At 40.6% G+C, this 144,179-nt stretch overlaps 1 protein-coding gene across 4 annotated transcripts; it reads right to left on the reverse strand.

Moving 5' to 3' along the window:
- Positions 1 to 15,436: 15,436 nt before the first annotated feature.
- LOC140476284 (uncharacterized) lies at positions 15,437 to 121,098 on the reverse strand. 4 transcript variants are annotated; one of them, XM_072568654.1, is made up of 11 exons: positions 120,985 to 121,098; positions 72,919 to 72,971; positions 72,348 to 72,452; positions 64,269 to 64,376; positions 63,992 to 64,148; positions 58,259 to 58,428; positions 39,825 to 48,333; positions 35,697 to 39,173; positions 30,489 to 31,790; positions 19,110 to 29,837; positions 15,437 to 17,986 (listed from the first exon to the last, which is right to left on the reverse strand). In XM_072568654.1, the coding sequence occupies exons 4-11, from the start codon at positions 64,281 to 64,283 to the stop codon at positions 16,935 to 16,937; spliced, it is 25,410 nt and encodes an 8,469-aa protein (XP_072424755.1). In that variant the 5' UTR covers positions 64,284 to 64,376; positions 72,348 to 72,452; positions 72,919 to 72,971; positions 120,985 to 121,098; the 3' UTR covers positions 15,437 to 16,934. The 4 variants fall into 4 exon arrangements, with proteins under 4 accessions (XP_072424755.1, XP_072424754.1, XP_072424756.1 ...); XM_072568653.1 differs by having other exon boundaries at positions 32,442 to 39,173; XM_072568655.1 differs by having other exon boundaries at positions 23,076 to 29,837; positions 30,489 to 39,173.
- Positions 121,099 to 144,179: the final 23,081 nt, after the last annotated feature.

The following is a 144,179-nucleotide window of genomic DNA, read 5'->3' on the forward strand; positions in this document are numbered from 1 at the left end:
CTTGAGGAAAAAAAATGTGCAGAGCTAAATTGAAGCCGGAAGAAATCTGCTCTAAAATCTATAAAAAACAATGAGAGAAGGGAAACAGTTCTGAAGCCTGAGACAGTCAATTAAAAATCATGATTTTTTTTTTAAAAGATCAGAAATTCTGGCTGTTGCCATTTTGGAAATGGAAAAAAGCATGAATCCAACATTTTATCACAAGTCAGAAAGTAATCAAAAAAGAGTTCTTCTGCTTAAAAATGTTGGAGAGTCTGTTGGAGAGTCTAAATAAAAACCAAATGAACTGCAGATGCTGTGAATCAGAGACAAAAAAATACAAATTACTGGAGAATCTCAGCAGGCCTGGCAGCATCTGCAGAGAGAAATCAGAGTTAATGTTTCGGGTCCAGTGACTTTCCTCTGTTCTAAGGAAGGATGACTGTACCCAAAACACAATGGTGGCATTGTGGCTCAGTGGTTAGCACTGTTGCCTCACAGTCCCAGGTTCGATTCCAGCCTTGGGCGACTGACTGTGAGGCAGCACATTCTTCCCTATGTCTGTGAGTTTCCTCTGGGTGCTCCGGTTTCCTCCCACAGTCCAAAGATGTGCAGGTCAGGTGAATTGACCATGCTAAATTGCCCATAGTGTTAGGTGCATTAGTCAGAGGGAAATGGGTCTGGGTGGGTTACTCTTTGGAGGGTCGGTGTGGACTGGTTGGGCTGAAGGGCCTGTTTCCACTCTATAGGGAATCAATCTATCTATCTATTAACTCTGATTTCTCTCCACAGATGCTGCCAGACCTGCTGAGCTTTTGCGGCAATTTCTATTTTTGTTGAAGAGATTTAAAGAGATGCAGAGGAATCCAACATTTGTATTTAAGAAGATTCAGAAGCGATAAAAAGTTTTGAAAAGAATTTAAAACAAATTCCAGAACATTATTGCAATAGTATTACTATATTTCGAAAGTTCAAAGCACCAAATCATTTAAAAACATAGCAGTTGTCAAAGAAGAAACATTTTTAAAGGCACCAGCAGAAGAAATCAATGTGTTGTGCTCGAATGATAGCCAGCACTGAAAGACCACGGAATGCCCTAGATACATTGAGACACAGCAGAGTTCCAAATATATTGCAAAAATTCAAATAATTTTTCTTCAGAAAACTGGTGACTATTTGTTATTGTTAAGGTCAACATCGCAGCAAAAGTCAATATTATATCTGTGAATTCTTAAAATAAAATGTAACTGCAGATTAGGGAAGCCAAGATAAAATGTATAAATGAAAAACTTCAGCATACAATTGTTCACTAAAGTCATGTGCATGATTGATAGTGCTGGAGTACAAATACAATCAGTTCATTTGGACCTTGCAGATGTTCACAACGTTGATGCTGCCAGACCAGCGATTGCACATATACCAATATAGACCGTAAGACCATTAGATATAGGAACAGAATTAGGCCATTTAGCCCATCAAAGCTCTGCCATTTAATCATGACTCAATCCCCTTCTCATACCTTCTCCCCGTAACTTTTGATCCCCTTACTAATCAAGCACCTATCTAGCCATGGGTCAAGATTAGAGTGGTGCTGGAAAAATACAGCAGGTAAGGCAGCATCCGAGGAACGGAAAATCAACATTCTGAGCAAAAGCCCTTCATCAGGAATTCCTGATGAAGGGCTTTTGCCCAAAACGTCGATTCTCCTCGGATATTGCCTGACCTGCCGTGCTTTTCCAGCACCACTCTAATCTTGACTCCAACCTCCTGCATCTGCAGTACCCACTTCTACCTATCTAGTTATGTCTTAAATACACTCAATGACTTGGCCTCCACAGTCTGTTGTGGCAACAGGTTCCACAGGTTCACCATTCTCTGGCTGCAGACATTCCTCCACATCTCGATTCTACAGGGTCGTGCCTTCACTCTGAGGCTGTGCCCTCAGGTCCTAGTCTCTCCCACTAGAGGTAATAACTTTTGTGTGTCCACTCCATCCAGGCTGCTGTATGATGTGACCTTATATTAACCAGTCAGACATCAGAACCAGAAAACAAACAACAGTGGACACTTGCAAAATGCAAGAAAACACAGGGTGCCTCACTTTCTTTTGAATTAGCTGAACTAAAATCTCAGCTCTCTACTGCTGAGAGAAAACCAAACTTCGAGAGTAAAAGGCTGAACAACTGGCTCAGAATAAATCCAAACTTGGAGAACACTGTCTCAGAGATGATGAAGTATTTAAGTGATGCCTCTGCTCAGCTCCCAAAGATGAACTAACAGCTGAAAGAGCAAGGAGTAAGAAAAGCTATAAGTTCCGTATCATTAATCAAAGAAAAAGATTGCCAGTCCACAGGAAGATATGATCAATTGGAATATAATACAGACCAGACTGAACAGGAACAGCTGCAGAAAGATTAGCTTGAGCCCATAACAATGCTGAAGGAAGTGGCCAACAGGCAAAAAAACGGGTGGAGGTGCACAGTACTGTATAGGCATCAATAATCTGCAAGCCACCTATGGAACAGTTGTTTAGAAAAAATGCCAGCAAAGGCCAGCAAAAGTCAGAGAACTCACGCAGCACATGAAGGGAATACAACAACTGCTGAAGTAGCAAGTGGAAAAGGCCCAGCTTTTCGAGAAAACAAAACAAAATGGCAAGACAATCAGAAAGAAAAGGCTGTATCACATTGACAATAGACAATAGACAATAGGTGCAGGAGTAGGCCATTCTGCCCTTCGAGCCTGCACCACCATTCAATATGATCATGGCTGATCATCCTTAATCAGTATCCTGTTCCTGCCTTATCTCCATAACCCTTGATTCCACAATCCTTGAGAGCTCTATCCAACTCTTTCTTAAATGAATTCAGAGACTGGGCCTCCACTGCCTTCTGGGGCAGAGCATTCCACACAGCCACCACTCTCTGGGTGAAGTAGTTTCTCCTCATCTCTGTCCTAAATGGTCTACCCCGTATTTTTAAGCTGTGTCCTCTGGTTCAGCACTCACCCATCAGCGGAAACATGTTTCCTGCTGCCAGAGTGTCCAGTCCTTTCATAATCTTATATGTCTCAATCATATCCCCTCTCAGTCTTCTAAACTCAAGGGTATACAAGCCCAGTTGCTCCAGTCTTTCAGAGTAAGGTAATCCCGCCATTCCAGGAATTGACCTCATGAACCTACGCTGCACTCCCTCAATAGCCAGAATGTCTTTCCTCAAATTTGGAGACCAGAACTGCACACAGTACTCCAGGTGTGGTCTCACCAGGGCCCTGTACAGCTGCAGAAGAACCTCTTTGCTTCTATACTCAATCCCTCTTGTTATGAAGGCCAGCATGCTATTAGCCTTCTTCACACCCTGCTGCACCTGCATGCTTACCTTCATTGACTGGTGTACAAGAATACCCAGATCTCTCTGTACTGCCCCTTTACCTAAATTGATTCCATTTAGATAGTAATCTGCCTTCCTGTTCTTGCCTCCAAAGTGGATAACCATACATTTATCCACATTAAACTGCATCTGCCATGCATCTGACCACTCACCTAACTTGTCCAGGTCACCCTGTCATCTCCTAACATTCTCATCACATTTCACCCTGCCACCCAGCTTAGTATCATCAGCAAATTTGCTAGTGTTATTACTAATACCATCTTCTATATCATTAACATATATTGTAAAAAGCTGCGGTCCCAGTACTGATCCCTGCGGTACCCCACTGGTCACTGCCTGCCATTCCGAAATGGAGCCGTTTATCACTACTCTTTGTTTCCTATCAGCCAACCAACTTTCAATCCAAGTTAGTACTTTGCCCCCAATACCATGCACCCTAATTTTGCTCACTAACCTCCTATGTGGGACTTTATCAAAAGCTTTCTGAAAGTCTTGGTACACTACATCTACTGGATCTCCCTCATCCATCTTCAGAATTACATTCTCAAAGAATTCCAGAAGATTAGTCAAGCATGATTTCCCCTTCTTAAATCCATGCTGACTCTGACCTATCCTGTTACTACTATCCAGATGTGTCGTAATTTTATCCTTTATAATAGACTCCAGCATCTTTCTCACCACTGAGGTCAGACTAACTGGTCTATAATTTCCTGCTTTCTCTCTCCCACCTTTCTTGAAAACTGGTATAACATTAGCCACCCTCCAATCTGCAGGAACTGATCCCGAATCAATCGAACTCTGGAAAATAATCACCAACGCATCCACGATTTCTCAAGCTACCCCCTTCAGTACCCTGGGATGTAGACCATCAGGCCCCGGAGACTTATCAACCTTCAGACCTAACAGTCTCTCCAACACCAATTCCTGGCAAATATAAATTCCCTTCAGTTCAGGTCCTTCAGCCACTGTTACCTCAGGGAGATTGCTTGTGTCTTCCCCAGTGAACACAGATCTGAAGTACCAATTCAATCTTCTGCCATTTCTTTGTTCTCTATAATATATTTCCCTGTTTCTGTCTTCAAGGGTCCAATTTTAGTCCTAACCATTTTTTTGCCTTTCACATACCTAAAAAAACTTTTACTATCCTCCTTTATATTATTGGCCAGTTTACCTTCATACCTCATTTTTTCTCTGCGTATTTCCTTCTTAGTAATCCTCTGTTGTTCTTTAAAAGCTTCTCAGTCCTCCATTTTCCCACTTATCTTTGCTATGTTATACTTTTTCTCTTTTAACTTTATATGTTTCTTAACTTCCCTCGTCAGCCATGGCCACCCATGCCTCCTCCTAGGATCTTTCTTCCTTTTTGGAATGAATTGATCCTGCAACTTCTGCAATATACACAGAAATATCCACCATTGTTCCTCCACTGTCATCCCTGCTAAGATATTGCACCATTGAACTTTGGTCAGCACCTCCCTCATAGCTCCATAGTTCCCTTTATTCAACAGAAGTACTGTCACTTCCGACTGTACCCTCTCCCTCTCAAATTGCAGATTGAAGCTTATTGTATTATGGTCACTACTTCCAAATGGCTCCTTTGCTTCGAGGTCCCTGACCAATTCTGGTTCATTGCACAATACCAGATCCAGAATTGCCTTCCTCCTGGTCGGCTTCAACACCAGCTGTTCTAAGAATCCATCTCTGAGGCACTCCACAAAGTCTCTTTCATAAGGTCCAATACCATCCTGATTCTCCCAGTCTACCTGCATGTTGAAATCCCCCATAACAACTGTAGTAACATCTTTGCGACAGGCCAATTTCAGCTCCTGATTTAACTTACATCCGACATCCAGACTACTGTTTGGGGGCCTCTAGATAACTCTCAAGAGGGTCTTTTTACCCTTAGTATTTCTCAGCTCTATCCATACTGACTCTACATCCCCTGATTCTAGGTCCTTCCGCACAAGGGACTGAATATCACCCCTTACCAAGATGGCCACCCCACCCCCTCTGCCCATCAGTTTGTCCTTATGATAGCACGTGTAGCTTTGAATATTCATTTCCCAGGCCCTGTCCACTTGAAGCCACGTCTATTATCCCCACAATATCATATCTGCCAATTTCCAAAAGAGCCTCAAGCTCATCCATCTTATTTCTAATGCTTCGTGCATTCATGTATAGTATTTTTAATTTGTTACTGCCCTCACCCTTCCCATCAACTCCTATTTCACTCAACCTTACAGTATGATCCCTTTCTGAGTTTTCTGCCTCACTTATACAGTTGTCTTTCTTGACTTCCCTTGTTCTAACTTTCCCTCCAATTTCCTTCTTAAACATCCAGTTTGTCCCCTCCCCCCAGCTACTTAGTTTAAACGTAGCTGTGTTGCAGTAGCAAACCTGCCTGCCAGAATGCTGGTTCCTAACCTATTAAGGTGCAAACTGTCTCTCTTGTAGAATTTGTGCTTACTACAAAGCAAACCCCAATGATCCAATGGGAGTCAACTACATCTCCAGACAAAATCATCATCATGAGATCCAGATGTCTCAAGAAACCACTGACACATTATAGAGACAAGCAAGCTCTTTGTTCTTTAAACCAGTTGATTTTGGTTTGGAAGAAAGGTTGATGTCGTATGTGTACTTATCTTTAAAATAAGCACTGACTCTAAATGCTGCGTATATACAATGTTGCAACCCCCACCCACCACCCTGTCTGGCCGGCTTGAGTAGACAGGACACACAGGAACAATGTCTGCATTATAACTGACAAGGTGTTTTGCTGTCTTAAAGAAATCAGGCCACAGAGTTAATTCATCCCAAATGAGTGCTTGATTATTAGAGCATATTTGTTAGTGTGACAAAAACCTTCCGGATTTGACAGAAATGTTTAGCTCACACCCACCCCATGGAAAGCCGCAGGAGTGGATATCATCAGGAGAAGACAGGAGGCAATCCCTTTCTACAGCAGTAACTGTAATATTCTATCAGTATGGATGAGGAAGTGGCTAGGTCAGTGCTTGAATCAGTGGGTGAGATGGGTAGCTGGTTGGATCACTGGGTAGCTGGGAGAAGTAGGTAGGTAAGGGAGGTGATTAAATGTGACAGTAGGAAGATGCCTGAGGTGGGCGAGTGGATAATTGGGTGGTTGAGAGGTAGGTCAAGCTGGAGGGTAGTTGGAGAGTGGGGATGGTTAAGGGTCAGTGGTATAGTTGCAGTTACTCAGATGTTAGACCAAGTTTTAAACTGGTTAACATTTCCTGGACAATTATGAAGATAAATACTGTCTCAAATTTCTGACTTGGAAATATTGTCAATCTGAAATGTTCTGGGCAATTCCTATATTTGTCCAAACATTAGAACCTCCATGGAGCCCTGATGTGAGTTTTCAGTCATAAACTCTGTCTCCAACAATCCAGAGACTTAAAGGTTTGGGCTGATTCTGATTTTGTATGATCTTGAGGGAGGTCATCCGAATTACGAGTAAGTGTTAGCAGAAGTGCCACATACCTAATTTGGTCATGAGTGACACAAATGATTTATAAAATGTTTATATTCTCGAGTTTAATATCTTTTTATGATTCAGCACACACAGCCTCATTCTACACTCTGCAAATGTACAGGGGTTAACTGAGTAGTTGGCGCATGTGAGAAGGAATCAACAATAAGAAATCTCATTCTTAAAGGCTTTCTTATTTACTGTGCAATGTTGTTACAACGGCTATTTAAAAAAGTAAATATATTAGTTGAGAATATCTTGCTAAACACTCATTACTAAAAATGGACTTCCCCATTTATAAAAGAAGCAACATCTCTTCAGAATGTATTTTTGAATTTCCTTATTTAGCAGTTTTGTGCAAGAACACATGCAAGTTAGAAGTTTCAGAGCTGGTTGCAGTTTTGCATTGTTTCCAACTTGGTAATAGTGACAAGAATTCTGAAAAAGATCAACAGCAGAACTGTACAGTTTGGTGTAGAGATGCAGAGGAGTCCAACATTTTCACATGATTCGTGCTGCCTAAGTCTGCCAAGTTTACTCATGAAAAGCAGTCGACTGGCCTTCAATCCATATTAGGTATTAATACAGATTGATGCACTTCAAAGGATTACAGTAAGTATGCCAAACAAAACAAGGCATCTGATTGGTCAGGGCTGCTATGATTTAATGTTTTTTCTGAACTGACTCAAGATCTGAGCCCTTTCCTAGGTTATATTAATGAAATCTTGTTACAGAATTTATGAAATCATGTTAGCCACTCTGGTAATGGTAAAAATTTTGATTTGTTTATTGAATTCCTCTGGAATGCAAAGTCTTTCACTTGTTCTTCTTTTTCCTATTTTTTAGTTTTGATCAGTGTTCTCTCAGGTAAATAGAAATTTGGGAATCTTCAGGGAATGAGTTGCAGTGCTGACTGTTGAATCAGTTCAGACCTTTCCTCATGTTACTTACTGTCGGTAACAATTCACACAAGTGGAGCTTTGTAAATGGTAGGATTTTGACATCAACAAAAATGTGGGTATTAAGTCAGGGAACTGACAGCAGGAGACCCAAACTAATTTGATTAATCGGGTTTTGGAAGGAAATGATTCTTTACTATCTGTGTTTACAGTGTTTGGATGAGGGGGTGGTACTGGGTGAGATGCTCTTTAGAAGGTCTATGTGGACTTGATAGGCTGGATGGCCTGTTGTCATACTGTAGGGATCCTATGGAAGGCAGGTCAGGGAGACAATCTTGAAGGGGAAATAGCTAGAACTGATCACAAAGTGTTGTATCCGCTGCCTTCCTCAAAATTCTGCATAGCACATTTGTTGAATGTCCACCGATAGCTGGGTGCCTCACAGTCTAGTACAAAGCGAGCATGCTGTGCACACTCTGCCCACCTGAAAATGATACAGTTCTACAATTGATGCGCATATGTAAGGAGCTTATTACCAAAAACTGGTGGAAGTACAGCTTGCTCAAGTTGTCACCTTTCCAATATTGCTTGTGAACCTCTCAGAATGGGCAGTGGACCACCTGGATGCTGCCTCTAATAAGGAGATCTGTGCCCTATTACGCTTTGTGCTGGTTGTACAAGTATCCATCACTTCCCTGGCATTGAGCTGATGTCTGTTCTGTGATAGCTAGAAACAGAGGTGGTTTTTGTAATGAGATAGTGAGGAACTGGAGTTCACTGATTGCTCAGTCTAACTCTGTCTTCATTGCAATGCTCCATAAACATGATTCTCCTAAACCCTTACTCATGCAATTAGGCAACAGCAGACAGCCAGCCTTATCACATTACCATGACTGCTCTCGGTCCAATTTCCATACCACTTCACACCCTTCAGGGCTTTACTTTGGAGCTCAGAGCTACCTAGAACTTACACTCTTCTGCCAATTTGCTTTGTGTGCAGCGATAAAATATGCATCTAAATAGGAGGGATGTAGTATATGGCTGTTAACTTTCAATCTTAACACTCACTCACTTTGTACTTAGTTGGAAGTTGCCAGACTCTCAGACTTGCATTGTTCTTTGATGCAGAGGGAGAGGCAGGCAACTTGTCATGGAGGTTAGCCATGAACAGTCAAGAGGTGAACATGTTGCTGTTCAGCACCAAGCAGTGTCAATTTCACACTTATAACATGTACTGGTAGCTTATGTGGCAAACATACTGCATGTACTTCAGCCAAATGGCCATGTCCATAAGTTAAAGTGGAGCAGTGTTTATTAGGGTGCTCCTGAATGTAACATCGAGTCTTTCTGAGAGAAAGATGCACATAGATTGAGATTGAGATCCTTTGTCTCCCTTTTGTTTTGCCATTGATGCTGAACACCTATGGCTAGAGTGATGGAGTGCAGGTCCATGTGTATATCTAACAGAGACTGAGTTTGCAGGACCTGACCCTCCAGATTGGCCAATAACCTGTCCACAGAAACAGGCAGACACACATATGCCAGAGATAGCAGGGCAGTGATACATTGGGGGCCTCCTCCATCCTTCATTCCAATTTACTAAGTGCCTCTGACAAATCCTGAGCCTATCTTTGCATTTTTGACCAAGAAATAATGGCCAAGGCCATAGGATCGTCTTCTGCCCCGGTGCTGAGCATTTGTCTTGTCTTTGGCAAAAGTCTGAGTGTCAGTAACTGGGGTCAGTTCATTGTTAACCAACCATGGAGGCACGTCAGCGATGTACTCACCATATTGTGCTCCTGAGTCTAACCCAGATACAATACCCTACCGAGGTTAAAATCCTTCAAGCTGCTGGAGGGTACAGGTGAAAGCCTTTCTGTACATCCTCCATGTTCAGTGCTTCCTCCTCAGATGTGGAGAGCTGGAGTCAAAACTCAGATCTCCAGTGCTGGCTTATTTTTGTCTGATGTTCCCTGGGATCCATTAGTGCCTGCTTAAGAGAACAGAGGGAATGAATTGTTCTAAGAGGGAAAAATTTATGCAGGTTAAGATTGAGTTGATACTGGTGGTACTGGCAGTGCAACATTGGTTGCACATTGAGGTCTGTCTGTCTCCACATGAGCGGAGATGGTATTTGTCAGCTAATTTTATGAATTTTCTCTTCAAATGGAGTGATGATGTCCACCATGCCACCATCAGTCTTGGCCCTCTCAACCCAGTTGTGTGCCAGCTTTTCCTGCAGTGTGAGACAAAGGGAGGAATTGAGTATGCTGTCAGTGGATGGATGTGGTGACTCAGGAGGATAAGAGGTGGTGTGATGGACCTAGTGAGTGGAGAAAGAAGTGCAGAGAATGGGAATAGTTAATAGTTTGGGAGGATGCTCTGGGTAAGAGCCATTGAGTGAACATTTTGCATACAATAGTGACAATTGTAATTCCTGAACCTAGGTGAGAGGCATGTATGGTGGCAGAGTTAGGCCCTGTGAGTGAGTGGGAGCAGTGGCACTTACCCTTGCAAAATGTGGAAGTTCATTGACCTTTTCTCTTGCACTATGGAGAGTTTGTTTTGCCAATGGCACAGCACTGACCTGGATCACAATCTTAGTTCAGAATGGATGTGTCTGATGACATGGTCAGCGGGATAAAGCTTTACCGTCTTCTCACTCACCCCATCCACCATCACCTCTCATCCCTGAAGGTACAGCTAGGTGGGTGATGGCATCCTTTTCTGGACCATGTGCTCAGCTGTAAAGTAACGCAATACAAGGCCCAATCCCTGGTTTGCAGCATCTGAAGAAGTGTACAGCTGGGCTTTAAGTATGGTGCCAGAAGATCCTGGCAGTGGTGAGCAATCTGCCTTTCCTGCTATGTGATTCCACAACAAGGTAAACAAAAAGGCCAGTTGCATATTTAATCAGATAAACATGACAAAAGTTACTGTAAGCTATGTATCTTAAAATCTTGCTCATGCCCGAAATGTCGATTCTCCTGCTCCTTGGATGCTGCCTGACCTGCTGCACTTTTCCAGCAACACATTTTCTGCTATGTATCTTACTCAATATATCACTTTAACTTAAAATTCAAACATTCAGCCCCAATTATGTTTGTTGAAAAGGTTTGAGATCGAGTAATATATGTTGTACTTTTTAAAAGTTTTCTTAATTTGTGATAAACATAAATATCTCAATGAAGAGTATAGGAGAGCATGCCAGGAACAGTACTCGACCTACTTAAAAGATTTGGCATTAACCTGATGAAGCTACAGGGCTGCTTGCATGCCAAACAGCATAAGCAATAAGTGATAGACAGACCTAAGCGATCCCACACCAACAGATCAGATTTAAACTCTGCCATCCTGCCACATCTTGTCATGAATGGGTTCAGACAGTTAAACAGCTCACTGGTGAAGAAAGCTCCAGAAATATCCCCGTTCTCAATGATAGGGCCAGAATATCAGGGCAAAAGATCCGGCTGAATCACTTACAAAAACCTTAACCAAAGGTGTCAAGTGACCTCACCCAGAGGTTCTCCATTTCATTGATGTCAATCTTCAGCCAATTCAATTCATTCCATGTAATATCAAGTGGCTGGAGACATTGGATAGTGCAAAGGCTTTGGAACTTGATAACATTCAAACATTAGTACTGAAGACTTGCACTCTAGAACTTTCCACTTCCCTAGCCTTGTAGCTACAGCACTAGCACATTGGTTAGGTATGTCCAGTACAAAAGAAGTGAGACAAAACTAATCCAGCCAATTACTGCCCCATCAATCAATTGTCGAACATGATGGAAAGTGTCATCAACAGTGCTATCAAAGAGCACTTGCTTAGCAATAATTTGCTCAATGATATTCAGTTTGGATTCTGCCATGACCACTCACCTCCTCATCTAATTACATCCTTGGTTCAAACATGAACAAAAGAGATGAGGTAAGTGTGACTGCCCTTGACATCAAGGCTGCATTTGACCAAGCATGACATTAAAGAGTCCCAGCAAAACTGGAGAGAAAGTGAATTGGGAGAAAACTTTTCATTGGTTGGAGTCATACCCCGCATGAAGGAAGCCAGGTTTGGTTATTGGAGGTCAATCATTTCAACTACAGCACATCTCTACAGGAATTCCTGAGGGTTATGTTCTAGGCCAAAGCATCTTCAGCTGCTTCATCAATGATTTTCCCTCTGTCATAAGGTCAGAAATTCTGTTGTTTAAGCCTGATTGCACAATGTTCAACACCACTCATGACGGCTCAGAAACTGGAGCAGTCCATGTCCTGGGCAATATCTAGATTCAGACTGGCAAGTAGGAGAAAGTGAGGACTGCAGATGCTGGGGATCAGAGCTTAAAAATGTGTTGCTGGAAAAGCACAGCAGGTCAGGCAGCATCCAAGGAGCAGGAGAATCAACGCTGTGGGCATAAGTCCTTCTTCAGGAATGAGGAGGGTGTGCCAAGCAGGCTAAGATAAAGGAGGGACTTGGGGGAGGGGCGTTGGGAATGCGATAGGTGGAAGGAGGTTAAGGTGAGGGTGACAGGCCAGAGAGAGGTCGGGAAGAAGATTGCAGGTCAAGAAGGCAGTGCTGAGTCTGAGGGCTGGGACTGAGAAAAGGTGGGAGGAGGGGAAATGAGGAAGCTGGAGAAATCCGCATTCATCCCCTGTGGTTGGAGGGTTCCTAGGCAGAAGATGAGTCACTCTTCCTCCAGGCGTCGTGTTGCCATGGTCTGGCGATGGAGGAGGCCAAGGACCTGCATGTCCTTGGCGGAGTGAGAGGGGGAGTTAAAGTGTTCAGCCACGGGGCAGTTGGGTTGGTTGGTGAAACTTGCGGAACGTTTCAGAGAACACCTCTGGGACACCCGCACCAACCAACCCAACCGCCCCGTGGCTGAACACTTTAACTCCCCCTCCCACTCCGCCAAGGACACGCAGATCCTTGGCCTCCTCCATCGCCAGACCATGGCAACACGATGCCTGGAGGAAGAGCGACTCATCCTCCACCTAGGAACCCTCCAACCACAAGGGATGAATGCAGATTTCTCCAGCTTCCTCATTTCCCCTCCCTCCACCTTTTCTCAGTCCCAGCCCTCAGATTCAGTACCGCCTTCTTGACCTGCAATCTTCTTCCCGGCCTCTCCGTCCCCATCCCCTCTCCGGCCTACCACCCTCACCTTAACTTCCTTCCACCTATCGCATTCCCAACGCCCCTCCCCCAAGTCCCTCCTCCCTACCTTTTATCTTAGCCTGTTTGGCACACCCTCCTCATTCCTGAAGAAGGGCTTATGCCCAAAATGTCGATTCTCCTGCTCCTTGGTTGCTGCCTGACCTGCTGCACTTTTCCAGCAACACATTTTTAAGCTCAGACTGACAAGTGGCAAGTAACATTCATGCCACACAAATATCAGGCAATGACCATTTCCAAGAAGAGAGAATCTGATCATTTCTCCTTGACAGTCAATGGCATTACCATCTCTGAATCTCTCACTATGTACATCCTAGGGGTCACCATTGACCATAAATTGAACTGGGAGTGTGGTGCTGGAAAAGCACAGCATCTGAGGAACAGGAGAATCGATGTTTCAGGCAAAAGCCCTCCTTGATGAAGGGCTTTTTCCCGAAACGTCGATTCTCCTGCTCCTTGGATGCTGTCTGACCTGCTGTGCTTTTCCAGCACCACACTCCCAACTCTAATCTCCAGCATCTGCAGTCCTCACTTTCACCATAAACTGAACTGGACTAGTCACATTAATACAGTGGCTATGGGAACAGATTAGAGGCTCAGAATCCTGCAGCAGTTCGCTCACCTCCTGTTTCCTCAAAGCCGATCCACCATCTACAAACAGAGTATGCCTGAGTAAGTGTAGCTTCAACAGCACCCCAGAAACCCACAAAAATTACTATTTCAAAGGACAATGGCAGCAGATACAATAGAAACACTAGCACCTCCAATTTCCCTACTAAGCTACCCACCAGCCTGATTTTGAAATGTTAATAATCTTTCTCTGTGGCTGGATCAAAATCCTGGAATTCCCTCCTGAATGGCACATGGCCTGCAATGGTTTAAAGAAGGGAGTTCACCACCACCTTCTCAAGGGCATCTCGAGATAGGCAATAATTGCTGGCTCAGGAGCAACATTTACATACACTGAATGACCAAGAAACTCACATGGCCTAATGGGAGTATTTGTTATTCTTATTGGAACCTAATGGAAAGGGAGGAGCACATGGCAGTTCTGAGAACTCTAGTAAATACATCATGATAAACTGAGTGTATACTGTTCCTCTTTGGCATGCAGTGCAAAGTCGTGCTTGCTGTTTAACAGAAGGTAAGTATATGAGTATAAACTTAAAATAATTTAAGCTACAAAATAGCTGAGATGGCTCGTCCTTCAGATCTCTCTCCCTGTGAAGAAGGGCCTTTGTCCATCTGGTTTCTCTCTCTCCTGTGGTATGGCTAAATTAAGCAATTTATCATGGGAATGAACGTTTCCCATCACTACTGCATCTCAATTACATTGCACTACTATTGTAACCATTGAAAAGCCTTCAATTAATATTTCAATGAATGAGTAATATTTCAAACTGTTAAACATCACTGACTTGGAGTACAGTCATACATGTTCACGTGCTCTGTCAGAAATCTGAGCAGCTGGAAAAATGCTACTCATGATATCTATTTGCTTACCACAAACATGAAGTGACTTGGGGGAATGAACAAAAACTTTTCAAACTTCAAATGGCCCTGAACCGACAAGCATTCCTTCTACTAGAGGTGTTACTGATTACATTGTACAGAATCATTGAACAATTGTGGAAAATGAAAATGCTGAATTGTCGCAAACATGCATTTTTAAAAATATTTGATTAACAAAAAATGATTTATCAAATTAATGTAGAATAACACCTTTCATCTTTCCAAGAGTTTGAAATTAGATAATATACAGGAATCTGCTGGCAGAAACATTTTTTCTATTTTAGAAATTTATCTTTCCCTTACCTGCCATGCTATTCACAAGTTACTCTACAATCTAAAGTAACAGAGACAAGTTAATCTTGCTAACACGCTTTATAAAATGACCCGCTGAGGTGACCATAGGATCACATTCGCAGCTGGTTGCAGGACGATATTGAGCAGTAAACTGAAAGTGGGAAACTGTTCACATTCCCTGTCCTCCTCAGGCTCCCTGTGATTCTTCTTGCATTGAATGTGAGAGATCACTCTTCAGCTGTTTACTGGCCTTTACTCCTGACTCTGGGGATCCATAATTCTATGCAAAACCTCACAACTGACAGCAGGATCTTCAAAAGCAGTCCATGAAATAGAGAACAAGCTTCTATTGTACTTCTGTTGTACTTCTATTCTGGTGATTGATGAAGCTTCTGAAGTAAAATTACAATGGAACTTTTCTGATTCTCATCATATCCTCTTGAAACAGAAGGAAATTTTTTTCTTAAGTATGGGTCATCAATATGCTTGGACTCAGGGGTTGTATGCTAAACCAGGCAGTGATATTTATGAGTTAAATAGCAAAGGTCACTCCACCGACAAACAGATTGTCAACAAGCTGTTGGCACCCCAGCACCCCTACAACCCAAAACCGCAATCTTGCATTCTCAAACCATCAGATTTGTTAACATTCTGTGCAGAGTTGTCTCTTCAACCATACTAAGCAATCTTCCAAATTTTATGTCTAAACGGATATTTTATTGATGATACATACACAAAGTTAGCAATTGTAAGAAAACTTAGCAAAGCGAAATCAATATTCCATATGTGTAATACTCCACAGTAATTGTGGCATGAATCAACAGCAGCTTCCAGATTACAAATTTCAGTTAATCATATTTACAGCAAAATTATTCACACATATTTGGACACATTTTTTTACCATTTCCAGGAGAAGAAATGCATTAGAATTCCATATACTGAGCTTGATTGCCATTTTGAATTTAAATACTTGAGTGATGAATCCTTATTTGTGGCATTTTTACTGTGTGTTTTTCACATGCGTGCTTTAAATGTGTTTTATGACATCATGTATAACAAGAACTACATCAATGGCATAAAGCCCATGATAATTGTTGGAGAAATATTATGTTGTACAAATTGAGCAGTGCAGTGGATTAAGCCCCCTCTGAGACCTGGATTCAAGACAGACGTGATGAAAGTGTCTTCTACCTTCTGGTTATAAGAATTCTATATGAAATGAATCCTAGTGGTCTTGGGGCAAAAGCAGGAAATTACTCCTAAATTGACAACAATTGACAATGTCACTTAGATAGGCTCAGTGATAAATAATGACAAAAATCAAAATATATTACCGGCGCACTGTGATATATGTTTCTAAATGCTGAGGTTAATTGAGTGAAAAAAGTATCTCCGCAGGTGAAAATGTTTGATGCTGGCAATGGATGCTTTCTTTAGACTGAAAGTATTCCCTTCCTGACCATTATTGTAACTTAGCTTGATAAGGTCAAGAATAGTTTATTATGGTATGTCTTATACTATACCACTTAGGTCAGTGTGGCATATTTCTTAAATGTTACTTGTTTCGAACTTTAAGATAATTGAAGTTAAAGGTGCTTTTCATTGGAGATGGATTGTCGATGTTTAAGGTTCTTTTCTGATAAAATCTTAATTCTTTCATATTTACTCTTTATTCATGTTTCAGTTATCTTTGCCTAAAAACTTGAATGTACAAATCATATTGAGATTGTAATCCTTATTAACACTTAAGTTTAATGATACTAACTATGCAAATGATTATTCAGAAAGGATTAAGTAATGTGAAGACATAAAGTTACCATTCTTATTGACTGAAAACCATAGGTAAGGTGTGCGCCACCAAATAGTGATTTAAAGGCATGAATGTTGTCCCCATTATATTTGAATCAAACATAACTTTTGAGCAGCCTATAGACAAAAATATGCAAAGTGATGTATAATTTATTGAATTTTATTTTTAGTTCTGAATTTGTTATTATTGAAGCAAGTGTCATCATAGTTTGAAATTGTGATCTTTAACACTCAGTGCAAAATGAAATATCCTTATTGCTCTGTAAAACACCTCTCTTGCATGGAATAATCAAGTAGTTATTTAGTTAAATACAGCAAACAGCAAAGGTAACCACTGTGTAAAAGCATCATATCACCATTATGAACAAAGCTGTCCATGCATGCTTATTCCTTAGTTGTTGTGTTTTTAATTTCTTTTGTCTCAGACTTGCTTATAGAGATGGAAACAGATGTAGGTTGAGATATTTCAAAGAACTGTTTTTGTTCACTTTGAATCATTTCTCCCATTCTTCCAAAAACAGCCGATGTATCATCAGTAGCCATTGCTCCAGGAGCGATATCCCTTTGTAATACGGAACGCTCAGTTAAGACAACTACAGTTCCTCCTGTTTTGGTATATTTCTTAGTAAGGGTGGCAGATACAGTGTCATCTGATTTGGGAAAGTGGAATTCAGACAATTCAGCTGTCCCACTGGTAGCTTGTTCTTCAATGAGCGATTCTTTGGTGACAACTGTGGAATGTTCTGTTGGATGTGTGTGTGTTGTGCCTTCAGGTGGTGGGGATATTGGTAGGTTAAAACTTTGAGGGATTCCTGGTTTTGGGGTGCTTTGTTTATCATTTGATTTTGTAATTTTCATTCCAGTCAGAATAACTTGATGAGGCTCAGATGAAGTTTCACAGATTGGAACATGGCCTTGATGAGAAGGTTCTGGTTTACTTGCTTTGGTTGACTGGACATTTATTCTGAAATCACCTGATTCCAGCAAGGCAAGCTCAGTTCTGGCGGTTGATGTCACAACTTGACTGGGTGTTACCACGTATGCGCCTCCGGCTATGGTATCAGGGTCTTTAGATTTCATTGTTACTATTTGAGTTGTGCCATCATCAGTATCCTCAACCACTACTTCTTTTGATGTAGGCATAGTTGCTGGTGTTACTTCATCTGTAGGTAAAGAATCCTGGCCATCAGCTTTCACATCAGTCACTGGTTCTGTGCTCGAAGTTGGAATTTCATGTGCAGTTTGTTTTTCATCATCAGCGGCTTTTCCTTTCTTCCACGGTGAGGAAAAGTTAATTTTTGGAAATTTAAACCAACTTGTCCTCCCCTTTGATGGAGAACTTTCATCTGTTGTTGTCAGTTCAGCACCCCTTTGACCTTTCAGTTCAGGAGCTGTTTTATTTGAATGCTCGCGAGACTTTCCTTGAACTGATTGACCTGAAATGTCAAATATAAGAAACAAAGAACATCAAGGAATTTAAGTTTAACTTCACAATTTTTCTGATCAATATTCAATTCTACCCCACCTAGTTTTAATACTGCTTTCTGTTCAATGTGAATGGACATTAGAACATCTAGACTGGTGCTGCCAGACCTGCTGAGTTTCATTAACAATTTCTGTTTTTATATCACATCTCCAGCACCCACAGTTTTTTTGTTTTGTTATAAATCTAGGCTATTACATTGAACGTTATCCTTCTGCATGCTATTTAATTTTCACTGTGTGCACTTTATTGTCGGTAGATTTATGGTTGACCAATGCTTTCCACCTTCTTTCTCAAGCAGTTCTTTCACTAATGCTTTAGTGTGTGTCTTCTGTTTAGTTACATTGTCAGCAAATTTACAAATAACTGATTGTGAAATTGATTATTTCAGAACAGCATTAAATTTTGCTCTGATCATAATAAAACTGATAAACTCGAGAAATGGTTCAAATTGTTTGCTTAGGCTCAATGATCTGGTTCTAGAGGAATGAATCTCAGTTTCAGAAATATTCACATGCGTTACTGAAATCACATTTTCTTCTCAGATTCATTTGTGTGGCTTCTAATGAATACAGTTTGGTTAGCCCTGTTATATAGTTAACAATGATTGTTGAACATAATATTCTGAATGTTTCATGTACAAATTTCTTTCACCATATCTACTTCATAGCACTCTGAGGCCAAACCCGTATCAACATCTCTGGTGCTAATTCATCTGCCAGCCATGCAGAGCTCAATATTTCTAAACTAATGTCAATTTTATAATTTAATGTGTTATCTAAAATTTTATCCATCATCAAATGTAATCCAGTTTTGGGATGAAATGACTTTCTGAATTACGGGTGGTTGGAGGCAGGGGAACATTGACCGTGAGAGTGCGTGCAATCAGTTTTATACCACATTCAATTTTATTCTGTTTGGTGTTCAAAGGGAGGTCAGCCTGCCAAGAAAAATTCCACCATCCCAGATATGTCAGCTTAAATATTTCAAATTGAGCCAGAGTTATTGTATGACCAAATAACCTCCTACAATATTAGAAACTTGAACATCAAATGTCATTACATTAATAACAGTACCTGATTCTTTTGTTAGAGCCTTAGGAAAATCAGAATCTTCAGTTAGTGATACATCTTTCTCTTTTGTTTCTGACGTAAAGTCGACATCTGGAAATTTAAACTTCGAAAATGAAATTGAAAATAGTGCTGGAGCTTTAGTGTCCACTGACATTTCAGGAGCTGAAACATCAAGTTGAGTCTTGGGCATCAATGTATCAGCATCAATTTTCCCTTTTGTTTCTGGATCACCAGTACTGATTTGTGAACATTGAATCTCAGGCATTTTCAGATGGGCATCAACATGCTTGAAATCAAAAGCTGCGACATTGTGCTGACCTTCTACTGTTCCTGCTTTCACATCTATGCTTGGCTCATTCTGAACAAGATCAGTCTTTGAAAGTGGGATGTCAACTGGAGCAACACTCATATCAGCATTCATATTAGAAGATTTCATTCCAGATGTTGAAACTCCAAACTTTATTGCTTTAAATTTTGGTATGTAAAATTTTTCTCCTTTCCCTGCAATGGTGACATCACCTGCCTCTACACCACCTTCACATTCTGGAGCACCCACATCAACTTTCAGTCTTTCAATATCTATCTCTCGTTTTTCAACTGAAGTATTGACACCTGGCTTGTTCACAGTCATATCAACTTCAGGGCCTGTGCATCTTGGAAGAGATACGCCGAAAGAAGGTATTTTCACAGGTGGAAATTCCAACCTTGCACCATCATCTTTCTCCTTTGGATCTGCTGAATCTAAGTCCACATCAACTGTTGGAAGATCAATGCCAATTGATGGAGTGTTAATGTCCACTGACATTCCTGGAGATGAAACGTCAAGTTCAGGTTTAGGCATGGACACATCAACATCCACCTTCCCTTTCATTTTTGGCATTTCAATATTAATTGCAGGTTTCTCATTTTCAGGCATTTTTAGACTGACATTAGGACCTTTCGGATCAATGCCCCCAAAATTAACATCACTTCCCAGTTTGGCTGACTTGATATCCGCACTTGTTAATTTGATATCCACATCAGCTTTTGAAAATGAGACATCAACCTCAGGGAGATTTCCATCAAATTCCTTCTGGGCAGTATGTTTATCATGAGCAGAAAATCCAAGTTTTGGAAGTTTGAATTTTGGAAACATTATTTTTCCTCTTTTTCCATCAATCTCAACATCTGGTGCCTGCAGGTCAGTTTCAAGTTCTGGAGCTCCAGCATCAATTTTGGGATGGTGAATATGTACCTCTGATTTTTGAACTGAAATATCAACATCTGGCTTACTCACACTCACATCGATGTCAGGTTCTTTGAACTTTGGATGAGAAATACCAAACGATGGCATTTTCATGGATGGCATTTTCAACTTTGCTCTCTCACCTTTCCCCTTCAGACCTGCTGAGACTAAATCTACATCAACTGCTGACAACTGATCGTCAGCTGATGGAGCTTTAATGTCCACTGACATTCCTGGAGCTGAAACATCAATTTCAGGTTTAGGCATGGACACATCGACATCCAACATCCCTTTCACTTTTGGCATTTCAACATCAAATTTTGGTTTTTCCACCTCAGGCTGTTTTAGATCGACATCAGGGCCTTTGATGTCGATCTTCCCAACACTAAGATCACCTTCCATCTTACCTGCCGTTACATCGACACTCGGTACTTTGATATCCACCTCAGGTTTCTCTAGTGAGACATCGACTTTGGGGAGATTGACATTCAGGTCCACTTTTGGAGCTTTTATATCAGAAGTGGCAAATTCAAATTTGGGAGTTTTGAATTTGGGCACTTTCATTTTTCCCCCTTTAACTTCAACATCAACATGTGGTGCGTGCAGATCACCTTCAGGTTTTGGAGTTTCTACACCAATTTTTGCAACTTTAATATCGATCTCTGGTTTTTCAACTGAAATATCAACATCTGGATGGCTCACACTCACATCAACTTCAGGTCCTTTGAACTTTGGAAGAGAAATACCAAATGTTGGCATTTTCATGGATGGCTTTTTGAACTTTTCTCCCTCACCTTTTAACTTCAGATCAGCTGAATCTAAATCTACATCAACTGCTGGCACATCAATGTCAGCTGATGGAGGTCTAATGTCCACTGAAATTTCTGGAGCTGAAACATCAATTTCAGGTTGAGGCATGGAAACATCAGCATCTAATGTCCCTTTCACTTTTGGCATTTCAACATCGACTTTTGGTTTTTCCCCTTCAGGCAGTTTTAGACCGACATCAGGACCTTTGATGTCAATCTTCCCAACACAAAGATCACCTTCCACCCTGCCTGCCGTGACATTGACACTCGGTACTTTCATATCCACGTCAGGTTTCTCGAGTGAGACATCAACTTTGGGGAGATTGACATTCAGGTCCACTTTTGGAGCTTTTATATCAGGTGTGGCAAATCCAAATTTTGGAGTTTTGAATTTGGGCAGTTTCATTTTTCCCCCTTTTACTTCAATGTCAACATCCGGTGCCTGCAGATCACTTTCTAGTTTTGGTGTTTTTACATCAATTTTAGGACCTGTAATATCGATCTCTGGTTTTTCAACAGAAATATCAACATCTGGCTTGCTCACACTCACATCAACTTCAGGTCCTTTGAACTTTGGAAGAGAAATACCAAATGATGGCAATTTCATGGATGGCATTTTGAATTTTGTTCCTTCACCTTTCATCTTCAGATCTGCTGAATCTAAATCTACATCAACTGTGGGCAAATCCGCATTGGTTGATGGAGCTTTAACATCCAAAGATATTCTTGGAGCTAAAACATGTTCAGGTTTCGGCATGGTCACATCGACACCCAACTTCCCTTTCACTTTTGGTATGTCAACATCGACTTTTGGTTTTTCATATTCAGGCACTTTAAGACCGACATTAGGACCTTTCATGTCGATCATCCCAAGACTAAGATCACCTTCCACCTTGCCTGCCGTGACATCTACATTCGGTACTTTGATACCCACGTCAGGTTTCACTCGTGGAAGATCAACTTTGGGGAGACTTACACCCAGGTCGACTTTCGGACCTTTTATGTCGGGAGCTGACAATCTGAATTTGGGAGTTTTGAATTTGGGCAGTTTCACTTTTCCCCCTTTAACTTCAATGTCAACATCCGGTGCCCGCAGATCACCTTCAGGTTTTGGAGTTTCTACGTCAATCTTTGGAACTTTAATGTCTATCATTGACTTTTGAACTGAAATATCAACATCTGGCTGGCTCACACTCACATCAACTTCAGGTCCTTTGAACTTTGGAAGAGAAATACCAAATGATGGTATTTTCATGGATGGCATTTTGAACTTTGCTCCCTCACCTTTCACCTTTAGATCTGCTGAATCTAAATCTACATCAACTGTAGATAAATCCACATCAGTTGATGGAGCTTTAACAACCAATGACATTCCTGGAGCTGATATATCAAATTCAGTTTTTGGCATGGTCACATCGACATCCAACTTCCCTTTCACGTTTGTCATGTCTACATCGACTTTTGGTTTTTCCACTTCAGGCAGTTTTAGACCGACATCAGGACCTTTGATGCCAATCTTCCCAACACTAAGATCACTTTCCATCTTGCCTGCTGTGACATCGACGCTCGGTACTTTGATATCCCCCTCAGGTTTCTCTAGTGAGACATCAACTTTGGGGAGATTGACATTCAGGTCCACTTTTGGAGCTTTTATATCAGGAGTGGCAAATCCAAATTTGGGAGTTTTGAATTTGGGCAGTTTCATTTTTCCCCCTTTAACTTCAATGTCAACATCCGGTGCCTGCAGATCACGTTCTACTTTTGGAGTTTCTACGTCAATTTTAGGACCTTTAATGTCTATCTCTGGTTTTTCAACTGAAATATCAACATCTGGCTTGCTCACACTCACATCAACTTCAGATCCTTTGAACTTTGGAAGAGAAATACCAAATGATGGGATTTTCATAGATGGCATTTTGAACTTAGCACCCTCACCTTTCATCTTGAGATCGGCTGAATCGAAATCTACATCGATTGCTGGCACATCAATGTCATCTGATGGAGGTTTAATGTCCATTGACAGTCCTGGAGCTGAAACATCAATTTCAGGTTGAGGCATGGACACATCGACATCCAAAATCCCTTTCATTTTTGGCATTTCAACATCAAATTTTGGTTTTCCCACTTCAGGCCGTTTTAGAGACACATCAGGGCCTTTGATGTCAATCTTCCCAACACTAAGATCACCTTCCATCTTGCCTGCTGTGACATCGACACTCGGTATTTTGATATCAACCTCAGGTTTCTCTAGTGAGCCATCAACTTTGGGGAGATTGACATTCAGGTCCACTTTTGGAGCTTTTATATTAGGAGTGGCAAATCCAAATTTTGGAGTTTTGAATTTGGGCAGTTTCATTTTTCCCCCTTTACCGTCAATGTCAACACCTGGTACCTGCAGATCACCTTCAAGTTTTGGAGTTTCCACGTCAATTTTAGGACTTTTAATGTCTATCTCTGGTTTTTCAACTGAAATATCAACATCTGGCTGGCTCACACTCACATCAACTTCAGGTCCTTTGAACTTTGGAAGAGAAATACCAAATGATGGCAATTTCATGGATGGCATTTTGAATTTTGTTCCCTCACCTTTCATCTTCAGATCTGCTGAATCTAAATCTACATCAACTGCTGGCACATCAATCTCAGCTGATGGAGGTTTAATGTCCACAGACATTCCTGGAGCTGAAACATCAATTTCAGGTTGAGGCATGGACACATCGACATCCAACATCCCTTTCAATTTTGGCATTTCAACATCAAATTTTGGTTTTTCCCCTTCAGGCTGTTTTAGAACGACATCAGGGCCTTTGATGTCAATCTTCCCAACACTAAGATCACCTTCCATCTTGCCTGCTGTGACATTGACACTCGGTACTTTGATATCCCCCTCAGGTTTCTCTAGTGAGACATCAACTTTGGGGAGATTGACATTCAGGTCCACTTTTGGAGCTTTTATACCGGGAGTGGCAAATCCAAATTTTGGAGTTTTAAATTTGGGCAGTTTCACTTTTCCCCCTTTACCTTCAATGTCAACATCCGGTGCCTGCAGATCACCTTCAAGTTTTGGAGTTTCCACGTCAATTTTAGGACCTTTAATGTCTATCTCTGGTTTTTCAACTGAAATATCAACATCTGGCTGGCTCACACTCACATCCACTTCAGGTCCTTTGAACTTTGGAAGAGAAATACCAAATGATGGCATTTTCATGGATGGCATTTTGAACTTTGCTCCCTCACCTTTCACCTTTAGATCTGCTGAATCTAAATCTACATCAACTGTAGTTAAATCCACATCAGTTGATGGAGCTTTAACATCCAATGACATTCCTGGAACTGAAACATCAAATTCAGTTTTTGGCATGGACACATCGACATCCAACATCCCTTTCACTTTCGGCATTTCAACATCGAATTTTGGTTTTTCCGCTTCAGGCCGTTTTAGACCGACATCAGGGCCTTTGATGTCAATCTTCCCAACACTAACATCACCTTCCATCTTGCCTGCTGTGACATCGACACTCGGTACTTTGATATCCAACTCAGGTTTCTCTAGTGAGCCATCAACTTTGGGGAGATTGACATTCAGGTCCACTTTTGGAGCTTTTATATCAGGAGTGGAAAATCCAAATTTGGGAGTTTTGAATTTGGGCATTTTCATTATTACCCCTTTAACTTCAATGTCAACATCTGGTGCCTGCAGATCACCTTCAAGTTTTGGAGTTTCCACGTCAATTTTAGGACCTTTAATGTCTATCTCTGGGTTTTCAACTGAAATATCAACATCTGGCTGGCTCACACTCACATCAACTTCAGGTCCTTTGAACTTTGGAAGAGAAATACCAAATGATGGCAATTTCAAGGATGGCATTTTGAATTTTGTTCCCTCACCTTTCATCTTCAGATCTGCTGAATCGAAATCTACATCAACTGCTGGCACATCAATCTCAGCTGATGGAGGTTTAATGTCCACTGACATTCCTGGAGCTGAAACATCAATTTCAGGTTGCGGCATGGACACATCGACATCCAACGTCCCTTTCAGTTTTGGCATTTCAACATCAAATTCTGGTTTTTCCACTTCAGGCTGTTTTAGAGAGATATCAGGGCCTTTGATGTCAATCTTCCCAACACTAAGGCCACCTTCCATCTTGCCTGCTGTGACATCGACACTCGGTACTTTCATATCCAACGCAGGTTTCTCTAGTGAGACATCGACTTTGGGGAGATTGACATTCAGGTCCACTTTTGGAGCTTTTATATCGGGAGTGGCAAATCCAAATTTTGGAGTTTTGAATTTGGGCAGTTTCACTTTTCCCCCTTTAACTTCAATGTCAACATCCGGTGCCTGCAGATCACTTTCTACTTTTGGTGTTTTTACATCAATTTTGGGACTTGTAATATCGATCTCTGGTTTTTCAACTGAAATATCAACATCTGGCTTGCTCACACTCACATCAACTTCAGATCCTTTGAAATTTGGAAGAGAAATACCAAATGATGGGATTTTCATAGATGGCATTTTGAACTTAGCACCCTCACCTTTCACCTTTAGATCTGCTGAATCTAAATCTACATCAACTTTAGATAAATCCACATCGGTTGATGGAGCTTTAACATCCAATGACATTCCTGGAACTGATATATCAAATTCAGTTTTTGGCATGGACACATCGACATCCAACATCCCTTTCACGTTTGTCATGTCTACATCGACTTTTGGTTTTTCCACTTCAGGCAGTTTTAGACCGACATCAGGACCTTTGATGTCAATCTTCCCAACACTAAGATCACCTTCCATCTTGCCTGCTGTGACATCGACACTCGGTACTTTGATATCCCCCTCAGGTTTCTCTAATGAGACATCAACTTTGGGGAGATTGACATTCAGGTCCACTTTTGGAGCTTTTATAACAGGAGTGGCAAATCCAAATTTTGGAGTTTTGAATTTGGGCAGTTTCATTTTTCCCCCTTTCACTTCAATGTCAACATCCGGTGCCTGCAGATCACGTTCTACTTTTGGAGTTTCAACGTCAATTTTAGGACCTTTAATGTCTATCTCTGGTTTTTCAACTGAAATATCAACATCTGGCTGGCTCACACTCACATCAACTTCAGGTCCTTTGAACTTTGGAAGAGAAATACCAAATGATGGCAATTTCATGGATGGCATTTTGAATTTTGTTCCCTCACCTTTCATCTTGAGATCGGCTGAATCTAAATCTACATCAATTGCTGGCACATCAATGTCAGCTGATGCAGGTTTAATATCCATTGACAGTCCTGGAGCTGAAACATCAATTTCTGGTTTAGGCATGGACACATCGACATCCAACATCCCTTTCACTTTTGGCATTTCAACATCGAATTTTGGTTTTTCCGCTTCAGGCTGTTTTAGAGAGACATCAGGGCCTTTGATGTCGATGTTCCCAACACTAAGATCACCTTCCATCTTGCCTGCTGTGACATCGACACTCGGTACTTTGATATCCCCCTCAGGTTTCTCTAGTGAGAAATCATCTTTGGAGAGATTGACATTCATGTCCACTTTTGGAGCTTTTATATCAGGAGTGCCAAATCCAAATTTGGGAGTTTTGAATTTGGGCAGTTTCATTTTTCCCCCTTTAACTTCAATGTCAACATCCGGGGCCTGCAGATCACCTTCAAGTTTTGGAGTTTCCACATCAATTTTAGGACCTCTAATGTCTATCTCTGGTTTTTCAACTGAAATATCAACATCTGGCTGGCTCACACTCACATCAACTTCAGGTCCTTTGAACTTTGGAAGAGAAATACCAAATGATGGCAATTTCATGGATGGCATTTTGAATTTTGTTCCCTCACCTTTCATCTTCAGATCTGCTGAATCTAAATCTACATCCATTGCTGGCACATCAATGTCAGCTGTAGAAGGTGTAATGTCCACTGACATTCCTGGAGCTGAAACATCAATTTCAGATTGCGGCATGGACACATCGACATCCAACATCCCTTTCACTTTTGGCATTTCAACATCAAATTTTGGTTTTTCCACTTCAGGCCGTTTTAGAGACACATCAGGGCCTTTGATGTCAATCTTCCCAACACTAAGATCACCTTCCATCTTGCCTGCTGTGACATCGACACTCGGTACTTTGATATCCCCCTCAGGTTTCTCGAGTGAGACATCAACTTTGGGGAGATTAACATTCAGGTCCACTTTTGGAGCTTTTATATCGGGAGTGGCGAATCCAAATTTTGGAGTTTTGAATTTGGGCAGTTTCATTTTTCCACCTTTACCTTCAATGTCAACATCCGGTGCCTGCAGATCACCTTCCAGTTTTGGAGTTTCCACATCAATTTTAGGACCTTTAATGTCAATCTCTGGTTTTTCAACTGAAATATCAACATCTGGCTGGCTCACACTCACATCAACTTCAGGTCCTTTGAACTTTGGGAGAGAAATACCAAATGATGGCAATTTCACGGATGGCATTTTGAATTTTGTTCCCTCACCTTTCATCTTCAGATCTGCTGAATCTAAATCAATATCAACTGTAGATAAATCCACATCAGTTGATGGAGCTTTAACATCCAATGACATTCCTGGAACTGATATATCAAATTCAGTTTTTAGCATGGAAACATCGACATCCAACTTCCCTTTCACGTTTGTCGTGTCTACATCGACTTTTGGTTTTTCCACTTCAGGCAGTTTTAGACCGACATCAGGACCTTTGATGTCAATCTTCCCAACACTAAGATCACCTTCCATCTTGCCTGCTGTGACATCGACATTCGGTACTTTGATATCCAACTCGGGTTTCTCTAGTGAGACATCAACTTTGGGGAGATTGACATTCCGGTCCACTTTTGGAGCTTTTATATTAGGAGTGGCAAATCCAAATTTGGGAGTTTTGAATTTGGGCAGTTTCATTTTTCCCCCTTTAACATCAATGTCAACATCCGGGGCCTGCAGATCACCTTCAAGTTTTGGAGTTGCCACATCAATTTTAGGACCTCTAATGTCTATCTCTGGTTTTTCAACTGAAATATCAACATCTGGCTGGCTCACACTCACATCAACTTCAGGTCCTTTGAACTTTGGAAGAGAAATACCAAATGATGGCAATTTCATGGATGGCATTTTGAATTTTGTTCCCTCACCTTTCATCTTCAGATCTGCTGAATCTAAATCTACATCAATTGCTGGCACATCAATCTCAGCTGATGGAGGTGTAATGTCCACTGATATTCCTGGAGCTGAAACATCAATTTCAGGTTGCGGCATGGACACATCGACATCCAACATCCCTTTCACTTTTGGCATTTCAACATCAAATTTTGGTTTGTCCACTTCAGGCCGTTTTAGAGACACATCAGGGCCTTTGATGTCAATCTTCCCAACACTAAGATCACCTTCCATCTTGCCTGCTGTGACATCGACACTCGGTACTTTGATATCCCCCTCAGGTTTCTCGAGTGAGACATCAACTTTGGGGAGATTGACATTCAGGTCCACTTTTGGAGCTTTTATATCGGGAGTGGCGAATCCAAATTTGGGAGTTTTGAATTTGGGCAGTTTCATTTTTCCTCCTTTACCTTCAATGTCAACATCCGGTGCCTGCAGATCACCTTCAAGTTTTGGAGTTTCCACATCAATTTTAGGACCTTTAATGTTTATCTCTGGTTTTTCAACTGAAATATCAACATCTGGCTGGCTCACTCTCACATCAACATCCGGTCCTTTGAACTTTGGGAGAGAAATACCAAATGATGGCAATTTCATGGATGGCATTTTGAATTTTGTTCCCTCACCTTTCATCTTCAGATCTGCTGAATCTAAATCTACATCAACTGTCGATAAATCCACATCGGTTGATGGAGCTTTAACATCCAATGACATTCCTGGAACTGATATATCAAATTCAGTTTTTGGCATGGACACATCGACATCCAACTTCCCTTTCACGTTTGTCATGTCTGCATCGACTTTTGGTTTTTCCACTTCAGGCAGTTTTAGACCGACATCAGGGCCTTTGATGTCGATCTTCCCAACACTAAGATCACCTTCCATCTTGCCTGCTGTGACATCGACACTCGGTACTTTGATATCCCCCTCAGGTTTCTCTAGTGAGACATCAACTTTGGGGAGATTGACATTCAGGTCCACTTTTGGAGCTTTTATATCGGGAGTGGCAAATCCAAATTTGGGAGTTTTGAATTTGGGCAGTTTCACTTTTCCCCCTTTAACTTCAATGTCAACATCCGGTGCCTGCAGATCACTTTCTACTTTTGGTGTTTTTACATCAATTTTTGGTCTTGTAATATCGATCTGTGGTTTTTCAAAAGAAATATCAACATCTGGCTTGCTCACACTCACATCAACTTCAGATCCTTTGAACTTTGGAAGAGAAATACCAAATGATGGGATTTTCATAGATGGCATTTTGAACTTAGCACCCTCACCTTTCATCTTGAGATCGGCTGAATCTAAATCTACATCAATTGCTGGCACATCAATCTCAGCTGATGGAGCTTTAATGTCCATTGACATTCCTGGAGCTGAAACATCAATTTCAGGTTGCGGCACGGACACATCAACATCCAACATCCCTTTCACTTTTGGCATTTCAACATCAAATTTTGGTTTTTCCACTTCAGGCCGTTTTAGAGACACATCAGGGCCTTTGATGTCAATCTTCCCAACACTAAGATCACCTTCCATCTTGCCTGCTGTGACATCGCCACTCTGTACTTTGATATCCAACTCAGGTTTATCTAGTGAGACATCAACTTTGGGAAGATTGACATTCAGGTCCACTTTTGGAGCTTTTATATCGGGAGTGGCGTATCCAAATTTTGGAGTTTTGAATTTGGGCAGTTTCATTTTTTCCCCTTTAACTTCAATGTCAACATCAGGGGCCTGCAGATCACCTTCAGGTTTTGGAGTTTCCACGTCAATTTTAGGACCTTTAATGTCTATCTCTGGTTTTTCAACTGAAATATCAACATCTGGCTGGCTCACACTCACATCAACTTCAGGTCCTTTGAACTTTGGAAGAGAAATACCAAATGATGGCAATTTCATGGATGGCATTTTGAATTTTGTTCCCTCACCTTTCATCTTCAGATCTGCTGAATCTAAATCTACATCAATTGCTGGCACATCAATGTCAGCTGATGCAGGTTTAATATCCATTGACAGTCCTGGAGCTGAAACATCAAGTTCTGGTTTAGGCATGGACACATCGACATCCAACATCCCTTTCACTTTTGGCATTTCAACATCGAATTTTGGTTTTTCCGCTTCAGGCTGTTTTAGAGAGACATCAGGGCCTTTGATGTCGATGTTCCCAACACTAAGATCACCTTCCATCTTGCCTGCTGTGACATCGACACTCGGTACTTTGATATCCCCCTCAGGTTTCTCAAGTGAGAAATCATCTTTGGAGGGATTGACATTCAGGTCCACTTTTGGAGCTTTTATATCAGGAGTGCCAAATCCAAATTTGGGAGTTTTGAATTTGGGCAGTTTCACTTTTCCCCCTTTAACTTCAATGTCAACATCCGGGGCCTGCAGATCACCTTCAAGTTTTGGACTTTCCACGTCAATTTTAGGACCTCTAATGTCTATCTCTGGTTTTTCAACTGAAATATCAACATTTGGCTGGCTCACACTCACATCAACCTCAGGTCCTTTGAACTTTGGAAGAGAAATACCAAGTGATGGCAATTTCATGGATGGCATTTTGAATTTTGTTCCCTCACCTTTCATCTTCAGATCTGCTGAATCTAAATCTACATCAACTGTCGATAAATCCACATCGGTTGATGGAGCTTTAACATCCAATGACATTCCTGGAACTGATATATCAAATTCAGTTTTTGGCATGGACACATCGACATCCAACTTCCCTTTCACGTTTGTCATGTCTGCATCGACTTTTGGTTTTTCCATTTCAGGCAGTTTTAGACCGACATCAGGGCCTTTGATGTCGATCTTCCCAACACTAAGATCACCTTCCATCTTGCCTGCTGTGACATCGACACTCGGTACTTTGATATCCCCCTCAGGTTTCTCTAGTGAGACATCAACTTTGGGGAGATTGACATTCAGGTCCACTTTTGGAGCTTTTATATCGGGAGTGGCAAATCCAAATTTGGGAGTTTTGAATTTGGGCAGTTTCACTTTTCCCCCTTTAACTTCAATGTCAACATCCGGTGCCTGCAGATCACTTTCTACTTTTGGTGTTTTTACATCAATTTTTGGTCTTGTAATATCGATCTGTGGTTTTTCAAAAGAAATATCAACATCTGGCTTGCTCACACTCACATCAACTTCAGATCCTTTGAACTTTGGAAGAGAAATACCAAATGATGGGATTTTCATAGATGGCATTTTGAACTTAGCACCCTCACCTTTCATCTTGAGATCGGCTGAATCTAAATCTACATCAATTGCTGGCACATCAATCTCAGCTGATGGAGCTTTAATGTCCATTGACATTCCTGGAGCTGAAACATCAATTTCAGGTTGCGGCACGGACACATCAACATCCAACATCCCTTTCACTTTTGGCATTTCAACATCAAATTTTGGTTTTTCCACTTCAGGCCGTTTTAGAGACACATCAGGGCCTTTGATGTCAATCTTCCCAACACTAAGATCACCTTCCATCTTGCCTGCTGTGACATCGCCACTCTGTACTTTGATATCCAACTCAGGTTTATCTAGTGAGACATCAACTTTGGGAAGATTGACATTCAGGTCCACTTTTGGAGCTTTTATATCGGGAGTGGCGTATCCAAATTTTGGAGTTTTGAATTTGGGCAGTTTCATTTTTTCCCCTTTAACTTCAATGTCAACATCCGGGGCCTGCAGATCACCTTCAAGTTTTGGAGTTTCCACGTCAATTTTAGGACCTTTAATGTCTATCTCTGGTTTTTCAACTGAAATATCAACATCTGGCTGGCTCACACTCACATCAACTTCAGGTCCTTTGAACTTTGGAAGAGAAATACCAAATGATGGCAATTTCATGGATGGCATTTTGAATTTTGTTCCCTCACCTTTCATCTTCAGATCTGCTAAATCTAAATCAATATCAACTGTAGATAAATCCACATCAGTTGATGGAGCTTTAACATCCAATGACATTCCTGGAACTGATATATCAAATTCAGTTTTTGGCATCGACACATCGACATCCAACTTCCCTTTCACGTTTGTCGTGTCTACATCGACTTTTGGTTTTTCCACTTCAGGCAGTTTTAGACCGACATCAGGGCCTTCGATGTCGATCTTCCCAACACTAAGATCACCTTCCATCTTGCCTGCTGTGACATCGACACTCGGTACTTTGATATCCAACTCGGGTTTCTCTAGTGAGACATCAACTTTGGGGAGATTGACATTCAGGTCCACTTTTGGAGCTTTTATATCGGGAGTGGCAAATCCAAATTTGGGAGTTTTGAATTTGGGCAGTTTCATTTTTCCTCCTTTACCTTCAATGTCAACATCCGGTGCCTGCAGATCACCTTCAAGTTTTGGAGTTTCCACATCAATTTTAGGACCTTTAATGTCAATCTCTGGTTTTTCAACTGAAATATCAACATCTGGCTGGCTCACTCTCACATCAACTTCCGGTCCTTTGAACTTTGGGAGAGAAATACCAAATGATGGCAATTTCACGGATGGCATTTTGAATTTTGTTCCCTCACCTTTCATCTTCAGATCTGCTGAATCTAAATCTACGTCAATTGCTGGCACATCAATCTCAGCTGATGGAGGTGTAATGTCCACTGACATTCCTGGAGCTGAAACATCAATTTCAGGTTGCGGCATGGACACATCGACATCCAACATCCCTTTCACTTTTGGCATTTCAACATCAAATTTTGGTTTTTCCACTTCAGGCCGTTTTAAAGACACATCAGGGCCTTTGATGTCAATCTTCCCAACACTAAGGTCACCTTCCATCTTGCCTGCTGTGACATCGACACTCGGTACTTTGATATCCAACTCGGGTTTCTCTAGTGAGACATCAACTTTGGGGAGATTGACATTCAGGTCCACTTTTGGAGCTTTTATATCGGGAGTGGCGAATCCAAATTTGGGAGTTTTGAATTTGGGCAGTTTCATTTTTCCTCCTTTACCTTCAATGTCAACATCCGGTGCCTGCAGATCACCTTCAAGTTTTGGAGTTTCCACATCAATTTTAGGACCTTTAATGTCAATCTCTGGTTTTTCAACTGAAATATCAACATCTGGCTGGCTCACTCTCACATCAACTTCCGGTCCTTTGAACTTTGGGAGAGAAATACCAAATGATGGCAATTTCACGGATGGCATTTTGAATTTTGTTCCCTCACCTTTCATCTTGAGATCGGCTGAATCTAAATCTACGTCAATTGCTGGCACATCAATCTCAGCTGATGGAGGTTTAATGTCCACTGACATTCCTGGAGCTGAAACATCAATTTCAGGTTGCGGCATGGACACATCGACATCCAACATCCCTTTCACTTTTGGCATTTCAACATCAAATTTTGGTTTTTCCACTTCAGGCCGTTTTAGAGACACATCAGGGCCTTTGATGTCAATCTTCCCAACACTAAGATCACCTTCCATCTTGCCTGCTGTGACATTGACACTCGGTACTTTGATATCCCCCTCAGGTTTCTCTAGTGAGACATCAACTTTGGGGAGATTAACATTCAGGTCCACATTTGGAGCTTTTATATCGGGAGTGGCGAATCCAAATTTGGGAGTTTTGAATTTGGGCAGTTTCATTTTTCCCCCTTTACCTTCAATGTCAACATCTGGTGCCTGCAGATCACCTTCAAGTTTTGGAGTTTCCATGTCAATTTTAGGACCTCTAATGTCTATCTCTGGTTTTTCAACTGAAATATCAACATCTGGCTGGCTCACACTCACATCACCTTCAGGTCCTTTGAACTTTGGAAGAGAAATACCAAATGATGGCAATTTCATGGATGGCATTTTGAATTTTGTTCCCTCACCTTTCATCTTCAGATCTGCTGAATCTAAATCTACATCAACTGCTGGCACATCAATCTCAGATGATGGAGGTTTAATGTCCACTGACATTCCTGGAGCTGAAACATCAATTTCAGGTTGCGGCATGGAGACATCGACATCCAACATCCCTTTCACTTTTGGCATTTCAACATCAAATTTTGGTTTTTCCACTTCAGGCCGTTTTAGAGACACATCAGGGCCTTTGATGTCAATCTTCCCAACACAAAGATCACTTTCCATCTTGCCTGCTGTGACATCGACACTCGGTACTTTGATATCCCCCTCAGGTTTCTCTAGTGAGACATCAACTTTGGGGAGATTGACATTCAGGTCCACTTTTGGAGTTTTTATATCGAGAGTGGCGAATCCAAATTTGGGAGTTTTAAATTTGGGCAGTTTCACTTTTCCCCCTTTAACTTCAATGTCAACATCCGGGGCCTGCAGATCCCCTTCAGGTTTTGGAGTTTCCATGTCAATTTTAGGACCTTTAATGTCTATCTCTGGTTTTTCAACTGAAATATAAACATCTGGCTGGCTCACACTCACATCAACTTCAGGTCCTTTGAACTTTGGAAGTGAAATACCAAATGATGGCAATTTCATGGATGGCATTTTGAATTTTGTTCCCTCACCTTGCATCTTCGGATCTGCTGAATCTAAATCTACATCAACTGTAGATAAATCCACATCAGTTGATGGAGCTTTAACATCCAATGACATTCCTGGAACTGATATATCAAATTCAGTTTTTGGCATGGACACATCGACATCCAACTTCCCTTTCACGTTTGTCATGTCTGCATCGACTTTTGGTTTTTCCACTTCAGGCAGTTTTAGACCGACATCAGGGCCTTCGATGTCGATCTTCCCAACACTAAGATCACCTTCCATCTTGCCTGCTGTGACATCGACACCCGGTACTTTGATATCCCCCTCAGGTTTCTCTAGTGAGACATCAACTTTGGGGAGATTGACATTCAGGTCCACTTTTGGAGCTTTTATATCAGGAGTGGCAAATCCAAATTTGGGAGTTTTGAATTTGGGCAGTTTCACTTTTCCCCCTTTAACTTCAATGTCAACATCCATTGCCCGCAGATCACTTTCTACTTTTGGTGTTTTTACATCAATTTTTGGTCTTGTAATATCGATCTGTGGTTTTTCAAAAGAAATATCAACATCTGGCTTGCTCACACTCACATCAACTTCAGATCCTTTGAACTTTGGAAGAGAAATACCAAATGATGGGATTTTCATAGATGGCATTTTGAACTTAGCACCCTCACCTTTCATCTTGAGATCGGCTGAATCTAAATCTACATCAATTGCTGGTACATCAATGTCAGCTGATGGAGGTTTAATGTCCATTGTCAGTCCTGGAGCTGAAACATCAATTTCAGGTTTAGGCATGGACACATCGACATCCAACATCCCTTTCACTTTTGGCATTTCAACATCAAATTTTGGTTTTTTCACTTCAGGCAGTTTTAGAGACACATCAGGGCCCTTGATGTCAATCTTCCCAACACTAACATCACCTTCCATCTTGCCTGCTGTGACATCGACACTCGGTACTTTGATATCCAACTCAGGTTTCTCTAGTGAGACATCCACTTTGGGGAGATTAACATTCAGGTCCACTTTTGGAGCTTTTATATCGGGAGTGGCGTATCCAAATTTTGGAGTTTTGAATTTGGGCAGTTTCATTTTTCCCCCTTTAACTTCAATGTCAACATCCGGGGCCTGCAGATCACCTTCATGTTTTGGAGTATCCACGTCAATTTTAGGACCTTTAATGTCTATCTCTGGTTTTTCAACTGAAATATCAACATCTGGCTGGCTCACACTCACATCAACTTCAGGTCCTTTGAACTTTGGAAGAGAAATGCCAAATGATGGCAATTTCATGGATGGCATTTTGAATTTTGTTCCCTCACCTTTCATCTTCAGATCTGCTGAATCTAAATCAACATCAACTGTAGATAAATCCACATCGGTTGATGGAGCTTTAACATCCAATGACATTCCTGGAACTGATATATCAAATTCAGTTTTTGGCATGGACACATCGCCATCCAACTTCCCTTTCACATTTGTCATGTCTACATCGACTTTTGGTTTTTCCACTTCAGGCAGTTTTAGACCGACATCAGGACCTTTGATGTCAATCTTCCCAACACTAAGATCACCTTCTATCTTGCCTGCTGTGACATCGACACTCGGTACTTTGATATCCAACTCGGGTTTCTCTAGTGAGACATCAACTTTGGGGAGATTGACATTCAGGTCCACTTTTGGAGCTTTTATATCAGGAGTGGCAAATCCAAATTTGGGAGTTTTGAATTTGGGCAGTTTCATTTTTCCCCCTTTAACATCAATGTCAACATCCGGGGCCTGCAGATCACCTTCAAGTTTTGGAGTTTCCATGTCAATTTTAGGACCTCTAATGTCTATCTCTGGTTTTTCAACTGAAATATCAACATCTGGCTGGCTCACACTCACATCAACTTCAGGTCCTTTGAACTTTGGAAGAGAAATACCAAATGATGGCAATTTCATGGATGGCATTTTGAATTTTGTTCCCTCACCTTTCATCTTCAGATCTGCTGAATCTAAATCTACATCAACTGCTGGCACATCAATCTCAGCTGATGGAGGTTTAATGTCCACTGACATTCCTGGAGCTGAAACATCAATTTCAGGTTGCGGCATGGAGACATCGACATCCAACATCCCTTTCACTTTTGGCATTTCAACATCAAATTTTGGTTTTTCCACTTCAGGCCGTTTTAGAGACACATCAGGGCCTTTGATGTCAATCTTCCCAACACTAAGATCACCTTCCATCTTGCCTGCTGTGACATCGACACTCGGTACTTTGATATCCCCCTCAGGTTTCTCTAGTGAGACATCAACTTTGGGGAGATTGACATTCAGGTCCACTTTTGGAGTTTTTATATCGAGAGTGGCGAATCCAAATTTGGGAGTTTTAAATTTGGGCAGTTTCACTTTTCCCCCTTTAACTTCAATGTCAACATCCGGGGCCTGCAGATCCCCTTCAGGTTTTGGAGTTTCCATGTCAATTTTAGGACCTTTAATGTCTATCTCTGGTTTTTCAACTGAAATATAAACATCTGGCTGGCTCACACTCACATCAACTTCAGGTCCTTTGAACTTTGGAAGTGAAATACCAAATGATGGCAATTTCATGGATGGCATTTTGAATTTTGTTCCCTCACCTTGCATCTTCGGATCTGCTGAATCTAAATCTACATCAACTGTAGATAAATCCACATCAGTTGATGGAGCTTTAACATCCAATGACATTCCTGGAACTGATATATCAAATTCAGTTTTTGGCATGGACACATCGACATCCAACTTCCCTTTCACGTTTGTCATGTCTGCATCGACTTTTGGTTTTTCCACTTCAGGCAGTTTTAGACCGACATCAGGGCCTTCGATGTCGATCTTCCCAACACTAAGATCACCTTCCATCTTGCCTGCTGTGACATCGACACCCGGTACTTTGATATCCCCCTCAGGTTTCTCTAGTGAGACATCAACTTTGGGGAGATTGACATTCAGGTCCACTTTTGGAGCTTTTATATCAGGAGTGGCAAATCCAAATTTGGGAGTTTTGAATTTGGGCAGTTTCACTTTTCCCCCTTTAACTTCAATGTCAACATCCATTGCCCGCAGATCACTTTCTACTTTTGGTGTTTTTACATCAATTTTTGGTCTTGTAATATCGATCTGTGGTTTTTCAAAAGAAATATCAACATCTGGCTTGCTCACACTCACATCAACTTCAGATCCTTTGAACTTTGGAAGAGAAATACCAAATGATGGGATTTTCATAGATGGCATTTTGAACTTAGCACCCTCACCTTTCATCTTGAGATCGGCTGAATCTAAATCTACATCAATTGCTGGTACATCAATGTCAGCTGATGGAGGTTTAATGTCCATTGTCAGTCCTGGAGCTGAAACATCAATTTCAGGTTTAGGCATGGACACATCGACATCCAACATCCCTTTCACTTTTGGCATTTCAACATCAAATTTTGGTTTTTTCACTTCAGGCAGTTTTAGAGACACATCAGGGCCCTTGATGTCAATCTTCCCAACACTAACATCACCTTCCATCTTGCCTGCTGTGACATCGACACTCGGTACTTTGATATCCAACTCAGGTTTCTCTAGTGAGACATCCACTTTGGGGAGATTAACATTCAGGTCCACTTTTGGAGCTTTTATATCGGGAGTGGCGTATCCAAATTTTGGAGTTTTGAATTTGGGCAGTTTCATTTTTCCCCCTTTAACTTCAATGTCAACATCCGGGGCCTGCAGATCACCTTCATGTTTTGGAGTATCCACGTCAATTTTAGGACCTTTAATGTCTATCTCTGGTTTTTCAACTGAAATATCAACATCTGGCTGGCTCACACTCACATCAACTTCAGGTCCTTTGAACTTTGGAAGAGAAATGCCAAATGATGGCAATTTCATGGATGGCATTTTGAATTTTGTTCCCTCACCTTTCATCTTCAGATCTGCTGAATCTAAATCAACATCAACTGTAGATAAATCCACATCGGTTGATGGAGCTTTAACATCCAATGACATTCCTGGAACTGATATATCAAATTCAGTTTTTGGCATGGACACATCGCCATCCAACTTCCCTTTCACATTTGTCATGTCTACATCGACTTTTGGTTTTTCCACTTCAGGCAGTTTTAGACCGACATCAGGACCTTTGATGTCAATCTTCCCAACACTAAGATCACCTTCTATCTTGCCTGCTGTGACATCGACACTCGGTACTTTGATATCCAACTCGGGTTTCTCTAGTGAGACATCAACTTTGGGGAGATTGACATTCAGGTCCACTTTTGGAGCTTTTATATCAGGAGTGGCAAATCCAAATTTGGGAGTTTTGAATTTGGGCAGTTTCATTTTTCCCCCTTTAACATCAATGTCAACATCCGGGGCCTGCAGATCACCTTCAAGTTTTGGAGTTTCCATGTCAATTTTAGGACCTCTAATGTCTATCTCTGGTTTTTCAACTGAAATATCAACATCTGGCTGGCTCACACTCACATCAACTTCAGGTCCTTTGAACTTTGGAAGAGAAATACCAAATGATGGCAATTTCATGGATGGCATTTTGAATTTTGTTCCCTCACCTTTCATCTTCAGATCTGCTGAATCTAAATCTACATCAACTGCTGGCACATCAATCTCAGCTGATGGAGGTTTAATGTCCACTGACATTCCTGGAGCTGAAACATCAATTTCAGGTTGCGGCATGGAGACATCGACATCCAACATCCCTTTCACTTTTGGCATTTCAACATCAAATTTTGGTTTTTCCACTTCAGGCCGTTTTAGAGACACATCAGGGCCTTTGATGTCAATCTTCCCAACACTAAGATCACCTTCCATCTTGCCTGCTGTGACATCGACTCTCGGTACTTTGATATCCCCCTCAGGTTTCTCGAGTGAGACATCAACTTTGGGGAGATTGACATTAAGGTCCACTTTTGGAGCTTTTATATCGAGAGTGGCGAATCCAAATTTGGGAGTTTTAAATTTGGGCAGTTTCACTTTTCCCCCTTTAACTTCAATGTCAACATCCGGGGCCTGCAGATCACCTTCAGGTTTTGGAGTTTCCACGTCAATTTTAGGACCTTTAATGTCTATCTCTGGTTTTTCAACTGAAATATCAACATCTGGCTGGCTCACACTCACATCAACTTCAGGTCCTTTGAACTTTGGAAGAGAAATACCAAATGATGGCAATTTCATGGATGGCATTTTGAATTTTGTTCCCTCACCTTGCATCTTCGGATCTGCTGAATCTAAATCTACATCAACTGTAGATAAATCCACATCAGTTGATGTAGCTTTAACATCCAATGACATTCCTGGAACTGATATATCAAATTCAGTTTTTGGCATGGACTCATCGACATCCAACTTCCCTTTCACGTTTGTCATGTCTACATCGACTTTTGGTTTTTCCACTTCAGGCAGTTTTAGACCGACATCAGGACCTTTGATGTCGATCTTACCAACACTAAGATCACCTTCCATCTTGCCTGCTGTGACATCGACACTCGGTACTTTGATATCCAACTCGGGTTTCTCTAGTGAGACATCAACTTTGGGGAGATTGACATTCAGGTCCACTTTTGGAGCGTTTATATCAGGAGTGCCAAATCCAAATTTGGGAGTTTTGAATTTGGGCAGTTTCATTTTTCCCCCTTTAACATCAATGTCAACATCCGGGGCCTGCAGATCACCTTCAAGTTTTGGAGTTTCCACATCAATTTTAGGACCTCTAATGTCTATCTCTGGTTTTTCAACTGAAATATCAACATCTGGCTGGCTCACTCTCACATCAACTTCAGATCCTTTGAACTTTGGGAGTGAAATACCAAATGATGGCAATTTCATGGATGGCATTTTGAATTTTGTTCCCTCACCTTTCATCTTCAGATCTGCTGAATCTAAATCTATATCAACTGTAGATAAATCCACATCGGTTGATGGAGCTTTAACATCCAATGACATTCCTGGAACTGAGATATCAAATTCAGTTTTTGGCATGGACACATCGACATCCAACTTCCCTTTCACGTTTGTCATATCTACATCGACTTTTGGTTTTTCCACTTCAGGCAGTTTTAGACCGACATCAGGACCTTTGATGTCAATCTTCCCAACACTAAGATCACCTTCCATCTTGCCTGCTGTGACATCGACACTCGGTACTTTGATATCCCCCTCAGGTTTCTCTAGTGAGACATCAACTTTGGGGAGATTGATGTTCAGGTCCACTTTTGGAGCTTTTATATCGGGAGTGGCAAATCCAAATTTTGGAGTTTTAAATTTGGGCAGTTTCACTTTTCCCCCTTTAACTTCAATGTCAACATCCGGTGCCTGCAGATCACTTTCTACTTTTAGTGTTTTTGCATCAATTTTTGGGCTCGTAATATCGATCTCTGGTTTTTCAACTGAAATATCAACATCTGGCTTGCTCACACTCACATCAACTTCAGTTGCTTTGAACTTTGGAAGAGAAATACCAAATGATGGGATTTTCATAGATGGCATTTTTAACTTAGCACCCTCACCTTTCACCTTGAGATCGGCTGAATCTAAATCTACATCAATTGCTGGCACATCAATGTCAGCTGATGGTGGTTTAATGTCCATTGACAGTCCTGGAGCTGAAACATCAATTTCAGGTTGAGGCATGGACGCATCGACATCCAACATCCCTTTCACTTTTGGCATTTCAACATCAAATTTTGGTTTTTCCACTTCAGGCTGTTTTAGACCGACATGAGGGCCTTTGATGTTGATCTTCCCAACACAAAGATCACTTTCCATCTTGCCTGCTGTGACATCGACACTCGGTACTTTGATATCCCCCTCAGGTTTCTCGAGTGAGACATCAACTTTGGGGAGATTGACATTCAGGTCCACTTTTGGAGCTTTTATATCGGGAGTGCCAAATCCAAATTTGGGAGTTTTGAATTTGGGCAGTTTCATTTTTCCCCCTTTCACTTCAATGTCAACATCCGGGGCCTGCAGATCACCTTCAAGTTTTGGAGTTTCCACGTCAATTTTAGGACCTCTAATGTCTATCTCTGGTTTTTCAACTGAAATATCAACATCTGGCTGGCTCACTCTCACATCAATTTCAGGTCCTTTGAACTTTGGAAGAGAAATACCAAATGATGGCAATTTCATGGATGGCATTTTGAATTTTGTTCCCTCACCTTTCATCTTCGGATCTGCTGAATCTAAATCAACATCAATTGTAGATAAATCCACATCGGTTGATGGAACTTTAACATCCAATGACATTCCTGGAACTGATATATCAAAGTCAGTTTTTGGCATGGACACATCGACATCCAACTTCCCTTTCACGTTTGTCATGTCTGCATCGACTTTTGGTTTTTCCACTTCAGGCAGTTTTAGACCGACATCAGGACCTTTGATGTCAATCTTCCCAACGCTAAGATCACCTTCCATCTTGCCTGCTGTGACATCGGCACTCGGTAATTTGATATCCCCCTCAGGTTTCTCGAGTGAGACATCAACTTTGGGGAGATTGACATTCAGGTCCACTTTTGCAGCTTTTATATCGGGAGTGGCAAATCCAAATTTGGGAGTTTTGAATTTGGGCAGTTTCATTTTTCCCCCTTTACCTTCAATGTCAACATCTGGAGCCTGCAGATCGCCTTCAAGTTTTGGAATTTCCACATCAATTTTAGGACGTCTAATGTCTATCTCTGGTTTTTCAACTGAAATATCAACATCTGGCTTGCTCACACTCACATCAACTTCAGATCCTTTGAACTTTGGAAGAGAAATACCAAATGATGGGATTTCCATAGATGGAATTTTTAATTTAGCACCCTCACCTTTCATCTTGAGATCGGCTGAATCTAAATCTACATCAATTGCTGGCACATCAATGTCAGCTGCAGGAGGTTTAATGTCCATTGACATTCCTGGAGCTGAAACATCAAATTCAGTTTTTGGCATGGACACATCGACATCCAACATCCCTTTCACTTTTGGCATTTCAACATCGAATTTTGGTTTTTCCACTTCAGGCAGTTTTAGACCGACATCAGGGCCTTTGATGTCGATCTTCCCAACACTAAGATCACCTTCCATCTTGCCTGCTGTGACATCGACACTCGGTACTTTGATATCCAACTCGGGTTTCTCTAGTGAGACATCAACTTTGGGGAGATTGACATTCAGGTCCACTTTTGGAGCTTTTATATCAGGAGTGGCAAATCCAAATTTGGGAGTTTTGAATTTGGGCAGTTTCATTTTTCCCCCTTTAACTTCAATGTCAACATCCTGTGCCTGCAGATCACGTTCTACTTTTGGAGTTTCTACGTCAATTTTAGGACCTTTAATGTCTATCTCTGGTTTTTCAACTGAAATATCAACATCTGGCTTGCTCACACTCACATCAACTTCAGATCCTTTGAACTTTGGAAGAGAAATACCAAATGATGGTATTTTCATAGACGGCATTTTGAACTTAGCACCCTCACCTTTCATCTTGAGATCGGCTGAATCTAAATCTACATCAATTGCTGGCACATCAATGTCAGCTGATGGAGGTTTAATGTCCACTGACATTCCTGGAGCTGAAACATCAATTTCAGATTTCGGCATGGACACATCGACATCCAACATCCCTTTCACTTTTGGCATTTCAACCTCAAATTTTGGTTTTTCCACTTCAGGCTGTTTTAGAGTGACATCAGGGCATTTGATGTCAATCTTCCCAACACTAAGATCACCTTCTATCTTGCCTGCTGTGACATCGACACTCGGTACTTTCATATCCAACTCAGGTTTCTCTCGTGAGACATCGACTTTGGGGAGATTGACATTCAGGTCCACTTTTGGAGCTTTTATATCGGGAGTGGCAAATCCAAATTTGGGAGTTTTGAATTTTGGAAGTTTCACTTTTCCCCCTTTAACTTCAATGTCAACATCCGGTGCCTGCAGATCACCTTCAAGTTTTGGAGTTTCCACATCAATTTTAGGATCTTTAATGTCTATCTCTGGTTTTTCAACTGAAATATCAACATCTGGCTGGCTCACACTCACATCAACTTCATGTCCTTTGAACTTTGGAAGAGAAATATCAAATGATGACATTTTCATGGATGGCATTTTGAACTTTGCTCCCTCACCTTTCACCTTTAGATCTGCTGAATCTAAATCAACATCAACTGTAGATAAATCCACATCGGTTGATGGAGCTTTAACATCCAATGACATTCCTGGAACTGATATATCAAATTCAGTTTTTGGCATGGACACATCGCCATCCAACTTTCCTTTCACATTTGTCATGTCTACATCGACTTTTGGTTTTTCCACTTCAGGCAGTTTTAGACTGACATCAGGACCTTTGATGTCAATCTTCCCAACACTAAGATCACCTTCCATCTTGCCTGCTGTGACATCGACACTCGGTACTTTGATATCCCCCTCAGGTTTCTCTCGTGAGACATCAACTTTGGGGAGATTGACATTCAGGTCCACTTTTGGAGCTTTTATATCAGGAGTGGAAAATCCAAATTTGGGAGTTTTGAATTTTGGCAATTTCATTTTTCCCCCTTTAACTTCAATGTCAACATCCGGTGCCTGCAGATCACGTTCTACTTTTGGAGTTTCTACGTCAATTTTAGGACCTTTAATGTCTATCCCTGGTTTTTCAACTGAAATATCAACATCTGGCTTGCTCACACTCACATCAACTTCAGATCCTTTGAACTTTGGAAGAGAAATACCAAATGATGGGATTTTCATGGATGGCATTTTTAACTTAGCACCGTCACCTTTCATCTTGAGATCGGCTGAATCTAAATCTACATCAATTGCTGGCACATCAATGTCATCTGATGGAGGTTTAATGTCCACTGACAGTCCTGGAGCCGAAACATCAATTTTAGGTTTAGGCATGGACTCATTGACATCCAACATCCCTTTCACTTTTGGCATTTCAACATCAAATTTTGGTTTTTCCACTTCAGGCTGTTTTAGAGACACATCAGGGCATTTGATGTCAATCTTCCCAACACTAAGATCACCTTCTATCTTGCCTGCTGTGACATCGACACTCGGTACTTTCATATCCAACTCAGGTTTCTCTCGTGAGACATCGACTTTAGGGAGATTGACATTCAGGTCCACTTTTGGAGCTTTTATATCGGGAGTGGCAAATCCAAATTTGGGAGTTTTGAATTTGGGAAGTTTCACTTTTCCCCCTTTAACTTCAATGTCAACATCTGGTGCCTGCAGATCACCTTCAAGTTTTGGAGTTTCCACGTCAATTTTAAGACCTTTAACGTCTATCTCTGGTTTTTCAACTGAAATATCAACATCTGGCTGGCTCACACTCACATCAACTTCAGGTCCTTTGAACTTTGGAAGAGAAATACCAAATGATGGCATTTTCATGGATGGCATTTTGAACTTTGCTCCCTCACCTTTCACCTTTAGGTCTGCTGAATCTAAATCAACATCAACTGTAGATAAATCCACATCGGTTGATGGAGCTTTAACATCCAATGACATTCCTGGAACTGATATATCAAATTCAGTTTTTGGCATGGACCCATCGCCATCCAACTTCCCTTTCACATTTGTCATGTCTACATCGACTTTTGGTTTTTCCACTTCAGGCAGTTTTAGACCGACATCAGGACCTTTGATGTCAATTTTCCCAACACTAAGATCACCTTCCATTTTGCCTGCTGTGACATCGACACTCGGTACTTTGATATCCCCCTCAGGTTTCTCTAGTGAGACATCAACTTTGGGGAGATTGACATTCAGGTCCACTTTTGGAGCTTTTATATCAGGAGTGGAAAATCCAAATTTGGGAGTTTTGAATTTTGGCAGTTTCATTTTTCCCCCTTTAACTTCAATGTCAACATCCGGTGCCTGCAGATCACGTTCTACTTTTGGAGTTTCTACGTCAATTTTAGGACCTTTAATGTCTATCTCTGGTTTTTCAACTGAAATATCAACATCTGGCTTGCTCACACTCACATCAACTTCAGATCCTTTGAACTTTGGAAGAGAAATACCAAATGATGGGATTTTCATGGATGGCATTTTTAACTTAGCACCGTCACCTTTCATCTTGAGATCGGCTGAATCTAAATCTACATCAATTGCTGGCACATCAATGTCATCTGATGGAGGTTTAATGTCCACTGACAGTCCTGGAGCCGAAACATCAATTTTAGGTTTAGGCATGGACACATCGACATCCAACATCCCTTTCACTTTTGGCATTTCAACATCAAATTTTGGTTTTTCCACTTCAGGCTGTTTTAGACCAACATCATGGCCTTTGATGTCGATCTTCCCAACACTAAGATCACCTTCCATCTTGCCTGCCGTGACATCGACACTCGGTACTTTGATATCCCCCTCAGGTTTCTCTCGTGAGACATCAACTTTGGGGAGATTGACATTCAGGTCCACTTTTGGAGCTTTTATATCAGGAGTGGAAAATCCAAATTTGGGAGTTTTGACTTTGGGCAGTTTCATTTTTCCCCTTTTGACTTCAATGTCAACATCCGGTGCCTGCAGATCACCTTCAAGATTTGGAGTTTCTACGTCTATTGTAGGACCTTTAATGTCTATCTCTGGTTTTTCAACTGAAATATCAACATCTGGCTGGTTCACACTCACATCAACATCCGGTCCTTTGAACTTTGGAAGAGAAATACCAAATGATGGCAATTTCATGGATGGCATTTTGAACTTTGGTCCCTCACCTTTCACCTTCAGATCTGCTGAATCTAAACCTACATCAACTGTTGGCAAATCTGCATTGGTTGATGGAGCTTTAATGTCTACTGACATTCCTAGAGCTGAAACATCATGTTCAGTTTTCAACATGGACACATTGACATCCAACTTCCCTTTCACTTTTCTCATTTCAATATCGGCTTTTGTTTTTTCCACTTCAGGCTTTTTTAGCCCGACATCAGGATCTTTGATGTCAATCTTCCCAAGACTAAGATCACCCTCCAGCTTGCCTATTTGCAAATTTACATTTGACACATTGCCATCCACATCGGTATTTTTGTTGGAGACAGCGACTGTGGTGAGGCTGGCATGAACATTCATTTTTCCATGTTTAATCTCAGGTCTGGATAATCCAAATGCTTGTCCTTGTGCTTTTGACTTTCCCATTTTCTTTTCTTCTTTTATTTCCATCTTTGGAATTCCCATATTTACCTCAGTTTTTGGTGGATATGAATCACACTCTTGCTCCCTCTGACGTGTTTGATATTTCATGCCCGAACTTTCAATTGCCTGCTGCCCCTTGCTATTCTCCAAGATTGAGTCTGTCTCTTCAGGCTCAGTGAATGTTGTTGTGAGATTACCCAGTAACCTGCCTGGTAGCACTTCTCCTCCTTGCTCTGTGATATCTCTATCAGTGTTTGTACCTTTGGCAACAATCTTCATTAAGCTAACATCTATTGCAAGTGTTGAAGACTTACTTTCTTGCTCAGAAGCCTTATCTTTGTCTTCCTTAGTTTTGGTTTTTCTGATTTTTCCTGGCTTATCTGTCTTGGATTTCTTTGTTTTTTTCTCAGATTTTGGAAATGGTTTCTCAGCAACCTGCTTGCTCATACTTGATTCTTGTTCCTCATCTAATGGCAATATAACATCAGCTTTTACATGTACGCTACTAGGTTCTTTATGTGAGACAACCTGTTGCCTTTGTTGGACAGTTATTTTATCATATTCCTTCCTTACTTGTAACTTAGGTTCGGATAGTCCACTGCCTGTTTTCAATTTACCTTCTGAAGCAGTGGTCAGAATAGCTGATTGTGCGTTACTGTCTCTTTTTGAATAATCAATTTCAATTTTCTGCTGTTCCATGTTTGTAGCTGATGTTGGCAAGTGTGATTGTTCATCTGGTAATTTTGTTTCAATATCAATTGTGGGTTGAATTGGTTCTGAAAGGATAAATTTTGCTATTTTCAGTTTTGGCATTTTCAGTTTGGAGTCTATATTAATATTGTCCGGTTCCATTGCATTGCTCTGATTCTCCAGCTTTGAATCAGATTGCTTTGTTGTTGTTTTTGTGGTGCCATTTGTGCTTTGTGGTATACTATCCACAAGTGTTTTGAATTTCTCATATTTCAAAGTAGATGACTCCTTGCTGCCTGGTGACGGTTCTTGTCTTTCTTGCTCAGAGTTTTCTGTTTTCCCCATTTTCATTCCTCCTGCGCCAATATGTGGGAGTTTTATTTTTCTTCTCCGTTTTTTTAGCTTTTGAGGAGTTTCTGCTGTTTTTAAATGGGACTCTATATCTGTGCTTGTTGCAGTTACATCGTGTTGTTCACATTCCTCCGTTTCTGATAGGCTGTGTGATCTGTCCAGTTTGTATGTCTTTGTTTTTTTGAAAGCTGGAAACTTGGGGCAAGAAAATGTTACATCAGGTACTTCAGCCGCCTTTGTCCTTCCCTTCGGTGTTGCTTCTTGTGTTTGTGTTTCTGTTGGTGTGCTCATTTCTTCAGAAGCACGTCTTGCTATTTTTGCTTTATTTCCATAAAGTTTCGAAAAAAACTCTTCTTCTGCTCCCTGTGAGAAAGTAAGCACTGTTATTTCATCAGGTTTTGTATAACATAAACCTATAAGCTTGCAATATTGATAGAGAGAGACAAGTAGGATGATTAACCATGGTGCATGTGTTTGAATGCAAAACCTAACTCACTTGTAAGGTTGACCTGTATAACACATTTGTATATCTTAGTTACTTAAACTGCTTTGTAAATGGCCTGGATTTTTGCTCAATGTCTAAATGGTAAACTTATATACTAATTTTTGTAGAATACCAATTGAGCTTCTTTTGATTATCTGATGACACTGCAATCAGTCTGATTTCCATGTCCTTTTCTTGTGTTCATTGCAGAATCCAGCTTTCCATAACCTGCAGTTTCATCTCATGTGTAATATCCTATCTGCTATAATTCTGATGCAGAATGAAAACTGAACTTGTTTGCCAGTATGTTATAGACTAGAAATAAAATGCTCCAGAAACATAACTTCTCCCCAAAGAACTTCATCAATGCTAGCCTTTGGCCCTTCACTTATTATGATAGTTAGGAACTGTCAATCTGTTTGATTACATTCTCATGATTAATTTTAATGTCAATGTCCCCATTAAAATGATCACTCTTGTTGTGTTTGCATCGTATCTTATCATGTAGGTTTCCATCTGCATTGCGTTTTGTGTATCTCTGGGGAGAGTTCAATTCGCCGGCTGTGCTGGTATGTGGGTTTCCTTTTATGCACTTTTTTGACTGTTCACTGTGTGTTTTTATTTGGTAAAAAATCAGACAACACCAGGTTTTAGTCCAACATGTTTATTTAGAAATACTAGCTTTCAGAGCACTGCTCCTTCATCAGGTAGCTGTGGGACAGGATCATAAGACACAGAATTTATAGCAAAAAATTACAGTGTCATGCAACTGAAATGATATATTGAACAAACCAAGATAACAGCAATCTAGGTTTGCTCAATATATCATTTCAGTTGCATGACACTGTGATCTTTTGCTATAAATTCTGTGTCTTGTAATCCTGTCCCACAGCTACTTGATGAAGGAGCAGCAGCACAAAAGCTAGTGCTTCCAAATTAACCTGCTAGGACCATGACCTGGAGTTGTGTGATTTTTAACTTTGTCCAGCCCAGTCCAACACCAGCTCCTTCACATCATTTTATTATTTGGAGGATTGTGATGTGGTTTACTTTGTTGGTTCTGAGTATTGCCTTACCTGTTGGTTATAGTGGGACTTGGAGGCACTTGTTTTCAGGACCCCATTTCTTAGTGGGATTTTTTTTACTGTTAACTGTTAGTGTGTCATGTGTTTGTCAATTTGTATGACGTTGAATTAAAAAAACTAAACAAAACAATCACTTTTGCACCCTGCTTGTACCTCTTGGTAAAGCCCTCATTTTCACTGCATTAAGTAAAAACGGAGACGAGAATGATTAAAACTGGCTTACCCATTCATTGTCAGATCTGATTAGACTAGATTAAGCATTATCTGGCTCTGGGCTTGTCTTCCAAAATTGATATTTTTTCTAAGGTCACTCTGGAATGCAGAGCTAACCCCTTAAGTATATTCTCTGCTCCAAATCCTCATCTTAAACCACCTTCTCTGACTTCTCTACGCTTAATGCCAACTGCAAATGTAAGGAATTCATGCATATCTATTACAAGGTGTGAGCCCATCTGTGCATCTGTACCTACATCTTCCCACTTGTCATCCAAGTTCACCAGCTCAAACTTCTCCCATCCAGCCCGAACTTTGCAACTTCCTTCAGAATTTTTATTATATTACATTGTGCACTCTCCAAGTCTGATTTATCCATGAAAGCCACCTCGTTCTCCCTTAACCCTATTTCCAACAATTTGCTGACAACCCACCTTCTCCTCCTGGCCCCAGTGTTTGATGATGTTAACTTTTTCTGCTCCTCAGAATCACCTCTCTTCCTCTTCAAATCTTCTTTAATCCACTACTCCAAAAAAAAGTATTTTTGGTACCTCTGCCCATCAATATTTCAACTGAAATCCTTTTTGATTGACCCTAAGGTCCCTTCTTCTAGGTCACTGAACATCCTTCAACATGGTCAATGATACAAGCTATTACAAAATCTCACCTTCATCCTTCAGCTTAGGGGAACTTCTTCTGCCAAGTGCCATCCTTAACTATCCATTGGAGTCATAAGTTTATCTGTAATGACTAACCTATTGCATCGGGATTTTTAGATTAGATTCTCTACAAGGATCAACCAACGATTACCATCACCTACTTTATTTCTCAAATGCAATTAGCATATCACACAAAATGTCAAAAAAAAATCAGTAATTGCACTTACACAGCTACTTGCTTCATATCCATTATTGGATGAACAGAAATATTCTCCAACCAAATACTTGGAAGTTTGAAACTATTGTCTTTGGTTCCCCAAACAAATTCTACAATTTTGAGCTGTAATGTGGCACTGCAGTTAAGGTACTCAAAGCTGTAAATATTGTGTCTGCTTCGCCACAAAACCACCTCCTGCCATCTCCAAAAGACCATTCACAATCTTTATCAATTATCCAGATGTGGGGACCTAGTGTAATGTTTCCACATTTGCTGGTGAGACAACAACAATAGGTAGGAATGTGAGTTGTGAAGAGAATACAAAAAAGGCTTCAAGTGAATTTGCACAGATTGAGTGACAGGGTAATAATAAAATGTGGTTTAATGTGAAGATGGCCACTTTTATAGGAGGATGCAGAGTACTTCTTAAATGGTATGAAATTGAGAATGCTGATTAGAAAGGGACCTGACAGACCTTGTTTATAAGTCACTAAAAGCAAAGAAAGTCGGAAGTCAAATGGTATGTTAGCCATTATTAGAGGAAGATTTGAGCACAGGAGTAAAGAAATTTTGCTGCACTTGTGTAAAGCTTTGATGAGACTACATTGGAGTCTTGTGTAGAGTTTTGTCTCCTAAACTAAAGAAGGATACATTTGCCATAGAGGGTATGCAAATAAGGTTCACCAAATTAATTCCAGAGATTGTGCAATGGTGCTTTGAGGAGTGATTGAGAGATTGATAGAGTCTGTATTCTGTAGATTACAGAAGGATGAGAAGAGCTCTCAATGATACATAAAAAATTCTTAGAGTGTCAACAGGGTAGATGCAAGATGGATTTATCTTCTGACTTGGGATAGTGAGGAAGGGAAGGTCATCTAGTACGTGGTCTTAGAACAAGAAGGTTAAAACAATGACTGCAGATGCTGGAAACCAGATTCTAGAGTAGAGTGGTGCTGGAAAAGCACAGCAGTTCAGGCAGCATCCGAGGAAATCGATGTTTCGGGCAAAAGCCCTTCATCGGGAATACAGGCAGAGTGCCTGAAGGGTGGAGAGATAAAAAATCTCTTCTTGGCTTCTATCGCTTCTCACCCTTTTGGCTTAGAACAAGAATTAAAGCCGAGATGAGGAAAGACAACTTCACTGAGAGATTGGTGAATTTCTGTAGTTGTCGATCTCAGAAAGCTGTAGAAGATCAGTCATTGGCTATATTCAGACAGAGATTGACAAATACCTAGCCATTAAATATTTCAAGGGATGTGGGAAAAGTGTGACCAAAAGGTGTTGATTTTGAACATCAGGCATACTCTAGTTGAATTTCAGAATAAGCTCAAGGGTCTGAAAACCCAATCCTACTCCTATTTTTCTATTTGCAGCTGTGTGACTGCCAAATCACATCTACTGCTGTAACTCTTTTGTATACTATTATCACCAGTAGAATCACCAGTTCCATGCCTTCACAGCAGCCTTCCTATATAAACTTGAACTTTCCAGAATTTTGTTGACTGTGTCTTAACTTCTCCAAGTCCAGTTCACCCATCATCCAGAGCTCACTACATACATTGGCTCAGCAAGACCTCAATTTTCAAAGTCTCTTCCTTTTTTAAATCTCTTGCAAGGCCTTGTCTCTCCCTATTTCTGTAACATTCTTTGGCTCCCCAGAGCCCTCTGTAGCTCATATCCATTGTGCAACCCCAACATCAGTCCTTCCAGCATTGGTGAGTTAGACTTAAGCTGCTAAAGCGAATAGCGCTGGATTCTATCCCAAACCCATTCCCCTCCCACCCACAGTCTACTTCTTTAAGACCATCTTCAAAACCTATTTCATTAACCACTTTTTATTTTGGCTATCTATACTGATAACCTTTTATGTGACTCAGAGGCAAATTTCAATAAATATTCTCTTTTGAATCATCTGGGGACTTTTATTAACTTAAAAGGACAACATTAATGTAATTTATGTACTCCAGACTTTTTCAAAGCTGCAGAAAATGCCACAGCAGATCACAGCCACAATAGTGGGTTCCATAGTGACACTGCTGTTGCTGTTTGAAGGCCCAGGAATCCCATTTGCAGGCAATATCACATATGAATTACTCAATTACGTCTACCTACATGGTAACCTAATGGAAATACTGAAACTTGTTTTTCAATGTTTTCTAAGGATCTGATGGCACAACCATTAACTAGCTATGGAAGCTGTGCTTGCAGTAGTTCTGGGTCTTTAACTTGATCGACAAATGACTAATGGTTAAAAAACTAATAAGGAGGGAGAAAATTGGTTGTGGAAGTAAATTGGCAAGCACTATAAAAACAGTCAGCAAGAGCTAGAGCTATACTCTCTGAGCATTTAAATAGAAATGGAGCAACTCAATTTCGTGTGGGACTCATTGGGAATGAAACTAGGGAATTGATAATTGGGAACAGGGAAATGGCAGATAAATAAGACCAATATTTTGCATTGATATTCCTGGTGGGATACACTATAAACATCCCAAAGATAACAGGTATGCAAGGTGCTAATGGGGGAAACATCATGTAATAGTCTCTATCATGAGGGACAAAGTATTTGAAAAACTGAAGGCAGACAAGACACCAGATCTAAAGGCCTGGCTCCAAGGTTTTAAAGGGAAGTGCTGCAGCGATAGTGGAAGCATTGATCAAAATATTTCAGAGCTCATTGGATTCTGGAAAGGTTTCAGTCGATTGGAAAACTGTCCATATAATGTGCCTGCTATTGAAGAGAGGGAAAGAGAAAACAGGATACTACAGACCAGTTTGCTTAACATATGTCATTGAGAAAATACTGGAGTCCATTATTAAGGAAGAACTAGCAAGACGCTTAGTGCAATCAAACAGAGTCAACATGGCTTTATGCGTGGGAAATCATGTCTCACAAACTTGCTTGAGTTTTTTGAGGAAGTAACAAAGAGGATTGATGAGGGCAGAGTGGTAGATGTGATCTGTATGGACTTCAGTAAGGCGTTTGACAAGGTTCCCCATGGGAGACTGATTAGCAAGATTAGATCACACGGAATATTGGGAGAACTCGCCATTTGGATACTGAACTGGTTCAAAGGTAGAAGACAGAGGGTAGTGGTGGAGGGTTGTTTTTCAGACTGGAGGCCTGTGACCAGTGGAGTGCCACAAGGGTCCACTACTTTTTGTCATTTAGATAAATGATTTGGATGCAAGCATAAGAGGTACAGTTAGTAAGTTTGCAGATGACACCAAAATTGGAGGTGTAGTGGACAGAAAAGAGGGTTACCTCAGATTACAACAGGATCTTGACCAGATGGGCCAATGGGCTGAGAAGTGGCAGATGGAGTTTAATTCAGATGAATGTGAGGTGCTGCATTTTGGGAAAGCAAATCTTAGCAGGACTTATACACTTAATGGTAAGGTCCTAGGGAGTGTTGCTGAACAAAGAGACCTTGGAGTGCAGGTTCATAGCTCCTTGAAAGTGGAATCACAGGTAGATAGGATAGTGAAGAAGGCGTTTCATATGCTTTCCTTTATTGATCAGAGTATTGAGTACATGAGTTGGGAGGTCATGTTGCGGCTTTACAGGACATTGGTTAGGCCACTGTTGGAATATTGCGTGCAATTCCAGTCTCCTTCTTATTGGAAAGATGTTGCGAAACTTGAAAGGGCTCAGAAAAGACTTATAAGGATGTTGCCAGAGTTGGAGGATCTGAGCTACATGGACAGGCTAACAGACTGGGGCTGTTTTCCCTGGAGCATCGGAGGTTGAAGGGTGACCTTATAGAGGTTTACAAAATTATGAGGAGCATGGATAGGATAAATAGGCAAAGTCTTTTCCCTGGCGTCAGAGAGTCCAGAACTAGAGGGCATAGAGTGAGAGGGGAAAGATATAAAAGAGACCTACTGGGCAACATTTTCACACAGAGGGTGGTACGTGTATGGAATGAGCTGCCAGAGGAAGTGGTGGAGGCTGGTACAATTGCAACATTTAACATTTGGATGGGTATATGAATAGGAAGGGTTTGGAGGGATATGGGCCGGGTGCTGGCAGGTGGGACTAGATTGGGTTGGGATATCTGGTCGGCATGGATGGGTTGGACTGAAGGGTCTGTTTCCATGCTGTACATCTCCATGACTCTATGATTCTATGAAAGGGAAATCATGTTTGACAAATTTGCCAGTGTTCTGTTAGGAAATAACAAGCAGAGTTATAAAGGGGAATCACTAAATATAGTGTATTTAGATGATCAAAAGTTACTTGATAAAGTGCCACATAAAAAGCTATTGCACAAGGTAAGAGCTCACAATATTGGAGGGGTATGGACTGAGGATTAATTAACACAGAGCTCAGAGAGTTGGAATTATTTAGTATTTTTCTCACTGGAATTTTTTTTAACAAGTGGAATGCCTCAAGGATCTGTCCTAAAGCCTCAATTATTTACTATCAATATTAATGTCTTGGAGGAGGGGCAGAGTGTAATGTATCCAGATTTGCTGACAGTACAAAAAAGCTGGAAGGGCATGTCGTGATGAAGACAGAAGCAAAGAGACACTTCCGAACACTTGCGTTTATGAATGAAATCCCATATTACAATTAATTTTAAGGATCCAACATGCAAAGATCCACTCATACAAATGAGTATATGATACAGTACTGTATTGTGTTCTGATTTGCGTACAAACTGACTTATGAATGAAATCACCAAAGGAACGCATTTGTGACCTAGGGACTGCCTCTAGGACAAGGTTTAGTGAATGGCAACAAGTTGGCAGATGGTGATTAATGTAGGAAAATGTGAGGTCAACTCTTTGGTAAGTATTACCAAAAGGCAGAGTATTATTTAAATAGAGAAAGACTTCAAAAAGAAGTGTTCTTGTGCACAAAAGGTTAGCATGCAGGTGCAGCAGGTTTAAGACGACAAATGGAATTGGCTGTTAGGTGGTTGGAGTTAAAAAAACAGGAAGATCTTGTTACAACTGTACAGGGTATTGGTGAGGCCACTCCTGGAGTATTGTGTACAGTTTTGGTCCACAGTTATACAAAAGGGTATAAAAAGGTACAGTTAAAAAGCGATTCACCCATTGTTTCCTGGTATGACAGGGGTTGACTTATCAAAAGCAGCTTAACAGGTTAGGCCTTTATTAATTACAATTCAGTAAAAAAAAGGGGCAATCTTAATGAAGTACACAAGATTCTGGCGCAGCTTAATAGGATGTACAATGGGATGATGTTTCCATTAGTGGGGGAAAGTCAAACAGGGGACATAGTTACAAAAGAAGGGATACTCATTTAAAACTGAGATGTGAATGAATTTCTTCTTCCAGAGATGGGTGGCACGGTGGCTCAGTGGTTAGCACTGCAGCCTCACAGCACCAGGGACCCAGGTTCAATTCCAGCCTTGGACGATTATCTGTGTGGAGTTTATACATTCTCCCAGTGACTGCATGGGTTTCCTCCCACAATCCAAAGATTTGCAGGCTAGGTGAGTTGGCCATGCTAAATTGCCCATAGTGTTCATGGATGTGTAGGTTAGGTGCATATGTCAGGAATAAATGTAGAGTAATACGGTAGGGGTATGGGTCTGGGTGGGTTACTCTTCGGAGGGTTGGTGTGGACTTGTTGGGCAGAAGAGCCTATTTCCACACTGTAGGGCTTCCATGAGATATTGAAAGCCTGGGATTGTCAAATTGTTGTGGAGGCTAGATTACTGAAGATACTTAAAGAGGAGATATTTAGCATTTTAAAATATCAGGGAGTTGCCAACTATGCTGAGCTGGAATGAAGGAGGAATTAAGGCCTTGAGCAGATCAGCCATCATCTTGTTGAATGACAGGGCCAGTTTGAGGGGCCAAATGGCTTGCTCCTGCTCCTATTTCTTATGTACTAACAAGACGAGCAAAGCCTGATAAGAAGAGAAATCTGTGAAGAGTAAGGAGGAACAGAGTTCTTCACAGAAGGCTGTGCCACCATATGTTCTCAAGCTTCATTTAACCCTATGGAAATGCTTGAGCTGAATCTGATTCAACAAGGAGCTTACTTGTATCACCTCCTTCAATACAACATGAGGACTCACACAATGGCAAGGATGGGCCTGCCAGCATCTGTAAAGATAACATTGGGGTTGAATTTCAAAATATCTGGACTTGTCATGTAGGGGAGGGATGACATAACCAACGTCTGCCCATATACCATCCAAGGATGCTTCCATAAATGTGATGAAAATGGGCTATATTAGGAGTGGTACATATATCAGGACCTGAGGAATCCAGCCATTGCTAAATAAGCTGCATGGATAAAGCTACCTTCATTTTGAAGCAGTCTGCTATTCCTGCAGTCTTTGTAACTCCACAGAGAACCACAGCATGGCTAATTGGACACAAAACGTATCAGTGCAGATGCCCACTGATTTCCCTCTGCCCATGCACAGGAATTGCCTATGATGAGAACTATAGAGTGATCAGAACCATCATGAAGGAGACTGTTGGCACGCTGGAGAAACACTTCTCGCACCTGGTTCATTCACACAGAGCCCACAAGTACATTAAAATATGTTGAACTTAGCGGCAGTCTGCTGCAATCTCCATACATCATCACAATGCTACAGAATTCTGATGAAGAGCTTATGCTCAAAACGTCGACTCTCCTGGTCCTCGGATGCTGCCTGACTGGCTGTGATTTTCCAGCACCACACCTTTTGACTCTGATCTCCAGCATATGCAGTCCTCACTTTCTCCACAGAATTCTCAGTCGAGTATCTGAATGTCAGCTCATGAGGATACAGAGGAAGAGTCGAGGCAGAGCATAGTACTACTAACTTTGTCATCTTCCTACTCGCAGATAAGTCCACAAAGGTATTGAATTTCTCCCCAAGTATAGCCCCGTTGAATAATGGAAATAGATGATGTCGTAACACATTAAAGGGAAAAATGTACTAGAGAGTGTACAAAATAAGTATTCCAGGCATTCAAACTAAATTTGCTTCAGCAAAAATGAACTTTATAGAGATGAGACCAGATTAAGTGGTTTTAGGTGCCTTTATAAAATTGACCAGCCTACTAACAGATGTCACATGTTCAATTCTCTACTGTCCTAGAGCGGCCTGGCATGTAATGTCCAATTCTGGCAATTAAAGGCCTGAATCATGTAAACTACCTTTGTTCATTCAGTATGTCATCTTTGAAGAGTTCCCTATTCTAGAATATGGAGAGTGAATGTGAGAAAGATTTTTTTTAAATATCAAAGCAGGCTACCAATGTTCCAATGATCTTATGTGATAAATGTCAAGATCTGTCTGAAAACAGTAACCAGTGAAATATTACAGAGAATTATTCCTCTAAAGAGATTTCAGTAATTATCATCTTCTGGAAGCTGAACTTTAAAAATCCATTTATCCTCTACTGAACTAAAATAAAGACAAATAACAAACTTTATTCTAAGAGTGAGTGGAATTTAAATGGTAATCTTTCTCTCACTGTGAATGTGCCCCCTTAGTGTCCTCTTACTGTATGAGGCAGAAACAACATTATAATTCATAATAAGAATTGCCAACAGAATATACTTAATTATGTATTTTTAAGTAATTTCTAAGGAAATGACATTAACAGTAGAAGCAGTGAACAACTGATATTTAACAGAAAATAGACCCACCACGATAGGTTTACTTCCTTTTACTTCAACTGCCTCTGATCCTAGTGTATTAGATATTGTTCGTTTCAGGCAGTATTTCATTTTGTATGGTTCTGAGTACTGCAAAATCTTGAGTGCGTCCTCATATTTGACATAATCAAAATAAATTGTAGCACTGATAAGTTGGTCACCTGATGAAAACAAAATCATACACAAGTTTAAATGGTGATCAGACCTCAAATGATTTTAACTCTTTTCACTTTATTTGGCAAACTTACTTAATTAAGGTGCTATATGGAACAGTAAGCCCTGCTGCATTTGGCACAACCAGAATGAAAACATACCTTTCATGAAAAGCAAGAATAGGAACTATTGTATGTGGGTCTGAAAGAGTGAATACAGAGGAGAGCCATGCACACCACCCACAATGATGATGTCATTTGGACATGTGGATATACGGCTTGGGAGTAAGAGTTAATACCTGATCCTCTTTATAATCTCTTTAACAATATCTATCACATAAGTATAATCTGTGCGATGTATATTTTATTTATGTTGTTTATTTTTGATCCTTGAATTTTTAATTTTGAAGTGGCATAGAATGTGGATTTTGCCAAATTCCCTGTTTGAAAGGCTATAATGATTAACTTGTGACTATTTCTGTACACCCAGTGATTTCTTTTAATACACAGCCTGAGAGAAAGACTTCCTTGAGAGTAATGGAAATTTGTTGACATTGAGAGAATCTATGAGTGAACCGAGTAAACAGTCACGTCTTCAGAAAGAAGATTCTAGAATTGTTTTAGACTTAGGGGTAATACCCATAGCTTGAAGAAAAAGGCTTTTTAAATTTCAGTTTGAGATGTTATGCAGGATTCTTAGTGCAGGTTGGATATATAAAGCAATTTCTCCTGAGCGAGGCAGATGTTAGTTTAGAATTTTTAACCTAGATTAAGGAGCTTAGTTTGAAAATCCCAGAACAGAAATATTTGGTTAAAACCCTGAAGGGGTTATGTGAAGCTGAGAGTGTTTAAGCTCAATTACATGATGAATCAAGAAGAGGCTATCAGATTCACATGATTCGGAATTGAAGCCACAGCTAAGTCAAGCATTATGTGGAACTGAAAAGAACACCTCTCCCGTGTTTGTGAGCTATAATTAGATACCATGGGGACTAATGGGCATATATTTTTACTGTGTGTTTCAAAATGTTTAAACGTGTTACATGTCAGCATTTTGGTTTATTCTAGCTTAATTTCTTTTGCATAACAAACTTCTTTTTTTGTTAAAACTAAGTCTGCAATATCACATGCTTGTATTTCAGTCAGAGATGACCTTGTTAAAAAAGGAAAAAACAAATAAAGCAAAATATAATCTATCAAATTTAATTTTAGTCTGGGATCTAACTTCTCCAGTAATAACATCAACTGTCATAATAACACCAGTATCTTAGTTGCTACCATGCAATCAACTACTCCTTGTTCAACATAAGAATTGCTTCTAGTTAGGCCAGTACTTGATCTACTATTCTGGACTAAATACCCATTAAAAGAGGATTATGGCATCAAACTTACCACATGATGAGATATAGACATAGTTTAGTTGCATGTAGAACAGCAACCTGTGAACATGGTCTTGTTTCTACAGGTAATGGAAATGTTTAAGTCTCTTGCCTATATATTAGCTTGGCCTCTTACTCAAAGGCCTATACCATGGTTTGAACACATAATTTAAGCAGTACAGTATGGAGGGGCATACTGCATTGTCAGATGCGTGATCTTTTGGATTAGACATTTAGCTGAGCTAGCATGAGAAGATGCTTTTTTTTACAGCTGAGTGTTTATTGTGGTGGCTATAAAAGATTCTGTGGTACTTTTCTAGATGAGAAGGGAATCCTCCTTTGTCCTCCCACTATCACTCCCTCAACCAATACCAAAATCAAGTCCACTGCGTCATTTCATTTGTCTCTGGAATATGTTGTGAACAATTTGTTTTATTGAGATTTATTAGATATAGATTGGATGTTTCCCCCTGCAGGGCACTTCCACTTCCCAGAACCCTTTAACCCAGTTATGTGGAGTTAAGGCCAAGATAAAATCAGCCATGTTAGTATTAAATGGTGGAGCAGTCTCAAGGGGCTCACTTGCTTACTCCTGCTCTTAGTTCTTATGTTTGTATGTTCTTATTGCCTATTCTCAGCTAGCATGAGAAGGTGCTGGTGGACTTTCTTTTTTTACAGCTGAGTAATTGTTATGTCACTCATCGGGTAGTTAAGATTGACAAGGTTGAAGATGGACAGGAGCCATATAAAAGCATGGTCAGGTAAGCCAGGATGTAAAGATTTCCTTATCGTAAAGGACATAATGAACCTACAGTATCACTTTTGCTGACAATATCTATTGAGATTAAGGCTGTTTTGTTCTTTAGGCTGAACTAAAATTCTCAAATGGCTATTCTGAAATTTCATGTTCTCTAACTATTAGTTCATGATTTCTAGTTCAGTGAAATAACCATGACTCATTGTCATTTACATATCTACAAAGTTTGGGAGAAGATTTGTAGCTCGGGTGCTCGTTGTTGTGGTTCTGTTCGCCGAGCTGGGAATTTGTCTTGCAAACGTTTTGTCCCCTGTCTAGGTGACATCCTCAGTGCTTGGGAGCCTCCTGTGAAGTGCTTCTGTGCTGTTTCTTCCGGCATTTATAGTGGCCTGTCTCTGCCGCTTCCGGTTGTCAGTTCGAGCTGTCCGCTGTAGTGGCCACTACAGCGGACAGCTCAAACTGACAACCGGAAGCGGCAGAGACAGGCCACTATAAATGCCGGAAGAAACAGCACAGAGGTGCTTCACAGGAGGCTCCCAAGCACTGAGGATGTCACCTAGACAGGGGATGAAACGTTTGCAAGACAAATTCCCAGCTCGACGAACAGAACCACAACATATCTACAAAGATTGCATGTGAGGAGGCAAAACAACTGAGAATACAAGATATAATAAATTGTATTCCCTCCACAAATGCAAATAGAATGAATAAACATAGTTATAATTGAAGAGAAGAAGATTTAATTTTGCACTTTGTAAATCATAATTCAGGTACTTTTATAAATAAAACCATTATCAGAAAACTTATGGCATAAATGGAGTGTTATTGAAGAAAGTTTACCAAGTGTAATATTGCTCTAACAGAGTCTGTTTTTTTCTGGTGTTAATGTTCAAAGAGATCTTTGATCTTCAGTGAGTATTTTTTTAATGTGAATTGAAGTTAATTTGCTTAATATAAATAATTGATAAAATGAACTTATTTACTCTTTCATAAAGATTTGTATAAGTGCAATCAATATGCTTAGAGATTGCTATGGAATCAAATTGTGGCTCAGATATGATTAGTGGTAAAGTGGTGGCCTCAAAGAAAACTACCTACAAATATTTAATGATCTCTGTAACACAGATTTCTCTTTTCTCATATTAGTTTGAATTTGTTGCCATGTTAAGAAGATCTCCAGAGGTCCAGAAACAATGCTGTCATTCAGTAGGACAAGCAACCAATCATATTAACATATTCTTATTGTCAGCAAACCAAGATATAAAATATACTCATTATCCTGAATTATCTTGTATAACATAAAATGGCTGTTTGGTATGCACACATTAGAAGTAGAAATACCATAAACATTTTTAAAATTGTGTCAAAAATGCAAATATTTTTAAGGGTGCAGAATGTTTACCTTATACATACATGAAATTAATGTTCATGGACCCAAATGAATCTTCAGCATCAGTTATAAAATTAAAACCCAATTGCATTTAATTAAGAATGTATAATTCTTGAAGAATCTTGTAATTATGAGTACGAAAAGGAAAGTTCATGTCAGTTAAGTAATTTCTAGAGGGTTACAATGAGGGTGGAGTGCAATAAATTACCTTTGGAGAATCCTGATAGTAATTTCCAGATTGCTACAGTTAACTGTGCATGTATGAAACAGAGAAATATAGAAACTAGAAGCAGGAGTAGGCCATTCAGCCCTTCAACCCTGCTCCACCGTTCAAGGCTGATCCTCTACCTCAAACACCTTATTTCCACTTTCTCTCCATACTCCTTGAAGCCTTTAATATTTAAAAATGTATCAATTTCTTTCTTAAATACACTCAATGACTCAACCTTCACAGCCTCCTTTGGTAGTAAGTTCCATAGATTGACCTAATTCTGGGTGAATAAATGTTTCTGTAACTTAGTCCAAAATGGCCTTCTCTGTATACTGAGCCTGTGTCTCTTGGTTCCAGACAACCCAATGAGGGAAGCATCCTCCCTGCATCTAGTCTGTCTAGCCCTGGTAGAATTAAGCATAGATTTCAGAAATTGTTGTCAGTTTCAAAGAACTGGTGATTATAAATGTTTTTCCATGTTGTTACTACCACATGGTCAAGACCTCAACCTTGTTTTCAATAATACTTGTATTAGTGTATTATTTCTATATAACTTAGCTGATATTAAGTGATATTAAGTGATATTCATTGCATTACAAATATTTGCATTTTCTTTTGCCAATGTGACACCAGTTGTTCTGTGCAAACAGATCTTGGTATGCTGATATGCACAAGTAAGCTCATTTTTCATACTTAGACTGTGTAGAGCTGCATCTTGAGGGATAAGATTTATGCCATGTACAGTAAGCAATCTATTGGATTCAACATAGCTGCATAACATGCTTTCAGATTCTCTTCAAAATGACAGATATCATCATAGAAATCAAAGTATTACAGACTAAAGTCAGGAATAACTTTGTTGTAATAGTTTATGAAGCTCTAATAATTCTACTATGTTTTAATAATAATGTTATATTTCCTGTCAGTCATACACTAGACAATTCAGACCTAATGAATCTTCTGGGATTTTTCATATTAAAATACTGCAGATTCTGCATTATCCCTTCAAGTATTCAATTAAATTCTTTCTTCTGTTTTTCAGTAGAGATATTAATCTGCTTAAAATTTAAAAAAACAAAGAAATATAGATGAGTTAGTTAAATGGAATGATTGGTAATTATATGAGAAGATGGACAGTATGTTTGGATGATGTTGTCTTGTTTGTTATTTTTCTACAGATGATAAGTTATGCCTGGTCTGAAAAATGTCAACCCAATGCATTAGTGACTTACTTATTCATATTTCTAGGCTAATAATCTGTCAATTCCACTGAATAACAGAATATGGTCATTTAGTACTTTCTTCTCTTTTGTCATGTCCTTTCTTAAAAATGATTGCATTTAAAGATGAAACAAATTTTCTCAGGGTTCTCCAGTTTACTATCAGGAGAAGATTGGTGAAAGCCCCATTTAGATGTGTATCGAGTACCAGCTAACTCTCTTTGTGAATCAGGAACACCCCAGAGGATATTCCCAGCAGTTTCACTAAGTTTCTAAAATGCATGCTGGCCTCCAAGGTGCTTGCTGCACAAATCAAAGTATTTGAACATCAGGATATAGCTGGATTCTATCCAGCAGAGATCACCAGGTTGTGACAGTTAAAGCAAAAGGAACACCGATTGATTTAGCTCTTGTCTGGCTCAGGGGAAATTGAGGTCAATTTTTGTTGTTTCAAGCAGAGCTCCAGCTATGATCAGCTGAATCAGAGGATATTAAATATTAAACCAGGAATCTCCACAGTCTATAGGCCTCTTTTTAGCAAGTTAGGTAATCACTTTAATTCTTCTGGGTTTAAACTTTCATGTAATATTCAGTGACTATCTGGATATGCTTTACCTTCTCTCATTCGTAGCTGTTTTGCAGCAGGAGAATCCTTCAGAACATGTTTGATGAATATGCCATCTTTTTCTCCACTTTTAACACTGAAACCAGTTGCACCTACTTCAGCCTCTGTGTTCACAAATACTTCCACAACATCCTTTTCCTTTTCTTCCTGTAAAGAAATAAGAAGAAAATGCAAATAAGGCAGCAGGTAGTTTTAATATTATTTTGTTCTATTTGTCTCCAAATTATGAACAACTTTTTAAATCCATAAGTAGCAAAACAAACCTACCACTTTGTGACTCATCTTTGCAGATAATTGTTTCTTAGACAAGATTTCTAACTCCTTTTTCTGGTCTATGATGTCGCCAAGTTCTTCATGTGGTAGCTGCCCCAGTAGCTGCATACGAAAGTTCAGAAATTGGTTGAAATGAGTGAGAATCTTCAAGGTTCTGATCACAAAATGTAATATTTGCATTGAAGTAAATCTGTGTTAAACAATCCTGTAGCTGGGTTTGAGGCAGATAATTGAAGCTAGACCTTTCTGTCAGCACTATCAGAACAAGTGGCAGCTTTATTCCACTGGGAGTGATACCTCATTGGTGTCCTAAATATAGAATGGTACCTTAGTTGCAAATTGTGTGAGCTCCTGACCTCTTCTGATGAGAGTGCTGCTTCTCTGTTTCTCAGCCTGTTTTAAATTGTCAAACCTCAATGGGACTGCGGAGACATTTCTTCAGCCAGAGAGTGGTGGGCCTGTGGAATTCATTGCCGCAGAGTGCAGTGGAGGCCGGGACGCTAAATGTCTTAAAGGCAGAGATTGATAGATTCTTGTTGTCTCGGGGAATTAAGGGCTATGGGGAGAATGCGGGTAAGTGGAGTTGAAGTGCCCAGCAGCCATGATTGAATGGCGGAGTGGACTCGATGGGCCGAATGGCCTTACTTCCACTCCTATGTCTTATGGTCTTATGGACTGGGGTTATACATGCACATCATCGTCTTAAACCCAATACCTCCAAATACCCCTTTGAAAACATGAACAAAAATCATCTTCCATGATTTTGTGCAATTTTGCCCAGTGCATTGTGAATTTAAATTCCTACATTTCTGTGAAAAATATAAATCGCTGGATTCTACCTCTACATTGTTTGACCTCACCTTTTAAAAAAGTACATAGAAAGATGGTAGAATATATATACCCAACAGAATAGGCATTTAGTATTTTGGAGTGTGGGGAGCAAAACTAATGTAGTCTGTGGATTTTGGACACATTCATGAGTGAGCAGGATGTTGGTATTTGGCAGGGGTTAATTGTGAAATTTAGCCATTAGGGATTACCAATCCTGGGCACAAAGTCCTACAAGTCAGGTCTAACTACACCCGGTGCTGGAGTATGGAAATACTGCAGAAAGGACTTTTGGCTGAACAGGAAGTTATAATGTAGATATTAGCTGTCCTTGTGACTAAGTTATGATGGAGAATCCTAGATTCCCATAGCCCCAGCTGAAGGATACCAGCAAGTAGCAGCATTGTGTGAGTCAAATGCCAATATTGCTCAGTATTGTGAGGGCATCTGAGTTTGATAATTCTGGAGAACATCCTGGGATCTGTAAACTTCGGAGTGAATCGTCCTAGAGGTTGGAAGTGCTAAACATTAATAGAATCATGGATTCATTGACTGATTACAGTCTAGAAGGTGGCCCATCATAGCCCATTATGTTTATGCTGGCTCTCTGCAGCCTCAAATCATTAAGTCCCATTCTCTGTGGTCCTTTAAAGTTTCTCTAATAAATTGTCATTTGAAAGTCCTGATTGCAACTGACTCCACCACATTCTTTACAAAGTGCATTGAAGATTTTAACCCCAGGCAGGATGTCAAAGTATTTCTCGGGTAGGGAAAGAGTTAAAACAGGGACGAAGTGAGGATTGCAGATGCTGGATATTAGAGTCAAGAGTGTGATGCTGGAAAAGCATGCAGGTCAGGTAGCATCCGGGGAGCAGGAGAATCTGATTCAGGTATAAGCCCTTCATCAGGAATGAAGCTTGTGGGTTGGGTGGCAGAGAGATAAATGGGAGGGGGTTGGGGCTGGGGGGAAGGTAGCTGAGAATGCAATAGGCAGATGAAGGTGGGGGAGAAGGTGATAGGTCAGAGAGGAAGGTGGAGTGGATAGGTGGGAAAGACGATGGACAGGTCAAGAAGGCGATTTACATGTGAAAGAACTGAAACCAACATGTTCATTCTAAAAGATGAGAGACTTAACTAGCAATCCAGGTCTTTTTCAATATATAATTTCAGTTACATCACAATGTAAGCTTTTGCTATAAATTCTGTGTCTTATGATCTTATTCTCCACAACCACCTGATGAAGGGGCAGCGCTCAGAAAGCTAGTGCTTCCAAATAAAACTACTGGACTGTAACCTGGTGTTGGGTGATTTTTAACTTTGTACATCCATTTACATTTTACAACTATAACTTTTGAAGTGTAGTCACTGTCTTGATGTTAGTCAATTTTAGCAGGTTCACACAAGAAACAAACAGCTGAGTGTTCATATAATTTGTTTTGTTAGAGACGATGGTTGGTCAGGACACCAAGAGTTAAATGATCTTTCACAACCATCTGAATCAGGAACAGGTTTTGAAAAGAGGACACCCTGAATATTATATTGAAAAGTCACAGCAGATTACACTACATTCTGCTACAGAACCCATAAATGTTTGATTTCCAGTTGGAAGTGCTGCTAACTGATGCATGTGTTCACACTTGAGAGGCAATCAAAACTGAAGCTAATTTTTTTTCCCTATGTTTTACAATTTTCTTGCTACTTTGCTTAGCTTCTTGAGAAAATAGAAAGAGGAAAAGACAAACAAATTGTAGTGCAGAGCTGGGTGTGATCTAGAACAGGTGAGGTTGTTGGGTGCAATTAGCCTGAAGCATTTTCTCACATTTTGCAAAGGTTACATCAAGTAGAGTTACATAGAATAAAATAAACTCAACAGGTGGTTACAGCTTTTACATTTTAATCTTTCAGCTTACAGAGCAATTCTAGACACTGATCATAGTTATATTGTGAAAAGTCAAAAGGAGATAGTATTTTTGCATTTTTTTTTGGACATGAATTATAACCTACCCATCAACATTGATTTTGATCAAGCAACACACCCAGACCTACACCCCATCCCGTCCCCATAACCCCAGATGGAGTTTTAACCATGGCAAACCTACCAACACTGCACATCCCTGGACACCACAGGGCAATTTTTAACATGGCCAATCCACCTAACCTGGACACATCTTTGGAGGAAACTGGAGGACCCAGAGGAAGCACCGAAGACTGGAATTGAACCTGGTCCCTGGCGCTCCAGAGAAGATGTTAGATGCTCATCTGAATTACAGCTCTTAAGAGATTGAAAACAGGACCACTAAGGTGATAGCATAGTCAGATCTAAATCCAAAGAAGCTGATTGTTACAAGACAGTTAGTTATCTTTTAATTCAAGATAATCTGGAGTCATTCAGAGACGGTGATCTAATCTCATACAAATATACCATGAGACAAGCCCACGTAAACTATTTGTTATGGAAACAGAAACTCAAATCAATGTTTATTAAAAGTGATATGTGAGTTTTAATACATTAACACAACAGAGGCAGCTGGAATCTTGTTGAGGGGTTGGGGGTCTCACCTGTTGATTGAAGAGCTGGAGAGACACCCAAGATGCCACTGGAAAGACCCTCCAAACCACAGGCCAGTCAAGCAGTGTGAGGCTAACAGAGGGTATCCCACTGGACTTAAGACCCAGGGGGTCAGGGTTTTGTCTACTCGGAGCTGGAAGCTGATCAAGTGTAGTAGGTCTTGTTTTAAGAAAATACAGCTGGCAGTAAGTTTGAAAGCACACTGTAGTTACCATGCCCTCAGCTGTTTGTCCATTTGTGGATTCTGTACTCCCTTGGTTGCTTATTGTCTGCACTTATGTTCTTGTAGGCTGCACTGGCTTATTAGACTGCGACTCTTCAGAGTTCCAAGCATCCCTAATTTGTCTTATAAGAGATTTAAGCCATCTCACAACTTCAGTATTGTAAACTCCTTATTTGCACTTTGACAGTGCAGTATTGAATGCTGCTCTCTAGTACAGTGTTTCATTCCAGCTCCATTACATTCGCCTCTTTCACCTGCCCTCTTCTGCTCTTCTGAAGTCAGAGTTGTATCATCATCATCATCATTATCTATTTGCATTCTAATTAAAACAGCCCTTGTGCTCTGCAGCATAACAGGGCAGATCAGGAGGAACACTCCTTGCAGGCACAGGATTGAGGAGATACACAGGACACAGTAAAGTGGGAATGGATGAGGTTTCCAGGGTTGGGAAGTGGTGTGTGCATGGTAGTCGGTTCAAGGGCAGGGGTCTGACTCTCAACACGCACCCCCTCTCTATTGTCCAGTCCCTCAATTGATGTCCAGTCCTTTTTTCTGAAGAAGACCTATTAGTTTGGAAGAGTTCTATACAGACGCTGCCAGAGCTGCTGCATTTGTCTGGCACTTTCTGATTTTATTTCCCATTTCCAGTATCTGCAGTTATTTGTTTTTATCAAATTTTAAGCTGTACACATTTATTTTCCGATGTTTACCTTTGTTCCTAAACATGAAAGGTAGTAGTGGCACTTTACAGCCTTCCAGACTCAAGAATGAGTTCAACAATCTTAGATCATAATAAGCACTTTCACTTCATAGGATGACAGCTGTTGGTAACCATTCTGCTATTGCCATTTACACACCCAAGACCCGCCTTTTGTTTCTTTACTTATCCCATTACATTCCTGTTCGGCCCTGCAGTCCTGTCTTCCTCTTTGCCATTTGACTGGAATTCTTTAGAAGTAGAAGCCCTACAGTATGGAAACAGGCCCTTCAGCCCAACAATTCCACACCCGACCCTCCAAAGACTATCCCACCCAAATGATTATTCTACAGTTATCTCTGACTAATGCACCTAACCAACACGTTCCTGAAAACTACGGGCAATTTAGCATGGCCAATTCACCTAAACTGCACACCTTTGGATGGTGGAAGAAAATGGGATCACCCGGAGAAAACCCATGCAGACACAGGGAGAATATGCAAATTCCACACAGACAGTCACCCGAGGCTGGAATCAAACCTGGTCTCTGGTGCTGTGAGGCTACAATGTTAACCACTGAGCCACCGTGCCGCCCGTAATTGGCTGAAATAAAAAAAATTAATGGATGAAAGAATCAGTTGAAACCTAAGGGGAGGCAGGCAGTGACTTAAGGTGAAATATTGTCTGTATTCTAGAAACTTTGAACAACAGTTTGAAATCTTGTCACAGCAGGAACCTGCTGACATAAATATCAGGAGTTAGCATTTGTACTGCACTTTTAATTTAGCAAAATATCACATGATGCTTATCAGTAGTATCAAAAAATGCAATTTTTGTTGCTGAGCAACATAAAGGTGTCAGGACAGATGATCACAAACTTGGTCAGAGAGGTAAGTTATAAGGTATTTTTGGAGGAGGGAGAACTTGGTCGGCATGGACGAGTTGGACCGAAGGGTCTGTTTCTGTGCTGTACATGACTAACTTTCATTTTATTACAGAGCTTCCTTTTCGCACATTCCTCCCCTCTCCTTTCCCTGCCTCTGCACATTCTTAAAATCTACTGCATCTCATTGGCCAACATGTAAACTCTGTCCTTCTCCATAACTGCTGCCTCCACTGCTGCGTATTTCCACAATTTCTGTTGCTGTTGCAGTATATTGAAGTTACTGTCAATTAATGCAAAAAAGACAATATCATGAGACCACTTTCAGGAAAAATGATACTGCTGTGTGACAACTCATTACTTCACAAGGAGTACCTTTACAGATCTTTTGTGGATTATTTCAAATTTCTATGCCTCATGCTCAGAATTAAAAGCATTCATATTTACGTGACAAAATCTAACAGAAATATGATGGGAATCTTCACCATGTTCAAACAGCGGATTTCCATCATATTTGTTTTGTCAGCAGTTGTACTCTACCAGATTTCTCTTTATTTTCAATCTGTTTAGAATTCGGATGTATCCACATGCTACTTCGACAGATTTTTATTTCAGAATTACACAGAATTTGCAGCTCAGAAACAGGTTATTTGGCCCAATTGACCCTGCTTCATTAAACCCGATGCACAAATGTTTCCTTCTGTCTCAGGTTCTTATTTGACATTCCCTTGACACTATTTACATTAATTGCAGTATGTGGTTGAAAGTTCCACATTCCAACCAATCTCTGGGTAAAACTATTTCGCCTGAACGTTTTATTAAAGTTGTTGTTGTCAATCTTGTTTTTATGACTCTAGTCGTAAATATGAAAACCTACAGGCATTGGTCACTCAAAAACAGAGGTTCACGGCCCAGTTTTTGTGCTTACTTGTTAGAATGCCTCTTGTTGTCATTCACATTACCTACTCGCGTTGCTTCTGTGTCTCACTTCAACTTTCTGTCTGCCAGGGTTGTAGTCAAGAACTCTTTCCTCTTTTTCATAATTAACTTTAACTGAAACTGCTGATGCAGCTCAGCTATTGTAAGTAATTTTGTAATTATGTGTATAATTCTCTCAGGTTTTAACATACAGCTGTGAAGTTCAGTCATTATCCTCACAGCCCCAGTTCTGGTTTCCTCACCTAAGGAACAGTGTGGTTATGATAGACGGAGTGCAATCAGACTGGTTCTTGGGATGGTTGGGCTGTCCTTTGAGAAGCAATTGAGAGCTTGAAAGGATGTGTACCAGGCAGGTTCAGCCATTAAGTAAGTTGAAGACAGAGATGATAAAGATTATTTTAAGGGAATTTTTTTTATATTTTGCAATGGAATAGCAATAACTGATACAATCTTTGACATTACTCTGCCACTTGCCAGTTAGGAATTGCCTCAAGAGATATGGGCGTAGCACAAGATTATGACGGTGAATTAGATATCAACCATGGTCTTTACTGGTGGAGCTGGTTCAAGGGATTGTTTTGCCAAGTGGCAAATCAATGCCTCCTCCCACTTGTATGCTGCATTCCAGAGTACTGTATTTACAAGTATTTACACAGTTTAATTGTATCAACCTGCTTGTACCATTGCTCCAGAGCTGGTAAATGTGCCAATAAAAGTAGCATCGATGCTGTTAAATATCCAGGTCCTCCTCTATTAGAACAATTGCGTTCTGTTTTCAGAAAACTTTTAACTTTAATTCTACCTGTTTGATTAGCTTGAAAAACAAAATCAATTTGCATAAGATGTTGTTCCCTTCGGACTCCATAGATCCCAGAAAAATGGTGGGCAGAACCCAGATACATAAGACTCGACAGATCTAATTGTTACCAGCAGGATAAGGGCTGAGGCTGTGAGTCTCACAAGATGGAAGTCCATACTCAACTAGACCATTTGAACTTAGTGCTGACCCCAACCAGATCCCATGTTAATTTACACAAGGGCTTAATCCTTGGTGTGAGATGGACAGATCGATGGAGTAGGCATTTGTACTTTGAAGGATGGTCAGCAATTTTTCTAAGTGTCATGGTCTTAAGTTCTTAAATCTTCTGCTGTTTAAATATTAAAAGAGGAAGTTGACATTGAGATGGCAGCATGGGGAGAGTGGAGGTGGGGGTTGGTGGGGTGCGGTACATGGGGCCGCGAATGTTGATTAACGGTTTGAGAGGTGACGGGTGAAAGGTGTGTCCACATCTAAACACCTGCGACAATGTCCCAGAGGACTGAGCTGAGCCTTCTCACCAGCCTGTCTCAGCACTTGCCCATCTCCATGTCTGCGTTGGATCTGCTTCAGGAATCAGCAAGTCAGAAACGATCTCAAATCTCCCAGAGCAAATTAGTTCAAACAGGGATCCTTTGAAATGGAATGGGTCTACCGAATCTGGAAATTTCTGGATACGAGCTAACATGTCTAAGGCAAAATTTATTGTTTTGAAGTGGACATCCCATGTATCTAAAAATGTGACTTCAGCACGTTTCAAGTCATGACTTCTCCTGCTCTTGCTTACATTTCTTAGACTAAGGTAAACGTGCATTTCAGAAAAGGATAAGACCAAGTGGTCAAATTTAGTAGAATAGCAGTTTGAACAAAAGTGAGGGAGTGAGCTTCATTTTCAAATCAACAAACCACAACAGTGCACAATACTTTCAGGATTCACCTTTTGGGTTGGGGGTGGTTATGTCAAATTTCTTAATCTGCCATTCCGAGAAAGGAGTGGCATTCATACTCAGGGATTGTTAGTCAGGCAATCTACAATTATTCATCCAAGGCTGAATTACAGATCATCCTTGATTTTGGCTGTTTTGTTGTAAGTTCCACTTCATACTTGTTTACATACCCTCTTTCCTTTGTATTCCTCTGCTAGTGAATAGTCATATACTGGTGAAGATCCCTGAGGCCTTGGTCTAACAGTTTCTACAAATTCTGTTGGCAGCTCACACACCTATGAGAGAATGAATTGCAAATAAAATCCATTCCTTTAAAACATTAGCTTATTCTCAAAATATTACATCAAAATTATAATGAGCATGTAAAAGATTATTTTGAATGAATCTTTTTTATATTTTGCAATGGAGTAGCAATAACTGATACAATCATTGACATTACTCTGCCAATTGCTAGCTCAGCAGTTTGTATGAAGATCTAAGCATTGCTGGTACAAATTCAAATATTTATCAGACTAAAAGCTGAAAATAGCACAAAACAGCAAGCAGTATTTTGTGTAAGTGCATATTTGTTCAATGAATGTGATAAACCAAATTAGAAATGTTTATTTAACTGATATTGCATTTAATAAATTCTGTTTCTTTTTTTAAAGTTGTACTTTAAAACACCAGTGCATAATAAAATTAACGTAAAGAAGTATTTCATAAAATGACTTTACAGATTTAAAAAAATATATTACTCACAGAATCACGATCCCCAGGGTCTACCTCAGCCTCTTTTAAACACTGGACAGAACCTATAAAAGTGTTGAGATAAATGACACTTAGTAATTGAATAACATACAGCAACAACTGCGCACATACTCCAGAGTTCTTGTTACATATGTTCTGATAACACATGCAAGCACTTCATTTAGGCCTGTTTCTAAAATGGTCACTGATTCCCACATCAGAAATCTAATAGACAAAAATAAGCATCGTATTTAGAACAATAAGATCAAATCTCTTCCTAACATCATACATTGAAAGATCTCTGATTGTTGAAAACTACTTCTAATTATTACAAAAGTAATTATTTTTGAACCTCACAACAAAAGGCTTAACTTCAGGATAATCGTAAAATAATACATCAGTAGAGAAGCGATACATTTTATCATCAGAGATAAAGGGTGCACTTTGTTTTAACAGTATAATCAGTTTGCACAATCACACAGTTCAGCACAATAACACAAAAATGAATCTAAATCAATGAGTTGGGCTGTTCAAAACATAAACTGAAAAAACTGCAGATGCTGTAAATCGGAAAGAAAAACAGAAATTGCTGGAAAAGCTCAGCAGGTCTAGCAGCATCTGTGGAGAGAAATGTGAGTTAACGTTTTGGGTTGAGTGCCCCTTCCTCAGAACACAGACCTGAAACATTAACTCTGATTTCTCTCTACAGATACTACCAGACCTGCTGAGCTTTTTCCAGCAATTACTGTTTTTTTGTTGAAAGCACGTATTTTACAAAAGTGTAATAGCTATGAACAAGGCATGATTTTTGTTATAAAGCCTTTGTAAATGAGTCAATTGCTTTTATAATGTCCAGAAAGCAGAAAGAGAGAGAGAGATCCTTAATGTGTATTTTTTTAATTACTATATTTTAAATTACTGTTCCTTTAATCAACCGTTGTCAACATGAGTATCATTATTCATATGATGCCAGCTGACTACAATTTCTGGAAAATTCAGATAAGTTGTAACCAGGGAAAAAAGCATGTATCATCCTCCTGGACTGTCATATTATATAGACATTACAGCCAAGCCAATACAATGAAACAATAGATGAGATATCCACACCAGCCAGTTCCTAACAAAGCAAAGCATTGAAGTACATTATGTTGGAGATAATGCTACAAAATGCGTGGTTATCTGGTACACAGTGGATTTTAATGATACACCTCAAATCATCTCATTCACTAAAATGTCTCAATCTGAAATCCTAGTCATGTAAATAAATTTGAGGACTCTAAAACAGTTTTAATTTTGGAACTTTGACTTATGTAATAATTTTGTTTGTTACAGCAGAACACATCACTTCAGGTCCAGACTTAGCTACCGCCTGCTACTGACTTCAATCTCTCTCAAAAGTCTGATGTCTGGAGAGAGTCCTTTCCCTGTGAACTGAGCCAATTTCCTGTTTACAACTGCTGCGCTCTCATCAGCAATTTGACAATATCTGACTCCTGCCGGTTTCTACTCGACTGAAAGGACCACTCATTGAACATTAGACAGTCCAATTCACATGAACCAATACCAATACATTTGATGTTGCCATTTGTGATGTGTTACTCCTTTTCTTTCTGTTCCTTGGATACTTGTGAGCGTGCGTTCTGAATCGTTTCCCTAGGTTTTGAATGTATGAGAAAACCCAACATTGTTTTAATTCAAAAGATATTGGGTCATGGGTCATCCTTAAATTGGACTTCAATAACATGGATGAGCAAACACACTGCCTCTTGCTTTTTGAGAAAAGGAAAAGGAAAATAAAAGAAATTAAAACCCCCCCCATAGTAAGGACAGATGAGGGGAACAGTAAAAATGCTTCAATTCACCTCTCCCTCCCATCCTTAACATCCCATTAAAGCATTCATAGAATATAGAGCAGTACAGCATTGGAGTGGGCCCTTCAGCCCACAATGTTGTGCTGAACATGACACCAAATTAAACTAATCTTTTGCCTGCACTTGGCCCATAACCCTCTATTCTTTGCATATGCATGTGCTCATCTAAAAGCCCCTTAAATGCCCCCATCTTATCTGCCTTCACCATCATCTGTACTCATTCCAGATTCCTACCACTCTGTGTAAAAACAAACTTGCCCCTCATATCTCTTTTGAACTTCCCCTTCACACTAAATGCATGCCCCAATATTAGACATTTCAATTGTATGAAAAAGAGTTTGAAGTAAATTTTATTGCAAGGATGGTAAACAATGATTTAATCCTGTATATTTTGACATAGCTTTTACTCGATCAAATTAGCCATATTTTATAAATTGTGAGAACATATTGATACGTTTGTCAAACACATTTCATCATAGATGCTTTATAATAACCTGGTGCAAACATTTGCACTTGGTACCTTTTGAATAGCAATAGACCGTATTCTAGAATTCTACTCTGATAAACTGCTCAGAGTGTGCAGGCAAGTTGCTAAGTGTGTGGAATCAAGAACAGGATATGAAATTTGGCTTCAGAGCAACTTCTTTGAGTGAGAGGTAACAGCTGTGCACAACAAAACACTCACCCAAAGGAACTGTGCTTATGAAGTCAACTGTGTTGGCTTTCCAAGATCTCTGCCAGGTTCAAAATTAAATTGTATATGTGCTACTTTTGTCTGCACTTCATAAGGCAAATAATGGGCAGTGCAATCGGCCAAGATCTGAAGCTCTATGAACTGAGAGTTTGTGGGATTCTGGATATTAGTGTTGGCCAGCAGATAGAAAGAATGAACATAGGAACATTTCCAAAGAGCCTTTCATGATACTAAGATATCGCAAAGCACTTTACAGTCAATGAAAAACAGTTGGATTGTAGTTATTAAATAATGGAGGAACAATGGCACCATCATAAAGTCCTTCTCACAGCAATGAGGCAGTGATCAAATGTTAGTTAAGGAATAAATATTGATAGGACCCGGAGAAAAATTCTCCTGTTCTTTGAATAGTCATTGTAATCACTTCTGTCCATCGGAGAGGACATATAGGGACTTGGTTTAATGTCTTATTTAAAATATGGCATCTCTAACAGTGCAACACTTAAAGCACTGCACCATACTGACCAAACCGTGGTTAATGAGCCAAACTGAGTGGTGTGTCCAGGTTCAGCTGGTAGACGGTGTCAAGACCCTGGGAGATATCCAGAGGAAGCCGTTAAATTGAGACTTAGCTGAAAGGACTTTAGTTAGAAAAAATGTCTTGAAAACTATTATTTTCCAATAAAAAAATCACAGACTTAGAAAGATTCAATTGCAAAAAGATCATCTCCACACCAACCCTGTAGAGACTCCTCGGGATCTTATATATTTCAATCAAGTTGCCTTTTACTCTTCTAAACTCAAGCGAATACAAGCCTAGCCTGTGCAATTTTTCTTTATGAGAAAACCCACTATTCAAGTTATTATCCAGTAAATTGTAGCCAGACTGAATTGCATGCTGGTACACTCTGGGAAGTTCAGTAGGTCTAACCAAATATGAGCATAACAAGCTACAGGCTCAACAGCAGAAGACAACATAATTAACCAACATAATGAGATCTTGTCTGATGAGATAAACATCAGGAGATAATCTGATCAATTGAAATAATGAGATTATGTCTCCTGAAACAATACAATTTGGTGGTTTGCTGCATGCAGGAATGCAGGTATTGAGTCACACATGTCTTTGAGAAATAATCCATGCATATACTGGTGAACAGAACACTAGAGTGACAACCCAGGAACAACCTATCACAAGAAGACAGAGGAACCCTGAGCTAGAACCCATAAAGACTGTGAGCTTGGAGCAGAGAGACCACAAAACCGGTAGTCAACCTCTGTTGGTGCCTAGCCAGTGTGACTCAGACTTGACTCATTGATCTTGCTTGGGAAGATAAGTATTGTTTATTTTTTGGGAATAGATTGTAGCACTTTAGAACAGAAGATAGTCACTTGCATTTCAACAAATATTGATTTTGATTGAATGAAGTCAGAGTTTGTGAGTTTGTGTTCACTAAATAGATTTAGCAGCAGAGCCTCAGTCAACGCAACCTTCTCTGAACTCGATCCAATACATTTAATCTTACTTAAATAAAGTGACCGATGCTGTGCCCAGTACATCAGAGGTCATAGTGTCATGGAGATGTACAGCACAGAAGCCTGTGCAATTAGATAATACAGTCAGCTCTGCTCTAATGCAATAGTTCCATTCTTGGGCAATCCTGTGTTATAAGAAAACCTTGTAATCGCAGCACCATTTAAACTAATGGGGTTGAATTCTATCATAATCAGTACACACTTTAAAACTTCTTGCTTTAAAAACAGTGTCCCCAATGTGTCAATTGTGTTATAGTGAATTTGTTTTAACAAAATGCATGTTACAGCAAAACAACCTATATGCTTCAATTTTTTCATTCTTCCTTCCAAAATAGGCAATTTCATGTGTTCCCAGGCTAGGGAAACAAAGCTAATCAGTGGCTAGCACAGCAGTTTTGTTTTCACCTCTATATGTTATAAATCGTGGAAAAAGTTCCAGTTGTATAAGCTTAAAAGCTATTAAACATGTCAACGCAAATATGTTGCTGATGCATAATACAATGAAAAGTTTCCTTTTCATTATAACTATGTTAGAAGATCAGGCAATGAACAGCATTGCTACCGAGTAGGAAAAATGATTGATAAGATAGTCTTAAGGAAGCATTAGTTTTATACAATAATTTCTGATCTGTTAGTCTTGTTGAAAGCGTATTGACTTGTATCTTCCTGTAGTAATACACATAAAGGCAAAAAACTATGGATGCTGGAAATCTGAAAAAAACCAGAATGATGGAGAATCCCAGCAGATCTGGCAGCATCTGACTCATTCTGAAGAAGTGTCATACTGGTCTCAGCAAGTCTGGTAGCATCTATGGTGACAGAAACAGAGTTAACCCTTTGAGACAGGTATGACTCTTCTTCATAATGATTCAGATGCTGCCAGATCTGCTGAGTTCTCTACCATTCTCTGTGTTTGTTTTTCAGATTTTCAGCATCCATAGTATTTTGCTTTTAATTGAGTATATATAATTTGTGTATTACTACAGGAAGATACAAGCAAATACAGGTAAATTAAAATAAATTTGCATTGGCGGATATCAGAAATTTTAAACACATTTGAAGGAACCACATCATCCAGTGTGAAATTTCTTGAACTAAAATGGAAGATGACAGCATTGATGCATTACGATATTGTATATAAATAATGCCTCTCACAGGGGAAGCAATGGTCTAGTGGTATTATCACTAGACTATTAGTCCAATAACTCAGTTAATATTCTGAGGATCTGAGTTCATCATGACAGATAGTGGAGTTCGAATTCAATGAAGATTCTGGAAGTAAGGGCATAATGATGATCATGAAACCCCATTGTTGATTGTCAGGAAAAGCCCACCTGGTCTGCTAGTGTCCTGTAGGCAAGGAAATTTGCCATCCTTACCTGGTCTGGCCTACATCTGACTCCATGCTCACAGTAGCATGGTTGACTCTTAACAATTAGGGATAGGCAATAAGTGTTGGCTTAACCAGAGACTCCCACATCCCATACGTGAATAACAGAAAGAGGAATTAAATTGAACAGCATTGCTACTGAGTAGGAAAAATGATTGATAAGATGGTTTTAAGGAAGCATTAGTTTTATACAATAATTTCAGGATATTTTTGGTCCTCTTGGAGACTGTGACTCATTTGTTGCTGTCTACTTCTGTCTGGTTGGAAGGAGAATGGGAAATTGCATATTAGTGAGATGAAATGTCACAACATGAGCAAAGTTGCCACCCAAGTTGATAGGGTTGTCAAGGAGACGTATGGTGTGTACGTTTCATTAGCAGGGGGATTGAGCCACAAGGTTATGTTGCAACTCTATACAGCCCTGGTTAGAACACACTTGGAATATTGTGTTCAGTTCTGGTCACCTCATTATAGGAAAGGTGTGGAACCTTCAGAGAGGGTGGAGAGGAGATTTACCAGGATGCTGCCTGGACTGGAGGGCATGTCTTATGAAGAAAGTTTGAGAGAGCTAGGGCTTTTCTCATTGGAGCAAAGAAGGATAAGTGGTGACATGATACAGGTGGACAAGATGAATGAGAAGCATAGATAGAGTGGGTAGCCAGTGACTTTTTCCTATAGCAGAAGTGTCTATCACGAGGAGGCATAATCTTAAGGTATTTGGAGGAAATTAGGGGAGATGTCAGTGGTTGGACTTTTTCCACAGACAGTGGTGGGTATGTGGAATGCACTGCCATCAGTGGTATTGGAATCAGATATATTAGGGATGTTTAAGCGATTCTTGGATAGACACATGGAAGATAGTACAATGAAGGGTGTGTAGATTAGTCTGATCTTTGAGTAGGATAAAAGGTCAGCACAACATCGAAAGCCAAAGGGCCTGTACTGTGCTGTACTGTTCTAAGTTCTATGTAGTTAATGGTAATGACAAAAATGGTTTAGATTTTGACTACCAAGGTAAGTCGCTCAAATTGTGAACTTTCCGAATCTGCCTCAGTAAAAATTATCATGGATGTTTCATTGGGGTAGGGGGGTCATTGCAATTGCTGGATGGAGTTAGACCAGCTAGAAGCAGAACATAGGCAGCCAGAGGGATAGACAAACACCAAGGTGTACTGGTTATAAGGCCTCCTGTAGCTCTCTGGGAATGCATCCCAGTTCTTTCAGAAATTGTGAAGTCCTCTATCTGTCATACCAGCTCATGTCTCTGTCCATGGCCCTTATAACCTCCATGTTAACTCTGTGCCAACTCATGCCCATCTCCCTCCTCCCCATAGTCCCTGATATCTTCCATGCCACTCCTATGAAACTTGTCAAGTATCCACAAAAGAAGGATCTCAGGGGTCATGTGGAGAAGAAACACAATAAACTTCTAACAATCTACTACAGCTGTCACTCCAAGATACTCATTTTTATTTAGACCCCACATCAAAGAGACCTAATTTTTTAACAGTTTCTTCAAGCGGTCAATCAAACTATGAGCTCAAACATGTTGAACAAGTGCCTGTTCCAGTCCATATTGGTCTGGTCCCACATGCTAGTGAGCATCAGAGTAAGAGTATTGATCAAGTTAACATGTTGTGGGAAGTTTGATGTGGAGGAGTAGATGGACTGCAGCAGTTCAAGAAGGCAGCTCATTGCCACCTTCTCAAAGGTCAATAAGGGACAGGCAATAAATGCTGGCCACCCAGTGATGCCCATGTCCCACAAATGAATAAAAAATAGTTGGGGCTTCAGATTTCTGAGGCAATGGAACAAGATTGGAGCAGGTGGGACCTATTCAAGTTGAGTGACACCTGGGTTATACCTCAACACGATCAAGACTAATATCCTCACAGAGAGGTTTGCTACTGCTATTGGCAGGGGTAACTAGCTTGTCAGAGGTTTGTGAACTTGAGAGAAGCTCAGATTGCAAGGACATAAAGCTAGTAACAGGGAATGGAGGAGTGTCAAGTAAAGTTAGGACACACGTGAAATGATAGTGAGAATGCAGTATAATTTTAAAATTAAGGTCACTCTACCTGAATACACAAAGCATTCACAACAAGGTAGATTACTTAAAGTCATTATTAGAGGTAATTGAGGAAGGTTTAATTGCCATTACAGGAACATAGCTGCAGGATGACCCAAGCTAGTAACAAAACTTTCAAGGATATTCAAATTTAAGAGGGACAGGCCAAAATGTAAAGGAGATGCTATTGCACTGATAATAAGTACATGAGCATGTTAACATGTGAGGACATCAGACCAGAAGAACAAAATACGAATCTGTTTAACTGGAACTAAGAAAAATGCAAGGGGCGGCAAACATTGATCAGAGTCACCCATAGCCCTTTCAACAATATTAGTTGCATGGGCCATGGTATGATTTGGGGAGATTAGAGAAATGTGTGGCATGGGTAACACAGAAATCATGAGTAACTGCAATCTGCATAGAGACAGAGTCAACCTAATGAACATTAATACTGTGTTAGGGATGGGTTTCTAGAGCAGTGTGTCTCGCACTGACTACAGAACAGGCTATTTTTGATAAAGGATTGCATACGAAAAGGTGCTACTTCGTAATCCTGTTGCAAAATAATCAATAGGAATGAGTGACTATAAAATGATAGAATATTACAATATGTTTGAAGTGTGAGGTACTCCAGTCAGAAGACATGTATTAAATTTGAGTGATGAAACAGGGAAGTACATGCCTATTAGACTTACACATTGGAGTGAAAGTTTGAAAGTGGACAAGTGTGGAGCTGGAAAATCGCAGCAGGTCAGGCAGCATCCAAGGAGCAGGCATAAACCTTTCATAAACCATTCCTATTGAAGAGCTTATACCCAAAACATCGGCTCTTCTGCTCCTTGGATACTGCCTGACCGGCTGTGCTTTTCCAGCACCACACTTTTCAACTTTGAACTCCAGCACCTACAGTCCTCACTTTCTACTAGTCATAGAGTCATAGAGAAGTACAGCATGGAAACAGACCCTTCGGTCCAACTTGTCCGTGCTGACCAGATATCATAAGTTAATCTCGTCCCACCTGCCAGCACCCAGCCCTTATCCCTCCAAACTCTAATGTTACAATTGTACCAGCCTCCACCACTTCCTCTGGCAGCCCATTCCACACACGCACCACTCTTTGGCTGAAAAAGTCGCCTTTATAGCTTTCTCCTCTCACCCTAAATAATCCCCTTTAGTTCTGGACTCCCCCTCCACAGAGAAAAGACTTTGTCTATTTACCCTATTCATGCCCCTCATGATTTTATAAACCTCCATAAGGTCATCCCTCAGCCTCTGACGCTCCAAGGAAAACAGCCCCAGCCTATTCAACCTCTCTCTATAGCTCAAATCCTCCAACCCTGGCAATCCTTGTAAGTCTTTATTGAATCTTTTCAAGTTTCACAACATCCTTCCAATAGGAAGGAGACTAGAATTGCATGCGATATTCCAAAGCAATGTTCTGTACAGTCGCAACATGATCTCCCAACTCCTGTACTCAATACTCTGACCAATAAAAGAAAGCATACCAAACGCCTTCTTCACTATCATATCTACCTGTGACTCTACTTTCAAGAAGCTATGAACTTGCACTCCCAGGTCTCTTTGTTGGACACTGCCTAGGACTTTACCATTAAGTATATAAGTCCTGCTAAGGTTTGCATTTCAAAATGCAGCACCTTGCATTTATCTAAATCAAACTCCATCTGCCACTCCTCAGCCCACTTTCTCATCTGGTCAAGATTCCATTGTAATCTGAGGTAACCTTCTTCGCTGTCCACAACACCTCCGAATTTTCGCTGAAAATGTGAAAGTCTGTTATAGAGCATTTGATCAACTGACAAATAAACAATAATGATTTGATTAGATATTGTCAAAATGGATGTAAATAGGAAATTGACAATCCTGTCAAATTTTTTGAGATTGTTACTAACAGAATTAGCAAAGTTGGTGCAGGAATCAAGTGTAATATTTCCCAGTTTGCAGATGGCACAAACTTAGGTTGGCATGTGTGAATGAACAAGAGCATGGCAGGTAGAATGAAAATTTGTAAGGTTATTTACTTTGTTAGGAGGAGCAGATGTGCAGAATATATAAGAGATTAGAAAGTGTAGATTTACAAAGGGAGTTGGGAGCTAAGAATCTTTGTCAATGAGTCACTGAATGCTAACACCCAGGTGGAGCAAAGAAGTATGAAGGCTAATGGCATGTAAGAGGATTTGAATACAGGAATGGTGATGTCTTGCTTCAATTGTATAGAACCCTAGTTAGACTGCACCTGGAATACCATGTGCAGTTTTGGTTTGCTTTCCTTCGGAATAATATTATTGCCATATAGGAAATACAATATAGGTTCACCAGAATTGTTCCTCGTATAATAGGATTGTCCAATGGACAGAAATTGGGGAAACTCTATTCTCTAGAGTTTTGAACAATAAAAGATGATCTCCCTGAAACCTGCAGAATACTTAAAGGGATAGACAGGGTAGATATAGGTAATATACGTCACCTTGTTAGACAGCCTAGAGCCATAGACACAGTTTCAAAATAAGGGTAAGCCAAGGTAAAATTAGAATTCTCAATCTAGAGGAAGCTCAATTATTGGGCATGTTTCATATAGAATTGACAGATTTCTACATACGATTAAGGTAAGGGGACATTGGTACATTGTGGGGAACGCTGTTGAAGTGAATGACCTGACATGATCATATTGAATGGTGGTGTGGGCTTGCTGGGCTGAATGGCTTATTCCTGCTCCCATGTCTCTATAATAAAAAAAAGAAAGTGCTGGAGAAACTCAGCAGGTCTGGCATCATGAGTGGAGAGAGAAACAGAATTGAACGTTTCAAGTCCAGTATTATTCTTAACTTTGCTTCTTTCTCCATAGCTGCTGCAAAATCTGCTGGGTTTCACTCACACTTTTTGTTTTTATTTCAGATCTCCAGAATCCACACTACTTGGCTTTTATTTCAATGCTCCTCTATCTGTTTGTATTTATTAGGGTTATTGTTGAAGGACAGAAAACTTGGGATTCCAAAGCTTTTTAAATTGATAATCCATGCAAGAAGGGCACAGGGGACTCAATACTTGATTTATCATCACCCATTGCTTTAAGTACGCAAGAAAGAAACTTTGTGCAGCCTGCCAATGTCAATAGTTGCAGCATTTAGCCAGCACTAACAGTGCTGTTAAGTTGCTGCATGCTTCAGTAGAGAATGCAAAGTCTTGATGGACTAACATCCTTATCAAAATGGGGCCCAATGTTGGAGCCCTCCAATATGTGTTAACCTTTACTACTTAAAGGCAGCCTGCACTCCTTAAAATCTCACAGCACATGACTACACTTCCTGTAGCCTTCTGCAACCTGAAATAACTTTGGTAAACATCAAACCCTTCTACAGTTACATCACGAGCCAGTAGAAATCAATCAGCAAGTAAGTTATAAGTTGCTAATGACCCCCTAAAGTAGTGCTGGTGAAGACTCTTGCTTTTGAATGTATGTTCTGCTTTGCAAGGCTAAATAGAGTGCAATAGCTGGAGATTTGAGTTCTAGAATGGCAGTCAAATGGCTAATATGCCATTTCTGCATTCTTCTAGGAAATGAACCCTGCATACCCACTTAACATCCTTACCAAAATAGGGTCCAATGTTGAAGCCCGCCAATATGGTTTTCACTCCTATCATAAGACCAAAATGGCCCTTAATTAAAATCAAAAGAGACATCCTGTGAGAGCATGCCATCCTTATTCAATGTTTCTCACTATTGTCCAGTGGATCAGATGAAAGTCGATTGATTTCTCAGGTATCTATTTGGTCATAACCAGAGAATCCCCGCAAGGTCTCCTTTTCCAGCTCCCACACTATTATTTCTTTTGTGTCTGTGGATTTATCAATGGCTCTCTCTCATTTCTCATCTGTTATAATCCTCATCAATATTATCTAATATTAATTCTCACATGCATGTTGATGATACCAGCTCTACCTCACCACCAATGTTCCCTATCAGTTGTCTTGCTGCTGTACAGACCCTGACTTCTATGTATGATGGCGGCTCCAGAAGCAGTACAATACATTGGCATACAGGTTGACAAGCACAGAGCTTACCAGCAGCTTGTCACATAGCCACGCAGTTTAAAGGACATGTTGCTCAGCATTACCACTCTCGACTCCTTCACCATTTCTAAGTTGTCACTCTTATTACGATCTAAGAGATCATGAATGTTTAAACAGAAATCTGAACACCCAGCAATCAACAAACAGAATTTCACCACAAGATTTCACATTTTCAACCAAAAACAAACTTTATTGTATACAAGAAGAATTAAGCAAAGCAAGTATAACCATTTACAAATGCTGACATTCCTAACACTTCCCGAGCAAAATTCAAAGCTAACATTTTACCCAGAATCAGCATAGATTTCTTTGCAATTGTCCACAGATGTGAACATCATGAATTGTCTTCCCAGTAAACCAAACTTGGCCTCAGTGTCCCCACAGAAACCGAGCCACTCAGGCTGTTTTCACGCAGGATTTGGAGCATGATCCCTTTTACTAATCTAGAAATTAGAAACAGTGCTAAATTGTAGCAAACTTATAAGCTTCATTTTTGTTACAGTTTAATTTGTTAAAGACATATTATAAATACAAATTATAATTGTTGGTTTAAGAGTCTGAACCAGTCATCTGCAGTTAGCATTAGTCCTGCTAAATCTGATAACCATAGGTCTATACTTGTCTTTACATCCAAAATCTAATACAGGGGTCGAGACTTAGCTCCAAAACACAAACTCCCTCTCCCACCTTCCCCCCACCTCCCCCACCGCCACCGAGAACTCTTACACAGTACATTTGCCTCCATACCTTCACAGAAACTAACCTGTAGACTCACTTAGCACTAAGCCAACCCAATTTTTCAAAGAGCTAACTGAAGAGCTTCATTGGGAAACCTGGCTGGTGTCCACAGCTCACTGCTTTCATGGAAATAGGGTTCAAACCCAATTGGAAGGGTGTACTCGGCCAACACCGCCCCAGTGCATGTTCCAGGTAAAACCAACCATTCAGCTATTGATTTGAAATGTGTGACACCTTGACTTGGGTATTCAGTTGGTGAAATACTGGATCAAAGGTAAAAGATTCAGGTCAGATTTTTACAGAGGAGACAGGGAGGTTGAATGTAGAAACTCACTGATGTGGCAGACCTGGTTCCTTTAAAACACCCCATCCAATGTATTGTCTTTTTCTGGTGAGACCAAGGCAAATGGAGTTGGGCCAAGTGCCACTGGAGACAGTTTGGAGAAGGCCATGGAGATGTTCAAGTGCTGCAATTGAATTTTTGTAAGACCCATCTGAATGATGCTTGGACCCAGGAATATTTCAGCCTGTTAGACCTTCTGGTCCTCACTCCCCATATCCCATTTCTCCCTACCCATTGCAAATGAATCCAGCATATCTCCCAAAAGATCTCAAATCTCCTATCCCCTCTATAACGCCATGCCCTATCCATCCTGCCTCATATCCCCAGACTCCCTTCATTCCCATGCCTCCTTATGTTTCCCAGGCTAACATTATGTCCCCTCATATCCCCACATACCTACCATCCATTTGCATAGGCCTTCCATAATCCCATTAACCCACATCTTCAATGCTCACTCATTCAATATGCACAATGTACAGTTAGCTAGTTATGTTAGTTAAAAATCGCCATATGTTAGTTAAAATCGCACAACACCCCGTTATAATCCAACAGGTTTATTTAGAAGCTAGTATTTGAATTATAACCGGGTGTTGTCCGATTTTCAACTTTGTCCACCCCAGTCCAACACCAACACCTCCGCATCAAGGCTATATAATAGTGACATCTCTTTCAAGGGCTAATTAATAATGGGTGGGTGAAATTTTCCTCTCCCTCCTGTTGATTTAGTCATAATGAAAAAGAATTGAAAAATCAGATTCTTGCCATCAAGGGAGTGTTTTCAGATTTACCCATAAAGCCTTAAGTGAGGACTTGAGAATCTCACTGTTCAGTGACAACTCGTTTTATTTACATTGTCACCTCCAGTTCTCCTCACCTGCACTGTGAAACTAGATGATGCAAATTCCCAATAAGTAACCATGATGCCTGGTAGCTTCAGCTCAATGAATGCTTTTGCCAACCATAAAACAAGTAATTCTGCACATCTCCCCGCAGGATCCAAGGGCACCATTCTCCTCCACTCTTCCTTCACCTAGGTCAGCATCAACAAACTGCCAGGCTCACCACCACATCTTGCCTGATCTCAGACCAACTCTCACTCCACTTTAGGGCTTCAACATTTTCTTTAGAGCTCAGGGACACTTATAATTATTTTACTTCGACATGAACAGAGATACATGTGAGCAAAAAGCAAAGGGAGGCCTTTCAGCCCTTTCAGTCTATTCCACCACTCTGTCATAATTGTAATCTCAAATCCGCCTCCTGGCCTACTTCAAATCACCTTTCAGAAAATTATTTAAGAGTCTATCCATCTCTGCCTTCAAAATATTCAAGGAATCTGCATCCATCACCATTTCAGGAAGACAGTTTCAGAGACTCATGAGCTTCTGAGAGAAAATAATTCACCAAATCTCTGTTTTAAGTAAGTGACCCTCAGTAATCCTTAGCTTTAAATTCTCCCTTCGGATTTGAGATTTAACTTGATTTATTGTTGTCACATGTACCTAAATACAGTGAAAAGGTTTGTTTTGTGAACAGTACAGGCAGATCCTAGCAAACAAGGGTATACAGATCATAGGGCGCTTGGACAGTGTGAGGCATACAAGGTTACAGCTGCACAGGAGGCACCCAAATCAAGATCAACATTAGGTTTGATATTAAAGAGGTCCATTCAGCAGTCTAATAACAGCAGGGAAAAAGATGTTCTTAAACTTGTTGGTGCATGCATTCAAGTTTCTGTATCTTCTGCCTGACAGAAGACGTTGGAAGAGAGCATTACCGGGGTGGGAGGGTGTTTGCAAATGTTGGTAGTTTTTTCGTGGCAATGAGCTGTGTAAATGGAATCCATGGTTGGGAGGTTGGCTTCCATGATGCTCTGGGCTGTGCACTCAACTTTCTGTAGTTTCTTACAGTCCTGGGCAGAGCAGTTGCTGTAGCAGGGCATTCTGCACCCAGATTGAATGCTTTCTATGATGCATTTGTAAAAGTTGGTGAGGGTCCTTATGGACATGCCGCTATTCCTGATCTGCCTGAGGAAGAAGAGGCTATGTTGTACTTTTTTGATTGTCATATCTACATGTGAAGTCTAGGACAGATTGTCAATTATCTTAGGAACTTGATGCTCTCGACCCTCTCCACCTCTCCACCTCTGCTCTGTTGATGTTGATAGGGGTGTGTCCTCCTCCTTGCATCCTGAAGTCAATGATCAGTTCTTTTGTTTTGTTGATATTGAGAGAGAGAGATTATTATCATTGCACCATGACACCAAGCATTCTATCTCCTTCCTTATTTTGACTCATCGTTGTTTAATATCCGACCTACAATGGTAGTGTCATCAGCCATTGTAGATGGCACTCAAACAGGATTTGGCTGCACTGGTGTGGGTGTACAGGGAATACAATAGGAGTCTAAGTATGCATCCTTGTGAGGCTTCAGTGTTGAGGATTATCGCACAGAAGATGCAGTTGTCTATCTTCACTGATTGCGGTCTATGGGTAAGGAAGCTGAGGATCCAGTTGCCAAGGGCGGAGCTAAGACCTAGGTCTCCAAATTTTGAGATCAGTCTGGAGAGGATAATTATGTTGAAGGCAGAGCTGTAGACAATGAGTAGGAGCCTAATGTAGGTGTCCTTCTTATCCAGATGTTCCAGAGATGAGTGCAGGTCAGGGGAAATGGTGTCTGCTATGGACCTGTTTTGTCAGTTGGCAAATTGTAGGGGATCCAGTTAGACTGGGAGGCTAGAGCTGCTGGGGGCCATGACTAACCTCTCAAAGCACTTTATGATTATGGAGAGAGAAATATCCTCCTCATATCTACCTCAGAATCTTGTATGTTTCAAACAAATAACCTGTTATTCTTCCAACCTCCAGCAGTCACAATCCTAGCCTGCCCAACATCCTCACATAAGAAAGCACTCACCCCACACCCCCATTTCAGGTATTCGTCAAGCAAACCTGTGAACTTCCCCAATTCATCTATAACTTTCCTTAAAAAAAGATAATCAATACTTAACACAGCACTTGAGATCCAATCTCACAAGTGCCCTGTATAACTGAAGTATAACCTTTCCACTTACTTTTGCAACGTGGTAGCATTCCATTAGCTTTCCTTATTACTTGCTGGATGTACATACAAACCTTTTGTAATTCACTCACAAAGGCACTCAGGTCGATTTGCATTTCAGAGCTCTACAATTTCTCACCCATTTAGATAATACACTTGTTTTATTTTTCCTGCCAGAATGGACAACTTCACATTTTCCCACCTATTTACCTGATCTTTGCCTCCTCTTTTAATCTATCTATATCTTTTGGTTTGTCTGGTTCTGTCTTCACAACTTTCCTATATAACTTTATGCCATCACCAACTTTGGCAATCACAGTTGAGTTCCCAATACTGATCACTATGGCACACTATTCATTACATCTTTCCAATCTGAAAAAGATCTATTTACGCTGAATTTCTGCTTTCTGTTAATAACAAACATGTAACCATGCTAATACACTACCTCCTATACCACAAGTGTTTAGTTTCTGCAATAATCTTTTGATGAGAAGCTTGTCAAATGCCTTCTAGAAATCTAAGTACAATAAAACACCCCTTTATCCACAGCATGTTATCTTCTCAAAGAGCTCCAGTACACTGGTCAAACATGATTCCCCTTTCACATAACCATGTTGATTTTGCCTGATTACCTTAAATCTACCCAAGTGCTCTGCTAAAACTTTTAAAATAATAGTTTTAAACATTTTCCCTGGATGTTAAGCCAACTAGCTTACAGTTTCCTACTAGCAGAGATGGGTACTGCAGATGCTGGAGATTAGAGTCAAGATTAGAGTGGTACTGGAAACGCACAGTTCAAGCAGCATCCGGGAACAGGAAAATCTATGTTTCGGACAAAACCCTTCATCATGCAGTTTCCTACTGTCTGTTTCCTTCCTTTTCAAATAAAAGTGTTATATTTACTGACTTCCTATCTAATGGGATCATCCCAGAATCAGGAATTTTGGAAAATTAAAAATAATGCATCAAATATCTCACCAGTCACTTCTAATTCGATCCTAGAATGAAGTCCAGTTGGACCCAGGCACTTGCAAACGTTCAACTCCAGCAACTTATTCCGTACCAATCCTCTGGCGATTATGATTTCCCTATGTTCTTCCCTCCCGATTTTCACTTCCTGACTTATTACTGACTCTGGGATTATACTGATACCCTTCCTAGTGAAGATTGATGCAAAATAATTATTCAATTCCTTTATTCTCCAATCTCATTTTCTCTCTGACTAATACTCATTTTATTAACTCTCCTTTAAATATTTATAAAATATCTTAGTTGACTTTATATTTATAGCTGGCTTTCTTTCATACCCTAATTTTCACTTCTAATTAGTTTTTTGGTCATTCTTTGCTGTTTTTTATATTCTGTCTAATCTTTTCACCTGACACGTCTTTGCACAGTTAAATGCTTTTTCTTTTCATTTGATTAGTATTAGTAGTAATAATGATTTACTTCATTTTTAAATTCTAGTTTTATCTGGTTGTTTATTCTTAGATTCATACTCTCTATCCATTCTTGTCACAGTTTGTGATTTCCTATACTTAATGTCTTTCTCTTTGACCTTGAGTCTAATCTTTGATTTATCACATTTCCCCAAATTTAATTCCTTGTCCCCACAATTTAGTTTTAAATCCTCTATAGTTCCCTATTTTGCATTTGGCAAGAACACTGCTTCCAGCACCATTCAGGTGGAGATGTTCCATCTGGATAGTTCCACTTTTCTCAGTACTGGTACCAGTGCCCCTCAATCTGGTATCCACTTCTCCACAACAGTCTCAGAGCCATGCATTCCTGATGAAGGACTTATACCCGAAACGTCAATTCTCTTGATCCTCAGATGCTGCCTGACCTGCTGTGCTTTTCCAGCACCACAGTCTTGACACTGACCTCCAGCATCTGCAGTCCCTACTTTCTCCATGCATTTCTCTGTATAATATGACTTGCCTTTGCCAATTTGCACAAAAGACTGGTAATGATGCAGAGATTGACCTTTGAGGTTCTTCTTCTTAATTTGGCACCTAGTTCCTCATTCTAATTTTGCAGAACTTCCCTCTTTGCCCTGTTGATGTCTTTGATGCTTACATGGATGATGATATCTGAGTCCTCCCCATCCCATCATAAGTTGCTCACTAGCCCTGAACAGGTATCCTGAACCCTGCTACTAGACAGAATATACAGCCTTTGGACTCATCTCTTTGCTGCAGAGGATGGTGCCAATCCCCTTAACTACACTGCCTGCTACTAATACCATATTTTTCTGTGATTTCTGACTTCATCCTGACTTGGAAATATATTACCGTTCTTTCAGTGTTACTGAGTCAAAATCCTGGAACTCCCTCCCTCCCAAACAGCATCATCAATGTCCCTGCACCAAATGGACTGCAGCAGTACAAGAAGGCAGCTCACCATTGCTTTCACCATGGCAACTAGGAACAGGTAATAAATACTGACCCACATCCATTGAATGAATAAAACAAAACTTTCAGAGACTCACCAACAGCTGGCTGCTTTCTTTGGAATAGCATATGGACCAACTTTTCAATTTATATGTTGACAACCTAGGTTAGAAGTTCGGCACAACTTGTATTGTTCTATGTTCTCTATGTTCTAACCGAGATGAAGGAGCTGAGGGCATTCTGGCGAAGTTTGCAGATGATACAAAGATTGGTAGAGGGGGACAGATAGCATTGAGGAGGTGGGGAGGCTGAACAAGGATTTGGACAGGTTGGGAGAGTGGGCAAAATGGCAGATGAAGTACAATGTTGGAAAGTGTGAGATCTTGCATTTTGGTAGGAAGAATAGAGGCACAGACTATTTTCTAAATGGGAGAAAATTCAGTGTAAAGAAGCTTGGGAGTTCTAGTCCAGGATTCTCTCATAAACTTGCAGGCTGAGTCAGTAGCTAGGAAGGCAAATGCAATGTTGGCATTTTTTATGAGAGGACTCAAACATAAAAGCAGGCATGTACTTCTGAGGGTCTATAAATCTCTGGTCAGACCACATTTGGAGTATTGTGTGTAGTCTTTGGCCCATATCTCAGGAAGGATGTACTGGTCCTGGAGTGTGTTCAGAGGAGGTTCACGAGAATGTTTCCAGGTATGAAAAGTTTAATATATGAGGAACGTTTGAGGACTCTGGGTTCATTCTCAATGGAGTTTAGAAGGATAAGGGAGGGATCTAATTAAAAATTACCGAATACTGAATGGCCTGGACAGAGTAGATATTGGGAAGTTGTTTCTATTGGTAGGAGAGACTAGAACCTAGGAGCACAATCTTAGAGTAAAGGGAAGACCTTTCAGAATGGAGCTAAGGAAAACTTCTCCATCTATGGAATTCATTGCTACAGACAACTGTGGAGGCCAGGTCGTTGAGTATGTTTAAGACAGAGATAGATAGGTTCTTGAGTATCAAGGGGATTTAAGGTTACAGGGAGAAAGCAGGACAATGGGGTTGAGAAGCTGATCAGCCATGATTGAATGGCCTAATTTCTGGTCTTACGGTCTTAAGTCCAATTAGTTAGAATGAATGTGCCAGATCAATTGGAAGACTTGGGTGTTCATCCCTGGGTGCTCTTTGGCCAAAAGGGTACAGACTTGCTGGGAGTACCCTGTCCACATAAAGGGCTCACACTCCTCAGCTTAGACCGGTGCTGGCTTTGGGATCACAGGCTGGGGAAAAGTCAGGTTCCTGTGGAATGTCTTCAGAAGAAGCTTTGTCGGGGTGCCTTTGTGTTGCTTCTTCTCTCCTGTGATGCCTGCTGGCACTGCCCTAGAGTAAAGGCACTGGAGTAAGGTCAACTTCCCTCTGCCTCCTCTTGTCTTGCCACTGCTGTGGTTGCAGTGATAGTGTGCAAGTCTATGCATGTATCTGACAGACACTAAGTTTTGAGTCTGGCTCTTCATGGTGCTCACTGAACTGTCCAGGAAGGCAGCCAAGCATATGCTTCCACAGCCAGCTCTCCATCATGTATCCAGTTTACAGAACATCTCTGACAAACCTGCCCTCAGTTCATATGCATGTCTGTGCATTTTGACAAAGTCATCCATGGCTGAGACCAGGTGCCCATACTTTGCCAAGTGCTAGGCAGATGCCTGGTCTCCAGAAGGCTGAGTGTCAGCAGCAGGCAGCACTTCTTCCTCAGCCAACTGTGGAGGTGCAACAATGAGGCATTCACCAGACTGTGGCCCGATGTCTAATCTGTCAGAGTACCATTGTGGTGAAAGTCTCTGAGCTGGTGAACGGTGTGGGTGAAATCTTTGCACGTGCATTCCCTGAGGCTTCATTGGCTTCCTCCCCAGGGGTGGCGATGGCATTGATGATCTGTGGCTCTGGCCACTTTGTGAAGTTTTGCTGGGTGCATTAAGTCTTATGTAGACTACAGTGGTAATGAAAGAACAGTACAGCACAATGATCCTTATTGGGTTGATTACCCAGTGAGGCCTCCCTGTCCCCACAGCTCCTGATGAGGGAGCAGCACTCCAAAAGCTATTGCTTCCAAATAAACCTGTTGAACTATAACCTGGTGTTGTGTGATTTTTAACTTTGTCTAGCCCAGTTAACACCGGCTCCTCAACATCATGTCCCCACGTGAGTCGTCCTGTTCTCCTCTGACCTGATGAATGATTTTCTCTTGGTAAAGAATGAAGAACCTGATGTCCTGCGTCTCCCTGTCCTTCCCCACTACCTCACCCCCTCATCACCCTCCCAGTTGTTGAAGAATTTCTCCTGCAATGAGACAAATGGAGGGATTGAGAATGATGGAAGGGGATGGAATAGCAATTAATGTAGATGCATGAGCAGGAGAGATGATCAGGTGTTCCCAGTGAGTAAGCAGGAAGCACAGTGAGCACAAATGGGTAGAATTTGTAGAGGATGGGATGAGTGGACATGACTCATAGAACAATGAGAATTGCCATCCGTGGAGCTTGATGGATTGTATGTTTAATGACAGAGTTAGAGTGAGTGTTGGCCCCATAAATACTAGGGCAGAGATAGTGGTGCTTATCCTTGCGGAGTGCAGAAGGTTATTGACCTTCTTTCTACACTGCTGAGCAGTCTGCTTTAGTCGGGGCACAGCACTGATCCTTGATCTCTGCCCAGGCTGGCTTGCTCTAGTGGTATGGCCTTCCTGTGGCAGTCACAGGGAAATGGACAGTCCTCCTCTCTACCACTAAATCTACCGACACTGTCCCTGACTGTGACACAGAAAGCTCGCTTGTCTTTCTTTAAGGCTATGCCTTCAATGTTTAGTTTCAAGCACCATGGTATAAGGGGCCATTCCAGTGTCTGAAGCAATATGCAGCTGCATTTTAACTATGGTTCCAGAGGCACGTAGGCCAGGTGGTCTCACCAGTGGTAAGTCTCAATGCTTCTCTGGCTTCACAGCTCCCCAAGAAATGTAAACAACAATCCAGTGGCATAATAATTGAGGTAATAAGTGGAGATTTGCATGAGAAAATTCACCCTGAGCTATAGCAGACTGGATGCCATGTTATTCTTGCTAAGACACTTTAACTACAAATGGAAAAAATCCACTTATATTTTCAAATCTCTCCTTTGAAAGTAATTGCTACATTTACAAATCTATAACATTGCCAGTCAGACACAGTCACTCAGTGTATCAATAATAGAAGGTTTACCCCCTTCATAGCTATTAGCTTTGTCCAAATAAACATATAGACATCTGGTAAACAGATGTCTGGCTATTTGTTGCTGTTAATACAATTGTCGTAAACCTTATTAAAAAGGTTTGACTGATCTCCAAGAATGACTAATGCACTGAGCTTAGCAAGGCTTCCATTTACAAAGGGCTGAATTATTAGCTTTCAATAATTGACATCTTTATGAGATTACAATAAGATTTATTTTTCTTGATTTTTCAATTCTTTGTTTGGCCAAGGTTACGAGGTATGATGTGAGGAAACACTTCGGTTATTGATAATATGAATAGTTGTGTCTGACTAACACATATAAGTTTGTAAGAATAGCAGTCTTTTCTCAAACGGGATTTTTGAATTTATTTTTCATGAGCACTTAAAGGAGTTGCCATTATTGGTAAATACTTCATTGGTTCTGCATGCAAGGCACACTGGGTTAGTGGTACAAAGAGCAGTACGAAAGAGGTATAAGTCATAGAAAACATTTGGAAGGGAAATGAAGGACATGGAGGATAAAGGGGATATCAAAAATATGAGCATATATGGGAAATATGAGGGGAGAGGGGAGTTTGAAGGTGACGTGGATGAGGAATGGTAGGCCTGGAAGAGTAAAGGGGATGTGAGGGAGAATGGATAAGACCTCTTAATCTTCTCTGTAAAAACATTCCCTATTAGATACCATGATTCATGATTCCTTAAAAGATCTGTGAGCCAGGAATTCTAGAGAAGTTGGTTGAACTCCAAGAAAATTGCAGAGGGTGCAGTGTTATGTGATGCCCATCTCCTCCGTGGAGCTGAGCAGGTCGTAAGTGCAGACTGCAGATTTGCTATCAACACTCTTCACCCTTCATATGAAGTTGTTAGAAATTGGAATGAGGGTAGGCATTGTGGATTCGGGGCTGGCCACCGTTATAAAAGGCATCCGGAGTCAATTCAACTCATTAAAATGTGGTCCTGGTCTTAGAAAACAGGCTTCTTTAGCAATTGAACAAGAATTTCCACATTGCTGCAATGGAAAGAGCTTTGAGGGCTGGAAAAATAGATCACTGCTTTATAGATAATGACTTCCTATCCATTTATAGTAGTTATAATTTGCTATAGTTACTGAAGTCTAAGCATTAAATAGGAGTCTTTTCATTGATATAAAAAGAAAAGCAAATCCTGCTCAAAAAAAGTTGAAGCATTTCCTGCAGCAATATTAATAAATCTGAATAGACCATTTAGAAGCTGAGCCAATAGAATCCATATGTCTGTTTGCTGGTGAGTCATGGACAGACTCTGAAAGTTCAGCAATGCTATTGAAGACATTAAGATGGCTAATACCAAAATCAGTCATTGAAGAAGAGAAAAAAAAGCTGAACATGGTGCTGTGTGATAATTCTGAGATATTGATCTATGAAATATAGGAGTTGGTGTTCCTCTCATTGCTGGAGAGTTTTGCTTCCTTTGGTCAATGTGGTTTTCCCCTATGGTGAGAAAGGAAGAGAGCTAAATCATGGTTGAACTGTTGATTTCTGACTGAGGTGATTGTGTAGGTTTCATCCCCCACACCCCCCACCTCAACCCCCCACCAAGCTTTAAGTATTGCCTTGCTGGATAATGGAGAGAAAAACTGTGGTGGGGGTGGGGGGATATCTTGCATTGTTAGAACAGATCCTGCCCAGTTTTATGTTTTATACTACAGAGTTTGAGAGGTTTGTTCAGAATTTTCAGTTTTCATTCAGCCCTCACTAAACCACAATGTCTCATGCTCCAAATTGCCAACAGTGCACAAAAGTCTCAGTAAGGACATAGGTATAGGAGTAGACTCTTCACCCACTGTTCCATTTAATCATGGCTGATCTTCTATCTCCATGCCACTAGCCTCCATATTCCTTAAAGCCATTAGTTTCCAGAAAGCTTCCACAACCCTCTGGGGTACAGAATCCTAAAGATCACGACCCACCAATAGAAACATTCCCCTTCATCTCAGTCTTAAATTGGCAACACCTTACTCTGAGATTAAACTCTGTGAAACTAGATTCTCCCACAAAAGGCAACAACCTCTTCACATGTGAAAGTCCCCTTAGAATCTTGTATGCTTCAAAAAGGCTGCCTCTCGTTCTTCTAAACTCCAGTGAGTACACACTCAACCGACTCAACCTCTCCTCATTAGAAAATCTCTCTGTACCTCAGATCAACCTAGTAAACTTCCTCTGTTTTACCTCCAATACCAGCATATCCTCCTTAGATTAAGGGGACCAAAATTGTTTACACTCTTCTAGATACGCCTTGTACAGTTTTAGCAAGACCTCCTATTTTTATACTCCATTTCCCTTGAAACAAAGGCCAAGAATTCTTTTGCCTTTCCCGTTACACAATGAATTTACATGATGGTATTTTGTAGTCCATGCACAAGGACTTCCGAATCCCTCTGTGCTGCAGTTTTCTGCAGGCTTTCTCCATTTAGATAATATTCTGTTTCACTATACTTACTGTATAAGTACAACTACTTATATTTTCGCATATTATATTCCATGTTTCAAGTATTTGTCCACTCGCTTAACCTGTCCATATCTATCTGTAGATTCTTTGTGTCATCCTCCTTACATGCCTTCCCTCCCACTTTTGTGTCATCTGCAAACTTGGCAATAGTACATTCACTTCTGTCATCTAGGTCATTAATATATATTGTAAATAATTGTGACCCCAGCACTGATCCCGTAACTGATCCACTAGTTACAGACTGCCATCCTGAACTTTCCTCCTTTATCCCAACTCTCTGTCTTCTATTGGCTAGCCAATCCCCTATCCATTCTACCCATCCTGTCATACACCCCCTCCAATACCATAGGTACATACCTTATTAAGTAGCCATGTGTGCCGTACATTGTTGTAAGCCTTATAAAAAGCCAAATTTATTATATTTACTGGTTCGCCTTTATCTATCCTGTTCATTTCATCCTCAAAGTGTTCTAATAAATTTGTCAGGCACAACTTCCTCTTCCTGAACTCATGCTGACTCTGCTTGATTATCTTACATATGTCAAAGTGCTCTGCTATTACAGCCTTTATTATAGACCCTAACATCTTCCCAATAATAGATGCTAAGCTAACTGGCCCCTTCCTTATTTAAATAAAGTTGTTACATTAGTAATTTCCCAATCCTAGGGACTTTTCCAGTTTATAAAGGTTCTTAGAATGCTATTAGTGTTGCATCCATGATTTCCGTAGGTACTTGCATTAAAATCCTGGGATGCAAAATATGACGTCTAGGGACTTAGAATAATTAGTTTCCCTAGTATGTTTTTGTTAGTGACAGTTATTATATTAATGTGTTTATTTAGTATTTTTGGAGAATTTTTGTCCTCTATCATGAAGGGATTTCCTATAAGTCCAAAAAATGTGCAACTCCAAATGTCTTGTGCTTGATTTTTGAGCTGCCTTGATCTAAGGCTCCTTTACAATGGATCTGGACCCATTCTGTTACCATATGTATCTAGTTATGCAATTAAGATCCTAACAGTAGCATATGGCCTCAATTAAGTAATTTAAGCAGCATTCTGCAGTTTCAGTTGGACAGACTGCCTGTGCATGTACAGGAGAGCCTGAATATTGTATCTAGATTCAATGTTTCATGCTTGCAGGCACAAAGCAGGCTGCTACTTGTTGCGTTCCAGCTCCATAGTATTCATTTAGTTTAAATTCATTTCTTAATGCTATGTTTCCTTTGACAGAACTTGTCATTTTGCCAGAAAATATTTATTCCCTTGAGCACCTTACTTCACACACTAATAATCAAGTATATTTGCTTTCTACAATTTACTGTTTTTACAAGGATATAATCTCTGCTTCTGTAGTAAAAGAAAACACCACAAAAATAAACAAATGGCATGCACCAATCTTCAATGTGACATTGAGTTAGCAGGTAAGGCCTAAATTTCATTTCTATATTCTTAAACCAAAACAGAATTGATTTCACCCAATTCTAGGTTCATTTCCTCTTGCAGCTATTGTAGATCTCAGCTAATAGTATACCTGATGGGGTTACAGGTCATTCTGCTATGACACGTGTTTCGTTAACACGAATTTGCTGTCACGCGATTGATGAATTGGTGACACTGTTTCTAAAGCGTGAACTTTTAAAACATGTGTTGGCTATAACGCAATTACATTGCCAACACTTTAAACACTGTTTCTAATGCACAATTTTTCTATAACTTGGGGTTGCACAAGAACACAGCTCTCGCTTTATCGAGGACCTACCTGTACATTACAAAGTAAATAATTCAATTAATTATCAAAACATCTGAAAAACAGACTATATGTAATTAATTCCATTGGTGTTTGAATGTGGCCTTTCTATCATACTACATTAATGGTACTACTGGCTATCTGTTAGATCATTTGCATAGTTTACAATAATATAAGGAAACTATTATCTATCATATTTGAAATCATAATTTTTCTGGCATCTTACTGTATCACAGCTGATATAAAACAATTTCCTTGTATTATACCATTTTGTAACTCAGCCATTCCACTTTGTATCTAATTCTAATTAATACTGTAATGATATTAGATTATACAGTTGGAATCTTACTATATTTTTCTTGATTACAAATGAAACACCATCATCCCAGTTTCTACACTGTTAAGGAGTTAAACAAAAATAATATTGATGGCCATCCAGCTCTGTGTTAGTTCTGACACGATTTTCTGATTGAACCTTTCAACTTGGCTGCCATCCAACTCCAAAAACCATCAGAGACTTGGTCAAATTCACCAACCACAAGATTATGACTGCAGCAATTGACCAGTAATCAGTTTTTACCCTTCTTGTGTGAGGCCTTAAAATATTTGCATCCTGCATTACTGCCTCTCCTTTATAGTCCACCTCTTTGTGAACACCCTATAATATATCCGACCTACCCCAATGTAGACAGCACATCTTTTGCCATTGTTTCTCCTTTAAACTGTATGGGTGCCTCCAACATGCCCAATGGAGACAAGCTTTCTCCACTATTATTTTTCTATCGAAATTTTCCCTTAAAATAGAGTCAGCTTGCTTACAGATATCTCTCTTCCATCAATTAAAGGATGGTTGCAGAAGGAGGTTCTCTGTTACAGCACTTCAGCCAATCCCTGATTTTTCCCTCCAGCCCTGCAATTCATTTCTCTTCATGTACCTACTTAATTACCTTCTGAAAGCCTCAATTGAATATGCCTCAATCACTCTTTTAAGCAGTGATTTTCAAAACTTAACCATGCACTGTGTAAGAGTTTCTTTTCATATGTACTTTGGTTGTTTTTCCAATCACCTTAACTCTCTGTTTTTGTTTCTCAACCCTTGTGCCTCGAGGAACAGTTTCTCTTCATCTACCCTGTCTAGATCCCTTAAGATTTTGATTAGCTCAATCAAATCATTCCTCAATTTTCTCACAGGAGAACAATTCTTCAATCTCACAGCCACTCATCCCTGGAACAATTCTGGTAAATGTTTTCTATAGTATATCCATCACATATATCCTAAAGTGCAGTAGCCAGGCTTAGACACAATATTATAGTTGAGGCCTAGAAAGAGTTTTTGAAGCTCCATTGTAATTTTATTTTCTCTGTACTCTACCTTCTTGCTTCACAACTGCTTCTTTAAGACCAAGGGATGAAAACTTAAATGGATATGGCAGACAATTAGGTAAAAGTGAGGACGGCAGAAGCTGGAAACCAGAGTTTAGATTAGAGTGGTGCTGGAAAAGGACAGCAGGTCAGGCAGCATCCGTGGATCAAGAAAATCAACGAAGAGATCTATTCCTGATGAAGGGCTTTTGCCCGAAACATCGACTTTCCTGCTCCTCGGATGCTGCCTGACCTGCTTTGCTTTTCCAGCATCCCCATGGCAGACAATTAGTTTAGCCATTCACACCAGATCCTGGTGGACCACACATAAAGCATTAAGGTGTTCTGCTGTCACCTGTTAAAACTGCTCACTATTCCTGGATCATCCTGGAATGTAAAGGTAAACCCTGAGTTCTTTCTTTCTACAGAAATCTGCCATCTTAAACACCCCCTTGTCTGTCTCCTTCCTGCTTACCTTCATCAACAGACACAAGGAACTCCTGGACTTTGTCACTAATATTGACGCCAACTGCCTCGGCCATTTTTCTCACCTCAGCTGGCCTGCTGAGCTAAACATTCCCTCATGAGCCCCCAGCCTCCTGTCCTGATTTAGCATCATCCTTTAGTTTAGGCACAGCAAGAGGGTGATAGTGGAGAAACTAAAGGATGATGCTAAATCAGGACAGGAGGCTGGGGGCTCATGAGGGAATGTTTAGCTCAGCAGGCCAGCTGAAGTGATAAAAATGGCTGAGGCAGTTGGCCTCAATATTAGTGACAAAGTCTAGGAGTTCCTTGTGTCTGTTGATGGAGGTAAGCAGAAAGGAGACAGGCAAGGGGGTGTTTAAGATGGCAGATTTCTATAGAAAAAAAGAACTCAGGGGTTACCTTTACATTCCTACTATCTTTTTCTCTTCAAAGTCTTTGAACATGTCCTCACCTCACAAATCAGTGTTTATCCCTCCACACCATGTTTAAATCCCTCCAATCTGGCTTCCATTCCTACCACTATATTCAGACTGCTCTTATCAAAGTCACAAAAATATCCTCTAATATTCTGACAAAATCACAATTTCTCCCCTCATCTTTCACAGCCTGTCTGCAGTCTTTGAGCAAGAAACAGATCCATCTTCAAATTTCCTCTGCTGTTATCTAGTTGAGTGAGAGTATGCTCATCATATTCCATTCTTATCTATCTCATAGCAACCAAATTATCATTTGCTATGACTCTCTTCCTGCCCCTTCAGTCATCTCTAATCACCTCCAAGGATCTATATCACAACTACATGCTGCTCCTAAGTGACATTATCTGGAGAAAACAGCATTAGTTTCCACATATATGTTAATGATACCCAAATCTCTCTCACCTCATCTCTCAACTCCTCCACCATTGCTAAAACATCGCACTGCATATCTGACATTCAGTTTGGATGAACAGTAATTTGCTCCAACTAAACATTGTGAAGGCCTAGCCCATTGTCTTTGGTCCCAGTCTCAAATTTGAGGGCGATTGAAGTGTGTAAGACTGATGAACAACCACTCACAATCTACATAACTACTCTGTTTCATATCACCTAACCTGTTTTCAATCTGAGCCACCCAATGTCCATATTTCTGTCACTTTCAACCTTTCTTGCAGGCCTATTCATTGGCTCTTTATCAAATCTCTTTATCAAATCTATGACTCCACATAAGCCACCTTCACCAACCTCCCTGTACCACAGCAAAAAAAACTTAATTGAGGTGGTTAAACACAATTTTCTTTTCATAAAATTATGTCAATTTTCCTTAATAAATAACACACTTCTGCTTCTTGTTGCTTTCTATCTCTTCCATCGTGTGGGGAACATTCCCCTTATATCTGAAAAACCAGTTCCAATACAGACTTGAATATGTACATGTATCCATTAGGAAATTTGTTTAAAATTAAAAAGCAATTTGATCAATACATTTTTAATTTGACATACGTACTTCAGTGGCACTTAAGTGTGTTGAACACATGTTACTAGAAAAACAAGCTGATTCACTTAAATCATAATGTTTACAATAGTGTGGTATCTGGATTAAAACATTTTTAAACTTTACACAGTAAATGATTTTTGAATTTGTTGTACAGACATGCTAAGTTACAAAGCATGGACACAAAAAGCCGGCTTCAATTCCTATTATTTTCCCTTAGCTAAACATTATTTTGTTTAAAATTTTCTGTCTTTATAATCATACACTCACTTTTGCTCTACCACAATAAACAATAAAAGCAAACTGTATGAGAAAAATTACATCTTAATCCTGTCAAGCCTGTTTCTTTTTGCACATCTATTCAATACATGCAAATAAGATACAATGCACATTTATGAACATGCTTAATGACTCCATTCATTAGTGAGCATTACTAGCTAATCTTCTGGTTGGTGACCCCTGATTAAGTTTGCTGTCTGTCATTGTAAATACTGATAAGGACGTGGAAACTGTCAAAAAGCACAGTGTGGAGCTGAAAAATGTGTTGCTGGAAAAGCGCAGCAGGTCAGGCAGCATCCAAGGAGCAGGAGAATCGACGTTTCGAGCATAAGCCCTTCTTCAGGAATGAGGAGGGTGTGCCTAAGATAAAAGGTAGGGAGGAGGGACTTGGGGGAGGGGCGTTGGGAATGCAAAAGGTGGAAGCACAGTGGAAAGACATTAATTAAAACCATAACCAGTCATGTATAGACTATAACATGCTGCAACATGATCTCAAGGGCTCACACAATCCTTATAAATGCTTTAAGATGTTTGTTAAACAAATGTTCACAGACAGATTATACTCAAAATTCCTTCACCAGCTTTAATAGAAAGTTTCAAATATTTTGAATATTTCCGAGATTTTTGTAGCCTGTTGCTGGTGGAGGCTGAATAATATGATGATAGGACTCTTAATTACACTAAGGGAGTTTGGCCATCAGGTAGTACTTGGAAAAGTTAATGCTGCGATCATCTCAATCATGAACAAACTATCCATGATTCACTGTCTCACTTAGGACAATAACTGAATTTCTCAATGGCCTCAATGGTATTATATATTTTTCCCCAGTGGGTTTAATTTAAACTGTCAACATTCAGCAATAGTACAAATTGATTACTAATTGATTAGGAAGCTAATTTCCCAAAAAGGCAGAAATCCCCACTTACGTCATCTCCTTCATTGAGACCTTTATTTTTATTCCAACTCCATTTCAGACCTAATCCTTCCAGAAATCACATTTCCAAGATTTGTGCGGGTCTACCATTCTACTCTCAAAGTTAAAAATCACACAACACCAGGTTATAGTCCAACAGATTTACTTGGAAGCCCTAGCTTTTGGAACACTGCACTTTCATCAGCTAGTTGTGGAGGATAAGATCATGATCACAGAATTTATAGCCAAAGGAGTCCATGTCACGGAGATATGATACATTACATAATTTTAGATTAATTCTTTCATCTTTTAAAATTGGATAAACTGGTTTCTGTTCTTTGATATGTAAATGCCAGAACTTCTTTTAAATTACATTCTCAAGATAGCTCAGCTTTTCCAACGATAGCATTTTGAGAAAGTAAATCTTAGCAGGGCTTATACACTTATTAGTCTGCACCTTGGAGTGCAGGTTCAAGCTCCTTGAAAGTAGATTTGTAGGTGGATAGGATAGTGAAGAAAGCACTTGGTATGCTTTCCTTTATTGGTCAGAGTTTTGAGTACAGGAGTTGGGAGGTCATGTTGCGGCTGTACAGGACATTGGTTAGGCCACTTTTGGAGTATTATATGCAATTCTGGTCTCCTTCCTATCAGAAAGATGTTGTGAAACTTGAAAGAGTTCAGAAAAGATTTACAAAGATGTTGCCAGCATTAGAGGATTTGAGCTACAGGGAGAGGCTGAACAGGCTGGGGCTGTTTTCCTTGGAGCGTCGGAGGCCGAGGGGTGACTTTATAGAGGTTTATAAAATCATGAGGGGCATGGATAGGATAAATTGACAAAGTCTTTTCCCTGGGGCATGGGAGTCCAGACTAAAGAGCATAGGTTTTGGGTGAGAGGGGAAAGATATAAAAGAGACCTAAGGGGTAGAATTTCCACACAAAGGGTGGTACATGCATGGAATGAGTTGCCAGAGGAAGTGGTGGAGCCTAGTACAATTGCAACATTTAAAAGGCATCTGGATGGGTATATGATTAGGAAGGGTTTGGAGGGATATGGGTCAGGTGCCAGCAGGTGGGACTACATTGGGTTGGAATATCTGGTCGGCATGGACAGGTTAGACCAAAGGGTCATTTTCAGTGCTGTACCGCTCTCTTACCCTGTGACTCTAACAGGTGTGAAGTCTCTATGTGCCCCAATGTTTAATCAGACTTACAAGCCCTCTACATAGTTTTACAAAGTTAAAAATCACACAACACCAGGTTATAGTCAATAGATTTATTTGGAAGCACTAGCTTTCGGAGCACTGCTCCTTCACAGAACTTTTAGTTTATAGTGTGATGCAACTGAAATTATATATTGAAAAAGACCTAGATTGTTTGTTGAGTCTCTCACCTTTTAGAATGACCATGTTGGTTTCAGTTCTTTCACATGTAAATCCAAGAACATTTTTTAAAAATTGCATTCTCAAGTTAACTTTAACAATAGATGCTATGTCGTCTCAGATAATGCATCGAAGGTGTGAGGTGCCCTGTGTGAGGCTGTCTGTGCCCCAATGTTCAGACTGATTTTAATCTAAAAATGGGATTTACAGAAACTTACATGGATTCATGCAGTTTTTTGAGCAAAATAAAATATAAATCTGGATGTACAAATTTACCCCATAAACATATATGTGTGTGTATACATGTGTGTGTGCATGTATGTGTGTGGGGTTGGAGTGGGGGGGGGGGGGGGTCGCTGTTGGCGGTGTGGTATGAGTGTCTGTGAGAGTTTGTGTTTGTGTATGTGGGGTCAAAGGTGGACTTTGGGACAAGCAACAACACAGAGTGGCTAAGCAGAAGCTGATCGCAAAGTTCAGGAATGGCCTCAACTGGGACCTTGCGTTCATGTCACATAACGGGTGATCCCACTGCACGATACACTCTGTCACAGATAAACACACTCCTACATACTCACACACCCACACAGACCCTCTCTCATACACAAGCTCTCTCTCTCTCATATGCACACACAGACACACCCCCTCACACACACACACGCACTTAACCAAGCTTACACACATTCTATCTTGTGCACTCACGCCCACATGCACCCACTCACATGCACATTCACTCTGCCACTCCTCCAAGCGCACACATATAAGTTTATGGGGTGAATTTGTTTTTGCAGAATTGCATTTTATTTTGCTCAGAGGCTGCATAAATCCATGTAAAACTCTGTAAAACTATGCAGAGGGCTTGTCAGTCTGACTCAAGGTTGGGACACATTCAGACTTCATACCTATTGTTAGAAAAGCTGAGCTTGAGAAGAGTTTTGGAGATGCCGGTGTTGGACTGGGGTGTACAAAGTTAAAAATTACACAACACCAGATTATAGTCCAACAGGTTTAATTGAAAGCACACTAGCTTTCGGAGCGACGCTCCTTCATCATCACTACCACCTGATGAAGGAGCGTCACTCTGAAACTAGTGTGCTTTCAACTAAACCTGTTGGACTATAACCTGGTGGTGTATGATTTTGAGCTTGAGAAGGTAATTTAAAAGAAGTTCCGGGATTTACATAGCAAAGAACCAAAACCAGCATATCCCATTATAAAAGATGAAAGATCTAATCTAAAATTGTTTAATGCATCACATCTCTGTGTGACTGGACTCCTTTGGCTATAAAGTCTGTGATCATGATCTTATCCTCCATAATCACCCAATGAAGCAGCGTCACTCCGAAAGCTAGGGCTTCCAAATAAGCCCTTGGGACTATAACCTGGTGTTGTGTGACTTTTAACTTTGTCCACCCCGATCCAAAGCTGGCACGTCCAAGTCATTCTACTCTCAAGGTTTCATTAATGTTGCCCTGAAACGATGTGTTTAGGTATGTTTGAGCACAAAGGTAATTAATCTTGGCCTCAGACTTTTTTAATTCCATCTGATGGGAGTACCTTTACCTTATGTCTGTGTGTGCCACTACAACTCTACTGAGACTGGAATTTCAGGGAATTACATTAAAAAATGCATCTTAGGGAATTACAAAGGTGAAGACTCCTTCAACAAATGCATATATAATGGCACTTCGGTGCATTATGATCACCATCATGACTACCTTATTACTCAAACTAATTTTGCTCAGCAAAGCATAAATAATTACAATTATACCTCATTTATTAAACATTGCTGTAATGCAGTTTGCAAAAGTCTTTTCCAGTTTTATAAGCAAATTGGTACAAATCAACACAGTGGTAGCATTATTACTAGAATAAAGGGGTCTTCAACAAGTTTTCACAAACATATTTGAGAAGTTTGCTATTGTGCATTTAGTTTTCTAATTCAGAGTTGTATGAACTACTGAAATGAATCCCAAGACTAAGTCATGGGGGAGTAACCTGCTGTTCCAAGTGGATCATTGAGCAGGCAAACAGAATTCCAAGCTAAAAATAATTAGCAGTTCATGTGAGTCACATGGTGTAAGCCCAGACTCTAATTCTACAGCAGCCTCATTTGTAAAATGCCTTGGGATTTCTCCTGCTACATATGAACACAGGAGCATTAGAAATATGCTTAAAATGTCAGACATATTCCTGATATTGACATTACTAATGGTCAGGCATTCTAGATTTCAGCCCATTCCGTCATAACTGCCTTTCTGACATTAGCAAATGTGATCTCTCTCACGCATTTTCATTTACTTTCTTCAGCAAATTGCACATAATACCATGGTTGCACTACAGTTTTAAAAACAACTTTTCAATTGGAAATTTCAGAATTTGCCCTGATTAAGGAAAGCTTTGAACATTGATTATTGTTTAAATTCTAAAGTTGGTACAGTCATTTTTTCAAGACAAGAAAATATTTTTGAATAATAAAATATTAAAAAGGTGATTACTTACAAATGTGAATCTAATTAATTTGTTTTAATTCTTTAAAAAAACCCAGCTTTTTATAGAGTAAAATTCTTCCTGAATTGAATAAATTCACGTTAGTTTAGAGGGAATTATATTCATGAATCATCCATCATATGAATTACAGAGAATACTTCAATTGTAAATCTACACAGCTTTCTCATTTAAATTTTGCATTAACAATGTAATCCAAACTACTTTCATAGAAACATTTTTTTCACAAGGAAATGCAATTCTAAATTATTATGCCTTCAATTAACAAGTGGACAAATGATACATCAAAAACTGCATCATCATGTCACTTACATGTGAAACCATAATAAGAATATTGCTGCAAACCATTCCTGATTCTTCTTCAAACCAAAATAAGCAAGGATCTTTAAGCTTCTTCAGGAAGACAATAACCTTTAAAATGTGGATAATTGAGGAGCGGTTTATGCTTTGATCATAATTCTTAACTTTGAGCTGTAATTGCACAGTGCTAACAATTTGAAAAATTGATCCCTGCTGTTTGGAGAATGATAGGAATCTGCAGGTTAAACTGTTTTACTTTGACTTCTATAGTAATGGATAGCAGGACTCTGACTGTGTCCTTAGAACAATTGCTGCAAATTTTGAAATGTTACAAACAGATTGACAGAACAGCTAATTTGAGAAGGAGAACAGTGGTCTAGCCAATCAACAACTTTTATGTTGCAGTGTAGCCAGTCAGTTGACAGTAACTCCTTCAGGTGGCAATACACCTGCAATGCAAATTACACCAGTTCAGTTCATATGCTGGAGTCTTTACAATGCTGCATAAAGGAGCTCACTTTGCAATGACAAAAATGCCCTTGTTTTGGTAATTGCAATCTGAATGTTATAGTGACCATTCAATAATGGAGTTAATGGAGCTCATATCCAACACTAGAATTTTATACTTTGGTCATTAGAACTTGGGTTGAATCAGAACTTATTTATCTGATCCAGGTCATCACTGGCATGGGGTATAGCAGACAAAATGAATAAGAATATTTCCTACATTGGCATTGAGAAACAATTTGATACTTGAAAGTAAAGTATTAGCAAAAATAGGAACTGGACAAAACACTTGCTCCTCGGATGCTGCCTGACCGGCTGTGCTTTTCCAGCACCACACTCTTCAACTCTGATCTCCAGCATCTGCAGTCCTCACTTTCTCCCAAAATATTTGGTAGGTAGAGTTCAAGGTGGGGAAACATGAGAGCAATTTATTTTGGATGTATGAAGACAAACCACGATATTATAGTCAGAAAAAGACTTGTACCTGTGGAGGAATGAAGTGATTTTCATATTGATGCATAGACATTACGAATAACTACTACATGAGTCAGGGTTTATACACTGTGGATTGCAACACCCAATACAGTTGCTGAGATAATATTTGGGGTTGCAAACTCCTTCTCTAATGCAACAATGGCTGGTGGAACAGAGGGTCCAGTGAGCCAGCCCTGGACACACTGGCTGTTTGCTGCCAAATGAGTGTGCATTGCACCCAAAGCATTTTTTAACCTTAGGAAGCACTTTGAGCAGTGACTGGGTGGTTAGGTATGGACTTGGCACAGGCGAGTGTAACACAGTAACTGACTGCTTGCAAGGAAAATAGTTGGAGTTTCTATGACTTGAGTCGGGTGGTGGCTTTTAATATGACTGCAAGGCTCCTTACCTCTGCAGCAATGCCAACTAGACCAAGAAAGGGGAGATAACAGTAGGGTGGGCTGCTGTTGGTATGGAAGGGGGGGTGCTGATTACATCAGGGAGAATGATGGGAAGAATTTCACAGAGTTTTCTGTCAGAGAATTTTGAGTATTTGGTTTAAACCTATATTTTTACAAAGTACTTAAAAACAGAGATTTCCATAGTAATACAATATCTTATTATATGTTGATATATACAATGCAAACTTTCACAACTTTCCACTGAATGGTGCTATATTGCTTACAGGCTGGGATCTAGTTAATTTTCAAGATTGACCCTAGGATTATATTGGAAAATAGTTTGGGAAACCTTGCTGTAGGTGATTATGATGGCCTTAAGCCATTAGTTATTTTCTCAGTGGAGTAAAAATACAAAAGATGTATAGAACCTTGATCAGACTCAAATAAAATGTTTCTTCTATATTGGGGAGAGCAAACACAAACTGGGATGATTTGGAGATGCTGGTGTTGGACTGGGGTGTACAAGGTAAAAAAATCACACAACACCAGGTTATGGTCCAACAAGTATAAGTGGAAGCACACTAGCTTTCAGAGCACATGCACCCCCTCACAGACTTAAGACACTCTGCACTCACTACACACACATACACTTTCTCACACTCACAATCCCCAGCCCAGACAGACACACACACACACAGACAAAGACCCACATGCACACACATATTTTGTGGGGTAAATTTGTACATTCAGGGTTACATTGTACTTTGCTCAAAAACTGCATACACTCATGTAAAACTCCATTATCTCACATTTTAGATTAGAATCAATCAAAACATTATGGCATAGACAGAGAACACAGGGAGCCAACACCTTCAACACCTTCACCTATCACCATTGCTAACAGCTAACCTGAGAATGCAACTTTCTAATAAAAGGTTTTGTGATTTACACATGAAAGAAGTGAAACTATCATGGTATTCTAACAGATGAAAGGCTTAACAGACAATCAATTTTTCAATGTATAATTTCAGTTACATCACACTGTAAATCTTTGCTATAAATTCTGTGTGTTAGGATTGAGCCCTCCACTACCACCTGATGAAGGAGCGACGCTCCGAAAGCTAGCGTGCTTCCAATTAAACCTGTTTGACTATAACCTGGTGTTGTGTGATTTTTAACTATGTTCAAACTGGGATGGTTGCGTTGCAGAATACTTCTGCTCAGTCTGCAAGCATTATCCCAACACATCTATTACTGTACTATCAGTCTTTTCCCTACAGCCATTAACTGTCCGTTTACCTTTTGTTCAGTGACACCTGTGACCTGTAAACTCCCTCACACTCTAACCTTCCACCAGCCTTCCCTTCTAGTTCATTTGCTCCATGCAACCTTTTCCAACAGCATAAAACCTGTATCTTTTCAACCTCCCTTCAGTTTTGGAAAAACGCTGTATAAAACATTAACCCTGTTTCTCTCTCCATAGATTCTGCCAGACCTACTGAGTTTCTCTGGCGCTTGGTCAGTTGCAGTTTGAAGCACTTTGTTCAGTTTTTGACACCTCAAGAAAAACATATTGGCCTTCGAGAAATGGCAGCTTAGTCACACTATATTAGGATGTAAATAGTTAGCTTATCAGGGCAGGTTGTATAAAATTGGTCTGCATTTCCTTGAGTTTAGACAATTAAAGAGTAATCAAATTGTAGGATTTAAAATAATAAAGACCGACTATTTCCACTGATGGAGGAATCCAAACCAAGAGGATCTTATAAATAGAACTGAGCAAGCTTGTGAAATCAGGAAGCTCCTTTTAGACAAAGAGAATTGGATATCTGGAACTAGCTAACCCGAAAGTCGTACGATTCCTCGTCATAAAATTAATTTCAGTAGACAAGAAGGTAAAGCCATTAAGTGAGAAAAGGAGGACAGATAAACATGAAGTACAAATATTGGGTTCATTGCCAATCCCTCTTCCTATGTTCTTACAACAGCAATATTATGGACCTAATTAAGTGTTCTTTTTAAATCATACCTTCATCTAAAACTGAATATGTAGTAAATTTATTAACATTGAATTTATAATTGTTTCATAATTGAATAAACTATTTGTAGCATCAGGTATTCTGAGATTATCCTTATCATGTCAGTGAATAACTGAGGTGAAAAATGTATGTACAGTGTCATGACAATAGATTAGAAGCTTACAATACCATGGAAATTGTTAACTTTTAACGCTTAAGTGTGTTTTTTTAAAGGAGTCTGCTGCTGTCAAAAAATGATGCAAAAGTGAGGACTGCAGATGCTGGACATTAGAGTCGAGAGTACGATGCTGGAAAAGCAAAGCAGGTGAAGTAGCATTTGAGGATCAGGAGAATCGACGTTTCAGGCAAAAGCCTTTCAGCAGGATGAGGGGCTTTTGTCCAAAACATTGACTCTCCTGCTCCTAGGATGCTGCCTGACCTGTTGTGCTTTTCCAGCACCACACTGTCTTGTATAGTCCTGTGGGGGAATCCATGGAATGTCATACCTTTGGTGTTTCAGGAAAACTTCAAACAGAGGAAGGAATAAATCAGGAAAAGGTAACAACAGTGCTAATTATCTTCCAATTATCTTTTAATGCTTTGGCCTTCCAAGAATGTTCAAAAATGGGAGTTAAACACCAACTGCAACATGAGTGTGTGTATGTTAGTGGCCTGATGCCCTAGTTCGTATTGTCGTGGTGTGAGAGTCACAGCTCTGACATCTACCATTTAAACAACAAGCACTGCAGATAAAAAGAGAAAAGCACCTGTCTCACTCTTGAGTGCTGTCAGTCAGTCAGCGCCAAAATGCATCAGGGCAAAACAGTTCCCACCTACAAAGCAAAGAATCTCAAAATCAATTATTCAGCTACCAAAGTCAAATTTCTGGCAACTCCCTCTGCAACAGCGCTAATGCTCAATGATAAACTCTTCACTAAAAGTAGAGACTAATCCATATAATCTTTTTACCAACTTTTACTTTTTGGGAATCTCTTATTTATAATCTGTGTGTAAGTGTGTTTGTGTCACTATTTCTTCTCACAGTTAGTGAATAGTAAACCCCTTCCAATTGTTAATTCAAGAAAGCCTGGTTAAATTGGATCCATTGAAAGTATAACTTCAGTTGCATCAAGAAGAAAGGAGAGGGAAGGGATCCTTTTAAAATTACCCTTTGTTGTGACCACTGGAAGGGACTTGTGAATATCCAAGGAAATCAAGTTCACCGTTCCTCACATTGAGTTTATTTGCTTCAGGAGTCCCATTTGAAACCTAACAGTGTGGGGGAATCTTGTCTTTGACTGGTTGTAACAACAGTTAAATGGAGAACACACCATCTAATGTGAATATTTTGTTATCAACATAAATGTCAAAAATGAACAAAACACAGTTCAAAGTTTCTTATGCAACACAGAGCTGCAAAAACTAGATTAGCCTTGAGCATTACCGAATGATGCCCATAAATACTAGCTCAAAATGGCCATAAACCAAATATATATTTTTGGTATAAAACATGCAATTAATTATTTGCTACAGGTTTGTTTCTTTCTAGGTTAACACGACATAGATATAAAAGTTTACAACTCCACATGACCATAAGATGTAGGAACAGAAGTAGGCCATTCAGCCCATTGTGTCTGTTCTGCCATTCAATGAGATCATGTGACCTGGTAATACTTAACCTCATTTTCTTGTCTTTTCTCCATAGCCCTTGATTCCCTTACTGATTGAAAATATATCCATCTCAGCCTTGAATATATTTAAAGACCCAGCCATGATAATCCCCTGCGTTAAAAGATTCCACAGATTCACTAGCCTCAGTTATTTCTGCTTCTCACCATGTTCCTTGCCACCTCCAGTGAGGAAAAAACTCACTCCTAAATGTTCTTGTCAGGCTCTTTCTTGTGTAGGGTTGCTATAGCTACTATTCCCCTTGAGCTGCAGTAGAGAGGAAAATTGAACAGAGGCAGCAAAGAAAAGGACAAAGTGCCTGCAGCAGGAGGAGGGATAGAAAAGTTTTCTGTGAGGGCTCTTATCAATCTTGTCATCTGGGAGCATTTCTGTTCTTTTCAGCAAAGCCAGGAGTATTACTTGCACTTTACAAAAGACTCAGACTCTCACAACCTGCAGCCTCAGAACAGAAACTGGTGCTGTCAGAATCCCTCCAGGCTGGAGCAGGTAACGTTTGTAAGTCCCAGCTTGCTGCTCCACGCCTGGAGAAGGGAGTTCATTGTGTTCTCTCTGACCAGAGGGAAGCAGATATAATGTGCGCATGCTTTGACAGGAGAATACAATTCACAATGGAGCAGGATGTCATCAATAGCGTGCTGAATGGGACTGCTGAATGAGCAGTGCTGTTCAACTACATCCAGCATCTTGCTAGCAAATGCCCATTATCCGGACAGCAATTATCATGCTTTCACTTTTTGCCAGTTGACTCATTATTTCCTTAGTATTAAAGCAAAACAAGGGCTGCCACCTGGGCACCAAAGCTATTTAACATATGTTTCATAACTCCACTCCAACACTCAATAACACAGCTACCCAACAGCGACATTGAGACCACGGGAGAGTTGAAGCAATGTCTTTGCTTTCTGAATCTCTCTAAAGGGGCCCTCTAATGCTTGCTGGATCAGGCTCCCTGATTCATGACCACCTGCTGTATGTTTCATGTCCTAACTACAATGAGAGAACAGCCCTTGCCACCAGAGATGCAGCCAGCAAATTGGAAAGCAAGTTGGAAAGGAAGAGGAGGAGTTGGAGGAACTGGAGAAAAGGAAGAGGCAAGCAGCATATCTGTTTACTGGCCAGTCTTTTTTTTGTGATCATCACATTCAACTATGGTTTCACTGAATGCAACCCTAACCTCATAGAATAAGTGTCTCATATTTTATCATCCCTCCATTATGGACCATCAGAAACTCCTCTTGGCCACAATAACTGAAATAAAAGCCATCACAATGCAACAATTCCAACTTTATCTAACAGATACCTGCTATTCCATTCAAATATGAACTAACACCCTTGTAAGTCCCCTTAGTCCCTGTCTGCTGGTGCCTTTGCCTGTCTTAGGGCTCCTAGAGTGTTAATTGACTGTGGGAACACTGCTGATTTTCAGTAACAGCGATGGCAAATGGCCTTATAGAGCACTGTCCAGACCTAGACCTCCTTGTTTTCAACTGTCCATTCACAGCATAGGGAGTGACAGTCTAACTGGGCTATCTGCCTGACAAGCAACAGCAAAGACATGAGCAGAGTAGCAGTGGTGGGAAGATGAAGGCTACATTCCTGAGATTAAACAAGATTGTGCTCCATGTTCCCAGTGGCTTGCCCCGAGCTTGTCTCAGCAATTATCATAATAGAATGATAGAATCCCTACAGTGTGGAAGCAGGCCAATCAGCCCATTGAATTCAGAGCAACCCTCTAAAGACCCAGCCTATCCCTGTAATCCTGCATTTCCCAAGGCTAATCCACCAGTTGCATATCCCTGGACCTTATGGCAATTTAGCATAGTCAATCTACATCTTTGGACTGTAGGAGGAAACCCAGGCAGTGAACATGCAAACTCCACAGAGAAGGTCACCTGAGGCTGGAATTGAAGTCAGGTCCCTGGCACTGTGAGGCAGCAGTACCAACCAATGAGCTACCGAACTGCGATCCTTGTAATTTGTTGAAGCATTGATTGTTGGACTGTCTTCAGACACTGAAATCGTCTCTGAGTATTAGTATCCACAACCATAATGGCAACAGTCTGAACCAACATGATAACAAGCCACAATTTCATAACATCAGACTGTGCTTCCACAGCAGCAGCTGATATTGTTTGATTTCTGTCCATTCTCTGTTGAGGGTTGTAACATCAATCACACTGAGTCACCTTCTCCCTTCTCATAGACTTGGCCACCACTTCTATGTTAAAGGGGATGGCTGCCCCCACCTGCCTCAGGTTAAAGCAGGACATTGCCTTGCTCCATGGCAATAACATAGGGTTCTCTAGGGTCTCTGCCACCCCCCTCCCCAGTGACCCTGGCCTCAGTCATGTTCACTCCAATGACAGCCGGCCCTGCCTGGTCTCCATGGTGATCAGGACATGCAGTTGTGCTTGTCTCCTGTGGTGAGCTGCATGTGGTGAGCTCAATTGAGAGGGAAGTGTGATTGATAATGTGCCTGTCTTGGTGAATAGTCAGCAGAGTGCACAACTTGTAAGATGTGAATGTGAATCTTGTAACAGTGCTAAATTTGTTAAGGGTAAGGTGAGAGTATCATCATAAGATTGGTGGCTTGTGAATGAAGGGTATCTAGTGAATGGTGCTGTGTGTGTAAGGTCTGCAATTCCTTTGGAAAGATATGGCATGGGTACATGTATTCACTGCCTCTGGCCATTTGTGTGAGGAATTTGAACTTTTTGTGGCCCTCCATCCAGGTCTGAGGAACTACATTTGTGTCTGAAATGAACGTTGGCCCAGTGTCATCCCAGTATATTTCCAAAGGGGCCCCACCCTGCAGGCAAGAGGATCTCTTTTACTTCCCATCCACTGTTATATAAGACAGTTAGTACCTAAAAGGGTTAACTGACTACACAAGATAATCTCTGTCCATTATTTCAATGAGAGAAGATAATGAGAGCTGTGTCGTGCTATACCAGTTCTCCAAAAACAGAGTGTTGTTAGAACATTGTGCTTGTTTACCAATAATCTTTGAAAATGTTTTAGTGGATTTTTTAATTCTTTCCTGAGTTATGGATGTCCCTCATTAGTAATGGCAGTCTTTAAGGTAGGTCTTCTTGAACTGCTGAACTTTGGTGTAGATAGACCCACAAGGCCATTGGGGTGGGAATTCCACAATTTGATCTAGTGACAGTGAAGGAGCACTGATATATTTCCATGTCAGGATGGTGAGTGATTTGGAGGGGGACTTGCAGATGATGGCGTATTTGCTGCCCTTGTCCTCCAAGACAGAAGTGGTTCTGTGTTTGGAATGTGCTGTCTTAGTTAATATCTGCGATACATCTGGCAAATGGCAACTACTGCCGCAAATGACCATCAGCACTGGAGGGAATCAATGTTTGTGAATGTGGTGCCAGTCAAACAAGCGGCTTTATCCTGGATGGTAGGCGAAAGTGAGGATAGCAGATGCTGGAGATTAGAGTCGAGAGTGTGGTGTTGGAAATGCACAGCAGATCAGGCAGCATCCAAGGAGCAGGACAATCGATGTTTCAGGCAAAAGCCCTTTATCAGGAATGAGACTGGGAGCCGAGGGGGTGGAGACATAAATGGGAGGGTTGTGGGGCTGGGGGAAAACTAACTGAGAGTGCAATAGGTGGATGGAGGTGGGGTAATGGTGATAGGTCAGAGGGGAAGGTGGAGCAGATCAGTGGGAAGGAAGATGGACAGGTCAGACAGGTCATGAGGGCAGTGCCAGGTTGGAAGTTTGGAACTGGGATAAGGTCGGGTGGGGAAATGAAGAAACTGGTGAAATCCTGGATGGTGTCTAGCTTCTTGAGTGTTACTGGAGCTGCAGTCATTCAGGCAATTGGAGTGGATTCCATCACACTCCTGACTTGTGCCTTGATGTAATGTGAACATACTCTTTCGTTGATCCTGATGTCTTGTAAGAGAACATCATACATCTCAGATTTAATTTAGTAAAGAATTAAATATTATGTAATAAACCTAGTTACATTTCATCAGGATTAAGCCTATCTGCTGCCTAAGACATTGTATAGGCATCCTTGCTCACATGATATCAGTGGCTTAGACAAATACCAACAAGGAGGAATATGGTGATGAATCTACCATTGGTATCCTAGATAGTACCAACAGACACAAGATCCACCCCCTGCAGAAGCTCAGTGCAGCAACAGAGAACTTAGGAGCAAGCTACAGGCCTCCTGTGCCATTTCAACCCATCCTTGCATTCATTAACTTTCCTTCAACTATTTCCAGTACATGTTACTACCAGAATGCACTTCACCTGCTAGCCATATATGACCTACACCCTCTATTGAAGTTGTCCAGCAGGTTATTTAGTATTAGGTTACTCTTCACTCTGCTTTAACTTACCAGGCAGTCCAAAGTTTGTGTGCTACCTGATTTACTACTGCCTCGATTAATCAAACAGCAGCATCCCTGAACCCAATTATCGGCCTTATCCAATCTTTCTCCCACTCCTGTATGACTCACTTCACCTCAGCAGCATGTCCCAAAGTGGTTTATATCCAATTAAAGGCTTTAAAAGTAAAAATCGTCACTATAATATGGGAAATAACATGAATCCATTCTAAAAGGAATTTGAATTTCCTCATAAAAGGACCCATTAGCCCAGGTATGTGGCTTAGGTTTTATTCGTACATCTGGGTTCTATTACACCATAAGGCTCAAGATGTCAAAAATCAGAGGCAGGGCTGGAATCCCAGAAGTGATGCCACTATTCTTGTGCTTTTTGTTAGGGCTGCTGTCTTTATTGATCAGAACTGCAGTAACAACTTCAAGAGAGTCCAGGTTTTATTCCGATCACTGTACACGATCCTAGCAGTTTGATGCTAAATCATAGTTTACTTCTCACTTCAAACCAATGCAGAGAGGGAAAAGAATGTAACTAATTGATGTCAGATGAATTTAAGGAACTATCACACAGATTAATTAATGACTTTAAACCTCTCTTTCCAAACATTCCCCATTACTATAAAAAGGCATTCAGGACAGAACATATTTTAGAACAAAACTGAAAACAATCCTGCTTATTTCAAGAAGAATGAAGTAACCCTGGAGATTTAACAGTCAAACAAACAATGTAAAGTAGTCAATGCCAAGATCTCTTTTTGGCAACAGCTTTTAAGTACTATAGTACAAAACATTGTAAATAAAAATTACTGTGAAACATTCACTGCTTCCTGAGTTCTAAATCTTAATTTCCTATTAATGGCTGAGAGAGTCCACAAAATGTTGGTGTCTGCACATGACTGAAATGTTATAGCTGCACAGTGAAATGGGATCCAACATTTTAATTAGCCTTAAAGAAACAGCAATCTGATGTAGGATACCTTTGCCTTTGTATGTTATTTGGCAAATTATATTGAGTCCACTGAATGATCATGGGAAAATTAGTATGGATGGACATGCGCTGGATGAACAACGCAGTTAAAAATGCTTTTCAAAACGGTTATCTTTTTATGAAAGTGCTGCAACATGTTATGTCTGGTTGAATCAGGAAACTCAATTATATTAGGGTTTTGTCAGCAAAAAAGTACTATTGTCTAACTACATTAAATGTATAAAATTCATTGCACATATAAACAGGTTCATTCATCATTGTGTGTGAAAGATATGAACCAAATGAACCTCAAACAATCATGTACTTTGGCAAAGACAGTGCTTGCCTATTTATCAAATTTCGAAGCACTACCTAAGATGTTATTTTAATAACCCACTGGTGAAATCTGAAGTTAGATATTTTGTACACGCATTAGTTCAGGCATGTTTTCTTAATCTGGTTAGTCTGTAAGAGCATCATCAATAACAATGACAGCAAAATCCTGCCTTTTAGTCATCCTCAGGCATTCCAAGCCCCAAGATGCTTCGCAGGAGCATATTCAAGGAGTACTTTACACAGAGGGTGGTAGGTGCCTGGAACATGTTGCCAGCAGAGGTAGTAGAGGCAGGCACAGTAGATTCATTTAAGATGTGTCTGGACAGATGCATGAGGAGGTGGGGAACAGAGGAATACGGATGGTTAAGAATTGGGCTATAGGTTTAGACAGTGAATTTGGATCGGCTCAGGCTCGGAGGGCCGAAGGGCCTGTTCCTGGGCTGTAAACTCTCTTTGTTCTTTGTTCAAGAGGGATTTGATAGGACATTCAAGACTTGATTAAAGATTGATTTTAAGGAGCAGTTTAAAGGATGACAGACAGCTGGAGGTGCTGAGGTATTCATGAATGTTATTTCAAAACCTGGGGCCAAGATAACTAAAAGCACCTGAATCGGAGTTTCACAAAAGACCAAAAGTACAGGTGAACAGCATTCTTAAAGGCGTGGAAAACATGGGGAGATTAAAAAGGACCAGATAACGGAGGAATTTGTTTTTGAGGTGAGTTTTAAAGTACAATTGATGGTGGACTGGGAACCATGTGGGTCAGAATGCATAGATGCAATGATGGAGAAAGTGAGGACTGCAGATGCTGGAGATCAGAGCTGAAAAATGTGTTGCTGGAAAAGCGCAGCAGGTCAGGCAGCATCCAAGGAGCAGGAGAATCCTGAAGAAGGGCTTATGCCCGAAACGTCGATTCTCCTGCTCCTTGGATGCTGCCTGACCTGCTGCGCTTTTCCAGCAACACATTTTACAGCAGAGATGCAATGATGGGCCAGACTTGGTGCAGATCGGGCTATGTTCAGCCAAGTTTTGAGTGAGCTTCTAGAGTGTGAAAGAGGGAAGGCCTGCCAAGAAAGGATTGGAATAATAAATTCTGGAAATAACAGAAGTATAGATTTGAAAGCCGGCTGCAGTAAAGCTGAGAAGTGGAGACAGCAAAGTAATAAAAAATAAAAGTAGGCAGATTTTGTGATATATAATACATGGATTTGGAAATCAGTTCAGAACAAATAAAGGTACTGAGGTTATGAACAGCTTGGTTCAGTTTGAGAGCATGATCAAGGAGAGGCTGGAATCAGTGATAAAGGAACAGAGTTTGTGTTGGAGCTTGAAGACAATAGCTATGTACTTCCCAAAGTTCTTTCAGAGGAAATTCATTTTCAGCCAAGTGTGGAAATTAGATAAACAAGCTGATAGAACAGAAGTAATGGAGAGATAGATATGTGAATTAATGTAAACTAATTTTATGATACAAATTCACAGGTGTTATTACCTTATTAAATAATTGCAGGAAAATAACATAAACTGTGTGGCTTATGTTTTACTAGATGCTACTGCTCAGATGCTTATTTCTGACTGGGTTGAGCAGTTGTTTACGTTCAGTGCTAGTTCGAGGACAGTACACAAATACTGCAGGAGTGTATTTGATAAGTTTCAAACACTCTGATACTACATGTACTATGCAAAAATGAGGACCGCAGGTACTGGAGACCAGAGTCGAAAAGTGTGCTGCTGGAAAGCACAGCGGGTCAGACAGCATCCAAGGAGGAGGATAGTCTACATTTCGAGTATGAACTCTTTATCAGACCCTCAAAATGTCAACTCTCCTGCTCCTCGAATGCTGCCTGACCAGCTGTGTTTTTCCAGCACCATACTTTTGACTTTGCATGTACTATGCACCAAATAGTTAATATAGCTACTGCGTAGTCACATTTTTCTGGTATTTCCCAAAATTAAATTCTGTTCAACTTTAAGATATTCTACTTAACACAAACTCATGCCAATTTATGTGCAACATATTTATCTATATTATCAAAAATATTAAATATGTCAGAGAGTATTTTACCAGAAATAAATAACTCTGGTGTTGCTCTTAATTCAAGCAGTGTAATGTTAAACTTTACCCAGTTCACTTTTTTATCAGTTAATTCTTCAGTCCAAAGGTATACAATATCTTGACATTATTGTTTGATCTTATTGCTGCTTACTTTCTATACAATTTTCAATCAAGATAAATACTACAGTGCAAATGAAGTGGCAGTTTATGTCCCCTTTAAATTCTGTGTTGAACAGAAGTCAATGCTTTCTGTGTTCAATGACGGACATATTTTGTATCGTTTAGGCTAATCCAGAACTCACATTTTATTTTTCTACCTGCTAATAATTTAGCAAAAAATATTGTATTTCTATCAAGCAAAAATAAAATTAAAGTAAATATACATTTTCATGGAAATTGATCTATTAATGGCAGGGTTTCCACTGTTTTTGTGACCTTGTCTGTTTCAAACACAGCACGGTAATTAAAACCACAGTGGACATGCCTGAAGTTCTTGCCCTTCAGATATACTGTTGCATGATCTTCTCCTTTACAACTATCATGACCAAACACCGTTTTGCTATTTCTCTACTGCTACACCCCTTGTTTCTGAGTCAAGATTTCTTGGCTAAAGTACAAAATAACCAGAAGCAATATTTTAATCCTGCACATATCTTAATCAGTACCAGACCAACATTCTCGATTATGTTGTTGGTGTACTAATTCAAGAAGGTTGTTTCACTTAAATTTAACTACAGATGTCTTACTGGAAGTATACAGGGTTGCTTACACAGGTAGAGTCTTATAGAATAGCAAGCAATCAGTGATTAAGATTTTCAGTTTGAGGTACTCAAACGTTTTACTGCAGATTACCATTAGGGAAAAGTGCAATCCTAAAACTTACCAGAAGATCTTGTTAGGTTCTAAACCAGGGAATCTTAAGAATTTGTAGAAACTAGCCTTGAAGTGGACGAGCCCTGATCGCCAGCCTGCCTGCTGCTTTCTACCAGTGTGTGAGTGACAACTGAGGAGAGATTTGTGGAACTAGTTTAGTCTATGTAAGGAATGAGAGGGCGGTCCATCAGAGTCAAATTTGACTGGGTCTCCACTGATCTAGCTGCCTAACCAAAACTAAAACAGTGTTGTCAGGCTTTGAAATTAAAACCCACAGTTTTAAAGCAACAACTGGACTGCTGCATTTAGACCAAGGCTGAGCAATCAAAGATCCCTTTATTCACAGCTTAGTCACAGCGGTTTAAGAATAACTCAGAATTATTGACATATTGTTCTTCACTGGGTATTACACAGTAAACCTTTCTTCCCCAGAATAATAATAATTTGCATTTATACATAGGAAAATGACCAAAGCGGCTTCGCAGGGGCATTATCTCTGAAAGTGGGATGACCGAAAATAACTGCCTTTTCAGAGAATGAGATATATTAGAAGGGCTAATGTAAAGATTGTTCTCAGTGCTTTTTTTAAGGATGTTAATGAAGCAAAGTGAAGTCAAAGAGGTTTAATCCAGACTCATCCTGCAATAGGATGGAATAGAATATAATCCTAATAGAAACAGAGGGCAGACAAGGTGAGAAGAGCTGATATGAAGGACCAGAGTTTTATTCAGGATCATAGAAGATGTTTGTAATGTCCTAAAGTGTACCAATAGAGGATGACTCCTGACAAAAACCTTTTGCCTGAAACACCAATTCTCCTGCTCCTCAGATGCTGCCTGACCTGCTGTGTTTTTCCAGCACCTTACTCTCAACAGTGGAGGAGGAGCAATGAGAGTGAAACTAGAGGATGAAGGGTAGTGAAGATCACTTAACAAGAGAACAGTGGAAGGTAAATTTATTGGCAAAGATTGAACAGACTGGGACTCTCTTCTCTACAAAAGAGAAGGCTGACCTGTGAGCTACCAGCAGTCTTCTCTCTTACCATTATGAAGATGTTTGATAGCACATGCACACACAGTCGAGCACATACTCAGACATGTACACACTCACACACAGACACAAACAAGCACACGCACACAACACTCTCATGCACACACAATCACTCACACATGCACACAATCAAACACGCACACATACACAGGTTATATTCCAGACTGGTGTCAGTGCAGATACTGGGAGGTATCTTTGGTGAATTCAGGGGAAATGTTTCCACTCATGAAAGAACCCAAAACTGTACATTCATAAATATAATGGTTACCTGTAAAGACTTCAAGGGAGGACCTTCTTCTTTGGAGAAGTTAGAAATGCAACTTAATGCACAGAGTAATTGAAGTGAGTAGAACCAATAAATAGAAGGGCAAGTAGAAGAGATACATAGATATCGAAAGCAGAAAAAGGTTGCGTTGATATGATATGATGAAGTTGGATGAGTGGTTTGTGCTGAGCATAACACCAGACTGGACCACATGGCCTGATGCTTCTGCCTGTAGTTCAATACAATTCTATACAAATTTATAGGGGCAATGCAGAATTGCGGGTTGGTGCTCTAGTGAAGTGAGGAGAACACAATATTGAGCAGCAGTTCAAAGACATAACTTCAGTGTGGAGACAATGTGTCATGATCTGATGAAACTGTGTGACAAAAGGTGGGGTAAAAACAAAAGGAACAAAAAGTCTACCACATAAACAAATCAGCAACACCTTCTCATAGTATTCTTAAAGCAATCAGATCTATACATGTATAGACTTGTGTGAAGTTACAGATTTCTCCTATTTTATAAAAGTCAACTGTAAAATATTTAACATGACTTTCATACTCCAATGATCTCTTCTTAGTACTTTATTTCTTTAAGCTTCTAATGTAAAGAAAGACAACCATGTATATTTTGAAATTTACACAGAAATAAAAATTCACAAAACAATAGAATGAATAATCCCGATCCAGCTCCCATTCCAATTGCCACATGCCATATATTCATTCAGAAACTATTTAATCTATTATTAAATGTTAACTAAGTCTTTGGGCTGAATCTTCCCATATTTTGGAAAAGTGTCAGTTTTGATGAGTTTCATGGAAGGTTACTTTCTGTGGATGCAAATGAGATTTTTGTGCAATCATCCCAAACTTGTCTCATTCACTACCTACCACACCCCTATGAAATTCTCAACCTGACTGTAACTGGAAGTACTCATCACTGCCAGGATATATCAATAACCCTGGCACCATATATAAATGGCCACTGCGCACCCAGTCAAGTACTGGAAGTCCAGAGCTGCCCAGGCTTGGCAGACAAGGGGAAATTAGCAACCAGCTTTTCAGACAGGAACCTAAAGATCCTGGTGGACTGGATCATATGGAGGAGAGAACCATAGAGCAAAGGAGAAAACGTCCCATAACAGAATCAAAATGCTCATGACAGGTGGAAGTATACTGGATATTCATCTCCTCACTACCTACGAGGGAAGAGTCTTGGTTCTGACAGGCCAGGACTGAAACCCTTCCAGTGGAGATGCTGAAATCTCTATGTTCCAAGAAGCAAGTAAAAAGTACTGATTATTGTTGTGCTACCCTCCCATTTCCAACATTGTGCACTTAATGTTAATGTGCCACAAATTCTACCCATTGGTCATCACATTCTTTTAGCAAGTTTTGAGAAGATTTGTAGCTCAGGTTGAGGTTCAGGATGTAAGTTTGCTCACTGAGCTAGAAAGTTTGTTTTCAGACATTTCGTCACATGCTAAGTAACATAATTAGTGAGCCTCCAGTGATGCCCTGGTGTTTTGTCCCGCTTTTTATTTATGTGTTTAGGTTTCCTTGGGTTAGTGATGTCATTTCCTGTGTTGGTGAAAGTGGTATCCTTCCTCATCTGTATGTAAGGATACTAGTGATAGTGGTTCATGTCTTTTTGTGGTTAGCTGATGTTCATGTATCCTGGTGGCTAGTTTTCTGCCTATTTGTCCAATATAGTGTTTGTTGCTGTTCTTGCAAAGCATTTTGTAAGTGACATTCGTTTTGCTTGTTGTCTGTATAGGGTCTTTCAAGTTCATTATCTGCTGTTTTAGTGTGTTTGGTGGGTTTGTGGGCCACCATGATGCCAACAGGTCTGAATAGTCTGGCAGGCATGTCATTTCCAAGCTATCTTTGACGTAGGGGAGAGTGGCTAGGGATTCTGCTTGTCTTCTGTCTGCTTGTTTGCATCCTTACATCCTGGTATCCTTACATTCGGATGAGGAGGGACACCTCTTTGACTGGGACAACACATCCATCCCAGGACAAGCCAAACAGAGGCATGCACAAGAATTCCTAGAAGCATGGCATTCCAAGTGGAACTCTATCAATAAGCCCCATCTCCCACCCTCTGAGAAAAAGAACACGAAATGACATTGCCAGCACAGGAAATGACATCACCAACCAAGGAAACTTGAACACATAAATAGAAAGTGGGACATAACACCAATGCTTCATCGGAGGCTCACTGATGATGTCACCTTGTATGGTGATGAAATGTCTGAAAAATGAACCTTCCAGCTCAGCGAGCAAACTTACATCCAGTAACTTCCTTCTTTGGTTTCCTGGCAGTCCCAATGGGATTCCCATGATGTCCAATATCAAGACGGCCATCCTGCACATGTTCCCTCTTCCACCTCTTATAGCATGAATGCCTCAAATCCTGGCAGGATTGTACCAGCTCAATGGATTGTACCCCTCGATGGATATGTTTTCTGGATTAGCATCAGAAATACTTGCTGGTGAGCACTTCACTGCCACGTCTTCACAGCTTGTCATGGTAAAAAACATTCCAGGTCTCTAACACTTGAAAGTCTGCAGGTGGCCAAGTATCTGCCCAACCCCAGGCAGGAGAGGATCCCATGGTGTTGGTCATTTGTGACTTCATTACAGTGCATAACCAGACACAGGAGCAGCAGGCAATCTCAGTACCTGCAGGATATGTACTGAAACATTCTCTAGTTATTGGTGCTCAGTACCAACAGCAAGGCGACATGGGGACAATTGATTTTGACCTCAATCCAGGTGCCCCTTCCTCACGAGACAGGGCAGTGGCAGGAGGAATCCAATCTGAGGAGGAACCACACACAAACCAACCAGACATCTCCTCTCAGGACACTCTAGGTGGCCAGGCCATTCCATCTAATGCTGTCTGCTACCCTCAGCCTGTGGGCAGTCAAGACAATGAGGCTGCATCTGTCTCTGAGCAGGACACACAGCAAGTCTAGACAGTTTAGACAGAAGTATCCCCAGAGCTGCCTGATCAAACTTCCACGCCAACTGGCTCCACTAGGGCAAGGTTCCTTCACCCCAGCTGCGGAACCCAGGACTGCTTAAAGGCGTAGTGAGAGGGAAAGAAATAAGAAGAACTTCTGAAGGCAGATTGGTGACATGGGCAGCATGTAACTGTAGGTACATTTTCACGTTTTTAAACATATCTTCTCTTTGCACATTCATCCAGTGTGAAAGTCTCTGTCTGACCACAACGGCAACACTGAAGGTACAGAGCCCACCTATCCTTTGTGCTAAATGATGTGCCATAGATCAAGCTGTGTGTAACTCCTGCACCATGTGCAGGCAATGGGTGAATCACAGGTTGATGCTACTTTGGCCAGTTTCCTCAATCTTTCCAGATACTAACATTGCTATTGTGTCACAGTCATTAGTGGGATTCAGTTTTTATCCAATGGTGAGGAGAGTTTGGGACAAGGGTTTGGACCTCCCACAGTAAGTAAGGTTCACAAAGCAGGTACATTTCAGCTTCGGTGTATGGGTGGCTGTGTAACAGTGTTGTCCTTTAAAGGACCACCATTTTTCTGCACAATCTCTATTATATGCAAATCACTTAAGTGAGCAAAAGCCTGAAGCATTTGAATTGCTTTCTGTCAGTGCACAGGAGCTGAATATTCTCTGGCAAACTATCTCCATAATTTCAGTTGGCTCCTGGATTGCTATTTCAAGGATTAAACCATGATCCAATCAAAGCCACGAATACTGACAGCATCGTACACAACTATGGGTGGCACGGTGGCTCACAGTGCTAGGGACCTGGGCTTGATTCCCGCCTCGGGCGACTGTCTGTGTGGCCTTTGCACATTCTCCCCGTGTCTGCGTGTGTTTCCTCTGGGTGCTCCAGTTTCCTCCCACAGTCCAAAAAGGTGTGCAGCTCAGCTGAATTGGCCATGCTAAATTGCCCATAGTGTTAGGTGCATTAGTCAAGGTTAAATATAGGGTAGGGGAATGGATCTAGGTGGGTTACTCTTTGGAAGGTTGGTGTGGACTTGTTGGGCCAAAGGGCCTGTTTCCAAGCTGCAGGGAATCTAATCTACAGGATGACCCAAATTATTTTAGGGCTAAAATCGACCTGTTCGAATATATTTTATCACATCTATATGCCTTTGGCCCTATGTTGATTAATATTCTGACATCCCTAATGGCAGGTATAAAATCCATTTGGCAAAATTTAAGTTTTACTTAACAAGTGTGGTTTTGCAGCCAATGAACAATTATTATTAAGTGACAAAGAATAAGAAACTACCCAAGCTAAAATGGTGTTATTTTAAACACAATTTTAAATATAGTTTTATGGTCAACAAGGGAAGTAATACGCAACAACAGTTGGCTTCTCTTGGTTGAAAAGGTTGAATCTATATAAAGTTACATCTCTACCACTGGACGTTAAAAGGAATTTTATAACTTTGTAACCATGTGATCTCCACCCAACACTGCTCCCAACTGACCTTGATTAAATCGTACTTGCAAACAATCAGTATAATTACTTGGCTAAGTGATATCCTTATGGGCTACGCCTTTCTTTCCCAAAACATACTTCAGTTTTTTGGATATCAATCTTTAGTTCATTGCCAGAGAGTGAAGCACTAAGATGGTTTAAAGGGGGATCTTCGATGGACCTTGTTCACAATAATTTATGCAAAAAGGCACTGTGGTTTGCTCCTTTAAATAAACAGAAAGAACGAGTTAATTGTTACTGCTCTTCCTCAATGTTTATGCATTTCTGAAGTCAGCTGTTTATGTTTGCTGGCTATCTCAAGGCTGCCACATGAATGATCTCTATGCTTGAACCTTACAAAGCTATTTCTTTTGTTTTGGAAGGCTCAAACTATTTATTAATTGCTGATTGGTAGAGCTTATAAACCCAAAGCTATAATGGCAAGACAGTAGGCAGTTCAAAGGAACAGAGAGATCTTGAGGTAGTTGTCCACAGATCTCTGAAGGTGGCAGGACAAATTAATAAGGTAGTTAAGAAGACATACAGACGCTCGCCTTTATCAGTTGTAGTATAGATTATAAGAGCAGGGAGGTTATGTTGGAGATATATTTATTTAAGGTTTAGCTAGAGTACTGTGTGAAGTTCTGGTAACTGCAGTGTAAGAAGGATATGATTGCACTGGAGAGGGTGCAGAGTAAATTCACCCAGACGTTACCTGGGATGGTACATTTCACCTCTGAAGAGAGACAAGATGACTTTTTAAACCTCTGACCCTTTGCCTCCTGGCGCATAGGCAGCAGCTTTACCACTGCACCACACAATGTATAGGCTGAGAGGGAAAATGGGAGATGTGACAGTGGGTTATGCATAATACTGTAGTAATTTTAATTGATTTCAGCCCTGTCACTGTACACTGTCTCAACAATGATCATCCAAATAATGGTGAGCATCTTCTCTTCCACGGTGTTTACAGTATGCAGGCATAAGTGCTCTCACCAATTAATTCCCAGTGCCTCCTTGTATTACCTTGATCTGCAAGGTCGAGGGAAATAGAGTCATATAGATGTACAGCATGGAAACAGACCCTTCGGTCCAACCCATCCATGCCAACTAGATATCCCAACCCAATCTAGTTCCACCTGCCAGCACCCGGCCCATATCCCTCCAAACCCTTCCTATTCATATACCCATCCAAATGCCTCTTAAATGTTGCAATTGTACCAGCCTCCACCACTTCCTCTGGCAGCTCATTCCATACATGTACCAACTTCTGTGAGAAAAAGTTGCCCCTTAGGTCTCTTTTATATCTTTCTCCTCTCACCCTAAACCTATGCCCTCTAGTTCTGGACTCCCCGACCCCAGGGAAAAGTCTTTGCCTATTTACCTATCCATGCCCCTCATCATTTTATAAACCTCTATAAGGTCACCCCTCAGCCTCCGACACTCCAGGGAAAACAGCCCCACCCTGTTCAGCCTCTCCCTATAGCTCAAATCCTCCAACCCTGGCAACATCCTTGTAAATCTTTTCTCAACTCTTTCAAATTTCACAACATCTTTCCGATAGGGAGGAGACCAGAATTGCAAGCAATATTCCAACAGTGGCCTAACCAATGTCCTGAACAGCTGTTATATGACCTCACAACTCCTGTACTCAATACCCTGACCAATAAAAGAAAGCATACCTAATACCTTCTTCACTATCCTATCTACCTGCAACTCCACTTTCAAGGAGCTATGAACCTGCACTCCAAGGTGTCTTTGTTCAGCAACACTCCCTAGGACCTTACTATTAAGTGTATAAGTCCTGCTAAGATTTGCTTTCCCAAAATGCAGCACCTCTCATTTATCTGAATTAAACTTCATCTGCCACTTCTCTGCCCATTGGCCCATCTGGTCCAGATCCTGTTTTAATCTGAAGTAACCCTCTTCACTGTCTACTACACCTCCAATTTTGGTGTCATCTGCAAACTTACTAACTGTACATCTTATGCTCGCATCCAAACCATTTATGAAAATGACAAAAAGTAGTGGACCCAGCACCGATCCTTGTGGCACTCCACTGGTCATAGGCATCCAGTCTGAAAAACAACCCTCCACCACCACCCTCTGTCTTCTACTTTTGAGCCAGTTCTGCATCCACCTGGCTAGTTCTCCCTGTATTCCGTGAGATCTAACCTTGCTCATCAGTCTCCTATGGGGAACCTTGTTGAATGCCTTACTGAAGTCCATATAGATCACATCTACCACTCTGCCCTTATCAATCCTCTTTGTTACTTCTTCAAAAAACTCAATCAAGTTTGTGAGACATGATTTCCACGCACAAAGCCATGTTGACTATCCCGAATCAGTCCTTGCCTTTCCAAATACATGTACATCCTGTCCCTTAGGATTCCCTCCAAAACCTTGCCCACCACCGATGTCAGGCTCACTGGTCTATAGTTCCCTGGCTTGTCTTACCACCCTTCTTAAACAATGGCACCACGTTAGCCAACCTCCAGTCTACCAGCACCTCACCTGTGAGTATCGATGATACAAATATTTCAGTAAGAGGCCCAGCAATCACTTCCCTAGCTTCCCACAGAGTTCTAGGGTACACCTGATCAGGTCCTGGGGATTTATCCACCTTTATGTGTTTCAAGACATCCAGCACTTCCTCCTCTGTAATGTCGACATTTTGTAAGGTGTCACCATCTATTACCCTGCAGTCTATATCTGTCTTATCCTTTTCCACAGCAAATACTGATGCAAAATACTTGTTAAGTATCTCCCCCATTTTCTGCAGCTCCACACAACGGCCGCCTTGCTGATCTTTGAGGGGCTCTGTTCTCTCCCTAGTTACCCTTTTGTCCTTCACGTATTTGTAAAAACCCTTTGGATTCTCCTTAATTCTATTTGCCACAGCTATCTCATGTTCCCTTTTTGCCCTCCTGATTTCCCTCTTAAGTATATTCCTACTTCCTTTATAATCTTCTAAGGATTCACTCAATCTATCCTGTCTGTACCTTAATTTGCTTCCTTCTTTTTCTTAACTAAACTCTCAATTTCTTTAGTCATACAGCATTCCCTATACCTACCAAACTTTCCTTTCACCCTGACAGGAATATACTTTCTCTGGATTCTCGTTATCTCATTTCTGAAAGCTTCCTATTTTTCAGCCGTCCCTTTACCTGTGAACATCTGCGCCCAATCAGCGTTTGAAAGTTCTTGCCTAATACCGTCAAAATTGGCCTTTCTCCAATTTAGAAATTCAACTTTTAAATCTGGTCTATCCTTTTCCATCACTATTTTAAATCTAATAGAATTATGGTCGCTGGCCCCTAAATGTGTCAATAAATGTCATGTAGTCTATTCAATTAAAATGGCTGGCATAGTTGAATAGCTGACAGTGTGGTTGACGTGAGCAGCAGTGCTAAGTGTGTGAAAAAGAGATGAAATATATGAAATATCAGGTATGAAATCCATCTAGCAGAGATTTCTTGTAGATGAGTATGCATTGAATGCAGACTGAGGCTAATTGTGTTATGCAGGGGGTAGATATAGTATTTTAAGGCATATTCCCTGATCTACGCTCATGTGAGTTCAGTGAAATTCTTGCAACATCACTAGTGGGTCCTTAGTCCTTCCTTGACTCCACAGATGTCTGCAACCCAGAGCCTTTTAACCATGTGTTTGGAAGATTTCCTGGACACCCACTGGTACAGCACATCTCTCTTCCATTCCATGTGGTCTGCAAAGATCATCAGCACAGTACTGAAAGCCTTGGTGCTCACGGTCTGCTCTCTGTGCTACTTAAAAAAGAGCAAAGCGCAAAGAAAACTTACAGCCCAGGAACAGGCCCTTCGGCCCTCCAAGCATGAGCCAATCCAAACCTGTCTAAACCTGTCGATCAATTCTTAAGCATCTGTATCCCTCTGCTCCCCGCCTACTCATGCATCTGTCCAGATGCATCTTAAATGAATCTACCATGCCTGCCTCTGCCACCACTGCTGGCAACGCGTTCCGAACACCCACTACCTGAAGTACTTGCCGCGTGTATCCCCCTTAAGCTTTCCACCTCTCACCTTGAAAGCATGACCTCTGGTTATTGAATCCTTCACCCTGGGAAAAAGCTTGTCTCTATCCACCCTGTTCTATGCCCTTCATGATTTTGTAAACCTTAATCAGGTCCACCCTCAATCTCCTTTTTTCTCTTGAAAATAAACCTAACCTACTCAACCTCTCTTCATAGCTATCACCTTCCATACCAGGAAACCTTCTCTGCACCCTCTCCAAAGCATCCACATCCTTTCGGTAATGTGGCGACCAGAACTGTACACAATATTCTAAATGCGGCCGAACTTCTCTCTCTTTTTGCCTGATCAGATTCTCTTTGACCACAACTCTCATACCCTGTTCTAACCACATTGTGCCACCCAGTTGACGAATGCAGGCTAGCAATGCAGTTACATTTAAGCAGAATTAATCACTCATGATATTGGCCTTCTGATACAACCAGCGACATGGTTAGTGATGGCTGGAGGCAGGGCTCATCCAAATAAAAAGGCGAAACAAAGTTGGTGTCCTATTCTATATGTAGTCAACGAGCACAAGTTATTGACATATGGTGATCCCTACGCATGTTTCCAAGGGGGTTATGTCATTATATTCATTTGCTTAGTGTACTGTGAGTTACAAAAACACCTAGAAAACCTTTAGCTTCATGAAAATTCATGTCTTTTAAAAATCAATTATTCTTGGAGTGAAATGCAGACTTGTAAATGATTTTTTTTATAACTATTCAATTATGGAATGAATAACTTAGAACAAAGACTTGATAATTTATAATTGAATCAATTTTTTTTCACATCTAATCTTTAAATATCTTTAAATATTCTTAACATGCTTCTCAGGAGTATGATAGAAAATAATATGGTTTTCTCATGTATGGATGTTCTATTACATAAAATACAAAGTAACTCAGCTACAGACACCGGCTTGAGAGAATGTATATTGACAAGTGCAAAATTGTGAATGTTTCTAGGGTCCAACTTTGAGTTTATGTCAAGATCAAGACTCATTTAAACTTGCTTTAATCCAATTTGGTTGTGTAAATGGGGTAATAAGGGAAGAATATGACAAAAACTGTGGATTCTGGAAATCTGAAGCAAAAGTCAAAAAATGCTGGAAATACTCAGTAAGTCAAACAATATCTGTGGAGAGAAATAAAGTTAATGGTTTAGGTTGAGATGAACTTTCATCAGAACAAATCATTTTTTTTTTGTTCAACAGTCAACACAACCCGAAATGTTACCTATATTTCTCTCCATTAATCAAAAATGAGTGTTAACCTCATACCTGCTTAAGACTGGATTTTCAGACTCCCAATTGTATAATACATGAGAATGAACAGTTCATGCTTCTGTCCACTGAAACTGCACAGACTACAAAAAGTTGTCACCTTATCAATAATGACTAGAATTAACATTGATACAATAAATTTAACCTTTCGTAGTCTGGTAGTAGTCTTGACATCTGTCTTAAAATTGGGCATTTTTTTCTTCACTACAGTATGGACACAGGTTTAACAGCAGAAATCTTTCTCTGAGTTAAAACAGCATAACACTGATTTTCATTTGCACTTGAATACAAGTTCTTAACAAGAGATATAATGCATCTGGTAGCTGTTATACCCTAGATCTAGCAATTATCCTTTTCTACATGTAACATCCAAAATGAAGCCTTTATCCAATGGTGAATTGTCAATAATTGAAAATAATACTTTTTCCAATGTGGAGAAACTGAAGTTCTCCTTTGCATATCAACTATTTTTAAAGTGATAACTTTGCCTAATTGTAGAATTCTTTGCACATACATCCACCCAACATGCACACGTGCACGCACACACACATACACATACACGCAATAATGGGTTCATGTTTCACTGTGTTCTTAAGTAACTAATGATTGATAATAAGACAATACTGCATTATGGGAAAATCTGTCTTTTGTGAGAATTTAAGACTTCTATTGGTTATGTAGATGTGTAAGAACAGATGGCCCTCTCTGAAGAAAAAAAAGAGAGTTTATCTTGGCTTCACGTCAACATTTTTCCCTCACTCAACAATAGGTTAATTATATATTCATTTTGTTTACTAGTGTAACCATTGCTATGGGCAAAGCAGCTGTCACATTTGTCCATAGGTGTGCACTAAATGTGTTTTAAAAGCAATTGAGAAGCTACAAATCATTTTGAGATGTCCTACAAACATGAAAAGGTGCCACATGAATGAAAGTTACCGAATTTTACATTTTAACTGCTCGAATATTTTTCTTTTTTCATTTGAGTTCTGTTAGTCTAGTATCTATGACCTGAATCCAAACTTCTATGTCATTTAAGTTATTTCCGGTAGCCTATCAGTAAATGCATAGGTCCAGGTGAAAGTGGATTTTTGAGAAAGCTGCCTAGCTACAAAGATAGAACTTTGAATCAGCCTTACAAGTTAGGTTTTGTGAAACCTACTTAAACGAAACAAACAGATTTTGTCATTTCCACTAATTGGATGCCATACTCACTTTGAGTCTAAATCGGGGGCACAATTTGGTAATTTGCAGATGACACAGGATTTGTCTGTGTACTGGATAGTGTAGAGGATATCTGTGAGCTCCAAAATGATGGTTGTTAAATACTGTACAAGCAAAAGATATGCTGGTTATGTAGATTGGCTGTGCTAAGTGCCCATGGTGTCCAGGGGAGTGCAGACTTTGGGATGAGAAATACAGGGTTACATGGACATGGTAGAGGGATGGGATGCTCTTCAGTGGGTCGGTGTGGACTAGATGGGCCAAATGGCTTGTTTCCACACTGTAGGTATTCTATAATAATCTATGAAAAGAAAATGAATTTTGCATTCATGGCTCTATTTCTCACATCTTTCAGTACTCTCGGAAGCTGCTCACAGAGATTAATTACTTTGAGCTGCATTTCCTGTGGCCAAATACGTAAACATTTTGTTCACATCAAACTCCCACAAATAGTAAATTGGGCTGAATGAATGAGTACTTAATTTATTTCAGATTGCATTGAGAGAAGAGTAACAGTTGATTTCTTCAATTCTTGCATGTGCTGATTTTGTTTTATTTAAAACCCCAATTTATCGTAAAATACAGCAGCAAATTAGAAATCCCAGAATAAATAGAATACATAATATTGCTAGTTGTAGAGTCAGGTTTCATTTATTATTTACAGATTGTTATAGACTTGATCTGTAATGAATCAATTGGAAACCCAGATATGTTGAGTGATGTAGTACACAATGGGTGTGACAAGTAGGAAGGAGTGAGTCAACACTACAGTCATTAGGGAGTTCCCCTACAAGAAATATTTACTTTGGCTGACCTTGTTCTGTTTGTTGATTGATTCAATTAATTGCTACACAATCTGAAGAGCTAAAAGCCAAAGTTAGTTCATTTCTATTCAGACATTACAGAGGTACCTTTTTTTACTTGTTAAAAAGTAGGCTATAAAGACTTAATAGATGTACACCATGAATATTTACAGTAATGCTTATCCTCTGTACTTCTGATACTTTGAAGGGCTGTTGTCATCATGACAAAGTTATTATGTATTCTGCCTGATAAGAAGTAAATGACTAGATCATATCAAAGAATAAAAATGACATCATGTACAGATTCCAACTTTATTCTGGCCTCTAAATTTTATCGAATGCCAGCATCTGGGGTGACGCCTCCAAGTATGTGATCAAGTGAATGGAGTGCAAAGGGAAGGTTGATGACAAACCTGCGCCCACACCTCTCCCCTCACCTCCGTCCAAGGCCCCAAAGGAGCCTTCCACATCCATCAACTTTGTAAAATACTTAGTGAATTCACAACTAAAGTATTGTGTGCAGTTCTGGTCAGCACATTACAGGGAGGACATAACTGGTCTGGAGAGAGTGCAGAGAAGATTTACTAAAATTTTGCCGGGGCTGGAGAATTGCAGCTACAAGGAATGATTGGAAAGGTTGGGATTGTTTTCCTTGGAACAGAGAAGGCTGAAGAGCAACATGATTGAGATATACAAAATTTGTGAGGGGTAGAGATAGAGTAGACAGGAGGAACCTATTTCCTTTGGCAGAGAGTTCAAATTCCAGGGATCATAGATTCAAGCTAAGTGGCAGAAAAATTAGAGTGGACATGACAAAAAACTTTTTTATGCCGAGTATAGTGAGTGTTTGGAATTCACTGCCTGAGTTGATGGTCTAGGCAGAGACCTTAAACTCTTTTAAAAAGTAACAGGATCTGAACTTTAAGTGCTGTAATGTTCAGGGATCTGGGCCATCTGCGGGAAGATGGGATCAAAAGGGCACCTTAGTGTCTTTGAGTTGGTATGGACAAGATGAGCTGAACAGCCCCCTTTCTGTGCTGTATCACTTCGAAGGTTCTATGGTATCTGCATATAAAGGTAGCATCAAAACAGTGATGCATATATCACACAGGGTGAGGACCTAATACTAAACGAAGTTCGAGAGGGTTGCAAAGTTCCACTTTGTAACTTTGGTCTGTTAACCTTCAATGGCATTAAACCACAGTAGAAAAAGTTACAAAGTTGCTCCAATTAATATAATCAAATTCCATTTTAAAACATTTCTCATTTAAAGCATTAGAATAATAGTTGTCTTATATATAAGAATATTTTGCCTGGTTCACATATATGGTTAATAACATGGTTCACATATTAACGTGCTGATTGGTGGTGCATCCAGTAATGTATTTAGTATATTTCTAACAGTGAAACGCCAAATATTTAGCTTTGGATGTAGAATGATTTCTTGAAAATTTATAGAAATGTGAGAAGCACTTATTCTTATTAGAGTGTTTTGTAGGACAAAATTAATTGTTCTGCTGTAAAAACAATTGCTTTAACATTTTTGAGTTGGGAGTTTTCAAAAGCCAAGAGTTTCAAAGGACAAGCTGTGACATGAACATAGACATATTGTTTTGGTATTATTAACTGCAAATAGTGACAACCTTATTATATGGATGGAGTCGACATTTAGTTTTTTTTAACCAGAATGTTTGAAAATGCTAAGGATCTTCTGAGATACATGTACAAAAATTAAGTTGGGCTTTCTTGTAAGAGGATATCACTTTTTGATCATAGATTACTCAACATCTGCCCCTTAAATGGCTGTGAAATCTGGTATATAGCATCTGTTGTTTTCACTGATTTGGATGTCTTTTTGTGGTGAAAATGATATCCGACTGCAGGGCCACATTTCTGTTGCAGGCTGTGCATTTGGACCTGCACATTGCACCAGCAGAGTAGGGAGATTTTGACATCAGTCGGCCTGTTGCACTGATTTGCCTTTAGTTGTGCCAGTTGTTCCAGCAAACATCTTCTGTTAACTTCAGACTGCTATAAGTATTTTCAGCAGTGGGGACTGCACATCATCAATGCTATTTAAAGGTCATCAGCTACATTCAGATTGGTTGCTGATTGGTTTTCACTAGCTATAGTCAAAATAGTAGAAGTGTTAGGAAGTTTGTGCTGCAATTGAAGTTGCTCTAAAGGGAGTGCGGTGCAGCTGGGGTAGGTCTTGGTTCTGACTTCAGGCGTTCTGCTCAGACCACTTGCTTCAACTTATGGTTGTTGTGGGTTTCATCCCCACTGGCCTGCAGCATGACAATGACACGGAGAAAGCTATCTCTATGAAGGACAACCTGCTTGAAGAGACAGGAACTGGCAGAGATGAAAGGCTCTCAGAAGGAGACTATACCCTTACCAATTTTTATACAGGTACCATAGAAAGCATTCTATCTAGATGCATTGAAAATTAGTATGGCAACTGCTCTGCCCAGGACTGTAACAATCTACAGACAGTTGTGAACACAGCCCAGTCGATCATGCAAGCCAACCTTAAATCCATTTATTCCATCTATACTTCTCACTGTATCTGGAAGGCAGCCAACATAATCAAAGACCAGCCCAGTTATAATCTCTTTCTGGATTAGTGGTGCTGGAAGAGCACAGCAGTTCAGGCAGCATCACTACTGCTCCTCGGATGCTGCCTGAACTGCTGTGCTCTTCCAGCACCACTAATCCAGAATCTGGTTTCCAGCATCTGCAGTCATTGTTTTTACCCAGTTATAATCTCTTCCAACCTCTTCCATCAGGCAGAAGAAACAAAAGCTTAAATGCATTGACCAACAGATTCAAGAACAGCTTCTTCTCCATTGTTATTAGATTTACGAATGGACCTTGCAAATTTTAAATTTAATGTTGATCTCACTCTTTGTGCACCTTCTCTGTAGCCATAACATTGTATTTCTCACTCTGTTCTATTATCCTAATGCACTTTGTACAATATGATCTGCCTGTACTGCACGCGAAACAGAACTTTTTACTGTATCTAGGTACATGTGACAATAATAAATCAAATTAAATATCCACCCAGGATGTTCAGGGAGGAACAATCCACTCTCAAACTCAACAAAGAAAGGCATGAGTAATGTCCCCACTTCAAAGGGAGTACTAACTGGAATCTATCTCCTATTGCTGACCTGTAGCCTCAGAGAAGGGCAAGGATAGCATTGCATATCAGTGACTATGGACACAAGCTCCTTTGCTATTAGCTTCTTCCATATTGGAGAAGGCAACATCTCTGAAATCTCATAGTTCACCATGTGGTTCTGTACAGTGGAGACAAGGGATTTACTTGGTTCTCTACAGTAAAGAGAGGGGAATATAGTGCATTGTCGATTGTAGATAGAAACAGGCAAATAATCATATAGCTTTGCAAGATTGTACTTAAGTCCTTCAGTTGTCTTCTTGCCATAGTTTCAGGATTTTTCAACATACGGATATAAGGAAATCTGACTCCTGTTTATCCTGGCACCACAGGAAAAACAAATATAAAAAACAATTTTGACCATTTTCTAAATGACTTTCTGTGGTTCTAATCAAGCTGCTGGTTAGGCAGTTCAACACTTGAAACAAATCACCAGAGAACACACATTCTACCCTAAGTATCTTAAAATTGCACCCAAGGTCTGATGTACATCACAGAACCTCCGTTTGCATTTTCTTAATGGGCTTTTGCCTGAAGTACGGTTGAAGTCCCAAATGTCTATCTGAAGAAAGAAGTGGCTAAGTGCCAATGTAATGGAGCAGGAAATGACCTGACATCCTGTCCCATTGGAATGACATTATTCACATCAGGTTGAACTTACATCTGTCCCTTTGTTTGCATCCAACAACCAAAAGCAACTGGTTCATTTCTGACAAGAATCCAGAAAATAAATCTAAGATGCATACAACAAAATATGACCTTTTCTTGACAAACAAAGCACTACTGCTTCTAGTTTGCCACATAAAATAATTAGCTCTAATAAATTAGTTATCTAGTTATTTGCACAGAATGAGATTTTAGGCTCTGAGCCATTAATCATTCCTTACATTTAAAAGAAAAGAATAAATAAATGCATACTGTATGTAGATGAATACACAGAAACTAAAAATGCTAATTCAGGATACAGTGAATTTCTATTTGAATATAAGCTATGATTTGCAAAACACTAGGATCATTATATAATGAACAATTGTTCAATAATCTTTATTTACTTAGTTTACTGTGGTAAAACAGGCGATATTTATTAAATATGAGACCAGATGCTAACCAGCTATAACAGTTCCAGCGTAAGTGTGTAGGCAGAATCCGTACCTGTAGCCCAAGACCCTGGCACTGAGCTCAATGTCGCATAAAGGGTCCCAGGTAGAAGAAGTCAATTCATCAGAGGTTTAAAATTGCTGGGAAATTTTAGCACGTGTGTGTCAGCAATTCTGCAGAGTCCTGATGCAGTGAACTGGAATTTGGGAGATTTGGGAGATTTGGGCCAACTTGTTCATTACCAGTGGAATTGGACACACATGTAGCATATAAAATCATATCTTCAAATTTAATGCCAAGAGCTGGCTCACAAATATTACCCAAATTGTTGTACTACTAATTGCAAAGCAAAATTAACCTGATTGCATATATGACGAGTACACTTTCTGCTAAGTTAAAAATGCCAGCAAAATCTACATTTGTTTATCTTTTTTTGAATTGCGGCATTCTTCTTTATTTATTTAAAGGCAACATGAAGTACCAATTTACACTGTTATTGTCTGTTTTTATTTTACACCACATCTCAGGCTGTAAGATTATTGCCTCTAGTTTTCTATCACTGCAGTTCTGCAACATTACTGTAAAAAGGAAGGAATGGTATAGGCACTGCCAGCTGATTTTCCCCAGCTCTAATCGTGTTAGTTATTTTCACTTGCTCTGCACAGCTTCTGGAGATAGCATAACAATAAACTTGGGCTCTCACCACATGGAGAATTAGTTATAACCTGTGTACTATCGTGTTAGGTGCAAAGTGTGGGCAACACTGTATCATCAAAGACTCCACAGTTATTTTAAAATCCAACAATGCAGGTAGGAAGACTCATTTTAAAAAAAATACTGTGTTTGAATATTATATGTTTGATATCTTGGACTGAATTAGAAGCAATGTTTCACATTACATTGTTGATTGCATTATTGTGGAAAGATATACAATGAAACAAAATGCTGTTTACCAATAATAGACAAATATTTTATGTAGAATTCAAGTATTTTTCTGCTGGAATTGTGTTTTCACTAATTAGAGATGGATTAGGTTTTCAAAAAAGAGAGCACCAGAAAGTAATGTTCATTGGAAGGTTAGTAGCAACAATGAAGAAAGACTACTGAGAAAAAAACATGCTGGCGTTATTGTGAACTGTTTGTGAATTCCACTTACGAATACATAATTAGGAGAATTCAGTCAATTACTAGTACCATCAAAAAATTTTAATATTCACTTAATGTAAGTCACATGCCTTACACACCATAGACAGTATCAGATTATTCCAATGAAATGTAATTTAGAAGTTCATTTTCTTATTATAAATTGTCATAGAGTTTCACAACACTCTGTGCCACCTTGCTGTAGTCAGTGTTAATAATGGCTCTAACATAATGGAATTTCTGTGATGCATGTAAACACATTTAACTTGGCAGGTTTTCCAAGAACAATTCTGTGTCTTATGATCCTATTCTCCACAACCATTTAAGGAACAGTGCTCCAAAAGCTAGCGCTTCCAAATAAACCTGTTGGACTATAACTTGGTGTTCTGTGATTCTTAACTTAATTCACTTGCATCTGGATTAGTGGTGCTGGAAGAGCACAGCAGTTCAGGCAGCATCCAAGTAGCTTCGAAATCGACGTTTCGGGCAAAAGCCATTCATCAGGAATAAAGGCAGTGAGCCTGAAGCGTGGAGAGATAAGCTAGAGGAGGGTGGGGGTGGGGAGAAAGTAGCATAGAGTTGGGGAGGGGATGAAGGTGATAGGTTAAGGAGGAGAGGGTGGAGTGGATAGGTGGAAAAGGAGATAGGCAGGTAGGACAAGTCCAGACAAGTCATGGGGACAGTTACTGAGCTGGAAGTTTAGAACTAGGGTGAGGTGGGGGAAGGGGGAATGAGGAAACTGTTGAAGTCCACATTGATGCCCTGGGGTTGAAGTGTTCCGAGGCAGAAGATGAGGCGTTCTTCCTCCAGTCGTCTGGTGGTGAGGGAGCGGCTGTGAAGGAGGCCCAGAACCTCCATGTCCTCGGCAGAGTGGGAGGGGGAGTTGAAATGTTGGGCCACGGGGCGGTGTGGTTGATTAGTTCGGGTGTCCCGGAGATGTTCCCTAAAGCGCTCTGCTAGGAGGCACCCAGTCTCCCCAATGTAGAGGAGACCGCATCGGGAGCAACGGATACAATAAATGATATTAGTGGATGTGCAAATAAAACTTTGATGGATATGGAAGGCTCCTTTAGGGCCTTGGATAGAGGTGAGGGAGGAGGTGTGGACGCAGGGTTTACAGTTCCTGGGGTGGCAGGGGAAAGTGCCAGGATTGGAGGGTGGGTTGGTTGGGGGCATGGACCTGACCAGGTAGTCACGGAGGGAACGGTCTTTGTGGAAGGTGGAAAGGGGTGGGGAGGGAAATATATCCCTGGTAGTGGGGTCTGTTTGAAGGTGGCGGAAATGTTGGCAGATGATTTGGTTTATGCGAAGGTTGGTAGGGTGGAAGGTGAGCACCAGGACGTTCTGTCCTTGGTACGGTTGGAGGGGTAGGGTCTGAGGGCGGAGGTGCAGGATGAAGACGAGATGCGTTGGAGGGCATCTTTAACCACGTGGGAAGGAAAATTGCAGTCTTTAAAGAAGGAGGCCATCTGGTGTGTTCTATGGTGGAACTGGTCCTCCTGGGAGCAGATCCGGCGGAGGCGGAGGAATTGGGAATACGGGATGGCATTTTTGCAAGAGGTAGAGTGGGAAGAGGTGTAATCCAGGTAGCTGTGGGAGTCGGTGGGTTTGTAAAAAATGTCAGTGTCAAGTCGGTCGTCATTAATGGAGATGGAGAGGTCCAGGAAGGGGAGGGAGGTGTCAGAGATGGTCCAGGTAAATTTAAGGTCAGGGTGGAATGTGTTGGTGAAGTTGATGAATTGCTCAACCTCCTCGTGGGAGCAAGAGGTGGCGCCAATGCAGTCATCAATGTAGCGGAGGAAGAGGTGGGGAGTGGTGCCGGTGTAATTACGGAAGATCAACTGCTCTACGTAGCCAACAAAGAGACAGGCATAGCTGGGGCCCATACGTGTGCCCATGGCTACGCCTTTGGTCTGGAGGAAGTGGGAGGATTCAAAGGAGAAATTGTTAAGGGTGAGGACCAATTCGGCCAAACGAATGAGAGTGTTGGTGGAAGGGTACTGTTGGGGACGTCTGGAGAGAAAAAACGGAGGGCTTGGAGGCCCTGGTCATGGCAGATGGAGGTGTAGAGGGATTGAATATCCATGGTGAAGATGAGGCGTTGGGTAACGGAAGTCTTGGAGGAGGTGGAGGGCGTGGGTGGTGTCTCGAACGTATGTGGGGAGTTCCTGGACTAGGGGAGATAGGACAGTGTCGAGGTAGGTAGAGATGAGTTCAGTGGGGCAGGAGCATGCTGAGACAATGGATCGGCCAGGGTGGTCAGGCTTGTGGATCTTGGGAAGGAGGTAGAACCGGGCAGTGCGGGGATCGCGGACTATGAGGTTGGAAGCTGTGGATGGGAGTTCTCCTGAAGTGATGAGGTTCTGTATGGTCTGGGAGATGATGGTTTGGTGATGGGGGGGTGGGGTCATGGTCGAGGGGGCAGTAGGAGGAGGTGTCCTCGAGTTGACATTTGGCTTTAGTGGTGTAGAGGTCAGTGCGCCAGACTACCACTGTGCCCCCTTTATCCGCTGGCTTGATGGTGAGGTTGGGATTGGAGCAGAGGGATTGGAGGGCTGTGCATTGTGAGGGTGAGAGGTTGGAGTAGGGGAGGGAGGTAGACAGGTTGAGGCAGTTAATGTCCCGGCGGCAGTTGGAAATGAAGAGGTCGAAGGCAGGTAATAGGCCAGCGCGGGGTGTCCAGGTGGATGCAGTGTGTTGGAGGTGGGTGAAGGGGTCCTCGGAAGGTGGGAGGGAGTCCTGATTGTAAAAGTAAGCTCGGAGGCGGAGGCGGCGGAAGAATTGTTAGACGTCACGGCGTGTATTAAATTCATTGATGCGTGGACGGAGGGGGATGAAGGTGAGTCCTTTGCTGAGGACTGATCGTTCGTCCTCAGTGAGGGGGAGGTCTGGGGGGATGGTGAAAACTCGGCAGGGCCGGGAGCTGGGATCTGGTGTGGGTGTAGAGCTGGGAGTGGGGGCGGAACCTGTAACTGGAGTGGGTGTGATGGTGGGGGGAATGGGGGTGGAGTCATGAGCAGGGGTAGTGTTCCCCTTGGGGTTCTGGGGGGTGGGGATAGTGACAGTGGGGTGTATGGGGGGCATGTCAGCAGAATGTAGGTGAGTGGCGCTGGTGGGGGCGGAAGTGGTGGTGACCACGGCAGTAGGGGTGGCGGAAGTCATTCCACCCTGACCTTAAATTTACCTGGACCATCTCTGACACCTCCCTCCCCTTCCTGGACCTCTCCATCTCCATTAATGACGACCGACTTGACACTGACATTTTTTACAAACCCACCGACTCCCACAGCTACCTGGATTACACCTCTTCCCACCCTCTCTTGCAAAAATGCCATCCCGTATTCCCAATTCCTCCGCCTCTGCCGGATCTGCTCCCAGGAGGACCAGTTTCACCACAGAACACACCAGATGGCCTCCTTCTTTAAAGACCGCAATTTCCCTTCCCATGTGGTTAAAGATGCCCTCCAACGCATCTCGTCTTCATCCTGCACCTCCGCCCTCAGACCCCACCCCTCCAACCGTAACAAGGACAGAACGGTCCTGGTGCTCACCTTCCACCCTACCAACCTTCGCATAAACCAAATCATCCGACAACATTTCCGCCACCTCCAAACAGACCCCACTACCAGGGATATATTTCCCTCCCCACCCCTTTCCGCCTTCCGCAAAGACCGTTCCCTCCGCGGCTACCTGGTCAGGTCCACGCCCCCAAACAACCCACCCTCCAATCCTGGCACTTTCCCCTGCCACCGCAGGAACTGTAAAACCTGCGCCCACACCTCCTCCCTCACCTCTATCCAAGGCCCTAAAGGAGCCTTCCACATCCATCAAAATTTTACTTGCACATCCACTAATATCATTTATTGTATCCGTTGCGCCCGATGCGGTCTCCTCTTCATTGGGGTGACTGGGCGCCTCCTAGCAGCGCGCTTTAGGGAACATCTCTGGGACACCCGCACCAATCAACCACACCGCCCCGTGGCCCAACATTTCAACTCCCCCTCCCACTCTGCCGAGGACATGGAGGTCCTGGGCCTCCTTTACCGCCGCTCCCTCACCACCATACGCCTGGAGGAAGAACGCCTCATCTTCCGCCTCGGAACACTTCAACCCCAGGGTATCAATGTGGACTTCAACAGTTTCCTCATTCTCCCTTCCCCCACCTCACCCTAGTTCTAAACTTCCAGCTCAGTAACTGTCCCCATGACTTGTCCGGACTTGTCCTACCTGCCTATCTCCTTTTCCACCTATCCACTCCACCCTCTCCTCCTTGACCTATCACCTTCATCCCATCCCCCACTCACCCATTGTACTCTATGCTACTTTCTCCCCACCCCGACCCTCCTCTAGCTTATCTCTCCACGCTTCAGGCTCACTGCCTTTATTCCTGATGAAGGGTTTTTGTCCGAAACATCGATTTCGAAGCTACTTGGATGCTGCCTGAACTGCTGTGCTCTTCCAGCACCACTAATCCAGAATCAAGATTCCAGCATCTGCAGTCATTGTTTTTACCTCGTTAATTCACTTGCAGTGTATCCACAGAGTACATCATAATGAGTACTGTTTTATGCAGAATTTGCTAGAGCACATACCTAAAAGAAAAATTATGCTTTCTCTC

Source organism: Chiloscyllium punctatum, chromosome 4 (genome assembly GCF_047496795.1).
Source record: "Chiloscyllium punctatum isolate Juve2018m chromosome 4, sChiPun1.3, whole genome shotgun sequence".
Lineage (NCBI taxonomy): Eukaryota > Metazoa > Chordata > Chondrichthyes > Orectolobiformes > Hemiscylliidae > Chiloscyllium > Chiloscyllium punctatum.

What these genes read in the sequence shown, in the direction of transcription:
- LOC140476284 (XM_072568652.1), bottom strand. An exon ending in CACAGCAGGCAAGATGGAAG is followed by an intron (nt 29,838 to 30,488) that starts GTGATCTTAGTG and finishes GCAAGATGGAAG; the next exon opens with GTGATCTTAGTGTTGGGAAG. An exon ending in GGCTCTAACAAAAGAATCAG is followed by an intron (nt 17,987 to 19,109) that starts GTACTGTTATTA and finishes TTGACATTTCAG; the next exon opens with GTCAATCAGTTCAAGGAAAG.